The sequence below is a fragment of the Oryza sativa genome, chromosome 1, assembly GCF_034140825.1.
Source record: "Oryza sativa Japonica Group chromosome 1, ASM3414082v1".
NCBI classification, from domain to species: Eukaryota; Viridiplantae; Streptophyta; class Magnoliopsida; order Poales; family Poaceae; genus Oryza; species Oryza sativa.
In genome coordinates, this window is record NC_089035.1 from 18,096,379 (window position 1) to 18,212,554 (window position 116,176).

A 116,176-nucleotide genomic window follows, 5' to 3' on the forward strand; every position below is an offset into this window, starting at 1 on the left:
ACGAAATTTGGTGGGGTTGGAGGTGGATTTCGTGGTGAATATGGTGGTGATAGTGGCAGCGGGATGAAGATAAATGAAGTGATGGTGGAAGTGTTTGCGGTGATGAATTCGTGAGCAGAACTCGAAACTCTAAAGGACTAAACTACTAGAACCAGCAACTCAACCAATCGATGCAATCGAAAACTCAGCAAGCAAAGACTAAGTAGAACAGCAAAGGCTCAACATGTTTTGGTGATTTCGGGTCTGACCTATTTTAGTGGTTTTTCTTTTGGGCTGTAGGTAAAAACAAAGAAGTGATAAAATCTCTCACCGAGCAACTTGAGCTCTGATACCACTTGATGCAGCAACGGGGGTTCCCGATCTTTCGATGAGAGGAGGATAAACTTCGATTTGGGGAAGGATACGACGTTGGCGGTCCGACTACAACTACCACAGGGGTGCTGCGCCTTAGCAACCGGTACACCGACTCCACGTTGTTGCTGTTCTTGCCGTGCCAAGAACAACCTTGAACCTGCAAGCAATCGAAGAACAAGCAAGAACAAGTTGACAAGGAAACAGCTCACGGCACTTGTCAAATGATGAAACTTAAACAAACCAAAATGGGGTTCGGAATACAAGTATCCGGGTGGTCTAGCCGACACACGCGAGTACAAGGAAGTAGCTGCAGCTAAACTTACATCAAAACAAAACCCAAAGTGCAAAATGGTGGCTGCTAGGAGTTTATATAGGTGGAGGAATGACCAGGAGAGGAGGTGGGAGCAAACCCTAGGTTTTGTGGACCCCTAATGGGCTGTAATGATGGCTGTAATGATACAAGGCCCAAGCCCAAGTTTCTGATGTAAAGAACTATTTTCGTCATTCTGAGCAGCCTGGGTCAAAGTTGATGGTGAGGCCACACATAGCTGAAAGTAGACGACGAGATCTTTCCAACAAGTACTCATTTGCCCCGTTTGCCCTCCGGAGTGAAGAGCATTGACTTCATCAAATCAGCGCTGCTAGTGCTGCTTGCGATTTGGTTCCTCTCCCATATTCCTGATAATTAAGTTCACGAGCTCGAGCTCTAGTCATTGGTCCTTGCTGTGCAATAGGCGTGGTTGTATCGTTGGAAGGGATGTCCTCATCAGGTTTGGATAAGGAGTCTGCATTCTATCTGGACATAACCGCTAGAGGATCGTTCCTGCACAAAACGCCGTCAGAAGGAAGAACAATTTTGGATCGCATTCTAGAAAATACTTCCTTCATGACGCACTCCAATGAACCCCAGCCGGAGGTATCCGTGTCCAAGATAGAGGAACCTCTAACGATCGAGCTACTTGCTGAACCATCCACTTCTGTTAGCTCGGTTGATGAGAAGGTTCCTGAGCAGCTGTCCGTCGAGAATGATGAAATTCAGACTCTGGATCGTGCCGCAATCCTGTTCAGGGACGGCTTTGATGAAGACTACGGCAATAACTTGAACTATTTTAGCAAGAGGAAACCACCCGTTTCTTTGTCACCTCCAGGTCCTATGGAACTCGGGTTCCTACGAGAAACTGTCCGGGAGTTAACATTCATAATGAGTGATGAATGGTTAAGGGAGGCAGAGCTTTCATCCGAAGTAATTCGAATAAATACCGCTCCCCGAATCATTCCTTGCCATCTGGAAGGGAATGACGTCGGTATTCTCTACAGTCTAACTGTCGGGGCCAATCTCGTTTCAGAGTCTTTTGCATTCGCTTATTTAAGCGATAAGACAGTGACCCCGACAAACAAATTCTTCAAACATCCAAGCGGAAATATCATCGAAGGATTTGGGATTGTGCAAGATGTGCTTGTCTGCTTTGAAGATAGGGAGGCGATCTTGGATTTCCATGCCTTTGAAATCCAAGATTTTGACATCCTAATCGGGCTGCCAATTGAGCAACTTCTCATCAACACACCCCGATTAGATAGCCTCAAAATAACACTGGGAGAGACTGAATTTTCAATTCCATTCTCACGGGCAAGGATCGCCTTGACCGACCCTCTCCCAGAAATTGAGTCAGCGGAAGAGGTTATTGCAGTTCCCCCTCACGAGTCTCCCGAGGCCCTTCTGGAAGATGAGGTCCCCTATTTCATCAAAGAGTAAGTGGATCCTGGTGAGACTCTCGACCTGCCAATCATGGAACCGCCACCTCGACCTCCGCTTGAGCTTAAACCTCTACCTCCAGGCCTATGATATGCTTTCCTACACAATGACAGAGTGGCCCCTGTCATAATCAGTGACAAGCTCTCTGAAGACGAGACTCAACATCTTCTCACCGTGTTGGAAAAGCATCGTTCTGTTCTTGGCTACTCGCTTCAAGACCACAGGGGGATTAATCCCGCGCTTTGCACCCATCGTATTCCTATTGACCCCGAGAGTACTCCCTCTAGGGAACCTTAACGATGGCTCATTAATGCAATGCGAGAAGTTGTAAAGAAGGAAGTCTTGAAACTCCTGCATGCCAGGATTATTTATCTCGTACCATACAGCGAGTGGGTTAGCCCAGTTCAGGTCGTGCCAAAGAAGGGAGGAATGACGGCCGTTGCAAATGCTCAAAATGAACTAATCCCGCAACGAACCGTAACCGGATGGAGAATGTGCATCGATTACAGGAAACTTAACAAGGCTACAAAAAAGAATCATTTCCCGCTACCCTTCGTTGATGAAATGTTGGAACGGTTGGCAAATCATTCCTTTTTCTGTTTCCTTGATGGGTATTCCGGGTATCATCAAATTCCTATCCATCCGGAGAACTAAAGTAAGACTACGTTCACATGTCCATATGGCACCTATGCATACTGTAGGATGTCTTTTGGACTGTGTAATGCTCCTGCATCTTTCCAAAGATGTATGATGTCTATTTTCTCGGACATGATCGAAGACATCATGGAAGTCTTCATGAATGACTTCTCGGTCTATCGAAAGACTTTCGGTCATTGTCTACAGAATTTAGACAAAGTCTTAGAACGATACCAAGAAAAGGACCTGGTGCTTAATTGGGAAAAGTGCCATTTCATGGTCTGTGAAGGGATAGTTCTTGGGCATCGAGTGTTCGAACGAGGAATCGAAGTTGATCGGGCTAAAATTGATGTTATAGATCAGCTTCCTCCTCCTGTGAACATCAAAGGAATCCACAGCTTCTTGGGACATGCCGGCTTTTATAGAAGGTTCATCAAGGACTTTTCTACAATCGCCAGGCCTTTGACCAATTTGCTAGCTAAGGATGCGCCCTTTGAGTTCAATGACGCGTGCCTAAAATCTTTTGAAATTCTCAAAAAGGCACTCGTCTCCACTCTAATCATTCAACCTCCTGATTGGACTCTGTCCTTCGAGATCATGTGTGATGCAAGCGATTTCGCTGTTGGTGCAGTCTTGGGCCAAACCAAGGATAAAAAGCATCATGCAATCTGTTACGCTAGCAAAACTCTAACCGGAGCTCAGTTGAATTATGCAACTACCGAAAAATAGCTGCTCGCGGTCGTTTTTGCTATCGATAAGTTTAGGTCTTACTTAGCGGGAGCCAAGGTGATAATTTATACTGATCATGCTGCTTTAAAATACCTGCTCACTAAGAAAGATGCTAAACCGCGTCTCTTAAGATGGATTTTGCTGCTCCAAGAATTTGACTTAGAAATAAAGGATAAAAAGGGAGTAGAAAATTCTGTAGCAGATCATTTGTCCAGGCTGCAGATCACTGACATGCAGGAACAACCAATTAATGATTTCTTGAGAGACGATATGTTGATAACGGTTCGTGACTCCAACCCGTGATATGCCAACATAGTAAACTACATGGTATCCAAGTACATACCACCAGGGGAAAATCAACGAAAACTGAAGTATGAAAGTCACCGTCATATATGGGATGAGCCATACCTATATCGGGTCTGCTCTGACGGCTTACTACGAAGATGTGTGCCAATTGATGAAGTACTTAAGATCATAGAACGATGCCACGCCTCACCCTATGGTGGCCATTACGGTGCATTCCGCACCCAGGCCAAGAATTGGCAAAGTGGTTTCTTCTGGCCAACAATGTACGAAGACTCAAAAGAATTCGTCAGAAGATGCACAAGCTGCCAAAGGCAAGGAGGAATCACTTGCTTGAGATGCAATGCCCCTCACATATAATTTGCAAGTCGAGATATTCGATGTTTGGGGTATAGACTTTATGGGACCTTTCCCTAAGTCACGCAACTGCGAGTACATTCTGGTGGCAGTCAACTATGTCTCCAAATGGGTTGAGGCTATGCCGTGCAGCGCCGCGGATGCGAGGCATGCCAAGAAGATGTTCACAGAAATCATCTTCCCAAGGTTTGGTACCCAAAATGGTCATAAGTGACGGAGGTTCTCACTTCATTGAAAAAACCTTCCGAGACCTCCTACGAGAGATGGGAGCCAAACACAATGTGGCCACTCCTTACCGTCGACAGACCAGTGGTCAAGCAGAAACATCAAACAAACAAATCAAGAATATTCTGCAAAAGACGGTCAACAAAATGGGAACAGGATGGAAGGATAGATTGCCGGACGCACTGTGGGCATACCGGACAGCCTACAAGACACCCATTGGAATGTCCCCATATCAGATAGTCTACGGGAAGTCATGTCGACTACCCGTGGAACTTGAGCACAGAGCATACTGGGCCATCAGAAACTGGAACATGGACTTTGAGGGAGCAGGAGAATGGAGAAAAATGCAAATCGCTGAACTTGAAGAATGGAGAGAGAAGGCTTATCACAACGCAAAGATATACAAAGAAAGGACGAAGCGCTGGCATGACAAAAGGATAAAAATCAAGAAATTTAAGCCAGGAGACAAAGTGCTAATGTTCAACTCCAGGGTTAAGCTTTTTGGCCACAGAAAACTACGTAGTAAATGGGAAGGACCGTTCGACGTCATCGACACCTCTTTGCACGGGGCAATCACACTCCGCGACGACTCAGGCAACATATTTAAGGTAAACGGTCAACGCTTAAAGACTTTCCTTGAACCAAATGAAACTTTAGATGAAGAAGTGGATGTTATTGAATTAATCGATTATGAACCATGATGATCTCATCTAGTGCATGCTTAAAACCTTGTATAGTTGTCATTTCTGCGCTTAGCTTAGGAATTAGTGGGCCTAGGAAGAAAAGTGGAGGCCTGCCGGACCCACCAGGGTTCGGCCGAACCAGAGCGGCGCTCGTTCGGCCCCATTTTCGAATAGCAATCTCTCCCGCTCGTCTATAGTCCATTGTGATGCGCTCTCGGAGGTGGATCAGTCGCATCCAACCAAAGCACCTATTCTTCCTCCTCCTTCCCACTTTGCAAACCTCCTCTCTATCTCAACCCAATTACCTTGCTCCATCACCTCCAATTCACCAATGGCAAGCAAATCACTGATCCCATTTATTGGCTCTTCTTCCAATTCCACTTACAATCTCACCGGAGAGCCGACGCTGGCAAATCAATTGATTCCGGTGGAAGAATACACGATGGAAGGGGTAAATGCTATATGGGCTCAACCCCTCGCAGCTGTGCCGGGCTCCACTGCAAATCTAGAGCCCGTCGGCGAGCTCCCTGGTTCGGCCGAACCCCTCTCGGCCCTGTTCGGCCCTCCGTTCGGTAGTGCGATCCGTCTCCCCTCGCCATGTCACAAGAACGAAAATTCGGGGGGATTCGCCTGCGCGACGGCCGACAACGGGAGAACTCGGCTTGTTGAAGGCGCGACGCCTTTTCCAAGATGACGGGAAGGCCGCGCCGCCTCCCGCCGAGCACTATGTGGGCACCCTGTTCACCAAGGCAGGGGATGAGGTGCTACATAAGTAAGTTACACCCACCGCTACTCCATCCACTCCAAAGGAGGAGCGATTCCGCATCCAGGGAGTGCAAACTCCCGGCGGTGGGTATGGCAAGGGTTTACTCCGGCCGTTGATAGCATCGGAGAAGGAGGGGGCAGCGGAATCCCGTAGCCCTCCACCTATGAAGGTGAAGCGTCATTTGACACCCCCTCCAATAGTAAGGACTCCAGGCCAATATCAAGAAGATGAGGTGAAGTCGCCGGAGCCCTCAATCCATAAGCTCGCTGCGCAAGTGAAGAAACTCCGCAAGGAGAACATAGAGTTTAGGGATCACAACGCGGAGCTAGGGGTAGAGCTTGCTGAATTAGAAATAATTTCGATACCCTTAGTCGCGGTTTGTGCCAGGCTAAGATCAAGCGTGCATTCGTAGAAATGGGAAAGGAAAATAAGTATTATGCTAATTAGATGCTTCCTTTCCCATGAATAAAATAGTAGTAGGTGCTTGGTTTTATTTTTCCAATCATGTAAGCACTTGCTATGAATAATGTGGCTCATTAGTGTTAACCCCAATGTTTGCCAAAGTTTGTTTTGTTTCATGTTTAATAAAATTCAGGTTTTGAATAAGTGTGGGGGAGATATCCCAGCCTCTGACGTGCATATGCTCTGAAAATTGCTGAATATCTGAACACGTGGAAGGCACTGAACTTTGCAAAAAAATTGCAGAGGAATTGGGCATCAGAGTGGTTCGGCCGAACCAAAGCTGGCCCCAATCCCTCCCAATTTTCATAGGTAAGCAGGTGAGCACGTCTTGTATCTGTATATCTCCACCACGGTATAGTACTAGAGCTGAAAATTCAGAAAACAATTGGTTCAAGCATAAGTGAAAGATAAAATTTCCAACTAATGAAATTCTTCATGTGATTGATCTTGTATATTCATTATTCTCAGCTGAACTTGTGCTTGTGAACAACCATCCATGTTTAGGGAACCTTGTGCATCTAAGTAATTGCTTTATGTGAGATGATTCAAGATGAAGGGAATCCTTGCAACTCTTGTTATGACTCTTGGGAATTTGTTTTCAAAATAAAATTGTTTTAAAAGCTCAATCCTCCAATTGACTTCATCTTATACCTACCAAGGCCATATGCAAGTATATCATTGATGAACCTTGTTATACATATGACTGCTTGACATTATATTGAGCTTTGTCGAATTTATGTGACTCGTGTTAGATATCTTTCATACTCTCATGATCAAGGGGTCATTGTCATTTCCACTTCCCATTTCCACATATATAATTGGGCTAAGCTTGTACACTGGAAGATGACTTTCCACAAAAATTCCATTCAAATAAACTCCTACTTCAGACTATGCTTTCTTCTCCTAGAAAAGTTCTTGGTTAAAAAAAAGAAAATGAGAAAAGGGAAGGCAAGGCATGGCTATGTATGAAAAAAGGGAGAAAGAAAGAAGGAAATAAAGCTTGCTCCCAAAACATTGAGCAAAGTTGAAAAAAAAATAATATAGCCATGCCTCTTCCATATGCATGCCAAGAAAACAAAAAGGAGGATAGAGTATAGAAAAAAAGGAGATTCATTTCTTTATTCCATCATTCCACAAAATATTTTACGTTTTCATTTTCCATCCACAAATAAAGACCCTTGATCTAGGAGTATGACTGATGATCTTCTTGAGTCCATATTTTTGGCTTTGCAATATATATGATGCAGGTATGTCCCGATTTATCCCTACCAAGCTCCACATATCAGCTTTAGAATAGGGATGAATTATGGCACATTTTGCCTTGGTGAGGATCCAAAAAGAAAGTATACATCTTTGAGAGACGAGAGAAAGTCAATATGAGGAAAAGAGCTGGTTTGCGAAAATTCATAAAAATCCCATGAATCTGAGAGAGAAGCAAGAAGGACTGGAATCGAGATCATTCCATTTGTCAATTACTTAAGATGGTAAGATAGCCACTGATAAAGTTCACAGGTGCAGATATGGTTGTGAATGATTTATAAGCTTGATTCATATCTTGAAGAAATTCATTCTGCACTAACCTTTACTCAGGGACGAGCAAAGGACTAAGTGTGGCGGGGTTTTGTTGGCGGCTGTTAAATGCCGATTCTATACCGCCAACACCTGCATCAAGTTCAGATAATAAAACATCCAACATAGTGATAGGTGCTTAATCTCACATATTCCACAGTGTTGGTGTATATTTGTATGCAGGTGATAAACCCCGATGTTGGGAGGAAATCTAGACTAAAGTGAGGAGAAATATGTATCCATACAAGGATGGGTTGTGAACTTCGTAGAAACATCAGAGAATCAGCCCAAACACCGAAGAATGGATAGAGGAGGATCAGATGAGGAGCCAGACCAAAGTCCAGGCTAGGGGGGCCCAGCCCAAGTTCGGCTGAACCCCCAGGTTCAGCCAAACCCTGGTGATCACCGTTGATCCCAGGTTTTTGGCATGGACGTCCCAGATCACTCCTGATGGCGGTTGCGGGGCACTTCGGACATTTCCCCTTCGCCAACTGTCATACCTACCCCTATATAAGGACATCATCTCACTCACTTTAACACACACTTCCAAGCTTAAGCTGAATTATAAGAGGCTCTATTGTACTATATTGTGTACTAGAATAGGAAGAGAGTAGAGTAGATGGAGTTGGAAGAATTCCGGAGTTGTCGGTAATCTTCTCCTATTTCTTTTATTCTGTTTATTACTCTGAATTCAATACAATATTCTTCTTGAGTAATTTAGATTTATTTTGTGAGAATTACCTCTTGGTTAGTTCCTAAATAGCATACAGAATTATTGTTCACTATAATCAACTTAAATATAGTGATTGTTTTGGTGAGTTATAAACACTAAAGTAGATAGTAATTGCTTAGACGTGGTGTTTAGGTAATTGTTATCCAGTAATTGCTGCGTATCCCACAGTACGTTTGAGGTGGGTGTAGAGGTGGTGACAGCCCTCAAGATCACTTAAGTCCTCCCTATCCGGGTAATTAGTAGAGCGACATCTGGGAACAACGGGTTGCCAGTGCCTGAAGTATTGCATTAGGATTAAAATTAAGCTTTCCCTAGACACTGTTTCTCACTAGTAATCCTCTCTATCCTGGCCTATCATTTGCTTGGTATCCTTGGATGAACCGGAGGAAGATCTGACCACACACGTTCCTTTGGATTCGATACCCTTGGAATACTCCGCAGGGGAAGTGCTACATCGGTATATCCGTGCACTCCACAAGCTCCCGGAGAAGAAGAAAGATCCGGGGTGTCCTACGATCACCAGCTCGATCGGGGCACACTAGTTCGACCAGGCCTTGTGCGACCTTGGAGCCAGTGTCAGCATCATGCTAAAAGACGTCTTCGACAAGCTCAACTTCACGGTGTTGGCACCAACACCAATGCGCCTTCAACTGGCTGATTCGTCAGTCTGTTACACAGCAGGGATAGAGGAGGATGTGCCAGTCAAGATACGAGACTTCTTCATCCTGGTTGACTTCGTGGTGCTGGACATGGACACGGGAAAAGAGACGCCGCTCATCCTGGGGCGTCCGTTCCTTAGCACCGCAGGAGCCAACTTTGACGTGGGAACGGGGAGTATCCGTTTCCACATCGACGGGAAGGAAGTGAAGTTTGAGTTTCAACCGAGGACGGAACAATGTTCCATGGTTAGGATAAAGTACGGGTTGAATCCGTAGAATATTCAAGTGGTCGAAGTGGAGCCACCCAAGACGGACAGCCTGTTGAAGTTCATGCAGAATTTCCTAGAGAAGGAAACAACGATGCTCAAGAACCATTATTGGAGGACGCCGGTAAAACCACCCATACCGGCCAAGAAGCTAGAGCAGCCAACTCAGAGGAAGCTGCCCTCCGCACCAAAGCCAACGAAGGTGTGGAGGGAGAAGCCAAAGATGCCCGCTCCATCACCTCCAGAGACGGGTAGAAAATCCGCAAACTAAACTGAAAGGAGGTACGGTCTTGCACGTCGGAATTTAAATGACTCGACCTTCACCACACAGGTAAATTGGTATGTACTTGCATTTTTGCTTTCAATAATTTGAATTTTTTGTATCATCGCATGTTTGAATTTCAAAGTTGCATTTAGGATTTTTGAATTTTGAGGAAATTCTTCAATTGAATTTTTCAAAGCAAACCAAAATAAAATTTTTAACGAAAATTCGCTGTGCCACGACCACACTGACTGTTGGAATCCAACGGTCGAAAGTGGGGCCGGTTGGGCCCACCAGGTGTTCGGCCGAATACCCTGGTTTGGCCGAACCAGCTAGGCAACGGTCGGCTGCCTCCCTCTTTGAGGCAACGGCTAGTGGGCCCCACAGGTCGGTTTTGACTGTTGTGGGTGCACTACTTAAGCCAACCGGCCGGGAGAGGGAACTCCACCCCATTTCAACACATTTTCATTCCCTCTCCAAAGTTTGCTCTTAAGTTCATTCAAGCTTTGATAGTTTCCCTCAAATTCAAATATTTAGTTGCATATATACAAGTTGCTTTGGTGAAACTAACCGGCGGGTGAAATTCTTGTCATTCCTAACCCGCGCCGAGTTAGTCCATTCTTGCTCCATTGTGCAGAATGAGGAGGCGATTGTCTCGTCTGTTCAAGGGGTCCGGCTCTTCATCAAGTCATCATGACGAGTCTAGTACTCGTTCATCAGCTGTTGTCTCGATGGAAGACGCCAAAGCTCCGCGACGACTCCTGAACGGCACCGACATCGACCATGTCAATGATCGGGAGAGACAAGCCTACTACATGCTGAGCGACTGGGAGTATGCTCACACGCGAGAATACTCTCCAGAGCTGCTGAAAAAGATAGGTATGGATGTTGAATTTCGTTCTATTTGGAAAGCGGTTGGTTGGCAGAGATTTGCTATGGTAGATGAGCCTCGTTCTCATTTGCTTACTTTGCAATTTCTATGCACTTTGAAAGAAATAGAATATGGAATTTCCTTTCGCTTTTTCCATAAGGAGTACTCACTTACATGGAAAGGCTTAAGTACACTTCTTGGTTTTCACGATTCTTGTAAAATCGATCTTCAGAAAGGAATTTCTGGGTTCGAGAAAAATAGGTTTTTGGAAGACATTTATGGTGCTCCAATTTGCAAGAAACCTAGTACGAATGATATCCATAATCCTACCTTAGGCTCATGTACAAATGGATTGCTATGATTTTGTTTTCTAGAGGTGATCTTAGACCCATTAGGGGGGATGAATTGATTATCATGTTTGCCATGGTTAGAAAGATCAAAATTGCTCCTGTGAAATGTATGATAAGGCAATGGTTAGAAAGTATAAAGTTCTCTGCTCCTATTGAGTGCACTTCTCTGATTACTCGGATAGCAAAAGGGCTAGGGGTCGTTAGCAACCAAATTATTTTTATCTCAGCCACTCGTCCGTGTATTGATGAGACTTATCTAGTGCAAGGGCATATTCTCAAGCATGGAGTAGATGGATCTTTGATTTACTTTTTCCCCGGTTGTACAAATGAAATCCCGCTGCCAAATGTAGGGTATCATTTGTACAACTATCGTGAACTAACCATTCCCCTGCAGACCATAGAAGAATCTCGTGCAGGTGGAGCATACAGGGAGACGCGCAACATGGCAAGGAACGAACGAAAAAGTTCATCATCCTCAACACCCGTGCAGATGTATGAGGCTGGTTGGGAGCCAACTGCGGATGCACCCGGATGGACCCAAGCTCCGCGCCACAGCATCGGGGTCTCAAGCCAGGCAAGTGCTAGTGAGGACCGATGGCGTGCGCCTCATGACATACAATGGGGGGACAACTAACCTCCCAGATCAAGTGGTGTGCCTCCATCTCCAAGTGAATGGCGCTCGAGTTCCTCTCGTTGGGAGTTGGGTGAAATCACCAGGAGAATGAACACCCTTGATATGCAGACGGGGGAGATCCAGTACAACCTCACGGAACACATAGCCCAGATGCAAGAATGGCAACAGGCTACTGATGCTCAGTTCGCCAACATCAACAACATGATGCATCAACAGGGCGACGATCTTTAAGCGTACTTCCGCTTTCAGGGGTTCAATCCTTACCAAGGACCCTGAGCGAAAGCCAAGCTTGGGGGAGGGGGGGGACATCTCTCCCCCTACTCAGGTAACTTGTATCACATTGCATATTTCCCTTTCCAATTACATATTTGCTTTCCAATTGCATCCTATAAACTTGAAAACAACATAAAAATTTGCAAAATAGAAAATACCAAAAAGATAGGATAGGTTTGAGTCATGCTAGGTAAGATAGGCTAGTTCTCTTTGTTGAATTGATGAATAGTTGCTCTGTTTTATATCTCTTATATATGGGTTCGTAGGTAAGTACTCTCTCAAAGGTTAAATATAAGTATCTAACAATTATTTGGGAAGCTGAGGTAAATGAGCTGCACTTGCTGATCTAAGTCTTGGTTGTTGCAAGATATGAGATAGTAAATAAGAGTTGCTATGATCCTGATCCTAGTTTGACTTAAATTCCGGATGTTTTATTTTTCAAAATGATAAATTTGAAGTTCCTCATTTGATATAAATTCCTACCAGAGCCAAAAATGTGCTATCATGATTGAACCATATAGACATTTTGGTTACTTGTCATTCCATTGAACTTTGTCAAACTCTTGTGACTTGTGTAGATACTTCTCATGCTCTATGATCAAGATCATATACTCACATATATGCACATGCTAAACTCCTACACTGGGAGCTAAGCAATATTCCATTCCATTTCCATACTACCACCAAAATAAATTATTCATGCTTTCATATGCTTTCTTCTCCTAAAAAGAAAATCCTTTCAAAAAAAAGAAGATAGAAGGAGGGAAAGGCATGGTTATGAAATATATATATATATATATATACACACACACACACTAGTTGGATGCCCGTGCTTTGCAACGGGTATATATCCGTTTGAAAAATCATCACTTAAACAATCATAAATATAAATCAAATCATGTCACCTACTACCTCGTGGACAAGATTGTTTTCATGAGGCCTCTGCCTAACCTCTAATCTAGTAATCTCTACCAAGCATTGTGAGCCAAGGAGGCGTCGTGGTTGCACATTATTCTATGAGAAAATCCATGAAATGCAATCAACAAGCACCCTAATTCCAGAAATGCCATCGACAAAGACAACTTCCCATAAATGCCATTGCACAAGCCTCTTTCTCCCAAAAATACCATCATACCGTAACTGCTGTTAACTCCTCTCCGTTAAGTTGTATGAAAAGACAATCTTACCCCTAGGCATCCATTTGCTCACACAACATCATTCTATAATGTTTGCTCACACAATATTATTTTGCATTCATGCATATTTCTACCCACATCTAAATTCATAGACATCTAAATTCACCCCTGAGCTCGATTGTGAATCATGGGTACCTAAAATTTCTAAGTAAAACACACAGAAACAGCAAGGACAGCAAGAAACAGCAAGCACATAGAAAAGCACACAGAAATTACCCTCCTCGCCGGCGCATGTGGGACTCTACTCGCCGGCGCCTACAGCCCCCGCGCTGCAGCCTGCGACCGCTGTGAACCACATCGACGCGTCCTGTTGCGCTGCTGCCGCGGGCCTCCTCGCCGCGCCGCCGCCCTGGGCCTCCTCTCTGCGACGCCGCCCTGGGCCTCCCCTGCCACACCACCCCCGTGGGCCGCCGGCATAGCGGCGCCACCGCCATGGACCACTGCCGAGCCGAGCAGCGTGATGGGTGTACAGCACTGCAAAAAGGCACGATGGTCGACTCGAGCAACATGATGGCGACTGGTGGGGATGTAGTTTTTATCCTCACGCAGGGATGTGTTGGGGATCCGGGATGCATTTAGTGGAGCTGGAAGCAATACGCGCGCGGTATATTCCTAAGGCCTTGTTCAGTTTAGAGGGGATTGAAGAGGATTTTATTCCCTCTCAATCCAAAATCCTCTTCAATCCTCTCCAAACCGAACAAAGCCTTAAGGGGATTAATCAAACAAGACCTCAGTGAGTCTGGACCCCCCCCACCCGCACCCCACCATGTACTCAGCATATCCCCATCCTCTCCCCTTGGAGTCCCATTTGGTCTTCCGCCAACCCCAAACTCGTTAGCTGCATCCGCAACGGAGTGGAGCCTGGTGTTTTTATTGGACGGGGCGACCTGCCCGCCCCGCGTTGTGCTATGGATCAACTATCGGCAGCGGGGACATACAACGAGCTTTTGCCCCCAAGAAGGCCGTCGCCGGTGAAGGGATGCCACTGCACCGCAGAGTTTTCGTTCACGGTTCACGGAGCATCTTCTGCGATGCAGCTATGGTCCATCCATCGGCGGGAGGTCAACTCAACTGTTCTGCTCAATATCTCCATCGCAATCCAAGAAGATTACAGAAATAAGATCCAAGAGCAGAGCGTTTCGAAAATGCAAGTCGCAGAGAGCTGATGTTGTATTGACTTTCCTGTTTAGACGTACTATCGAAACAGGGATTCGTAAGTATTAATTTCAGCTACTGATTTCGCTTTGTCTTGTACCATTATTAACTCATTAATTCTCTCAACAGCACATTGCAGAGAAAGCTATCAGCGGTGAAATGTGAGTCTGCGATTGTGATGCTTGTATTGTAATTCGTAATCCTATTACTGGATGCTTCATTCTTTCTTGTGGTGAATGATACTGCTACTTGGCCGCACTATTTCGTCAAATGTACATGTTCTGAAGTAGTATGATCAATATCAAGCAATCCAGAACCGAAAATCAACAACTAAAAATTGCTTTGATCAAAGATAGCTTCCGCTATTTTTAGAAGAATTGAGGATTTGGAGCAAAGCACGGTTTTCCTCAAGCCCATTTCACCCATTCACTTTACGAATCGAGCAGATCTATATCATTCCAGCTACGCCTTGCCTCACAAACTTTTTTTTTCATTTTTAATTTCGCGTAAGATTTAATTATCCATGGTCACTGAAAGAGATGATTCTGACGAAGGAATCCTCCCCGTCGGCACCACCCCCGCTGCCGCCGACGCTCGCCGTGGACGTGTCCGTCGTAGTGGGCCTGCTCACGGCCATCCTCCTCGCGCTAGCTCTTCCTCTTCCTCATCTACACCAAGCACTGCAAGCACCGCTGCCTGGGCGTGGCGCGCGGTGTCGCCGTGCTGGGCCTCGGGTTCCAGCCGTCGTCGTCTTCGTGCAAGCGGTGCCGCTCCAGCCTGAGCAACTGTGCCGTGGGAGCGCTCCGGTGTTCCGGTTCGGCGACATGGGCGACGCTGCGCGACGTGGTGAGGGACCAGACGACCGAATGCGCCGTGTGCCGCGGCGCGTTCGACACCGCCGAGCTGCTCCGCGTCCTGTCCCAGTGCCAGCATGCGTTCCACCCAGGCTGCATCGACGTGTGGCTGATGACGCACTCCGCGTGCCTGGTGTGCCGCCGCAGCGCCGCTGATGGTGCACTCCGTGTGCCCGGTGATAGGGAATCAACGTTTCCTAGCCATGTATCGGCGTCAAAGGGGGAGGAGCGCTGCGACATGCGCGGATGGAAGCGTGCATCGCGGACACGAGCGGTTGCGCGAGCGTGGATGGAGGCGCAGCCGCGTGGGGGTGGGTGGATGCGCGATGCGAGCGCGGATGGATGGGGAGTGGGCTGGTGCGTTGATCTTGCGAGAGGATCCTGGGAGAGCTCTCAGCCATTAGATTGTTTAGGACTCACCACCACCACTATGAATTTTTTAAGTAGTAAAGATATATATAAATATATATAAATATATATATATATATAAGCACAAAAGAGAAGCATTTTTCTTTTATTTTCATATACCATTTCCACCATATATCACACACTTTGCACACACACTTTGCACGATCTTGATCTTGAGTATGTTTAGTTATCTATTTTAGTCTAAGTCTTTGACTTAGTAATAAATGTAAATGCAAGTATGCCATGTTCGATCCCTATCGAGCTCCACATATCAAATTTTAGAGTAGGAATCAAAAAGGCAAAAATGGTGAGGAATTCAAATTGATACACTTAGAGAGACTGAGTGAATCATTTGAGGAACTTGGCTTTCTTTTTGCAAAATCATTTGAAAACTTCCGGAATAAGACTCGAATAAAGATTGGGTGATTGGCACTCTAATTGTTGTTCTGTCTTTCAACCGCTCAAGGCAAGGAGAAGCAGTGTCTCGTGGGAATCATGGGTAAGGATAAGCCACCGTGCCAAAGATTATTTAATCTGAGAGAGAGTAAATATACCTTGCACCTGTACCTTTGAGATATACAGCATAGTAGCAACTCCTGATCAATAACCAAGTTTTTGTTTCCTTTCGTCCTTTACTTGGGACGAGCAAAGGTTCAAGCTTGAGGGGTTTTGTCGATGGTCGTTATCGATCAGTTTCGACCGTCAATATATTACCAAAATAGAGGAGAACTACTGATTCTTGCAATGCATATATATGTTAGAATAATAATATTCCACTAGTATTAGGTTTAAAGTGAAGGAGAATCAACATCAACTCAGACGATAAATCAATCAAACGATGTCGAGGAACAGACTTATGTATGAATGGGCCAAGAACTTAGAAATGACACAACCAATTGGGCCAAAATTCAAAAGACTGCGGAGAAGAGAAGTCCGGGAGGCCACCAGCCAAATTGTGGGCTGGTTGGGCCGGCCCCTGGTTTGGCTGAACCTCCCTCTCCACCTTTGGATGTGGGGTTTGGTAGGGACGCTCTAGATCTTCTCCTGATGGCGGTTGCGGGGTGCTTCAGACATTTCGCAATAGTTACAACCGTCATACCTGCCTATAAAAGGAGCTCACTCACTTCACTTCACACACACACCTCAAGCAAGAGCTCTCTCATATTCTTTCAAGTTAGTTTAGTGTTCTTAAGCTAGTGGATTAGGAATAGAGTAGAAATCAGGAGTCCGGAAGCCTTCGGAAGAGTTCGGGTATGGCTCTAGTAGCTTTCCATTCCTCTTTTGTATGCTTTGTACTATTATTAGAATATTATTCTTTATACATTTATGGTATTGAAATACTTTCCGAGTATATGAATGCCTACTTTATATTATGGTCATGTTATACTGAAAATACTGCTAGGTTATCTAGGAGATGCTTTAGTGCGGGTATAATATTTGTATATGCAATTACTCTATGTCATGACGATGATATTAGAGTAGTATCTGGTAGTTTAGACGTGGTGTCTAAATTACGGGATATTATTATTTGAGGTTATATGCTGCGGATGAGAGGTGGGCCGCTGATGGTCACAGCTCAGTACAGGTATTCCTCCGCGCATGTATATAGTCCTAATTTAATTCCCTAGGGAGAGTACTCCTCTGTATTTAGCCCCGGTTGTATGGTCATGACGGGCTGTCGTAAGGAACTCGGTAGTCAGGGGTGGCTTCTCGAAATACCATGAGGGCATCGGATAGAGGGTATTAGCTAGTATATCGGATAACTGGAATGTATGTATACTATGTATATTAGAAGTATAGGAATAGATTTTCTCTCTTTTCTTTCCACTTAGCTTAGATATTTTATTATGTGAATGAGTAGCTCTTGCTTGTGTGTCACTCTACCGTTGGATTATCTTAACCCCTGCTTAGAATATGATTATCACAAGTAATATATAAATTATTAGTCAAGTTCTCTCTACATGATCTTCCCTCGGGATAAAATAAATACGATACCCTTGGAATACTCTTGGGTGAGATGCTACAATGGTATATCCGTGCGCTTGCGGATGAACTCTGTAACCATAATATAACAGAAGTATTTCTGCGCCTTTGCAAGAAATTATATTTCTAGTAATGTCGTTAAGAAATACCAACTAGCATTTCTAGCGTTGTTACCGGGGAAGATTCATAATAGAGATTACCTGAACTAATACTTAATATTTACCTCTGTATAATCACTGCTCTTTGCAGGCTAACCTTGGTTGTTTTCACTTTTGTTGTGAAAACAGGGTAGTGCATTATTGGTTTCAACTTGCCGGAAAACTTCAAAGAAAATCCAGAAGCTTTCTTCCGGAGCGTCAGGCCGCGAGTCATTCCTCCGCAGAAAACTCTACCGATAGAGAAACCAGCCGTACCAGTGCCACCGACTTTCAAGACTATGGCTGACAAGACCCTTCGCGAGTTTGCCGCTCCATCTGCTGAAAATGTGGCCATTGGGCCGCAGATCAACATGGGAGACGTGGATTTCGACTTGAAGTCCAGCCTCATCACTATGGCACAGGCTAGCCCGTTCTGCGGCAAGCCTAACGAGGATGCCAACGCTCATCTGCAGCAGTTTCCGGAGATCTGTTGCACGTACACTATAAAGGGCGTCAGTCCAGACGCCATTCGACCAAGGATGTTTCTATTTTCTCTCCTCGGGAGAGAAACAGTGGTTTTACGCCAACCGTACTGCTGTCAACACCTGGGACAAGTGTTCTACGACATTCCTCTCGAAGTTCTTCTCAATGGGCAAAACCAATGCCCTTCGTGGAAGGATTTGCATTTTCCAGCAGACGAGGGACGAGTCCATTCCTGAAGCATGGGAATAACTTCAGGAGTATGTGGCCACCTGTCCTCATCATGGGATGGACGACTGGCTGATCTTGCAGAACTTTTATAATGGACTCACTCCCATGTCCCGCGATCACCTGGACGCGGCAGCTGGAGGAGCTTTCTTCTCCAAGACGGTTCAAGGAGCCGTTGATTTAATAGAGAAGTTGGTCTCCAATATGGGTTGGAGTGAGGAACGACTCCAGACTCGTCAGCGAGGTATGCATACCGTCAAGGAGATGGAATTATTCGCTGCCAAGCTAGACCTCCTCATGAAGTGCTTGGACGACCATGACAAACGGCCTCAAGGCACCGTCTTGGCCTTGGACTCACACGTTACGTGTGAGGTCTACGGCAAGGCACCGTCTAGTCCTTGGACTCACATGTTACGTGTGAGGTCTACGGCAACACGGGTCATTCTTGGAATGACTGCCCGGAAACCCGTGAGGAGGCGATGTATATGGGCAACAACAATAACGGGTACCGTCCACAAGGAGGTTAGGGGTGGAACCAGCCACGCCCGTACTATCAAGGAGGTAATAATAATGGTAACTTTTCTAACCAACCCTACTTGAAGGATCTCGTTTTTGTGCAAGCTAAAACTACTGATGCATTAAGCAAAAAGCTAACTACCAATGACAAGATCCTACAGAACATAAATGTTAAGTTAGATGGCTTTGCTTCTGCTTTCCAAAACTAGCTGAGCTTCAACAAAATGATAGAAACCCGGCTAGCTCAATTGGCTTCATTAGTCCTTGCAAATGAATCGGGGAGGATTCCAGGGCAACCCGACTCCTCCGTTAAAAATGTTAAGGTGATCACGACGAGGGGAGGTAAGTCCACTCGTGATCCGCCATATCCTAACCCTGCAGGGACCAATGGGATAGCCAAGGAAGCGCCATTACTAGAAATATAATTCCTAGCAATAGCGCAGAAATACTTCTAGTATATTATGGTTACAGAGTTAATCCGCAAGCGCACGGATGTACCATTGTAGCATTTCACCCGAGAGTATTCCAAGAGTATCGTATTTATTTTATCCCGTGGGAAGATCATGTAGAGAGAACTTGACTAATAGTTTATATATTACTTGTGATAATTATATTTTAAGCAGGGGTTAAGATAATCCAAGGGTAGAGTGACACACAAGCATGAGCTACTCATTCTCATAATATATTATCTAAGCTAAATGGAAAGAAAAGAGAAAGATAATCTATTCCTATACTTCTAATATACATAGTATACATACATTCTAGTTAACTGATATACTAGCTAATACCCTCTATCCGATGCCCTCCTGGTACTTCGAGAAGACACCCCAGACTGCCGAGCTCCTTACGACAGTCCGTCATGACCATACAACCGGGCTAAATACGGAGGAATACCCTCCCTAGGGAATTAACTTAGGATTATATACAGGCGCGGAGGAATACCCGTACTAAGCTGTCACCATCAGCGGCCCACCTCTCATCCGCAGCATATAACCCCAAATAATGATATCCCGTAATCTAGACACCACACCTAAACTACCAGATACTACTCTAATATCATCGTCATGACATAGAGTAATTGCATAAGCAAACATTATACTCGCACCAAAGCATCTACTAGATAAGCTAGCAACATATTCAGTATAACATGAACATAATGTAAAGCAGGTACTCATATACTCGGAAAGTATTTCAATACCATAAATGTATATAGAAGAGTATTCTAATAAAAGTACAAAGCTTACAAAAGAGAAGAGAAAAACTACTAGAGCCATACCCGAACTCTTCCGAAGGATTCCGGACTCCTGATTTCTACTCTATTCCTATTCCACCAGCTAGATACTACTAAACTAAACTTGAGAGAAATGAGAGAGCTCTTGCTTGAGGTGTGTGTGTGAAGTGAGAAGAGGAGCTCCTTTTATAGCTAAACTATGACGGTTGTGACGGTTGGATTGGTCGGTAATACCCTCCAACCGTCGTTAGGGCTTCATCTCAACCATCCAGCCAAAACCTGGATCCAACGGAGGCGAGGGAGGTTCGGCCGAACCTCCTGGTTCGGCTGAACCAGGGGCTGGCCCAACCAGCCCACCTTTCGGCTGGCAGTCTCCTCTATTGCTCCTTTATGTAGACTTGTGAATTTTGGCCCGGTTTGTCATGTCAATTCTGTGTTCTTGGCCCATTCATACATAAGTCTGATTCTCGACATCGTCCGATTGATTTATCGTCCGTGTTGATGTCGATTCTCCTCCACTTTATGGTCATTCTCTGCAAAAGGTTAGTAAACCTAATACTAGTGGAATATTATTATTCTAACAGATATATGCATTGCAAGCATCACTAGTTCTCCTCTATTTTGGTAATATTGACGGTCGAAACTGATCGATAACGACCGTGAACATACACCAGGTGTTGTATTGTTTCCCTCTCGACGACGATAACCGTACTCATAGAATAAGGAGTGGCAGTTATATATATGAAAAGCTCTTCATCATGTTGTGGGGCAATGAGTATAGGGATTTGACAAGTAGCATTTGAGCGCGACGAACATGTTCTCGACCTCCTGAGTCTACTCGAATTTGTCTTGCTTTTTGAGTAAATCAAAGAAAGGTTGTCCTTATTCTCCCATCCTGGCTACGAAGCGGCTTAGTGCTGCCATGCATCCGGTTAGTCTCTGGATTTCCTTGAGTCTTGTGGATGACTTCATATTCTCGGTGGCCTTGATCTTCTCGGGGTTCGCTTCGATGCCTTGTCCGGAGACGAGAAAACCAAGTAGCTTCCCCGATGGTACTCCAAACACGCACTTCTCGGGATTCAGCTTGAGCCGATGTCGTCGGAGATTGTTGAATGTTTCCCTGAGGTCATTAATCAGTGTGTCGCCCGTCTTTGTCTTGACGACAACATCGTCGATGTATGTCTCGACGTTCCATCCGATTTGGTCACCGAGAGCTCCTTGGATCTCGCGCTGATACGTGTTGCCTACGCTAATCAACCCGAAAGGCATTCTAGTGTAGAAGAAAACACCGAAGGGCGTGATGAATGTTGTCTTCTCCTCGTCCTCTTTGGCCATGCTGTTTTGATGGTAGCCGGAGTAAGCATCGAGAAAGCTTAACAACTCGCAACCAGCCATTGAATCCACCAATTGGTCTATTCGAGCAAGAGGGAAGTGATCCTTGGGGCACACCTTGTTGAGATCGGTGAAATCTACACACATTCTCCCCTTCCTGTTGGCCTTGCGAACCTTGACTGGGTTAGCCAGCTATTGACGGCTGTTAAGTGCCAAATTAACGCCGTTAATACCTGCGTAAGACCATAAATATAAAACATCCAACATAGTGGTAGAGTTTATTTCTAACAATTTTCACGAGTGTTGGAGTATATTCGTATGTAGGTGACAAACTACCTAAGCTGAGAAGAAATATACATGAAGGAGGAGGAGAATCAAACCGTACCCTAACTTATAAAGTTTTGGACCCAAAAACCAAATTAAACACTTCCAAATGAGCCAAACATCCATACCAATAGAATAAAGGGCCCAAAATTAGTGTCTAGACCGAAAACCGGGGCCAACGGAGCTGGTCAGTGTTTGGCAGAACCCTAAGTTCGACCGAACCTTGACAGAGGCCGTTGGCCTAGGCCCAAGTTGAGTTCGATAGCAACTTCTTTCCTGATGACGGTTGTGGCTGTTTCCGGCGCTCCAACCATCATTCAAATGGACACATGGCAAGGAGAGGATGAATACGCCCTTAGGAGTCCATGGAGGATCTCCACACTCCCAAGGCACCTCGACCTATAAATACCCCCTCACCTCCTTCATTTCAACACACACCAAGATGTAGAGCTGAATTACAAGAGGCTCTAAGTATACTTTAGGTTCTTTATATGTTCTATAGTATACTTATAATTAGGGAGAGAGTAAACTAGAAGAAGTCGGAGGAATTCCGGAGTTGTCGGTAATCCTCTCCTTATTCTTATACTTTGTTAATTACTCTGCTTCAATAGAAATATTATTCTAAGTAATTAAGATTTGCTTAGTGAGAATTATTCTTGGTTAGTTCATAATTAGCATGCTGAATCATTGTTCACTATCGTCCATTAATTTATAGTGATTACTTTAGTGTTTGGCCGGCAATAGAGTAGTTATTAATTGTGTAGACGCGGTGTCTAGGTAGTTAATTTTCCGATGATTGCTTTGTAACCCACAGTAGGTTTCAGGTGGGTGTAGAGGCGGTGACAGTCCTCAATCACACTGAAGTCCTCTCTATCCGGGTATGCAGTAGAGCCATATCTGGGAGCAGCAGGCTGCCAGTGCCCGAAGTATCGCGTTAGGATTAAACTGAGCTTTCTGTAGACACCTTTTCTCACTAGGAAATCTTCTCTGCCCTTTGCCTATCTTTGCTTTGTGTCCTTCGATGAACATGGAGAAGAACTGAGCAAACACGTTCACTGTGGAAATCGATACCTTGGAATACTCCCGGGTGAAGTGCTACATCGGTATCTTCCATGCCACTTGCGCATTCTATCTATGACGTTAAGTAATACCAACACCAGCCACTCTAGATGGAGAACCTCTCTGATGAAGCCAGCTTTGAGGAGCTTGTGGAGCTCTTCTCGTATGGCTTGTTTTCGATTAGGTTTAAATCTCCGCAGTTTTTGTTTAACTGGCTTGGCATCAGGTCGCACCATGAGTTTGTACTCAATCACCTCCCTGGGAACTTTCGGCATGTCTGACGACTGCCAAGAAAACACGTCTGCATTGTCGCGGAGGAAGGTGATGAGCTCGAGTTCCTATTTGCTGCCCAACGTCGCCCCGATCTTGACGAATTTATCGGGGTTAGTGCTGGTCAGTGGGACGATCTTTAATGCATTTGGGAGAAACGTTGCGACCCAACTACAACTGTACGAGACGTTGTTGTGTTGCGCCTTAGAGATCGATACACCTCTCTGTGGGTTGTTGATCTTGCTGGTGTAGATCAATCTTATTCCTACAAACAAATCGAAGAAACAAGCAAGAACAACATAAAAGCAATCTAAATTGCAAATAGGAATTACATACAAATGATAAGTTGGGGTTCCATAATGAGGAAACTGGCGATATAACCTATCACAGGATTACACGGCAAAGTAGTGAAGCTAAACTTTAATCTAAACAAAATCCGAGAAACCCTGAAGGAGTACATAGCTATTTAAGGAGGTGGGAGGACGACCAAATGGTCCCTAGGGTCGTGCTCCACCTGGTTGGGGCGCACCACACATGGGCCCCACTTGGGCCGGGGTCCCAAACGAAGTTACCCCATAGACCCACTATAGGTGATGCAACACCTTGTTTCATCAATTGCAGATGACTTAGATGGAATTTAGTGATGAGGCTGGATCCGTTTGAAAGAGTACTCCGAGATCTTTCCATCAAGTACTCATGGGCTGAAAACGGAGCTCGTATGCAAATCTGGCGGCCATTTGAAGTTAGCAATGTAGCATGTGGCCGAATCGAATTCTAGCACTTAGAGGACTTAAGGGCTGTTTGGATGGTTGCCTCAACCAGCTAATCCTCATATTAGGCATGCCACACTTGCTTAGCCTACCGTTTGTTTGGTGTCCAGATTTTTGGCTGCCACAAAAAAATTGCCACAACGTAGTTGATTTGCCATTGGTTTTCTGGTCAAAGACGCGGCGAGCAAATCATTCGCCACACTAGCGGCAAACGCCTAACCTTAGGCGTGGCAACCTTAGTCACTAACCAAACAACCCCTTAATCTTGATTTCTTCTTGTTGATCTATGATGTGAGTAATGGTTATATCCATAGTAGTTATGGTCACATCACAACATAGGTAGGAGGACACTTGCTCCTGTGTAGCTGCCACCGTCGCGTCACCCATCACCGGCCATCGGACCTCCTCCTCTCCCGCATCGCTCCGCCTTCCTCCTGTGCACCGACCAAAAAAGTGAGAGAGAAGAGGAAGGGAGAGAATAGGGGAAAGAGATAGGCTAATAATGTCGTCATCCTAACATATGGGGCCTATATGGGTCCCACACTGATTCAGCTGCTACGTCGGACAAACCGGGGTCAAAACTGACTAAGGACTCAGAGTGACCCAGTTTTATAGGTTGAGTGATGATGTATATCTGATTTTGCAGTTGAGAGATGATTTTGTGATCCGATGATAAGACGAGGGACCTTCGATATACTTTTTCCGGGAAACAAACCAGCACAACCACGGGACAAACCAAAGTAGGTAAAAGCCCACTATTACTTCAAAGACGCCATTAGCAATCCCAACTAGCCCGGTCCTTGCTCCCTGCAAACTCCATCATCTCTTAAGCTCCGCCTGACGAAAGAGGGAAAAAGAAGAAAACGACCTAGCGATTCAACTAGACCATTCATCATTTTCTGTTACTCATACTCCCTCCGTTTCGAAATGTTACACCGTTGACTTTTTAGTACGTGTTTAATCATTCGTCTTATTCAAAAAATTTAAGTAATTATTTATTCTTTTCATATCATTTGATTCATTGTTAAATATACTTTCATGTACACATATAGTTTTACATATTTCACAATTTTTTTAAAATAAGACGAATGGTCAAACATGTGCTAAAAAGTCAACGGTGTCAAACATTTTTAAACGGAGGGAGTACTATTTTTTTTCCTTTTCCTTAATTGAAAATACATGCACTGGGCCATCATTCATCATCGCTGGCTTGATGCTAACATGACTGACGAGACGTGCAAGCGCGCGCGCGGGAAGAGGTCTATCTAGCCAGCGTCGCCCTTGTTCAGACAAAGATGTTCTCTGCATTTGACTCGTCCTCTCCTGGCTGGTCGTTAGGATAGGGAGATAGGATCAGGATCCTTACGTGACCTTGTCACCGAGGATCTAACAAAAACTTTAGTTCCATATGTCAATAATAAAACACGATGTTTGAAGATAGAGGATCTCCATTCGGATGGGGGAGCCACTAAACATCAAAAATCACGGAGCAACAATTCTCTAGTACTCTATATAGGTAACCGGTGCGGGATTTACTAGTTGATGCCGATTGATAACGAGTTTAGGAGATACGATGCATATACTTGGATAGCAAAACTAATCGAATAACAAAGACCTGGGTAACGTGGCTTACTAATTACCACATCACTGACTCTTTGCAGTCTTACAGACTTTGGCCTATGCCATGTAATTTTCTAGGTAATTCTAGCAGTATTTATTGTGTACTCCCTCCGCTCCTAAAGTACCTATATCAGATATATTGCTAGGAGTTAGTTTATCATTAAAAGTAAATTAGGCTACGTATTCTTTTCACTTTGAAGTTTGAATTAGATATTATTGTAAAATATTACACTTTGGAACCGGTGACATACACATATAACTAAACTTATAATTATACTGTAAGTCACGTGTAGCTAACATGTGATTCTAGTTTAAACGTGATGTAACCACACTATAGCCCTAACATTATGATTTATCACTACTCTGCGCATTGATCAAAGAAAAGAATACTCGAAGAAAGACAGAGCAGCAGCTATGTCACACCCTTAGCAGGTCTCAGCCACACGATTTGATCAGAGATCGATCGAACATGCAGCATTGGAAACGGTCTCGCGGGCGTGCGACAGCACCAAATCTCAGCACCGTTTGAACGGTGACCGATCTGACTGTAATTAGCCAAAAATTATGATGACATAAATCTAGCAATTCCATACTACTTCCATTATCCCAGGGCTCTATTGTAATTTGGGTCTACACCTCATCTATCACAAGAAAGCAAACAAGTATAGCAATAAGATAAATGACAAAGAAAATAATGTTTAGAATAATCATATGATCGGCGCACCTGGTTCCATCCTCAAAATATATAAGAGAAAATCCAAGAAATGCGACGAATGTAAGTTTCATAAAATGCCATTACTGTTAGGGTTTCGTTAGCAACCCTCCGTTAAGTTCTATAGGATGAACAGTGTTTTTAACGTGCGTGGAATGGATGGAACCCTAACGGTGATGGTATTTCTGGGACAAAATCGCTTGTACGAATGGTATTTCATGGAACTTGCATTCGTCGATGCATTTTTTGGATTTCAGTGTTTGTCAATGATATTTTTTGGATTTTCTCAATACTAGTTGGGTGCCCATGCGTTGCAACGGCAAAAAATGTATGCATTAAAGCATCTCGCCTGTTATGACTGGCAAATGAGGAGGATAGAATGTGGCTAATGTTCCTCTCTAAACAAAGGAATATGGTTAATGTATCAGACTATCAAGTATACTTGAAAAGAATTTTCTCTAACCATTAGGCATTGGCATAGAAGAATACGGTTTCATTTTCTAAGATCACAAGTTCTGAATATTACCCTCTTAGGTGATACATAGTTAGTTGATGTTTTCCTCAAAACAAAATTGGTTGGTGCTTCGGGAAGCAGTCACGGACATCACACACATGAGTAAATTTATCAAGGGTCATGCACTTGATAAATCAAAATTGGAGTGTGACCTTTTTGGGGTCTACTGATAATAATCTTCTGGTACATGCTAAATTTTAAGTTATATGCCTTGAACAGACGATATATATATATATATATATATATATATATATATATATATATATATATATATATATATATATATATATATATATATATATATATATATATATATATACAAAACTGAAAATCATCTTAAAGGATTACAACTGAATTTACATGGAATCCAATCCATTAAAGATATAAATGAATCTGAGTAATTCTCTGGACAGTACACTATGCGTTCACGGTAATCTTTAAAAACTTATAGAATCCTCAGTACATCCAGTTACGATTTTGCATAGATAAATACAATTCTCTAAGAAATAGGAATGAATAATAAGAAATGTCAGTGGTAGCATACGAGGCAACTGTGGAGGCACAAATGGACGCGCCAAGAAAATGTAAAAATGTGCTATCAATTGCAACTTAGTGAACAAATCTTGGAGAAGAACAATAGTTTATTAGTTCAGACAAAAATGAGAGTTTTAACTTCTATACTGAGAAATGGAATTTTATACAAAAACCATATACCTTTGAAGCATGAAAAAAAAGGGTCACTCCTATGATCACCAGGGAAAAGGCAACATCAAATGAGATTGTAATTTTATAGTGATTAATAGGATTTTAGTACTTACCTGATTATTTGACAGAGTCTCTGTTCACTTGGTAAAAGAGTTCACAATTCAAATTAATCTGCTTTAGTCACTACTCATATTGGAACACTATTCCATGTATATACCTTGAGACAAATTCCAGGCCTGATGATCGATTATGAATTGACCAGCACATTTGGACTGCAGTGAAAACAGAAGAAAAATGATATCTTAGTCAATAAAAAAGCCAACGTGTGAGAATAGCCGGTCAATTAGAACTAAACTGCACATAGATATTATACTGCTCTTCCTTCCTAATATCTGACCATGTACTAATTTGGCTACTCCCAAGAATCAGATGGGAATGATTAGAACAAACCACTATGTACAACTATGATATGAAGTATATGAACCGTTCATTTCTAAAACTCTGCATTGCAACAAGACTACCTGACCAAACCGATCCATGGAAGCAAATCTGAAAAATGCATCAAGCTTAACCAATGTAAACAAAGAAAAAAAATCGAATGGGATGCTCATCAGCTGGGATAACACCAGATAAAATATGACATGCTCACAGCCATCAAGAAAGAATGTTGATGGCAGCGGCATGAATGCCAGGAGATACTTAACGATTTTCTCCAACAAGAAACAGCACAACCCATGTCATAATTAACACGCAGCATGGATCTGGCTAGGCCATTGAATGAAGAGTACCCTGAGCTAAATCTTAGCAAGAGGGAAATATATTAGGTACGAATAAAGGTTTTATCCTAATGAAATTATGTTGCTAGGCTATCGAGAAAAATAAATTGTATTTACCATTAGCTTCCGGGTGTTGATAATCCATCAATATATGCATATTTCCATCCAAATAGTTCCTTTTTGAATATCTTCTGTTGTTTTTTGATATCTTCCACTAAATTGATGCAAGAGGAAATACTAATAGTGAATCTCATAGGTAAATTAAAAACATCTTATTACATTGCACTAACTTTACTTGACAACTCATATTATGTTTTTAATATGCAGAGCTAGCTGACGATGATGCCGACGACACCGCCGGTGACTCGCAGCAGCGGGCGCGCGCCTCTCCACACTCCAGCGAGCGTGCTGGTGGACGCGCCTGCAACCACCGCCATCATCTCGTCCTACCCCTCAACCATACTGAGGTCCACATTCCTATCCACCATTCCGATGGGTCCGATGCAGCGGCGGCAACAGAGAGTGATGATCGAAGAGCTCGGTCCGACGATAACGATGGCTACGCAGATGATCGGGATTTGAGGGAGGTTATGGTTTATGGAGGGGGCGGTGGCGCGATGGAGAGGGAGGGGGCGGAGCGAGGGACGGCACAATACGGAGGGAGGACAACCGGAGAAGAAGGCGCGGGTTGGGCGGGATGGGAAGGCGGCGCGTCGGTGGGGTGAGGAGGCGGCGCGCTGAGGAGGAAGGATGGGGGGCTGGGGAGTGCGATGCGAAATTACGGATCGGAGAGAGAGGGAGCGTGATGCGGATCAGGGAGATGAGAAGTGGTGCGATGGGTGGATCGTGGGAGAAAATCTCATCCGCTGATGCCTGTGAGAGGATCCTCCGATGAATGTTAACCATTTGATCGTTTAGGACTCACCACCACCACTACAAATTTTTTAAGTAGTAAAGATATAAACATTTCTAATGATCAGTATGAAAAATTAAAAATAGGTGGCATCTCAAATGGCACATTTTTCAGTGACACTGGGTGTTTAAATCTAGGGGTGTAAAGTTTTGGCGTGTCACATTAGATATTATATAGGGTATCGCACGAGGTGTTCGGGCACTAATAAAAAACTAATTACAGTATCCGTCAGTAAACCGCGAGACAAATTTATTAAGCCTCATTAGCACATGTTTACTGTAAAACCACATTGTCAAATCATGGAGCAATTAGGCTTAAAAGATTCGTCTTGCAAAGTAGTCGCAATATGTGCAATTACTTATTTTTAGCCTATATTTAATACTTAATGCATGTGTTCAAATATTCGATGTGACAAGGTGTAAAATTTTAGGGTGGGATCTAAACAGTCCCATAACATGAAATTTTTGCCAGAAAAACAGCGAAAATTCTTTAAATCGGGCGCCTGATGCGGGCACACATGCATCAGACGCCCCGTCCTCCCGCGCTCCTGCGCCTCCGCGCCGTCCTCACCCGTCACCACACACCCCAATTCATGCACAGTTACGGAAACGCTTTATTAAGGGAATCCGTTTCGTTTTTTTTTCCACCAACAATGTTTCAGCAAGTGTACTCGTAATGTTTCATTATATACGGATCATATGTTGCAGCGAATTGAAACATTCTTTCGCTATTTGCTAAAACAATGTTTTTATATAGGGTGAAACATCGTCTGATTTTTTTGAAAACTGTTTGTTTCATACGCTATAGCAAAATGTTCCATAAGCTGATTTGGTTGACATTTACAATGTACCCGGTGAAACAATTTCGATCAACTGCCTGCTAAAATCGGACGCTTCATGCGCCTCCGAAAAACAGATACGATGTGTCGGCAGTTTGACAACTCTGGTCAAACAAGTCTGCAAGTGCCCGAGTGACGTGTACTATGATCGAGTAGGATAGGAGTATTTCTTTGGAGTTGTCTCGTCCAGATACACCGCGTCTTCCAACTTCCTAGCAGCAGGTTCATCTGCCTGCCTCCAGCTTCAACTGCGGCGTCGCCGCGTCGCCGTCGCAGTCGCCGTCGCGGCGACTCTCCGGCTCTCCCCCGACCGCCCCCGCTATAAGCCTGAGCTGCTCAGGCGACGGCACGCAACCCCAGCCAGGCAGCCAGCCTAGGGAGAGGGAATGGCGACCGACACCGCCGCTCCAGCTGCCATGAAGGTCGACGGCAGCGCCCTCGCCGGGCGCGCGCTGGCCGCGGCCGGGGCGCGGCACATGTTCGGGGTGGTGGGCATCCCGGTCACCTCCCTCGCGTCCCGCGCCGCGGCCGCCGGTGTCCGCTTCCTCGCCTTCCGCAACGAGCAGTCCGCGGGCTACGCCGCCGCCGCCTACGGCTTCCTCACCGGCTCCCCCGGCCTGCTCCTCACCGTCTCCGGCCCCGGCTGCGTCCACGGCCTCGCGGGCCTCTCCCACGCCACCGCCAACGCCTGGCCGCTCCTCATGGTCTCCGGCTCCTGCTCCCAGCCAGACGCCGGCAGGGGCGACTTCCAGGAGCTCGACCAGATCGCCGCCACCAAGCCTTTCATCAAGATCGCCGTCAAGGCAACCACCATCGCCGACATCCCTCGCCTCGTCTTCCAGGCCCTCGCCGCCACCGTCTCCGGCCGCCCCGGCGGCTGCTACCTCGACATCCCATCCGACGTCCTCCACCAAACCCTCACGGAATCGGAGGCCGCCGCCCTCATCGACGCTGCCGCCGCCGATTCGGCCAAATCCGATTCTTCTCCACCCAAGCACAAGTCCCTGGACGAGGGAATCGAGAAGGCGGCGGAGCTGCTCCGCCGCGCGGAGCGGCCTCTGGTTGTGTTTGGGAAGGGCGCGGCGTATTCTCGCGCTGAGGACGCCATCTGGAAGCTGGTGGATACCACGGGCATCCCCTTCCTCCCGACGCCGATGGGAAAGGGTGTTGTGCCCGACACGCACCCACTGTCGGCCACCGCGGCGCGCTCTCTCGCCATTGGGCAATGTGATGTGGCATTAGTCGTTGGTGCTCGGCTTAATTGGTTGCTTCACTTCGGTGAGCCACCCAAATGGTCCAAAGATGTGAAATTCATACTTGTGGATGTCTGCGAGGAGGAGATTGAGCTCCGGAAGCCGCATGTTGGAATTGTTGGGGATGCCAAGAGAGTTGTGGAGCTTATCAATAGGGAGATCAAGGACCAGCCATTCTGCTTGGCACCATCACACCCATGGGTTGAAGCAATCACCAAGAAGGCCAGGGACAATGTTCTTAAGATGGAGGCTCAGCTTGCCAAGGATGTTGTGCCATTCAATTTCCTGACACCTTTGCGGATTATCCGGGATGCTATACTTGCTGAGGGAAACCCTGCTCCTGTAGTGGTCTCAGAAGGGGCAAACACCATGGATGTCGGCAGGGCAGTGCTTGTGCAGAACGAGCCGAGGACTAGACTGGATGCAGGTACATGGGGGACAATGGGAGTTGGATTGGGATTCTGTGTTGCAGCTGCAGTTGCTGAGCCTGATCGACTTGTGGTTGCTGTGGAGGGTGATTCTGGATTTGGATTCAGTGCAATGGAGGTTGAGGTATGAATAATGGCATTCCTGTTCCACTTTGACAAATAAAACATCTACCACAATTCACAATTTATTTGATTTAATTTGCACAATGCTATTATTAGCACCTTTGTTGGCTCATATTCTTTACTTTTGCTCCTGCCATGCTGTTGTGCGGTGCAAGTGATATTCATTTTTGCTCATGCAAAAAGTAGTTGATTAAGCATGTCATGATATCAAAACTATTCAGACAATTCTATATAGTAATAACTACCTGTCATAATATTAGTATAACTATGAGACTGCCAACTACAATGAGCTAACAAATCCCCTTAAGTTATGAAATTGGGATATCATGCAAATAAAATCCTCTAACAAATAGATAAAGATGACATGGCATTTAAATAGCGTTCCCAAGAATCATGTATCATTTATAGCTGTGCTGGTTGTATTATTTCTTTTAGATAATGAAAATGTTTTTACATCACCGGCTTCTGCCATAAGGCACACAGCCAACGCACTGGTTGTTTGTATATATTTAAATAAAAAGGTAGAAGATCCTTTATCAACTCAAATTGATCACTATTGTACCATTGGTCCCTAATTTGTCATATGTCAACTCAAATTGATCACTATTGTAGACCGTTTCTTTGACATATGACAAATTAGATGTACATGGATAAAAGAGTTGAGGATGGTCCAAGGTGAAACAATGGCAAGGTTACCTGGTCCAAAGTGAAAACATTGGTTAAAGGGTGATCCAAAGTGAAACATCGGTAAAAAATGTGGCCCAAAGTGAAATTTACTCGTATTTTTTATATGTTGATCGTAGTTGTACCTTCGTAATATCGAAGTAAAAAGAATCAGAAATTCAGGATACCCTTAGTCCTAAATTATACATTTTACAGGGAACCTAAAATTACAGCATTTTACGAGAGGCCTATCTGGAAATATTGCCAATTGGCAACCATGCAATTCTGTATTTATGTTAACCTTGTTGTTTCTTACATTAATGCACATAATTTTCTTGAAACTAATAATGCTCATTTTTTGTCATTATAACAAAATGATATGCTTCAATTTATTAATTAAAATCCAGCTGTAAGGTAAGGCCATTCCAAGCTTTATGTTCTTCTCAATGCTATATCTGATGTGGGAGTTGTATAGCTTGTTTAATAATAAATTTATAAGATGACATGATTTAGTATATAGTTGTGTTTAACCCATTCAATGAATTATTAGTGGAGCACTCCTAAATTGTAGGGTGTAGGACTCATGCTCAATAATTCGCTTCGAGTATTAATAACTGTTTGAGAATTTGTGGTTTGCTACTACTACTTGATAGTTGGATATCAATTGGCCGATGTGTGGGTCAAGCAACAATGGAACTGTGCAAATTAAATTATGTGATATAGTGTGATTAATATTTATGTGCCAAATATTGTCAATTGTTCCTCTTGTTATGATTAGATCAGCCATTTTAATTTTTTTGCCTCTTAAGTGGTAGGGAGGTATACTCCTCCGAAAGATGGGAGAAAACCTCACTGCTTCTGTGCCTGCTAACTAGTTGCACTTTTAATAAAAAGAGAGTAGTACATAGCTATTCCCTCTGGTTTTAAATATATGGCACCATTGACATTTTCCTTAAACTTCGACCAACAATAGTACACTAGTTATTCAGTTACTTAGTTAAGTGAAAAGAGTACCACTAGACCTGTCATCAATAGTTACACTAGTTATTCAGTTACTTAGTTAAGTGAAAAGAGTACCACTAGACCTGTCATCAATAGTACTTTAAACGTGCCGTGTATGTTTGTCTATTTGCATATTTCTTGAAAAGACAGTCAAACGAATTAAAGAAAACAATGGTGTCATATATTATCGGCGGTACTATGTTCTATTTTCACAATATTGTACTAAAGGTACCTTAACGTTTATACTTTGTTGTTCACTTTGCAGACATTGGTAAGGTACCAGCTGCCTGTTGTTGTAATTGTCTTCAACAATAATGGAGTTTATGGCGGTGATCGGAGAAGCCCTGATGAGATAACCGGACCGTACAAAGATGATCCTGCCCCAACCTCTTTCGTTCCAGCTGCTGGTTACCATAAAATGATGGAAGCTTTTGGAGGAAAAGGTTATCTTGTTGAGACACCAGATGAGCTAAAATCCGCCCTTTCAGAGTCGTTTCGTGCCAGGAAGCCAGCGGTGATAAATGTTATCATTGATCCTTATGCTGGTGCAGAGAGCGGTAGAATGCAGCATAAGAACTGAAGGTGTTTGTATCATACCAGAACGCAGGTCCCAGTTAATAAGCAATGTCCTATTGAAATTAAAACGGACACCCATGGAAGAACATCTTATATCACTGTCCCTGAAATAAGAAAGATCCTGGGTAGTACTCCGTACTTAATGGCATGTGAGATATCGAATTCAAGCTGTCTGTTTTGTAATGTACCGTACCCGTGTTACCGTGTACAGTATACTAAAGAAAAAATGTTTGTGGTTAGTAATTCACTCATGATGTCGATGCATTTATAAGTTTGTACCTGTATGACTATAAAGTTTATATACAGTAAATTGCGATGTGTCTCCATTTTGTTGAGCTGCTCAAATCTCTAAATTCAATCTAGGTAGAAATATATAGAACACATGATTGCAACTTGGAAAAACAGAACCGTGAAGCTTAGTTCCGCAGCATTGTGATATTTGGGGCTTGGTGGCCCTTTTTCTTCAAGATTTCCAATGAACCTATCACTATGTTAGGCCATGTTACATATCCCAATTTACCAAATGGTACGATTTCTAAAGAACTTTCTTTATCAGCATCTCTTTGCTTTTTTTAAATAACTTTTGAGCTTTGTAATAGTTAAATCATTTGTGGTTGTCATAAACAAAATTTCAGCCATCCACATTATAAATTTGAAACGTGTAATTTGGTTTGGTAACTTGCTTACCTTCTTTATGAATTTGAAACGTTTGAGCAGCCAGCGCCTTTTATTTAGTTCAATCCCTCTATACAATACAGATGATGTAAACTATTTCAGGAGTAAATTTTAAACAAGAAATACAAATTCATTTTTAGGGCCCGGCCAAGCCAAGTGAGGACGGTATAAGAGCTTGCTGCTTGCATACAGTCAGGCCAACGCGCCTACCACCCAGTTCCCATCCTGCCACACAATCATGCCATGTCAGCTCCAATGGATATCGATGTAGATAGATATATGGATGTCTTCGGTCGTATTTAGACATACTCAAAGGAAGGAAAAAATCTGCTGCATTCATGCACATTCCTTTTTTTTTTTTTTGACCGGAGATGCGCATTCTTCATGAATGCAGTCGAATGTGATGCCTGAGAAGCATAAAGATACGGCCGAACATGAGGTTGATGACCTCTTGCAGACACATGGGCACCTTACTAGTAGTATCATGTAGGTTGTAAATGAGACATCCGTTTTCTGACAAACTAAAGAGTCAAAAGAGCTAAGATGCCGTCTTACGTTATGTGCTTGATTACTCAACCACGCATTGGTGTTCTCCGTAACATTTCCAACCTTTGAGTCACCTCCTGTGCCAAGGTAATTCTGCCTCCTTCAACAAGCGCTTCTTTCAGATTACTAAAAAGTTGACCTGGTGGCCTAATTCCTTTGTCTAACATCTCCTGGAAATATACACAAGCTTCTTCCAGCCGGTTCTCAAAGCATAACCCATTGATCAACGCTGAAAACATATGCATACAGGGTAGGACACCCTTCTCTTTCATTTGCTTCCATACCTTCAAGGCCATATCAACTCTTTCATTGCTACAGAACATACCGACCATCATTGTATATGTATTGAGCTCAGGCTCACAGCCATCTCTCTCCATTCTCTGGAATAGATTATAAGCCTCTTCTATCTTCTCAGATTTTATAAGATGGTTAAGAATAATATCATAGGTACGGGTATTTGGGCCAATGCCACTCTTTCTCATCTCATCAACCATTTTGAAAGCATGATGAAACTCCAAGGCTCTGCAGTAAGCCCCAATAACTGCATTGCACGTAGGCACCTCCATGGGGAACCCACTTTCTTTAGAAAGCTGAAAGTATTTCAAAGCTTCATCGAGTCTCTCCATTGAACCGAGGCCGTTGATAAGCATACAATATACATGAGGGCTTGGCATGCAACCACTCTCTTCCATCTCATGAAACACCTTGATAGCCTCATCACATTTGCCAGACTTGCAAAATGCACTGATTAGCATCCCGTACGCGACGACATCAGGCTTGATGCCTGCATCGAGCATTTCTTGGTACACTGCCTTGAGCATCAGCAAGTCCTTCTCATGGCCCCAGCCTTCCATGAGGACAGTGTATGTCTTGAGATCAGGTATGAACCTACCTTTTCTCTTCATCTCCTTGAAGATGGCGTGCGCCTTCTTCACTTGCTTGGACTTGCTCAATATATCAATCAGCCAGTTGTAATCTGACAAGTCTGTTTTCAGCCCAAAACTGGACATCTTCTCAAATGTCTCGACAGCTTCCTTGACCTTTCTGGCCCGGGCATACCTCCTGACAATGATCTTGAACGTGTCCTTGGACAGACAGCTCCGGCACCGCATGGCCTCCACTAAGCTCCACACCAGCCTGAACTGCTTGATCTTGCCGAGAGCCTCAATCAAATTATGGAATCCCTCGGCCGAGTATCTGAAGCCTTGCTGCCTCTCTGCCCATCGGAAGAAAGCAAGCGCAAGAATGCCAGCGTTGCTTAGGTTCTTGAGAACCTCGGCCACCAACTGCGGCGAGACGGTTACCCCAAGAGCATCGAGCACCGGCGCAATTCTATGCTCCGGCTGGGCAGACACGACGCGGCAGACCCTTTCTGCCGCCTCGGACACGCCCGGTGCAAGGCCCTCCTGGGCGGCGCCCGGCACCACCGTGAATCGCGGCTCCACATCTGATTCTGAGCCCACGGTGGTGCAGAACCCCGGCCCGCGCATTGCGCCGAGCAGGTGGTGCGCGCGGACCAGAGTCGTCGTGCGGCGTGATGGAGCGAGAGGCGGAAGGGGCATTTCGTCGAGCACCCTGGGGGCGTTCCCGGCGTGGGCGCTCCGAGCGGAGCAGAGCAGGTGGGTTGCCGGGCGGCGGAGGCAGCGCATCCTCGAATCCGAGGCGTGGGCCACTGCAGGCAGGGGGCGAAGCCAGCAATTGAGTATAGGGAGACCACGCTGTGCCAGGGCAAGCTGGAAGGAGACGTACGTACTTACCTCAGTTCTCACGGGCCACGGTGATGCGCGATGATTGTCGGCGCGCCACGGCACAGCGTCGTGTTGGCGCCTCGGCGGTGCGTGCAGCTGCAGCGTGCGCGAGTATCAGAGTATGTCGCTTCGTGCGTCGCACCGTCAACCGGCGAAGCGGAGCGGAGACGAGGAGAAAGCGAGCGTAGCAGGCAGCGCCGCAGCGTCGACGTTGGGGGCCCAGGTTTTGTGCGGTGCGGCTGTATTGAGCCGGACTTGTTGTGGAAGGCCAGGCCCCCTCACCCCTGTAGGCTTGTGGGAAGCAAACCGCGGTGGCCCAACGAGAATGTAACTATTTGTCACTAACCAAACTGTCACCTTTTCAAGGGGCACTATTATTTATTTTAAATGGCACTATTAGTTTCGTCTTATGTTTTTTCTCTGGAGATCAGACTTCCTAATCTTTTACGCTTTCGCCTATATCGTAACATGCTAGTGTGGCACTCTATTATGGAGCCCACTTACTCAAGTGGCATCTTCTCTTCCTCTCCCTATTGCTCACCGGTCCCACAATGCTCTGCCGCCTCACACTCATGTTCTCTTGCTCCTCAGAAAACGACAACTCCCTCTACACATGCTCCTCACCATAGCAACAAGCACTATGTGTTCCTCCTCGCATCGTTTGCCACCATCACTACCCACCACCATGTCCACGCAACTGATGGCGGCGTCTCTATTAGTCAGGTAGACTACAAGGCCTGTAGGTCATCAAGTATAGCCTCTTCAACTCATACGGCTTCCTTCGCTACTGAGATGACACCAAACCCTTCACCCGCTCCAGAAAATGGCTTGGCATCAAGTACATCAAGGATACCCTCTCCCTACGTCGTTGGCAGACGGGCAACGCGACTCTTTCTTCTCTTGTTTGGCTTAATCTAGGCTGGTGGTGTGATGGTGGGTGGGTGAGGCAAGGGTTCGATGTGATAGAGGTGAGTTTAGTGGTGCGGTGGGTGGGAAGTTGGTGCACTTTGACAGATCGATGACATTCACAGGGGATGTCATGTTGTTAGGATTGAAATTTCAGACCCCTCGGCAATGTAACTATCTCGACCGAAATTGTTAGATTTTTTCAATTTTTGGGAAATGTAGTCAAAATAGTGTTCAAAATTTGTTAAAATTTTCAATAATTTGGTGAAAAAGGTCCAAAAATCATGATTTTTTGGTCACCACCGAAATCACCCAATTTTCAGAGGTTTTCCAAAAGTGTAAACAATGTTGTGAGCTACTGGGGAGATAACGGGGAGACGAAGAAGGGAAATGACCTAATGTATGGGATTCATGTGAGGTACACGCTAACATATCGTATCATGTAGGCAAAATTGAGGAAAAAGTGTTTTTGAACCTTCTAACGAGATAACACAACTTACAACATTGTATGTTCATAAGGATATTTTCATTGTAAAAACAATTGATAAGCTACTGCAAAGTCGATACTAAATTAATGAATCAACAGATACTTAAATGGTTTTTGATAACAAAGTAGCTACCCCACAATTAATTAATTAGGAGCATCTCGATAGGCAACTATCCCTTCATGAAACAAAATGATGCCTCGCGCGTTGCAATAACATTTTGTCTAAAAAAATTAAGAGTCATTTGTGAAGATTATTAGCTATTTTAAACGGATACATGCATGGTGACATAGAACATGAAGAAGTGATATACAAAGGTTGCATTACACATGGTTTGATGCATGGTTATTATTTGGAGTTTGATATTGATCTAGTGACTGAAATAAATAAGATGATATGGCTACCTATAATCAGAGCTAATGGGGATAATTATATAGGAACAGTATATATATTCATCCAACATTCTGTATGAAACTAATTAGGAGTAGCTACTGTACTTTGCTGCCGTGTAAATGTGTAATGTACGTGCTGTGGATCGTCATATTGTCATGTAATGATCGATGAGCACTGCTACTGTGTTGCAGCCACTGAGCCACAATACTGACTGTTGTTTCTCCCTAAGAGCAGGTACAATAGCAGACTATTAGCCAGCTATAAATATATTTTAATAAGATAAAAGATGAGAGAGAAGAGCAGCGGGCTACAGATCTGTAGCCAGCTGCAGCACGGACTCCAAGCACTGGTGGAGAAAGCGTTTGTAGTCCCGATTCGTAACCCCCCTTTAGTCTCGGTTTCCAAACCGGGACTACCAATCCGGGACTAAAGATTGCTATCTTTAGTCCCGGATAAAATAACCGGGACTAAAGATGGCTCAGCCACGTGGCCGGCTAAGCCATCTTTAGTCCCGGTTGGTGTAGCTGACCTTTTTTTTGCATGGCCCTGTTGCTGCATGGTTTATATATATATATATATATATATATATATATATATATATATATATATATATATATATATATATATATATATATATATATATATATATATATATATATATATATATATATATATATATATATATATATATATATGACCAAAATATATATTTACATTATAGAAAATGTGTACACATGCATATAGAAACATAGTCATGTATTAATTACAATTCATTATATGTCCTAGCTAGCTACGATTTCAACGTAGTAGTAGTCGCTATCTCAGAAGCTAAGGACCTATGAATTGTATTTCTGTCGTAGTAGAATTCACCCTTGGGATCAAGGATTTGTCCGTTGATGAATCCCATGAGTTGTTCTTGAACCGCCGTGATAAATTCCTTGTGTGTGATCAGGTTATCCCTCATGCGAATAAATTATATGAATGTATGAAATTGATTAGTAATTAAACAACAAATCGATACGTAATGAAATTTTGAATTTATTTGTACGTACATCGAGCTCTCTTGTGGTGATGATTTGGTCTGCAAGGCAGTGGCAATACTCGCACACGTAGTAGCCGCACAAGTTAGTTCCCTGCTTTTGCTTTGCGCACTATAAATAAATGACAAACGACGAGAGATCTAATTAATGTACACTTGTATGTATTTGAATCGGAGAAATATAAATGTAGAGCATGTGTACTCACAGGAAATTTGAACTTCCGCCTAAGTCTTTCTCTCCATTTGCCGCGGACCAAATGACGGAACCGATACCAAGCCCTACATGGAGTTTAAAGCTATGATTTGTAGTAGCAATTAACTATAACAAGATTCTTAATTAACATAGGAACTTATGACAGTACCTGTCTATAAGTTCGAAAACCTTGTCAAACGTAGACTCTTTTTTATCCATTGAGTCATATACGTTGACGGTGTAGGCCTCCAGGTCGAAGAGTAAAAGCACCCAGTGGAATCTGCAATGTACGTGGGATGCATTACATATGAAACACTTAGCATGTTCGTATGGGAATAAAATTTGGTATAGGAAGACAGTAAAATTAAACTAACTCTGTGTTGTACGGCAACAATATGAACGTCTTGTAATGCTGCGCCTTCAGGAGATGGACGAGATTGTCCTTTGTGGCTTGCGGATATTGGTCGAGCATTGCAACGTTTACTTTCCGAGGGTCGATGAATCCAGTATCAAAAACCCCCCGCCGTCGGGCCCTTTGAATCTCCATTCTACAACGATAAAAGGGAGTATATATTATATATAGTCTACTTATATACAAGGACCTAATTAATTAAAGGAGACGTAGTAAGAAATCTAACTGAACAATATACTTACAAAATCCAGCAACTCATAATAGAGACGTCGAGGGCGTCCAGCTGGTATAGTTCGTAGATTCCCTTGAAATTGATCCAGAGAATGTCATCTCCTTGCAAGAAGTCTGTGTCCCTGATCCTCGCTCCGATCATCTCTCTACCGGTGGCGCTCATCTCCATGTACAGCTGATGGAACTTGTACATTTGTGTGGGTAGGGACTGCAGCAGCTCAGGCTTGACAAGCAGTTTACCGAGTTCGTACATGTATTTCACTTCTGCCTTTTCGATTGGTGCGTCTCGTAGCAATTGATCCGTAGTTAGCCCGGTGTCATTAATAAAGTCTTGTATTCCAAAATCTTCACCGGTCACCAACGGCTCGATCTCCTGGTTTGGTTGCTCTCCAAGCTGAGGGACTGGTTTGGACTTTCCAGAAGATGCTTTTTTGAGTGTTCGCTCATAGTCCGATAGCTTTATGGCCTCCTTGGCAGGTGCAGACATACCCCTGAAGAAGTTCCTGACACTCGGGTCTATAGGAATCTTCTTTTCTAGACTTCGAGGCTTGAATTGTCTCCTGACTTCTGATGCCACGTAAGCATCAAGCTCCTCTTGCGTGCAATCATACCCCGGGTCCTTGTTCTTGGCGGCGTCAACTTTCGCCTTCTTCGTTGCCCTTGTGGGGGCAGGCGGTGGAGCTTGGGGGGCCCTTGACTTGGAAGGTGCCGGAAGAGGAGCTTGCGGAGTCGGTGTAGGAGCCTGAGGAGGAGTTGGTGCAGGAGCCTGAGGTGGAGACGGTGCTGGAGCATGAGGAGGAGACGGTGCAGGAGCCTGAGGAGGAGATGGCGGAGCCGGAGGAGATGGTGCACGAGACGCCGCTTGTCGCCTAGGGAGGATGATGTACCGCTTGCGCCATAGAATAATAGCATGGCTTGTGTCTCGTAGATGCGTCTCACCGTCTCCTCCAGGGTAATCCAGCTCGAGGTCCTCGTACGCGCCTTCGACCTTGGAGTATCCTGCTGGAATCGGCCTGCAGTGGTAAGTACCTGAAGGGTCCGTTGGGATGGCCATGCTCGACGCCACCTTCATGTGGTGAGAGGTTATTTATTAGTAATCAACATATATAAGCAGCAACTAGCGGAATGGCCAAATCTAAAATCTATAAACTACGAGCTTACCTTTATTGATAAGTTCTTGAAGGGAATATGCAGCTCACATGGTGTCCGCTGAGTGATGTCATCAACGGGGCAGGTGGTTTCGTCCTGGGTTTGCATGGCGTCCATGCTGTGTGATCCTACCTACCCCGTTGAGGCGCAGCTGCTACGATTTCCTGACGGGCTCACCATAGCAGGAGGCATGGTCGGCTGGGGATCATGGGACCGATGTGCGGCCATGCATTCATCAACCTTCCTTGCCACCTCCTCTTGCATGCTGAGCTCGTAGCTCGATACCCTGAACTCAAGATCTACAATCTTCGCCTCGGTATCTCTCTTGCTCCTCATCCGACTCCTGTATGTGTGGATGTCCTCCTTGAACCCAATCTTCCAAGGAATCACCCTTTTCCCTCGTGTTCATCCTGGATGCTCTGGAGTCTGCAGGGCGAGTGACAGGTCGTCCTTCTCTCTGTCCGGTCGGAACGTGCCCTGAGAAGAGGCTTCCACTGCGTCTGTTAGTTGACGCGCAGCCTCGCGTATCTGATCGCCGAAGACTAGGGAGCCATCAGCTGGGTTGAGCGTTCCACCGTGAGCATAGTACCAGAACTTCGATCGTTCCGGCCAATTAGCGGTGGCCGGTTCGATACCCCTCTCAAGCAAGCTAGCCTCCATCTCCTCCTACTTCGGCATCGCGACGCTATAGCCGCCTGACCCCAAGTGGTGATGGTACTTCTTCTTGGCGGTATTTTCTTTGTTTCTTCCCATCATCGCTTGCCCTTGTTCACCTGTCTTATATGCAACGAACTTGTCCCAGTGATCTCTTAGCTTTGGGAATGTATCGAAGTTCGGTGTCTGCCCCTTCAGGATATATTTCTGGTACAGATCTCCCTTAAAGCTTTGAAACTGTTCTGCCATTTCCTTCAGAGTCCACCTTTTACTTTGTCTTATATACCCGCGGGAAGGGTGAATGTCTCGAGCATTGTGGCCCACAGCATCTCTTTCTCCGAATCTGTGTCAAAGCTCTCATGATCTCCGCGTGCCCTTGTTCTGCGCCAGTACACCGTACTGACAGGCACATTATCCCGCACAACCCAACCGCTGTGATGTACATAGTTCTTGGCGGCTTCTGCCGGGGCACTAGGTCGGCCGTCTTCGTCCACTTCCGTTATGATGTGCCGACCCTCAAGCTTCTTCGCGGCACCTCGTTGCCCGCGTGCCCTCTTCTGTCCAGCGGAGGGTTGACTTCCACTAGCCTCCTCTTCCTGGTTCCCCTCCACATCCCTTTCCACGTGCCCCTCCTGGTTCCCCTACGCATCCCTCTCCACGTTCCCTTCCTCGTTCAAATACTGGTTTGGATCCTCGTTACCCTCTTCTTCGTTCCAGTACTGGCTGCTTCCCTCTACGATTATATCGTACAATATCTGTTCCTCATCGCGATTAGCCATCTGTTCATATAGGAAACAACTGCTAAGTCATGAGACATTTATGTTTTAACAATCTTATAGGCTAACAATCATATATGCTAAGTCATATATACTACGTCTAACTGTCGTGTATGCGAAGTCATATATGCTTAGTCTAACTGTCGTATATGCTAAGTCTAACTATCGTATATGCTAAGTCTAATTACAAATCTAATAATCGTATATTAAAACTTAAATAATCTTATACTAAAACTCAAATAGTCATATATGCTAAGTGTAACTGTCGTATATTAGAACCCTACACAATCTTATATGCTAAGTCTAATTACAAATCTAATAATCTTATACTAAAACTCAAATAGTGATATATGCTAAGTCTAGGTGACGTATATTATAGGACCCTAGCTAGTCAATAATTATATACTAAGTTTAATTACAAGTATAATAATCTTATATTAAAACTCAAATAATCTTATACTAAAACTCAAATAGTCATATATGCTAAGTGTAACTATCGTATATTAGAACCCTACACAATCTTATATGCTAAGTCTAATTACAAATCTAATAATCTTATACTAAAACTCAAATAGTGATATATGCTAAGTCTAGGTGACGTATATTATAGGACCCTAGCTAGTCAATAATTATATACTAAGTCTAATTACAAATCTAATAATCTTATATTAAAACTCAAATAATCTTATACTAAAACTCAAATAGTCATATATGCGTAGTCTAACTGTCGTATATTAGAACCCTACACAATCTTATATGCTAAGTCTAGTTACAAATCTAATAATCTTATATTAAAACTATAATAATCTTATATTAAAACTAAGTCTAAGTGTCGTATATTAAATCTAATAGTCTTAATTGCATTACAAATATAACAATCATATATATAATTACGTCACTTGCCTGCGCGAATTCCTTCGAGGGCTAGCTACCACTCCGGCTTGAGGGACGACTCCGACAACGTCTTTTCTGCAACATACAAAAAGATGTATTAGGATAAACGCGAAGTAACATATATTGCATTTGACGTTCACGTTTCGTTCACGATCGTTCACGTTAGCGTTCTCGTTAAGGTCACGTTTCATTCACCTACATTCGTTCGTTCACGTTCATTCACCTGCATATATTGCATTTCACGTTCACGTTCGTTCACGTTCACGTTCGTTAGTTCACGTTCGTTCACGTTCACGTTTGTTGACGTTCGTTCACACTCGTTCATTCACGTTCGTTCGTTCTTTCACATTCAATTCTCGTTCACGTTCGTCCGCTCGTTCACGTTCTTGTTCACGTTCGTTCGCTCGTTCTCGTTCATGTTCGTTCGCTCGTTCACATTCGTTCGCTCGTTCACGTTCGTTCACGTTCACGTTAATTCGTTCGATGTCGTGGCGGCAGCGGAGCGGCGGTGTGGCGGCAACGGAGCGGCGGCGGGGCGGCGCGGCGGCGACGTGGCGGCGGCGTGGAGGCATTACGCGGTGGCGTTGCGCGGCGGCGGCGTGGCGGCGCGGCGGTGCCATGCCGCCGCGGCGTCGTGTCGTGACGACGTCGGCGTCGGCAACGAGGCGGCCAGCGGCAATCGAGAGGGAGAGAGAGAGATCGAGATCGGAGAGAGAGAGCTGAGAGGGAGGCGGCGGTGGCTCTCACCCTAGAGATGCGGCGGCGGCGGAGGAGGCGGAGGCGGCGACGACGACGAGCGCGAGACGACGGCGAGATACGACGGCGGCGCCGGCGCGGGGATGCCCTAGGCAGTGGCGGCGAAGGAGAAGCCGAGAGAGATCGATCGGGCAAAAACTTCTAAGTGTTGGTGGAGAAGACGAGGGCGCGCATCGGGAATATATATACCCCTAGATCTTTAGTCCCGGTTGTTCTCATCAACCGGGAGTAAAGATATCTTTACTCCCTGTTGTTCTCATCAACCGGGACTAAAGATATTTTCCCGCTATTTCCAAATTCTTTTTAAACCCGGTTAGGGTTAAGAACCGGGACTACTGATAAGCGCACTGAATATTAATTTCCATTACATATGTGTTTCTAAAATAGAAAATAATGCATTAAAATTATTTAAAGTACAAAAATTAATGACAATTACTTCGAAAATTTATTGTTGTCTGTAATAAATTAAGTGGATAAAACGTAATAAGCAAACATATGATTTAAAATTAATAAAAATTCTAATAATCATATATACTTAGCATATGAATGATATTAAATTGTTAAAAACTCTAATTAACATATGTATATACATACGGCATGATGTAAAATTAATAAAAATTGTAATAATCATATATAATTAGCATATGAATGATAGTAAATTAATTATTAAAAACACTAATTAACATATGTAAATGCCACATGCATGATTTAAAACTTTTAAAAATTCGAATAGTCATATATAATTAGCATATGAATGATAGTAAATTAATTGTTAAAAACTCTAATTAACATATGTAAATGCCACCTGCGTGATTTAAAACTTTTAAAAATTGTAATTATCGCATATAACTAGCATATACATGATTTAAAATTGTTAAAACCTCTAATAATCGTGCGTAATTAACATATGCCATACAACAATTGATTTATATGGATAATCAATACATCCAAAATAGTTTACATCGTGTACACAATAATTACGGCAATACATTGGCGGTGACGGTTGACCGCACGTACTTTCTCCTCACTATTGTTCCCTCCTTGTGATCGCTACGTGAGTAAGGGGTGTCTTCATTTGATAGGAGGATGCTAGGGTCAATCGTCACCGTGAAAGGGGGTTGCCCATCCAACTGATCGTAATCCTCGTCAGTCTTGTCCTCAACTCCGACGATTTTTCTTTTGCCTGGGAGAACCACGTGACGCTTAGGCTCGTCAGGCCCTCTGCCCTTCTTTCCTTTGCTAGATATGTCCTTCACGTAAAAGACTTGCGTTACATCATTGGCAAGGACAAAAGGTTCATCCGAGTATCCAACCTTGTTAAGGTCAACCGTTGTCATCCCACTGTCATCAATCATTACGCCTCCACCAGTCAACCTAACCCATTGGCACCGGAACAGAGGGACCTTGAGAGGACCATAGTCAAGTTCCCATATGTCCTCGATGGCACCGTAATACGTGCCAGTTGTTCCATCGTGTCCCATGGCATCGACACGAACAACGCTGTTTTGGTTCGTGCTCTTCATGTCTTGGGCTCTCGGGTAGAATGTGTACCCATTGATCTCATATCCTTGGAATGTCACGATCGACCCAGACGGTCCCCTCGCCAGGAAGGCAAGTTGTTGGTTGATCGACTCGTTACCCATGAGATGTTGTCGTAGCCACGCGGGGAAAGTATCAATGTGATGCCATGTAATCCATGCATCGGACTTACCGATGTTCCTGGCGCGAACTAGAGCCAAGTGTTCCTTGATGTAAGGAGCTACTAATGAAGATTGTTGCAGAACCGTGAAATGGGCTTTACGGAATAAATTGTTGTCTACCGTCATTATTCCTTTCCTTCCGAGAGTTCCCTTTCCCCATAGTCTCCCTTTATGGCGTGATTCAGGTACCTCGATTGGGCGAAGTTCTTCAATAAATTCTACGCAAAATTCGATGACCTCCTCTGTTCCATAACCCTTGGCGATGCTTGCCTCTAGACGAGCACGGTTACGAACATACTTCTTCAGAACGCCCATGTACCTCTCGAAAGAAAACATGTTGGTGTAGGTACACAGGCCCGAGAATACTGATCTCTTTGACAAGATGACAAAGCAGATGCGTCATTATATTGAAAAATGAAGGTGGAAATATCAACTCAAAACTGACGAGACATTGCACCACATCATTCTGAAGGGCTTCTAATCTATCCGGATCGATGACCTTCTGCGAAATTGCGTTCATGAATGCACATAGCTTTGTTATTGTTGCCCGGACATTGTCTGGAAAGATACCCCTTATTACAACTGGTAGCAGTTGTGTCATCAACATGTGACAGTCATGAGACTTTAGGTTTGTGAACTTCTTCTCCTTCGTGCTTATTATTCGCTTGATATTCGTGGAGTATCCAGACGGTACCTTTATGCTCTCCAAGCATTCAAACATACTTTCCTTCTCTGCCTTGCTAAGAGTGTAGCTGGCTGGACTCAAGTAATGGATTCCTTTCTCCTTTGGTTCTGGGTGAAGGTCGCCGCGTTGTTCCATATGCTTCAGATCATTACGTGCTTCCAGTGTATCTTTCGACTTTCCGTATACACCTAGGAAGCCAAGAAGGTTTATGCAAAGGTTCTTAGTGAGGTGCATCACGTCGATTGCGTGGGGGACGTCCAAGAATTTCCAATAGGGTAACTCCCAAAATATAGAGTTCTTTTTCCACATCGCCGCGTGACCATCTTCGCTCTCTATAGACTGGCTTCCAGGCCCCTTTCCGAACACTACTTTAAGATCTTTAACCATAGCAAACACTGTTTTCCCGCTGCGATGTTTAGGCTTCGTACGGTGGTCAGCCTTATGTTCGAAGTGCTTGCTTTTCTTCCATACCGGGTGGTTTGCTGCAAGGAATCGACGATGACCCATGTATACAACCTTCCTACAGTGTTTAAGATACGTACTTTCTGTTTCATCCATACAGTGAGTGCAAGCCTTGTACCCCTTGTTGGACTGTCCGGATAGGTTGCTAAGTGCAGGCCAATCGTTGATGGTTACGAACAGCAGCGCTCGTAGGTTAAACTCCTCCTGTTTGTCCTCGTCCCAAACGGGAACACCTTCCTTCTTACACAACAATTTAAGATCTTCGACCAGTGGTCTTAGGTACACATCGATGTCGTTACCGGGTTGCTTGGGGCCTTGAATAATAATCGGCATCATTATGTACTTCCTCTTCATGCATAGCCAGGGGGGAGGTTGTAGATACACATCGTAACGGGCCAAGTGCTATGGCCGCTGCTCATCTCTCCAAAAGGATTCATGCCATCCGTACTCAAACCAAACCGTATGTTTCGTGCGTCCTTTCCAAAGTCTTTAAATTTTCTGTCGATGTTTCGCCACTGCGAACCATTGGCGAGGTGTCTCAGCATCCCGTCCTGTTGACGTTCTTCAGCGTGCCATCGCATCATTCTAGCATTCCCCTTGTTCTTGAACAAACGCCTTAGCCGTAGTATTATAGGGAAATACCACATCACCTTAGCAGGAATTCTCTTCTTTGTTAGCTGCCCGTCAACTTCTCCTGGATCGTCTCGTCTAATCTTGTATCGTAGTGCTTTGCAAACAGGGCATGCTTCTAGGTTCTCTTACTCCTCACCGCGATATAGGATACAATCATTCGGACATGCGTGAATCTTCTGAACTTCCAGTCCTAGAGGGCAGACTATCTTCTTAGCCTCGTACGTTGTCTCGGGCAATTTGTTTCCCTCTGGAAGAATGTTCTTGACGAGTTTCAATAAATCGCCAAATGCCTTGTCACTAACCCCATTTTTTGCCTTCCATTGCAAGAACTCCAGAGTGGTATCCAACTTTTTGTGCCCCTGCTCGCAACCTGGGTACAACGACGTTCTATGGTCCTTTAACATCTTGTCCAATTTATGGGCCCCCTTTTCACTTTCGCAGTCCTCCTTGGCGTCCTGCAACATCTGACCAAGATCATCCGCAACGTCGTTACCATCAGCATCCCTTTCCTCCTCACCTGTTTGATTTCCTTCAAATCCAATGTACTGAGCAAAGTCCGGAATATTGTCGTCTTCCACTTCATCTTCTTTCATTTCAACACCTTGCTCTCCGTTGGATGTCCAACAATTATAGCTTGGCATGAACCCCGACTCAAACAAGTGGAAATGAATAGTCCTGGATGCAGAATACTCCTTCTAATTCTTACACTTATTGCATGGACAACAAATAAAACCCTTTTGCCTGTTAGCTTCGGCCACTCTCAAAAAATAATGCACGCCGTCAATAAACTCTTTGGACCGCCGGTCAGCGTACATCCATTGCCGATCCATCTACATGAGTCGAAAAAAAATCGTACACAAATAATTATTCTTACAATAATGACAATCATACAATAATTATAAGATAATTACAAACTCTTTCAACAGTCATACAATAATGACATATCTTTATTCATACAAAAATTATAAAATATTACACCAAATAATTATTATTTACTATTTCTAAAGTTTTAAACTAATTTTAATGTGTTTTACTTCTTTTAATTTTCATTTTAGTTTGTTTTCTATTATTTAAGATTAACTTTCACTATATTTTCCTTCTCAACTATTTTATAAAACCTTCTTTAGCAAATCAACTAAATTTCTATATATTCTTTCTTCCCCCACACAAATTTTCTCTCTCATCAACTTACAACTAAATTTTGGAGACAAAAAAAGTGTGCAAAACATAGCTCCAAATGTAATATGGCAAAAAAAAACATTAGAGGATGAAGTTGCAAACCTTTTAGGCACCTTCGATTTGTATGTAATCACCAAAATAAATTCACTAGAAATTTTGGCATGACCTCTCCTCTTTTTTGAAGAAATTTTGAAGCTTGCTTGGGCAGCTAGAGGAGGAAGAAGACATATATATAGGGGTGGGACTTTAGTCCCGGGTGGTAACACCAACCGGGACTAAAGATCGTACCTTTAGTTACGATCTTTAGTCCCGGTTGGTGTTACCAACCGGGACTAAATATCCCGGGGGGCCTGACAGGCCCTGACAGCATTTGAACCGGGACTAAAGATGATCTTTAGTTCCGGTTGGTGTTGATCAAATATGCCCGTTACCCTTTTTAACCGGGACTAAAGATCATCTTTAGCCCCGGTTTTTATTGCATCCGGGACTATTGTGGAATTCAGCCGACCGACAAAAGATGGTTTCTCCATCAGTGAAGACACAATGTGTGTATGATAGGTGGGACCATATATTAATAGTATAGTAAGCAACTATTACTCTCTCCGGTTCCATATTAATTGACGTTTTAGACAAGGTTGATGTCAAATTTTTATAACTTAGACTATCAATAACTTTAAAAATATTTAGTTTAAAGGAACTAGAACAACATATATATATATATAGATTTGTCTTTTAAAGTACTATAACAAAAGTAAACATGCATTTATTTATTATATATTATAATAGAAAAATAAGGTCAAATATGTATCTTGTAGACCGTGTCATTGTCCAAAACGTCAATTAAAATGAAACCGGAGGGAGTATGTGAATTGGCTATAAATGAATTGGAGCTAGTAGTGGACTATACTATTAACCTGGCTCAAATGCCAAAATTGGCCTGTTCAGTTTCCTCGTAGCTAAACTCTTGGGGTCAAAAAAAAAAAAGTCCTGTTCCTGATGAGAGAGTGAGACGTACAAGCAAAATCAAGGGAGAAATTATATTAGCTTGCATGCCGTCCCTTTGTGGCTGATCCGACATTCGAGGGGGGCGCCTCTTCCAGGATCCGCCTTCTCCGGCTACGCGCCTCTCCCAACGAACGCCAACCCAGACAGGCTGCCTGTTCGTCCCCCACCACCCATTCCGATTCCACCGCGCGCGCACGCCATGAGCGAGCCGGCCACCACCACCCCCACCCCCACCCCCGCCGGAGACCACGACGCAGCCGCCACCGCATGCAAGCCTGCGGAGACGACCACGGCCCTGATCACCTGCAGGAGCAGCAGCTGCAGCGCCCAGCAGCAGCAGCAGCAGCAGCAGCAGCAGGAGGAGCCGCTCGGCGACGACCAGCTGGGTGAGCTGCGGGAGATCTTCCGCTCCTTCGACCGCAACGGCGACGGCAGCCTGACGCAGCTGGAGCTCGGGTCCCTCCTCCGCTCCCTCGGCCTCAAGCCCAGCACCGACGAGCTGGACTCCCTCATCCAGCGCGCCGACACCAACTCCAACGGCCTCATCGAGTTCTCCGAGTTCGTCGCCCTCGTCGCGCCCGAGCTCCTCTACGACCGCGCCCCCTACTCCGAGGACCAGATCCGCCGCCTCTTCAACATCTTCGACCGCGACGGCAACGGCTTCATCACCGCCGCCGAGCTCGCCCACTCCATGGCCAAGCTCGGCCACGCGCTCACCGTCAAGGAGCTCACCGGCATGATCAAGGAAGCCGACACCGACGGCGACGGCCGCATCAGCTTCCAGGAATTCTCCCGCGCCATCACCGCCGCCGCATTTGACAACATCTTCTCCTGAGAATATAGCATCAGTGGCATTCACATGCATCGATCGCGGCTGTTCATCAGCCGATCGCTTCGTCAGATGTTTGGGGGAGATCAGATCAGATCAGAATTCAGAATCAGATCAGTGGGGTAAATTTAGGTCAGGTGTTCTTCTTCATATGTGATCGAGCTCTTGTGAATAACGAATAAATCTTTGTAAAACAAACAGAAGTAAAACATACGAATTTCAGTTTAGAAATGAACTATTCGTGCATTATCTTTCTTCTCATGTTGGTCTGTTCTGCAATGGTCGTCCTCAAGCAAGGTCATTAGTGATTGTAGTGTAGGAAGGATATCACCAAGAAAAACAAACTCAAGCTTGTATAATAATAGTATAATACTCCCCCCTCTCTTTTATATTATAAGACGCTTTGACTTTAAACTGTTTTAAATCTGACTAAGTTTATAGACAAATATAGTAATATTTATAATACTAAATTAGTTTCATTAAATCAATAATTGAATATATTTTCATAATAAATTTGTCTTGGGTTAAAAATGTTAGTATTACTTTTTTTCTATAAACTTGGTTAAATTTAAAACAGTTTAACTTTGATCAAAGTTAAAGCGTATTATAACCTGAAAGAGAGGTAGTAATGTTCATCCTCCCTGTGTTGTTGGAGTTGGACGTTGGTCTCAATCATCTGATGGTGAGGTGCTGGATCCATTGCTGGATCGATCGTTGATTCAGTGCATTGCTGATCCGTCAATCTTCGTACTCCCAAATATAAAATTCAGCGCATTGCTGGCAAATTATTGAGTTTTCCCTCTGTCTTCAACTTTAAGTTTATTGGTATTCTAGAATTAATAAGTGCTGGACAACTGATATAGGCAATCATGCATACTCGCCTTTCATGAACTCGGTCTTAATAGCCGGAAATATTGGATGAGAATTTGTCTTGTCAGATCTGTCCAGCTAAAATTCCAGAACATTTTTTTTTCATTTTTGGATGAGGCCAATAGTTCCTCACTACGAATAGTTTGGAACATTTCAGATCTGTCCAGCTAATAGTTGCTCACTAAGAATCTATTATCTATTATATATATATATGGTAAATAAAAGTTCATTAAAAATCCTATAGACGCTCTTAAGCCTGATGTTGCATTCTATAAACTCCTAAACCGCCACGTGACAGCGGCGGCGGCGCCCCCTTCTCCTTGTAGCGGCAGCGGCCCCTTCTCCCGAAAGCAGCGGCGGCTACAAGGAGGCAGCGGCGGAGGCCCCCTTCTCCTTGCAGCGGCAACGGCCCCTTCTCCCGGCAGTGGCGGCAGCCCCCTTCGCCGGTAGCGGCGGTGGTCCCCTCATACAGATCCGGGGAGGAAGCGAGAGGAGGCGGTGCTATGCGCGGGTAATTTTTCCTCCTGTGGTTGAATCGGTGATGAATGTCGTGTGAGATTGATATGATCGGGAGGGGAGGAGAAGCGAAGCGAGCGCTCAGGAGGAGGGGCGTTGCGGCGCTAGCTTTTTTCCGCATCTGATTATTTTCGTTCTTTTTTTTTTCGCATCCGCTTTTTTCCGCCGTAACAGATGGACATAGAGATAGTGATAGAGAAGAGAAGTAGCAACTCTGTGTAGTTGCTTTGCACGGCCCAATAACTGCTGCTCGGCAGCTATAGGCCTCTAGCGCTTGCTCAAGCGCGCCAGCTCGGGCTCGGGCCGGAGAGAACGGAATGCTTCATCTCAACAAGGCCCGCGGGCGCATGACCTAGATCGAACGTCCCACACTTCTCCACACCTTACGCGACCCCGAACCTAAACCCTCTGCGAAACGCTCCTCCTCCGGACCTCCGCCCACCCTCCCCCAAAACCTGACCTCGCCGACAACACCCGGCGGCGGCGGCGGAGGCGGAGATGATCAAGCGGCGGTACTTCCGACAGGACCACGGCGACAAGAGCGGTTCCTCATCGTCCTCTTCCTCCTCCTCCTCGGGTTCGGACTCGGACAGGGAACCTGCGGAGGAAGCGGCCCCCACTGAGGAAGTAGAGGAACAGCAGGAAGAACAAGAAGATGAGCAGCATGTGGGGGAGGAGGATTCGGGAGAAGAGCAGGAAGAGGAGCTAGAGCCAGTGGTCGAACAAGAGAGTGGGTTCCTATAATTTGTGAGTTTACATTTTCTCGTATTTGCGCAACTGGGATTTCCGAAGTGACCACGTGAGTTTTGCTTTGTTTCCTCATGCCAACCAGGTTCAGGGTACCAAAGTGAGTACAGCTCCGGTAACGATGTTGATGAACCTTCTGCAGGTATTCTGCGTTCCTGCTGATAAATCTCAGCTTTTTGTGTGGACTTCTCTCATTCGATTTGGCGTATGAGAGATCTGGATGCCATCGTTATTGTTATTTCTTTTGAGATTTGCAGGAGTTTTGTAAGAACGTGAATTGTGGTTTAGATTAAGTTGCATTTTCTTGCTCTTCTAAGGACCTCTATTATGTTAGATTTCGTATGTTTGGCTGTTTATAGCATATGGAGGCTACTTGCCTCTTGCATTTATATTCTGCATACAAAATATTGGGCATTGCGTAATTTAACATCGCTATCTCTGTTCTTTTATTCCTTTTCATTATAATTTTGTAGAAGTATGATCATGCAGTGTTATGTGTAACTAGCATTTCTTTTACATAGTCTCTCTATATATCGGTGAACCACCACTGTTAGTTTGTGTTTCCTTCAGTGTTTGTGGTGATTTATGACACAAAAATTAAGTGCCTAGCTAATGTGGATGTAGTTGTCTTAAGCTCAGGGATCTCATTTTGGTACTCCATGGTTTAGCTTTTTCAAAAGTGTACTGTGGCTAGTATTAATTACCTGCCCCCAGCGTCCTTGTGCTTCATTTAGTTCAATCTGGGATCTGATCACTTTTTATCTTTCTGATGGTCATGTGGTACACTTCTTATCATTTTGGTATCAATAGTTCCTGCCTGGCTGCCTATCATACCAATTTCAGTATTTGCATGGAATAATGAGTTAATGACTGTTAGCAAAGATTCATATCTCATTTCTCAATGAAAGCTCATTAATCACTTGGCCTGAAGCATTCTATACCAAATCATCCTATGGAATGTGTTTGTAAGAATAATCCCGTGTTATGAATTTATTCTGAAATGTTGCCGCAAGATAAGTCTCTAAAATGAATTGTTTACTGATGGCTTTGCTTTCAGATAGTGATGAGCATATCATCCTAAGACATGAAGAAGATCCTGAGATAAATTCGTCTGTTAAGAGAGCCTCAAGTGGTAAAGCTGATTCAACCAAAGATGCATCTGACACGGATGATGCTCTTGAGGTTGATTTCAATAACTACATTCTGAAGTGCAAATCTGTGTACAAGTGCAAGCTTTGTCCTAGAATCATCTGCTTAAATGAGGAGATGGTCAGGGTACATCTTAAATCAAAGGTGTGTAATTCAGGTGGAAGCTAATATAAATGATGGGACTTATCTGGTGAGAAATACCTTTGTCTCATGTCTTAATTTTGGTTTGGTTCTTGTAGAGACATGCTCGATCAAAGAAATTGTTAGGAGAAGGTAGGCTTAAGTTGATGCTTAATAGTGATGGTGAGTTGGAGGAAGAGCAAGAGACACATGCTGAACGACATGCTCGAACTGTAGCTCTTGCTCAGGTGTTTGCCCAAATCATTTTATAAGTTTTGATTTCTTATGTGCAAAATGTTTTCGTAAATTAAATTTGTACTTGTTATGGCATCTAATTCTGATCATGCTGCTAAATGTTTCAGCAAGTACAAAAATCAAAGAAGGATTCTGGCAGGCAGCGCCAAAACCGAAGGAGGAAGAAGGTAAAGTCACACCCTTTTGCCTATGCTTTTGTTGCAAAGCACATATCGAAGGCTTTTTAGGCTTCATATAGAAAAGCCTATTGAGCTCAAAGCTTGTGCAATATCATACTTATCGTTTCTCTAGATCATAATGATCTCCAGCAGTACCAACACCGTGGAGATCATACTAGGATGATGAACATGCTTCAACAACAATTCAGTTTCTATTTTGTGGTATTTGCATCAGTACCCTCAATGTGGATGCTTTCCTCACAGTTATCTGCTTTTTTTTTTCAGAGATCTCAGAATCATGTTGAGAAGAAACAGAAGCCACTAACATCTGACAAGAAAAAACGCAAAATTGAAAAGTAAAGTGGATGGTCAGAAATGTTACAAGTTTTTCCCCCTTTCTCAATTCGCATATGCTAACTTTTAGAGGTAAAATCATGTGATGTTTCTCGAGCCTTTGCTGGCTGTTTTTTGGTGGTCGCATATGCCATCTTTTAGAGGTGAAATCATGTGATGTTTCTCGAGCCATTTCTGGCTGTGTCTGTGTAAGATTTGTTAGCGACAATTTGCTGATACTATGAGATCACGTTGAATGGGAAATTAATTGTCTCGCTTTTTTCACTTTCATGTTACAAGAATCCTATTTATGGTGAAAAAAGGTTCTATAACGTTTGTCAGAAACACACTCAAAAAGCAATGAATAAAATACCACGAATGCATAATAAATTTCCAAGTTTAATTTTTATTCTCTTGTTACGTTTTCTGGAGGAAGAAAAGTAGGTTTGAAAGAGATGATACTGGCGGTCATAACCAGGGCCGTTTGCGGGCGAAGAGGAGGTCGAAGAGTGCGCTTGAAAACACAAAAATGAAAATGGTGAGCATTGCAATGGGTCGATACCACCGTAAATTGGCTGAGTGTAACCTATCGCATGATTTTTTTTTTTAACCAACAGCTTTTTATCGGGAGTTTTCATTTTTATGTGACCAGGTAGGAACACAGTTATTTTAGAGTGCGAGCAGGAACTCTTTTTATAGTAGTAGAAAAAAAATAATGTAATCGATCAACATTACGGGAGATCAACGAGCGATTGATCTCTACGCGCCTTCGAGATACTATTTTCATTCTAAAATATAATAATTTTTAGCTATATATATGGCCATACCTTCTTCGGAGAGAAGGTAGACACATCAATTATTTCGCGTGTTCTTATGAGTTACGAGAACTAACCCAAATGTGAAGTTAAAAAAAATATAAGTAAGGAAAAAAAATAAATTTCCAGGTTATTTTTAATAATGTTTATTAAGCTGTAACAGCTATTGAATTTTTGAACTTGGTTATATAATTGATTCGAAGTTTATTTCCTCATTCTTCGTTGGTTGCCTTCTCTTCCATATCCATACTGCTAAAAGCCAAAAGTAGAAGTGTAAACGTCTCAATCTAAAACTAATTTTTATTGCAATGATCACGTTTCTTCAGCTTGTAAACCTTCGGCCTTGTTTGTTTTTGCTTTTTTATTCTTACAATTCTGCTTCTTTACAGTGATTTTCAGAGGTTGAATTATTAAAAGCTAATTCTGATTTGCCTCTTGATAAGAAAGAAACGTAGAATTTATATGATACTCCTAGGGACAGTTTTAGAACATTACTCAAAATCCACAAAAGCAGCTCCATATCAGCTTTTCGATGTTAGTAAAACAACATACTGCCAACTACTGACTCTAAAACTTCTATAGCCAATCTAATAGCCCATTTATACAATAGTTAACTATAAAAATATACTACACCATTAATACCCGGTCCCACCTCTCATACACACATAATATCTTGGAGTCCGTGTTGCAGCCGGCTATAAATCTGTAGCCCGCTTTATTATTTCTCTTCTATTTTCTTTTCTCGATATATGGTTATAGCCGGCTTATTACTTATTGTACCTGCTCTAAGAATCAAGCTGTTTGTTTTTGTCCTTTAAGCAAAAGAAACATGGCCTAGCCAGACCCGGATAAATACCTTCCAAGTTCCAAGCAAGACCAAGAAAACAATGCTAAGTCTGGCTTAATGCCTCGATTGTAGTGTTGCTGTGGTCATTTTTCAAACAACAGCCAAATACCCATGTGTTACAATGGATTTTCAAAAAATGCATTCATAAGTTTTAAACTTGAAAAGTTTTGTATCTGAATCCTAGAAGAGAACACTTAGCTCGCGAATAAACATGAATCCACAAATAACATTATTAAAATCCAAACGCACAAATTCCTATCAGGGTGTCTGTTAATTAGAGGTATGGAGGTGTCCATCACTTATCAGTTTTATTTATAAAGTACAGGTTATTTTAGGAATGGTTTGTGATAGTAAAGTATTTTGTAAGATAACTGTTGAGTGGTAGTACCACGTGGCTTCCTTTAAATTTCAAAAACATACACAAGGCTGAAAACTATTTTTTTTTAAATGTTGCTTCAAATAATTCTAGAAAATCTTGAAAGTATTGAGAAACTATAAAAATCGCCTATAGTAATAAAACTTATTTGTCACATAAAAAACAATTTTAGTTCTAGAAACTATTTTATGTGACAATTATATTTGATTTTGTCGGTGCATAATTTGTACTAGTTAAACTACTCTCTGCATTTTTAAAACACTACCTTTAGTTTTAATATGACACATTAGGAAGCTATGATATATGGGCCCTATGAAAATTTTAAGTCAAATTTTGCTACAGGACACTGCTATAGTGTGGTTTTAGCCGTGGGACACTACCCAAACTCACTTTTGAGGGAAAACACTTCATAAACGTGATAATTTGTCAATGGACATCACGCCGATTAAAATAACGATTTCCGGTTGAGGAGGAGAGAGAAATCACGTGAAATGTCAAAAATGCCCTTGGGGCCACATGTTAGCTCTCCATCTCTCTTCCTCCCTTTCTTTTCCTTCTCCCTTCTTCTTCTTCCTCCCACCGCAGCCTTCTTCTTCTTCCTCCCACCGCAGGTGAGCAGCGGCGTAACGCACAGTCGGCGCGACAGCTCGAGCCGGGGCGGCTCGGCGCGCGGCCAGGGAAGCGGCGGCGCAACGCAGGGGACCCACCACCAACGATGACGAGGCGCAGTGGCCACCCGGCGCACGACGCGACGGCAAGCGGTGGCACCGAGCACACGAGCACGGCGGCGGCACAATGTCGTTAAAATTGGGCACAACCGGCTACTTCTACACGATCTAGGGTTCATAGGGATGTCAATTTCACGATAATATAACCTATGTTGCATTGGGATTACGTTTACCCACAGGGAGCACAACGGTGGCACAATGGCGACCGGGCCGACATGGCTACGGAGGCGCCTGCCCGAAATCAAGGGGGCCACCGGCTTCTAGGTCACTAGGTGAGGCTCGCGACGTGCGACGTGGTGCGGGGCGGTGCAGAGGCGAAACGGCGTCGGCGCCCGATTCTTGGCATCTGGGATGCGACATTGGGAGCAAGATTCCAGCGGTGGCGATGGCGAGGGCGGTGCGGCGGAGCAAGGCCGGGTCGAGCTCGAGGCCGACGAGGAAAAGGAAGAACGTTGGCGTCGTCGAGGACTCCGACGGCGTCGTCGAGGACTCCGACAGCGGCGTCAGCGAAGTACGCCGTCAGGTGTGGAGGATGAGGTCCTCTCGCGGCCACCGGTGCCGACTAGGCCGCGCGCACTCCAGGCATCGCCGCCGTCACCGAGCAAGCCGCGACCAGGATAAGAGAGAAAGAAAAGAAAGAGAGGAAGAGAGATGGAGAGCTAACATGTGGGCCCAAGGGCATTTTTAATATTTCACGTGATTTTTCTCTCCTCAACCGGAAATCATTATTTTAATCAGCGCGGTGTCCATTGGTAAATTACCACGTTTATGAAGTGTTTTTCCCCAAAAGTGAGTTTGGGCCGTGTCCGACGGCTAAAACCACACAATAGCAGTGTCCTGTAGCAAAATTTGCCAAATTTGAATTGGGAAAGGATGTCAAACACGTGGTTTTAGAGTTGAGAGACTTCTACTTTTAGCCATTACTAATGCAAATTCGAGGTTCACAAAACTAGTACGGGGTTGTGTCCTTGTGGGCCTTTTTTTCCAGTAGAGTGTAACTACTTGCAACTTTCAAGTTGTGCCCGTGTGGGTCTTTTCTTCCGATGGAGTGTAACTATTTACAACTTTAAGAGTCCCTTTGAATCACAGGAACGAGAAAAAAAATAGAGAAATAGGAGAAAACACATGATTCTGATAGGACTCTGATATGTTATGGGGGGTCGAATGGACTTTATTCCTTCTATTTTAGCCATTACTAGTGCAAATTCTCATGTTCGAGGTTCAAAAAAACTAGTATGGGGTTGTGCCCTCGTGAACCTTTTCTTCTGGTGGAGTGTAACTATTTGCAACTTTGAGCGTCCCTTTGAATCGTTGGAATGAAAACAAACAGATAAATAGTAAAAACACAATATTCTGATAGGAATGCAAATGCAAAATAAAGGATTACAAAACAAAGGAATAACCATTTGATTCAACCGAAATAAAACCGTAAGAATTGGATGAGAGACATAGACTCAAAGCAAAATTTCCAAGAGGTAGAAGCTCTTGCTAAGTTTTCTCCAAAATCTCTATAGGATTGTTCATTCCATAAGAATTTCAAATGATTGGATAGAATTCAATCTTTTGTTTCAAAGGTCTTTTATAGGATTTTTTAATAGGATTGAAATCCTCTAAAATTCGTATAGTATTCCTTCAAATCAAAGAGGCCCTTAAAAATAGATAATCTCTAAATGCCATTTTTAAAGTTGATTCTATGTGTTTTGCCATGGAAGTGTGGTAACTAGTTTTTTTCTACTTCCGCCAACCTGGCATGGCACATTGAGGTGCTAACATGGACCACTAATGCATAAAGTCCAGCTTGCCCCTTCTGGAGCCCACCAATAAGAGAAGGACACAGACACATCACTTAGAACCTGATACACTCACAGCTGTAGGGTGACCTGTACTTTCGATGAGTTGAAGATAACAAAAGTTGTCGACCTGACTACAACCTATCATATGTTGTTATGTTGCGCCTTAGCGATCAATACATCTTTCTATGGGTTATTGATCTGGCCGGTGCATATCAACCTTATTCTTGCAAGTAAATAAAAGAAACAAGCAAGAACAAGGAAAAACAATATAAATTGCAAACAGTAAATAAAGCTCATGACAAGGGAGGTTTCAAAGATGAGTAACTAGACGGCCCTGCCAACACGCGCAATTACGAGGTAAAGTAACACTGGTTAAACTTTAAAATAACAAAACTCTGAAACCCTGAAGAGGTATCTAGATATTTAAGAGGTGGGAGGACGACTAAGGCATCCCTAGGGTCGTGGTCCACTAGGTTGGGGAGAACTCTACATGGGGCCGCACTTGGGTTAGGCCCTAGATGAAGTTACAAGTACATAGAGGCCATTATAGATGACGCAACACCTTATTCCTAGAGTGCCGCTAACTGAGATTGAAATTTGAGGCGATGCTGAATCCGTAGGAAATAAGGATCTGAGGGCTTTCCATCAAGTACTTATGGACCTAAAATGAAGCTCGTATGCACATTTGGCGGTCATTCGAAGTCAGTGATGTTATAGGTGGCCAAATTGGATTTCAAAACTTGTGTAGCTGATCTCAATGTCTTTCAGTGAACCTATTATGTGAGCAATAGGTTGTATCCATAGTAGTTAAGGTCTTGTAACATCATTAATTATTTTAGCAAATACAACTATTCTAGGATGTGAGGGCACACAACAAAGCATAAGGATACCACGTTGCTCGCCTTGCTTAGAGCATCCCTAGGAGATACGCTACCCGATCCTCCATCTGTAATATGGTGTATAAGAGCGGAAAACCCACCTCTAGCAGATGCACCATCCAGTCATCCAAAAGTGGCGGATGTTCCAAACACGGAGAGAGAAAAGCCAAAAATAGCGTGTCTCTCTCCTCATGCCAAATCACAACCAACGCGTATGGATCAACCTCCCACCCCCATCTAGACTTCCGCGACCTCCTCTCCATCGCCGTCATCACCGGCTAGCAAAGGTGAGTATTCTGTGCCAGTTTTTGTTTTATTTTCAGCGGAGGGAGGAGAGGGAGGGTGTAGCCATGGAGTGAGAGTGGAGAGGGAGAGGCGTACCAGATCTAGAAGGAGGGTGTTCCTTCTCTGCGCCCTCGTCCAGTTGTCCACCACCGACCCTCGGCCGCACGCCCGCCGCCGTCCCTCGCCAGCTTGCCTGCCGCCCCTCACCTGCCCGACCACCGCCGACACTCGGTCGCCCGCCCGCTGCCGTCCCTCGCCAGCTCGCCCACTGCCCCTTGCCCACCTGGCCACCGTCGACCCTCGGCTCCACGCCCGCCGTCGCCCCTCGACAGCTCACCTGCCGTCATGCCTGCTAGCTGCATACGTGACCGACTGCTCCATCCCTCTGCAGAGAAGGGTAGTAGTAGAAAAGAATCGGTTCATTTGAGGAGAGAAAAGATAGTAGTACGTTACTTGCATTGCTTTTATGTTTATTGAGCAGAGAAAAGCAATAGAAGTAGAGTACAAACTAGATTTATGTTGCTATATTTTTGCTGTGCTTTTATGTTCATTTTATTTATGTTGCTACTTTTTTCTTCCTAGGTGAATTCATGGACAGCTATGTTAATTTGTTGGGTTCAAACATTAATGTAGAAACTTGGGATCCTAGTCAAAATTCTCCCCCAACTGGACAGTAGCCACAACACAGTCCTATGGTTAGTGAACAACCAAGTGCTGAAGTTGGTGGGATCCTCTAGACCCAACAATAAGAGATCAAAAAAATTTAGCATTGCGGAAGATCAAATGTTGGTGTTAGCTTGGCTGAATACAACTTTAGATGAAATCACAGGTGATGAGCAACATCGTGACTCTTATTAGGCAAGGATTCATCAATACTTCCATGAAAACAAAAAATTCCCCTCAGATCGTAACCAAAATTCACTTAACAACCATTGGGGTACCATTCAAGAACAAATTAACAAGTTTTGTGGGTATTATGAGCAGATTCTTAATAGACCTCAAAGTGGAATGACTGTTCAAAATTATGTAAGCATCTAATTGAGCTAGCATCTTTCTTTCTTAAAGAATGTTGTTTTTTCTTCTTATTGACCTTGCCAATTAATGCAGATAACTCAGGCTTCTACTTTGTACAAATCATAACAGAAGAAGACATTTTTTAAATGCATTGTCGGGAGATTTTGCATCATCATCCAAAGTGGAATGATAGGTTGTCCCAGAAAAAGCCGAAGGCTCACATCGATCCTTTGGTGAGACCATATGCAAGCACAAACTTTAGTGAATTTCTTTGCAGCCCCGACATTAATATCTCTCATCCTTTGGTGAGACCATCCGGGAAGGTGGAAAAGGCATAATGCACACGAGGTAATACTTCTTCATGCTCAAGTGAGAGTAGTCTTGTAGTTATTGCATTAAATAACATGTGGTCAGAGAAAAAGGATATGAGTGCACAATCTAGGGAGGAAAGAAATGACTGGTTGGCTGAAGTTATTTCACTTGAGAAAGAGAGGTTGAAAGTAGAGAAACGAAAGTTAGATTTATAAACCTATGAAAGAGAAAAAAGAATTATGAATATGGATCTTAGTGCTATGTATGGGCCAAGAAAAGCATATTACTTGCGTTTGCAGCAGGAGATAATATCGCGTCATATGGATTTAGTTCATGATGTATGGATATGTACTATTTATTACCATTTCTTAATGGGTTGCGAACTTTTATGTTGTACGCCGTGTAGGCTTTGATGAATTATGTACTATTGCTTGTAAGAGCTTTATGGGTTGTGAATTTTTATGTTGTATGTCGTGTAGGCTTTGATGTATTACGTAATGGTTATTGTTAGAATTTAATGGTTTGTGACCTTTATGTTGTATGAAAAAAATGCTATGATTAATTGTGAGCACAAACAAGTTGCATACATAATTAGAATTGCATACATAATTGAGGATTGCATACATAATTGAGGTTGCATACACAATTGTGTTGCATACATAATTGATGGATTGCTTACATAAATGAGGTTGTATACACAATTGAAGTTGCTCACTACATAACTGGGAGGTTGTATACTACACTAGTTACTACCATGAAATTGCCATAGATGCTCAACTAGATCTTCTTGAAGCTGAGAGCGAGTCTGTCTATTTCTAATGTTATGATGATTCTGAATAAAGTCATGCAGTTCAGCTATAGGGGTATGCAAAGGTGTGACTCGCTCTCCCTCATCATTATAGTTGTAGCAAAGATCTTCTTCATCCCTCTCATCTTCTACTATTATATCGTGTAAAATAATACATGCTGTCATGATTTCACTTAATATGTCTGAATAACAAAATCTAGATGGCCCACGCACAATTGCAAAACGAGCTTGTAGAACTCCAATCGCACGCTCAAAATCTTTGCGATCTGCTTCCTGTTGTTGGGCAAAGTGTTTTTTCTTATTTCCTTGCGGTTCTGATATTGTCTTCACAAAAGTGGCCCATGAGGGATAAATACGATTTGCAAGGTAATAACCAATTGTGTAGTTGTGGCTATTGATTTCATAATTCACTTGTGGTGCCTATCCTTTTGCTAGCCTTGCAAAGAGAGGGAAGGATGAAGAACATTAATATCATTGTGAAATCCCAGCAAATCGAAGAATGCATGCCAAATCCAAAGATCTCTTGAAGCAACATCTTCCAAAACAATAGTAGGCATACTTGATTTTCCTTTATACTCCCTCCATCCCTAAATAAAAGGGATTTTGGTAGGATGTGACACATCTTAGTATAATAAATCTGGACATAAGCATGTCTTGACATAATGAATCTGGACGAAGAGAGTACATGCCTTGCCATGCTGAAGGGCAATTTTTCCACTCCCAATGCATGCAATCTATGGATCCTAGCATTCCAGAAAAACCTCTCTGCTCTCGAAGTGCAAGTAATCTAAAAGTGTCAGCACTAGTTGGATAACGCAAGTACTCGTCTTCAAAAATCTCAACAATAGCTCTCACAAACCTTTTCAAACTCTCTATAGTGGTATTTTCTGCAATTTGCAGATATTCATCTTGAGTAGCGGCTGCGACTCCATTGGTTATCATTCTAAGTGCTGCGGTAATCTTTTGCAATGGTGATAGACCCAAAGCACTGGCAATATTTCGTTTTTTCACAAAATAATTATAATGGGCTACCACATCATTAACTATGCGCAAGAAAAGAGGACGACTAATTCTAAACCTGCGCAACAAAATGTGAATTAATAGAAGTAGTGAACAAAATGGGATCAACCAAAATATGTAAATTAATTGCAAACCTTTGCCGGAATAAGACTAGGCCATATGTAGGATGCTCCGAGAAGTAGTCGTGGTGCAACCTATCATGGCCGGCTCGATGATTACGACAAACAACCTAATGACCAGGAACATAACCACCTTGTCGTGGAGCATTCGACTGCTCATATTCATCTTGCGCGACTATTGCTGCAGTAACGATGATTTCATCGCCGGATGACGATAATTCATCCAACAGAACATGTCTCAAAATGAATCTCATTGAGTGATGGAAGAACTATGCACAATAATGTGGATGGAGCAAAAAGATAGCAAGTAATGTAGCGGTATGTATAGAGCTGAACTTTACATGTTGCATGTGCTAGCCGTTGGATAATTTGAATGAGCTAGCTAGCCGTTGGAAATGTAGCCGTTCGAAATGTTGCCGTTGCACACATAAAAAAATGCTTCACTCAATTCAAATATATCAATTAAAAAATTACCCATTAAAAATATATCCGTTAAAATTTACTCATTTTGAAATATTATCGCGATAAATAACACCGTCAAAATTTAGTCGTTCAAAATATATCCCTTAAAAGTACAAATGTAAGGTTAGTTGGAGAATATTACCCCAATATAGGATGGTGTGATATGAATGATCTGTTGGAGTGAAAGGGATATGAATGAGGAATCTTTTATCTTTTTTGGATGATAATCCATATGGGCATTTGGAGGATCAAATATGGATGAGCTCCTGGGTATGCTCTTAGAAGCTAAGTTCTCGCATGGTGCAGTTGTATTGGTGCATGGTAACAATATTAAGCGATTTGGTTGCTTTCTTCTTCCGAACCAACGTGACTATTTAAATCAAAACAACACAAACTCAAGATAACATTATTAGTTGATATGTCCCAGACTACTCAAGTAATATCAGGTTGGTGATTTGCATATTTTTATAAAGTCTGGAGAAGGCCAAAGAATATTTCAACCTCCATGCAGTGTACCAGTGCCAACAGATGGAAATAAAATCGATGATATCAATCATCATGGTGAGGGTTAATTAGACCTAGATAATTAGCCAAGGCCATTAGGCATCATGGCCGCATTATTTTAATATATGTTGGGCCTGGTTTGTAAAGGCCTATTTAGTCACTATATTAATTTGTTTATTGAGTTGGAGTCGGTGTTGGTCTAGGCCTGCGAGCCTGTGTTGGGTCCAGTACTAGTGCTTGCATGCAAATATACATATATGTTAGGTATTAGCAACAGGAGGCAGATTGGTTTTCCTAAGGGGCAATTGCAAATTTACCACTATTTTGAATCGTTATTGCAAAACTGCTACTAGAAAATTGCAAAAATATCACTAGAACTGTCATTCGAGTGGCATCCTTGTAATATTGAAAAAACCGATGGAAAATTTGCAAATGCCCCTTTTCCTAAAGTTCATGTTTAGGGTTTGGTCCCTGCCGAACTACCTGGTGGCGATCCCATCAGCTTCTATCTGAATATTTTGCCGCCTGATTGGTTGGAGAAGAAACAAGGTCAAGGAAGTCTTACCTGGTTTTGTTGTTTGGTACATGTGTATGCCTCCTCTTTTGTTCGTGTGTGAAAGCACGGGTGGATTAGATTCTAAGTGCTTTGGTATATCGTCATCATATTTTCTGAATTAATTTGATAACTGTTTTATTTGGTACCGTAAAAGAGAGGGATAAATTAGGGTACTCGCTGTTGGGTACTCATCATTAGTCATGATACTACTCCCCCGTCTCAAAATATAAGAACCTAGGACCGGATGAGACATATCCTAGGTTCTTATATTTTTTGATGGAGGGAGTACTTTCTAGCTTGCTATTTTTATCCACAACTATAGGAGGTCCTAAATCTAAACACATGTAAACTTTGTGCACCAAATATATTCCTCTATCATTATATTTGCCAAATATATGACATATAGTATTAGTTGATCTAGCAAACAATTTCTCCTTCAAATTACCAAACTCTCAAAAGTCATCAAACTGAGCATGGCTTAGAGTATTTAAAGACAACAGTTGAAATTCTTCATTCTCGCTAGAAATGATCACATAAAAGAATAACTATAGGAATATCTTGTCCATTCACAAGTTGTGGCTTAAATATATGTGAAGTATTATCACACAACTCAACAAGGAAATCTTGATGTGGCTATAACTACCATAGATACAACCATTATTCGAATCATAAATCAACCATAAGATATCGAGATAAAGCCGCAGAAGTTCTGTAATCCAACTCGGCCACCTACAACAGTGTTGACTTCAAACAGCCGCCAAATATGTATACGAGCTCCATTTTGAGTCCATGAGTACTTGATGGAAAGCTCTCGGAGTGCGCTTTCCAATCGGATATATACAGCCTCATCTCCAAATTGCATCTTAGTTGGCTACAATCATAGAAAAAAGATGTTGTGTCACCTATATTGGGTCTATGGGCTTGTAGAATGGCATAATAAATTCGATTTGAGCAAGATTATAATAAGGTAGCTCATACGCTTCATACAGAGAAACCGTCATATCTTTTTGGTGATGAAGGTGTTGATGTCGAGCATGCTATCTCATATCCCGTTGTGTGTGCAAGAAAAAACATACACAAAAATATACACGCTCCTATCAACTACTAGGTAGTGTAGGCTCAACAACACCGGATTTGGTGGTGATCAGGGCAGAAAGAAGTGGGAAAGTGGCAGCGGCCTCCTTCTCAAATGTACAGGGCGCCGTCACCACCCAAATGTACAGGGCGCCGTCACCACCCAGAAACATTAGGCGAATTAGTCCGAGAATAATTTATCTACTCTAATCTAATCCGATGTCGTTTGCTTAAAATGGGATGGAAGTGTTACGTATCAAGAAAAATCAGTGGCCTGTGCTGTGCTTTTGGTCAAAAGCGGAAAAATCGTATGCTACTACCTCTGCCCCAAAATGTGTATCCGTGGGTATCCATATCAAACGTTTGACCGTTCGTCTTATTTGAAAATTTTATGAAAAAATTAAAAAGAATTAGTCACACACAAAGTACTTGCTCATGTTTTATCATCTAATAACAACAAAAATACTAATCATAAAAAGAATTTTAAACAAGATGAACCGTCAAACGTTGGATATGAGGGGTATTTTTTTTGGACTGTCTATGTGACATGCGGCTTAAAATTTTTGTTTTGTCAACCGTTTTTTTTTCCGCTGGCCGTGCGATCGGCGCACGGACGATCCATGCGCGCAGAAAGAAAGTAGCATGATTTTTTTTTCTTTTTTTTAGGCCACAGCCCATTTCTGTTTTTTTAGGCCACTGCCCACATCCTCTTTTCTTTAAAGAAACAAAAAGCCCGTCACAATTTGTGCAGAAAAAAAAGGAAAAAGTACACCGCAGGTCCCTCAACTTGTCATCGAGTTACAGAATCATCCCCTAACCACAAAACCAGATATATAGCATCCCTCAACTTATAAAACCATTCATTTTAGGTCCCTCGGTGGTTTTAAACCTGGTTTTGTCCTATGTGGCGGCTGAGTCAGCGTGGGACCCACGTGAGTCCCACATGTTAGCGTCGCTACGTCATCACCCTCTCTCTTCCCCTCCTTTCTCTCTCTCTCACTCTTTTCTTTTCTTCTCGGCTGAGGCGGAGGCCGCCGGGGGAGAGGAGGAGGCGGCAGGCGACGAGGCGGCAGCAACGCCGGAGAAGGCGAGGGCGGAGGCCGGTCGCGAATGGCGTCGACGACGCTACGTCGCCGCCGGCGGCGAAGCGGCCCCGCGCGGGCGGGCGCCGCGGCGTTGGGTGCGGAGGCGGAGGTGGGGCCGGGCACCACGACGGTGGGCACGGAGGTGGAGGCGGGGCTACCGGGCGCCCGCAGCGGTGGACTTGGCGGACTCGGAGCCCCGTGGAGGTGGAGGCCCCCGCCTCCCTTCTCAAGCGGCGGCGACGGCAACGACATGGGAGGCGGCGGTGACAACGATGTAGAGATACCGCTCTGCTCCCCTGATCACCACGACACAGTCGCCCGTGCGCACGTAGCACGACGAGCCGGCGCTGTGGAGGCTCGACTCGAGTACTCGACGCGCAGAAGGCTGGCCAATGTCGCCGCCGGCGAGGCCGTGGCACGCATCCTCCACGCCTTCCTCGGCACCAAGGGAGATGGTCCAGTGCCCTGATGGCGAAGCCACCATTAGTAACCACCTGCTAACCTCCTCTCCTGTCTTCCCTGTTTGGCTTACTTCCTGTTGTTGGGTGGGTTGCTTCCAGGGGATCTGGAGTTCTGGACATTTCAACGGTATGCTTTGAAGCTTAGTGCCTTTCCTTAGATCAACATGCTTGTTTGATTCTTGATTTCACTGGAATGTTCTGTACGAGGTGCAAGTGTAGCCCGTCGTTTCTGCAGTTGGGTTAATTGCTGCACTAGTGAGGGAATGTGCACCCTAAAGATTAAAGATCTGTTTGATGGATCAGTTCTTGTCATACATGTGTCGATTTGGGGGTCTGGGTTTATGGTTTTAGCAGTTGATCGTGGGGTTATGCATGTATGTTACTTATCTGAATCAGTCCCCTGACCACCACGCCACGGTCGCCCGTGCGCACGTAGCATGACGAGCCGGCGCTCCGGCAGCGGAGGCGACGGTGGGGGTGGAGTCGGCGACGAGCACGGCTGTGAGGGATGGCTTGGCGGAGAGCTGGAGCCGCTGATTCATCTATCTCTCCTGCCCTCCTCTCACCCACCTCCGGCGGGAGCACGAGCGCGCCGCCTTCCTCGTAGTCGGCGTTCGCGTCGGCCTCGGCCTCGGCCTCGGCAATGCTCTCGGGATTCGAGTGTGACGAGGCAGACAAGTACAGTGGCGTTGGCACCAGGATGGTGGTCTCCATCACAGCCGGCACGCCGAGATGACGAGCACAGGGGGCTCCGGGCGCGGCGACACGGACGCGGACTACCGAAAGAGAGAGAGAGAGGAGGAAGGGAGAGAAGAGGTGAAAGAGGAGATGATGACGTGGTCACCTTGACGTGTGGGGCCCACGTGGGTCCCGTGCTGACTCATCTACCACGTCAGATAAAACTGGAGTCAAAACCGCCGAGGATGCTTGCACTGGTTTTGTAAGTTGGGGATGCGTTGTATCCGGTTTTGCGGTTAGGGATGATTTTGTAACTCGAGAAGAAGTTGAGGGACCTTCGGTGTACTTTTTTCCCAGAAAAAATACAAACAAAAAAAAGCCCACTAGTTCACATGGCCCACATCCCACAGCCCATGATGGGATTAAAAAGCATCATGACGATTTATCTTTGTTAATAAAAGCCCACACTTGCAAGGAGGAGAGAAAGCAAGAAAGAAAAGACCATATACACGTGTTTTGTCCCCATAAAAAAAGCACAGGAAAAAGAAAGATACACATATCACGCCTCTCATATGCCAGCGTCACCCACAATCATCACCCGTCCACCACCTTGCGATCCAAGAAAGAAAAAAAAAAGAAAACAAGGGGTCAGCTCAATCGGGAAGGAGTGAATATTGTGTGCAACGAAAAAATCTCCATGGATGCATCGTTGAAGATGAAGAGAGATGAGAAGAGAGGCGATTCAATGCTGAATATTGGGGAAGCCCTAGGTATGTGCAGAAATAGATGAAAAACTCTAGGTTCAAGTACTTACCTCCCTGATTCTGAGTTTGAAACCCATGAACTTGTTTTTCTATTTGACTATCAGATCTGGAATTTTTCAAATCACTCTGTGTTGCTTTCATTTGTGGTGGTTCACCTTGTCTTGATGCATGAACCATGTTTGATAAAACACACTTGGTTCAGAATAAAAACTGAAAAATATTCAGAAAACTGCCAGTAGATAAAGTTGCATCATGCAACTTTTGATTACAAAAAGTTGCATTACCCATAGTACAGAGATCAAGACACAAACTAGTTCTTAGAGCCCCTGATATGTTCAATTCTCAATGAAAACAACTGAAAATTGCAAACTATATAATTCCATTAGTTGTCTGGAGAGCAGAGTGTCACATGAGTTGGATTGTTCTTTCTATAGGTCATGTTAGTTTTAGATTTTCAGTAGCTTAATAGGGACAAAGACAAAGACAAAACATATGGTTCTTGAGGTTTTTTTTTTTTTGCTACCGTATCAGATCACAAAACAAAGCTATGGTAGGTATAAGTTAGGTTTAATCTGAACTAGAAAGCAGTTCTCAAAAAAAAAAACTAGAAAGCAAAAAAAAAAAACAAAACTGTATACAACTAGTAGAACTGTACTAACTAAAAATGTGCTGCCATTTTTTCTGGAGATATATGAATGGTAGCGTTTTCTACAATCTTGAGTCAATTCGTTGAACGCTAATTACAGCAGAACCGAAAGTGTGTAGAACTCTAGATTCTACTAGAAATGGTCAGGCATATCGGAAACTGAAAGATCCAGTCTGAACAGAAACAGAACAGAAACAGTTTGAACAGCAGTCTTGCCTCTGTAGTTTGCACAATGTGAAGTAGCACATAGGAATTGCTCACTTTGGCACATTTGGAATTGCTTGGGTCTCCAGATAGGCATCGTCAGCCATGGCCCCTAGGCTCCTCTTGCTCTGAACTCCTACAGAGAAAAATAATAGAAATATGTAGCTAAATCTTATAAAAGTTGATAAAGACAAAGACAAAACCAACCTAGTGCCAAGACCAACCTATTGCCAAGACGCATGTTGCAAATATAAAAATCTAACAAAGACAAATACAAATACAAAGACAAAGAAAAAAAAGACAAAGACGCATGACGCATGAAAATATAAAAATCTAACAAAGACAAATACAAATACAAAGACAAAGAAAAAAAATAAAAAAACAAACTCAGAGAGTGTGCACAAAGCTGACACGATATAACTTCACAAATTACAAAAAATCACAAATATTACATGTTGTGTTTTTCAGGTTGGGTGAAAGACTCACATAAAGAAGATTATGTAATGGCGGATATGTATGATCAACAGTCCTTAACGAGACATCAGCAGGTAAAAATGGTTCTTCATTGCATTCTCCCTATTGTACCTGACAAATATTAATGAAAAATATCATCTCTTGTCAGGTTCAAAATAAATTGTGATTAGAGTTTACATCAATTTGCACTGGCAGAACATGAAAAGTTTACATCAATTCAGCTATCTCAGTACATGTATCTACAAAACTGCAGCTAAACTGTCTATTGATAAATATCCATGTATCCAGTGAGAAATAAATATGCATCTTGGGGGCGAACTTGCTTGCCTCGTGTTCTGCTGTTGGAAACACGTCCTTGCCAACCAAAACAGAAGAAACCATCGAACCCTTGGCAACTGATACGCCAAGCTCAAGGGCCCCATCCGTAGCAGGAATTGCCTACAAGTTTTTCATGAGTGACATATAGGGGAAGTCCCAAAAATGTATACTACAAAAATCCAAAAGATACACCACAAAAGCATGACAAAGTTATAATTTCAGGATGATCATGCCACAAAACACTCACATATAACAACAAATTATGGTCACGCGTGCTGTTCAATGCAAATAGTGTCAGCATCCCATAGTCTAGTTGAGAAACATGAGATAATTAAATTGAGCGATCAAATCATCGAAAGCCTTCGTTTACCTAACAATGTTGATAATACAATGGGACCAAAAAATGGAACATACCAAATTTCATGCAGCCACCAAATTGCAAACTGAACATCAACAAGCCTTCATTCGGTTGCAGCGCGCGTCAAGTACTCAAGTCGATCTGATATTCAGTTTTAGCGTCTCTCTTGCACTGTCATTTTTTAGAGATTTTGCATGATAAATAGCGCGCACTTACACTGTAGGGGCGACAGGAGTGCACAGCCATGCAGTTGTTCCAACAAAACAGATATGGATTGGACATAGCGGATAATAGAAGAAGAAATACGCTACCACCAGACACCAGTGCGAGGGTGACATACTGATGAATAGCATACAGGCCACCATGTACTGAAGTATACTGAAAGTAACTTCCACACGTGCAAGGGTAGAAAAAAAACTTTGCATATGGTATAAACAAAAACTGAAATGCTTACCACTCCAGGATGTCATAGTAGATGTTTAGTTTTTTTTCTCAGACAACACTAAGCACAAATCAAATACAATTTTGCACGGGGAATCAAATATGAGTTTGCACGGGGCGATCGAGATTAGATGGCCACATTAACAGATCTGACTCACAGATGAACGTTTCCAAAAACAAATAACAAAAAACTAACACAAATTACAAAACAAACGAAACCTGTGTAGCCTTGAAAAAAAGAGAAAAAGGGTATACTCGCTCACCTTGGAGGTCGATTTGCCCCCATGGCTGACTGAGAGTTCATGGCAGGGGCGGATCCAATGGGTAGGCTTCATCAGGCTCGAGCCTACCCTCCGATTTTTGTAAAAAAATTTTAATTATATAGCATCTATCCCATGGGAGGAGTTGGAGAAGGCAGGGAGAAGAGAAGAGGCGAACAACTGTCTCTGGCGGCACGAGGAAGAAAAATAGGAGCGATGGAGGTAGCTGAACCGGTACGCAGTATGTTGCTTCTTTTACTTAACATTTATTTATTTCTACCATTTATGTATTACTAATTTTCTTCATTTATATATTCAGGTGGCTGCTCACTTTAATCTTTGCTAAGGCCAAAAAAATTAGCATCTTAAGTCAAGGACTCAAGGTATTCTTTTATAAGTATGTTTTTCTATTTAATCATGTAAGTGTTACATTTGAATTGATAATGGCATATGCTTCATTTTAACATTATTAACTTAGATTTAGACTTATAGTCCAACCTATCCTCAATTTTGTCCTGGATTCGCCACTGGTTCATGGATCAGAGATCCAACTGCGAGATCCACCAAATGGTTGGTCCCCTCACCCGCCTGAGAGAGATGGTTGGTCGCCTGGCCCACCGGAGAGAGAACCACCATGGCCAAATCAGTGCCACGCGCGAAGTATTCCGTCGGGGGCTCGCTGACAGACGTGGCTACCTCGCGGCGGAGCAGCGGCGACGCGGCGGAGTTGCGGCGATAGCGCCGAGAACTCCGCCTCTGCCTGTCCTCTCGAACGAGCGGATGAGAACGAAGGAGAAAAAGAAGCGAATTGTTTTTTGAAACAGTGCACGGGCGCGTGTGTAGCTGCCGCAATGACATGCGTCATGGGTTGGGCTGGGTATACTGTGCTGCATGGGCCACGGGAACAGCCCACAGAGAAAGAGACAGATGGGTCGGGCCAAAATGTGCTGCGTGGGACACGTGAATAGAGAATTTTTTTTATTTATACTTTTTTTTATTAAAATATTTACAAAAATAATTTGTTGTTTTGAAAATTTACAAATCTAATCGCCTGCCGCCCTTTGGGAGGGCGATTTTTAAAAATCGCCCTTCCACAGGGCGGCAAGGGACCTAAATGTAAATTTTCCAGCATAACTTGTTAGCTCTATGATTTTACAATTTAAAATTATATTATATAAAGTCAGATGAAATAAAACTTTATATCAAAAGTGTAGAGCTCAAGGAGATCTACAATTTTGTAGTTAATAACTTTTTCATTTAAGATGTCCAAATATTCGTTATAAAATATAAAACACATTTTAAAAAATCTCAGATCTACATTTCAAACGATATTGGATGGAGATAAACTTTATATAAAAGTTGTAGATCTTGATGAGATCTATAACTTTGTAGTTTATCACTTTTCCATTTAAAATCATTTGGAGTATCGAATAAGCATTATTAGTTTTTAAGCAATTAAAACCGGTGGGAAGGGTTTGAACACAAATAAAAATTTTGTATTTAGGTCCCTTGCCGCCCTTGGAGAGGGCGATTTTTAAAAATCGCCCTTCTAGAGGGCGGCAGGCAATTAGATTTGTAAATTTTCGAAACAAAAAATTATTTTTGTAAATATTTTTATAAAAAAATGTATAAATAAAAAAAATTCCGTGAATAGATGGGTTCGTTGCACGCATCTTGAGCAGAAATCCAACGGGCAAGAATTCGGCTGAGAATGAAAAAAATTTCAGCAGGCAGCCGTCTAGTAATTCCCATTTTTTTTTAGCGGGTTGTTTTGTGTGCCGTAGATGGAATTTTGTCTTCCCTAATCGGACGGCTACTCGCGTCGGGTAGGGTTGTGAGTTTGTGACGTCGTCCCCTGCAAAACCACAATTCTCCACACGCAGCCGCCGGCGCCCGTCGAAATGCTGGCCAGGCCTGGGCGGCTCGCCGCTTCCACCCTTCCCAACGATTCCGCCGCCGCCGCCGCATCCACCGTCCTCTCCATACTCCGCGGCGAGGACCCCGCCAGCCTCCCCGCGGCCGGCATCGACCCGTGCCCCGCCGTGTTCCAGCAACTCCGCCCGTCGCTGCCCACCGTCCCGGACTCCGCGCTCCCGGCGCTGGCCCGATGGGCGGGCGAAGCCACCGCCGTCTCCCTCCTGACGTCCCGCGGCCTCTTTGCTGCCGCCTGGCGCCTCCTCCTGGCCCCTTCCCCCACGCCTCCTCCCCTCGCCGCCTTCGCCCCGCTCGTCCGACGCTACGCCCGCCTCGGCCGCGCCCCCGCCGCCCTCCGCGCCTTCCAGTTCCTCCGCCGCCACCCCGACCGCTACATGGCCGGCGGCGACATCCCTGCCGCGGCGTCCCTGCTAAACATGGCGGTCGACGCGCTCTGCAAGGAGGGCCACCCGCGCGCGGCCGTGGAGCTCTTCGAGCGGTGGCGCCGCGAGGAGCCCGACTCGCCACCAGATGAGCGGGCTTACAATATCCTTCTCCACGGCTGGAGCCGCGCCGGCAGGCTCGACAAGGTGGGGAAACTCTGGGCCGAGATGCGCCTCGCCGGGGTGCGCCCGACGGTGGTCACGTATGGGACTCTCATCGAGGGGCTCTGCGTGAAGCGCAGGCCAGACCAGGCGATTGCGCTTCTTGACGAGATGCGGGAAGAAGGGATCGAGGCCAATCTGCTTACTTGCAACCCCATTGTGTACGCTCTTGCGCAGGCCGGCCGATTCCAGGACGCCCACAAGGTGCTCGAGAAATTTCCTCTGTACGGTGTCGCGCCCAACATTTCCACCTTCAACTCGCTCGTGATGGGCTATTGCAAGCATGGGGACCTTGCTGGGGCTAGCAGTGTGCTCAAGGTGATGACAGAACGGGGCATTTCGCCGACCACAAGGACATACAATTATTTCTTCATGACCTTTGCCAAGAACAGCGATGTTGAGTCAGGGATGAATTTTTATAGCAAAATGATCGGTAATGGCTATTCACCAGATCAGCTTACTTATGTCCTCTTGGTCAAGATGTTGTCCAGGGCGAACCGGCTTGAACTTGTGGTGCAAATGATACAGGAGATGAGAACTCATGGTTTTGAGCCAGATTTGGCGACGAGTACCATGCTGATACATTTGCTTTGCCGGCGTCATCAATTTGAGGAGGCATGTGCTGAGTTTGAGGATATGTTTAAGAGAGGAATTGTGCCCCAGTACATCACTTACCAGAAGCTTATGAGAGAGCTCAAGCGACTTGGTTTGGTTCATCTGATCCAAAAGTTGACAAATTTAATGCGCTCAGTGCCACATTCTACAAAGTTACCAGGCAGCTATAGGGATAAGGAAGGGGATGACTCCATGGAAAAGAGGAAATTGATATTGCAGAAAGCACAGGCTGTTTCAGATGTTTTGAAGGAGTGTAAAGATCCAAAGGAGTTGGGCAAGCTCAAAGAAGATGAAGAGACTGATGTTGAGGTCGCAGATAGGTTAGTAGCCAACATTAGAAGAAGTGTATATGGGGGTGCCTCAACGAGCTCTGTAATGGCACCTCTTTCTTGAATATGGAGTTGCAAAAATGAAAATCATAAAGATAAGGGACATGATTGCATGTGAGGGGATTTACTGATAGATTGCATTGTTCATCTCAGAAGTTGACCACCTAAATGATTCGTGCACATGTTTACTGTTGTTGTTTGGGCCCTTCAAGATAAAAGATAACAGAGAAGAGGTAGTGACATACTACTGTGGTTGTGGTTTACTGGATATTGTCCCATGAAGGAATTAGCTGGTTGATGTGTTTCTTGTTTTAGGGAAACATTGATATGGCAGTTATTTACTGATGGTAAATTTCTAACATGAGATGTCTTTTCTTGATGTCTAAAAATTTCATACCTGAACATTTTTGTGATAAATGTATCTTATTGATTGCAGTGCTCATCTGCAGATGTCTTGGATTGCTATGAGACCTGTGTATGCCTCATGCAGTGATATTGCATTGAATCAGGCAACTCAGGAAAAGATGATGCCTCATTCGAAGTCTAACCAGTGAACATAGAATTGGTAGGACATTATTTAGCATGTGGCAGCCCTTGGGTTTGGCCGCTTGTGCAACTCATATACACAAAATTTTCCATTGTGTAAAGAATTTTCCGTTGCTTTGTTGGTCGGATACTTCTTCAGATGCTGTTGTTAAATTGAGATCATTTAGAAATCCCATTTCCTGTTAAACAAATACAATTAAACTTTGACTCTCCATTTCCTTTATGTTCAGATAATCTTGAAATAAATTGCTCTTAGAACTACTCAATATTGCTAGCATGGCTAGAAATGGACTCTTGGGATCTTTTCAAGAATTGAGTTCGCTCACCCTTCTCCTTTGCCAAGAATTGTCTCATTTGCGTCAGTTTGTTGTTAAGGAAAATCTTGGTGCTCATTTCTAACTACCTTTATCGCCCATTCTGACAACTTGCTGATGATCAATAGGATAGATGGAGTTATACATGGGGGACTGATGTTTTTTTTTTTAATTTGCATATGATGGGATCGATGCAGGTTCCTAAGCCCTTTTTGTGGACACTGAAATCCAATTGTCTTAGTAAGTGGAAGGTATTCTTTAATTTTTCTGGCTGCTGCTTAAAGATAGGAAATACTAAAGATTTATTAAGGCTGAAGAACATATAGCGATTGAGAGAACATGCTTTATACTTTGTCATAACCAAATCAAAGAAACTGAGACATTTGTTTTTCACTTCTTACAGTTAGAGATGTTGGACAGATGGTCTGCCGGTCTGGTTTGAAGTGCTGTTTGTTGCTAGCTGACATGATTCACGATGGAACAAATGCTCAAAGGAAATAATAACCATAGCATATTTGTCTACGAGACAATTTAGAACCATCGCAATAAATTAAGGACTTTTTTGGCAGTAAAAGCCTCCATGCAAGCCTGCGTTTTGGTCTAGTTTTTCTTATAGTTAATCTAAGGGTGGTTGTTTTTATAAATCATGGCTGAATATTTTGCTTTTTTTTTTCTTTACATCCTTCTCCTTCAACTCTTCTTGTAAATAAATCTCTTTTAAAGAATTTCAGTAGGGATCTTCCCTCCTGTTTACGTGAAAAAAAGGCCGAAGAAATTAACGGCAGATGGCTAATTAAATGTGGAGTTCCAAGTTTGTTTAACAAGCCTAATGTCCAAGAGGATGAGCTTAATTCTTTTTAGATTGTTTATACCGGATCATTGAAACGAACTATTTTCTCCATGCTTCAAAAAAGCAATTTCTTATAAAAAATTCTTTTATTATATTGTTTAGACCACTTATTTTAAGTTATTTATTAAATTTGTTTATCAAAACATTTAATTTATCCTAGATATTCGCCGTAACAATCCGCTCAATACATTGTTTCAGATTTCAAGCCTAATATAAGCACACCTAACTTGTTACTCGACACTTTTCTATCATCATACTTCCTCATATCATGGATCTTCGCTAACTTCAAAGTTGGAGAGGGAAGGGGCTAGCAACTTAGGGTATGTTTAGATCCATTTGAAATGGCAAATGGCAAAAGTTTTGGTGGTAAAAGTTTTGGCATTGTAAAAGTACTGGTTGGTGTTTAGATGCATCCTAAACTTTTAGAATGCCATTCTAGCACTTTTTGGTGGGGAGAGAGAGAGTGGTCCCACAGCACTTTTTGACACAATTTGCTACTATGGACTAGCAAATGACAAATTGACAACTTTTTCTACTAGCGTTTAGATCCAAAATGACAAAAAGTGCTCCAAAATGGCAAAACTTTTGTCATTTTGAAGGATCTAAACAGGGGCCTTAGTGCAAATAGAGAGCATAGGGAATAATTAACTTTTTACCACTCCGGTTGTAGACCCAAGAATATGATCTCACATATCCATGTGGCACAATCTAGTGCATATCCACATATGTTGCCTTTTACAAGTGAGTTCATGCTCTAAGCTTGATCTAGTTTTTATCGGATAGTATAATTATTGCAACGATAATGCTAATAGATAGCATAGTGCACTTGGCTAAACATGTGGTCTGCATGTTCACTCATCCAACCCATGCTGCTCGACCATCTAGTATGGAACAAATATTAATGCATAAAATATTTATTTCTTTTTTATTTAGTATGGAACAAATATTAATATGCCCATGTAGGCAATATTATCGTATATTCTACTCAATTTTGTGCTCGGGTCAAGGTCTTCTCAACTCTCACTTTCTCATTTTTGTTCTGTTCATCTCGATCTCCACATTTTGATCATTATTGTAGCTAATATGCTTCTCTTCTCCTAGTTGCCTACTTATTCCATCTTTTTTTTTTTCTAATCGCTCCCTATTACAAGATGTACTGAATGCTAGTGTTTTCTCTTTGGAGGTTGATGTCTTCATGTTCACGAGCGCCACTAAAACCTCCCTTGGCTATGGGGAAGGAAGTAATTTCATCCTTTTGAGTACGTTGATGGAGCCCAAATCCAGTAAACAAAGAATACATGTGGTCTCTTACAAATTTTTTTTTAAGAATTCTTAGATGTATTCTCTTCTTTTATTTATTTAGTCCTTATGCTTCACTCTCTTTGCTTTAATGTTACACAAGTTGCTTAGAGATACTGCACTAATGTTTGGATGTTATATAACACTTTTTTTGCCAACTTTGCTCATTATTAGGAGTTGAGGAGGCTTTTTATATAAATGAAATAGCTGAGGATAATATATATGTACTTATTCATTGTTACAAATATTGCATCAAACATCCAATAGAAGAGAACTTAGCAACATCTTAATGTTTCTCTCTTTTCTGTTGTAAATGTTGCATCAAATCTTGGATGAAACATTTGACTGCCTAATGAAGTTCAATGCGACATTTGTAACTTAGAGGGTGAAGCAGTGAAATAGTATTATACTTGCATGTTTAATTGGATGTTGATGCAACATTTGTGACTAAGGTACAAAACATCACTTAAAACAATGTGCAAAGTTGGATAAGGAGTTGTGCAACATCCAAAATTAGTACACCATCTCTAAAATAATTTATGCGGCGTCTAAAAAAAAGAAGAAAACATTCGAATGCAAGTGCAAATAAAAAAGAATGCAAGTAGACCCTAGTAGTCTATATATTTACCCCCGTCCTCTCCTTCATTTTGTGAAGAGCTCCATCAATGTATCAAGTAGAGATTATGGATGAGAGGGGTGAGCAGTGAAAGTATGAGTTCCTTATCTCATAAGATTTGAAGCCTAGCCTAAACATGATCGCCAATTCTTGATCTCATGCAAAATTTGGTGTTGTAGACCAGATTACTTGAAGCCAAGGTACCACATGTTGTGGTCGTTGTCCTCTCTATGTTGGTGTAGTGGTTGTAAGAGCCCCTTACGTCAAATCATTGGCTTTATGAAGTTTTCGTTGGACCATTGTGTTCCGAATGTTGTCTTCCTTCCTTCAGGGTACCGTGCACAACCTAGAAAATGGCCCTTCAGAATGGCCCTTCGGGTTCCTTCTAGTGGTTTGTGATAATCTAAGATGAAACTTTTGAGTTTTGGGAGGTGGCTAATCGTGTGAGAGATCATCATCTTTGCAAGGAGCCCCTTTCTCTCTTTTTGTATTTGCATTGATGGGACTTGAGGGGCAATCCAATATAATAGAAAGAAAAGTGCCTCTGATTATGACGCAAGATCGCTAATAATATATGCGTGAGGGGACAGAGTGGACTGCGTCCAAGGGTGAAGTATAATACATAGCTGTTAAACTAGATGAAACAGGGTGAAGCACGTACGAGGGATGACTCAATACATTGTTGTTACCACAAATCACATTGTTGTTGTCGTCACCGGTCAAATCATCATTATCAATGAAGGAGGTTGTGCGTCAACTCATCACCAATCAAATAACGACATGATTAAGGTGTAAATTCGAGCTACAACTATATATTTAATTTCATGAATCATATCAATAAGTGATATGCAAATATGACAAATATTTTCATATATGTACTGGTCAGGTCAGGTAATCGTGTTGGCTTTGACAAAAGCTAATGCTCAAGGGAATACACCAGAATGTGTATCTATCGTATTAAACTGTAATACCTTGTCATATTATCTAATCCCTTCATCCCAAAATATAGTTGTCTTTAGACTATGAATCTGGACCAGATTCATAGCTGAAGGTAGCTATATTTTGGGATGGAGCTAGTAGTTATTTGCGTGAAGGTGGAGAAAGGAAGGAGTGGTGCGGTTTTATAAGCACGTGTAGTACAAAAGTTGAAAGTGGTAAGAGTGATAACGCACGTTGGGCAAAGCATCCGTGGTCTCCAAAAGACTATACTTTTCTACATGAATCTAAAAAAGTGCCTATTTAGATTTGTGCGTACCTAAGAGTGAACTTTTTTTAGATGGGTCTTCAGACTCATAGCTATATACGTGGTTAATAAAAAGATAACACATGTGACCTACATGAATAAATATATATGCTATGGTCTTAATGGATTCTACAATGATACGAGACATCTAGGCTGGAGTAACGTTCAAATCTCTACTATTAGAAAAATTAATTGATTCAGGACTAATCTCATTTTTGTTGGTCAAACTGCATTGGATATAGAGTATTTGTGTTGGTCGTCCATATGAAAATCGCGGACAGCACTACGGCATGGCACGTCCGCTAGGGAATCAGTCTAGTGCTGGTTGCTTCTGCTTGCAAGGCGTGCAGTGTCATTTAGAGAAGCAAAGTTTTTCAGGTTGGTTATATTTTTGTCATTTTTATCTATTGTGATGTATAAATATACTAGTATTAATTATGTTGGGTCTATGAAAAATTATTCTTGTCATGGAAAGGTCTCGTGTACGTAATCAGTGATCACACAGATAGTGTTTTCTGAATTCAAACGTTTGTTGGAAGACCACTTCAGCACAGCCAAAATTTGTGTTCGCTTTGTTGCAGCACCAAATTGCTGCTGTTTTCCGAGCGTAATGTAAGGGTCAACTGATGTGGTAAAAATCGAAACTGAATAACGTAGAGACATGCAGGTAGGAACATGCCAAAAACGGTGCTAGAAGTCAAATTTACTACATAATCAAAGATGCTCACCAAGGCAATTCAAGAATCTGATTTTCTGCAACAAGCTTTACAAATGCCCCATTCATCGAATGGCCGAACTTACAGTCCATCTTCTCATAACACTAAGCAACAGTCATCGAGCAGCCGACAATCCTATATGATTACACAGGGTACAAGTACTGTCAAATTTACATCGAACTAACACAGTACATCCCCGTTAATGGATAGCACACTAAGCAAAGGGAAAAATCAAACCATCCTTGAACAGCTGAACCCCAACGAAAGCATCCCTGTGTGGATCAAATCACATGACCAGCTGACAAAACTGGCCACAATGTAGAACCACAAAGTAGAAAATTGCACAAAATTGTGATATGATCATTTCCTTACAGCTCTTCCCATCCTCAGTCCCTCCACTCCCTTGATGTAATCTCTCAACACAAAAAATGTTTTCTTGCCCAGAGTCATGGTTTATTGTGTGCATGGATTGAAGCTCGTACAACATGATGAGGTGGTGGAGCTTTTTCATTAACAAGAATCTGTTCTGGAAAGTCCACACGGATTGATTTGAACTGATAGCGCTGTTTGACATCAAAGAAATCAACATGTAAGGTAGGGCTACATTTGTAAAGGGTAATTAAGCTTTTGCAATATATTCATATAATCTGATGAAATTATAATTCTATGAAAGTACTTTCTAAAACAAAACTATACATATGATTCAACATGTCTAAAATGACATGTTTTCAAGACCAAACGGAGTAACTACTAACAAATCGCTACTTGTAGCAACTCATTTAAATAATAAGATGCTAATACATGAACCAAGAGGATTTGGTTATACAAGAATACAAGGGTACTAGTACCAACTACCAACACACTTCTTTTACTTCCTTTTTTCCTTCTTTGTAATTATTTCTAAACTCTTTTTATTAATGAAAATTAACCACAGGGGATTCCTCTGCTGTGTTTGCATTAAAAAAAGCAACGCGGTTGTTTTTTTTAAATAAAAAGAAATGAACTATTAGCCTAACTCTCTACTAATTAAAAAAAAGCATGCGGTAGTGTGGTTTTTGTAGAAGACCACACTCGAGGCATCAGGCCTGACTTCATGAGCACCAGGTTTTTATAAAATGTACTCTATTGTCCATGCTTTCTGGTGACAGGCACATTTTTACTAACTAGATATGGATCAAATATCAAATCTTTTAAAATAAAAAAATTGAAATCCCATACCTGTTCTTTCCAAGATATATCCAGAATTCTGTAGTAAGGATCCAACAATGCCACTCGATCACCTTCTTTAATCTAAGGCATATAAAGTTTACATTAGCATAGTACAGGATATTAGAAGAAACTACAGAAAGACAAATTTGCAGTCAACAAAACTATTTTGCATATTGGAATATAAGACAGCAACTATGTCAACAACAGAGAACTCACAATATTTTCAGCAAATATCTTAAACCTAAAACATGGTTGGATAACTTGATGGGATAAGTCCATTTTACACCCTCGAACTCTTTGCTTTGTCTAAAGTGCACCCTCAAACTCTAAAACCGGTTATATGACACCCCCTAACTTTCAATACCGTTTAAATTACCCCTTCCATTCAAACCAGGATGGTTTTTCTTAAATTATGCTGACGTGGCAATCCAATCAACCAAAAAAAATTTAAAACAAATAATTGGTCCCACGTCAGCTGCCACCTATCTCCTACCCAAAATCTCTTTCTTTTCACTTTCTTCTTTCCTTCCCGAGCGAGAACGACACCGGCGATAAGATCGAGTTCGCCCTTCCCCGTCGTCCCCCACCCCTCGAGCGCCGGCGAGCTCGAGCTCCCCCTTCCCCGTTGCCCTCTCTAGGTCTCCCTTCCCCCCCTCTCTACCCACGTGAGACAATGGAGGCGAGCTCAATGAGCAAGGCAGCAGCGATGGTCGCGAACACCGGTTGCGTCGACCCCATGCTCCGATAGCAGATCTGGAGGTGGCACAAGGAGCCGAGGAAGTTGGGCGGTCTTGGTGGTTGGAGATGGCACGGACGCCGACGAGCTTGAGGGGGATAGGAAACGCAGGTGGTGGCGAGCTCCACCCTCCACGACCTCAGTGCCGCCCACCTCGTCTGCCTCCGCCGTTGCCTCTGCACTGCATCGCCGCTGCGGCAACCTTCTTCGACCTTAGGCAAGGGGACGGGCTCTGTGTCGAGCTCAGCCAAGCGGGCGGGCAACCCCGTCTTCTCCGACCTCAGGCCGGCGGATGATGGATGGATGCGGAATCAGGCGTGGCATGAACGCATGGAGGCGAAAGGATGCGAAGATTGGGCTCGACGCGCGACCCGCGTCCACTGCCACCTCTCGCTCACTCGATCCATCGCCAAGACCAGGGGCGGCAAGCTCGGGGAGGAGGAGCTTCAGTGGAGCCGTTGCTTGAGATGCGGGGGGAGGGAGGTTGGAGTTAGAGCTCGAGCTCACCGGGAGGAGGCGGCGCTTGGGGAGGCAGTGTTCGAGCTCCCCAGCGCTGATCTCATGGCTAGGGGTGGTCACCAGCGCCGATCCATGGATGAGAGAAGAGAGAGATGTGCCTGACTGTGAGGGTGAGAGAAGAGGAAGAGGGGCTCAATGACGTGAGGTCATACGCCACGTAACCGAAAAACCACTCTGGTTTGGTTTTGGGGGTAAATTGAACGGTTTTAATAGTTGGAGGGTGTTAGATACCCGGTTTTGTAGTTGTAGGGTGTATTTTAGACAGACATAAAAGTTCGAGGGTGTAAAATGGACTTATCCTGATTAGTTGATTCCATATGCCAAAAGAAAAAGTTAACTCTACTCCCCCTAAACTAATGCGTCGGCGCACTTAACTACTAGAATTGGGTCACTTCACACCCGAATGAAATTTATCTTTTTTCCTTTCAATAATTTATGTTTCTATTTGGATAGGTCAGTAGAACACAAGGCCAGTTAACCCCCGAGTCCAGAAATATGAAAAACTTGCAAATGGTCATGAAAACATTCAGAAAATGTCTTTAAATACAGGCTCATTATCATACCTAAAAAAATATTTCAATAGACTTCTATAAGGGTAAACAAAATAGACAAATATGGAGTGAAGTGACATGGTTTTCAGTGAACTAGTTTAGGGGAATAAAGTGGACCTCTTCCTATGCAAACTAATTATTTCTTTATATGTTTTAGATACTGATGATTTCAAACACTTGTATCTACTTTTTATATAACAAGCGAAATATCATATTATGAAACTATGTCATGTAAAAGTATAATGATTTTACATGATTAACTTAAGGGGCAATTAATTACCCTTTGGGATATTACTGATCAAGTATATAAAGTTTGACTGTAGGTTTCCGAACATCTTGCACTGCATCGCATTTCTGAACAGCAAGGCTCAATGAGTCATGATAGATTCTAGGACATGCATCCAATTGAACTATACAGTTAAGTCAAATCAAGCTTTGCAACATTTTACAAATGACCATGAAGAAAATGAATACTATGCAATAATATAGCAACAACGCAAAACAATCAGCTTACTGCCATCACTACGATAAAAAGAATTACAAAGTGCAAATTTCCATTTATGATAGCACAAACATTCACTGGTATTAAGAGATCTTACTGCTTCATTCCGTAGACCATAGACTGAGAGTATGAAATAAGACTGATCCAAGTCGCATGTTAAATAATACCTGAAATTATCACATTTCAGTATAAATACAAAGGTACGCAATAATAGAACCCAATACACCAAGATTGGTGTTTTAGTATGCCATCTTTGATTGAATAGAGATGCATATTGAATCTGATTCATCTAAATGATCATACCATGTTTGAGCAGCATACAATAACCCCAGGTAACCAAAACTAGTAGCAAAAGTTCTAGTTCAATGAGGCTAATAGTTAACACCCATTCTATTCATGTGAAAAAAACAAACCCATTCTATTCACGAGTATTATATTTGCATGTTTAACTGACCGCATTGTAAAACCTATTACAATGATTACAATCAAGGTTAAATATGCCAGTCATAACCGCTCAGACCCAAAATACTGTGCTTAAATAATGAAAGAAAATAGAGGCCAATACTTTATTGAATTCAACTAAAATATTTAACAGAATTTAGTTGAGCAGATCATGACTAGTGCAATCTTACTGCTTATCTTTGGCAAAAGGTCCTGAAGTTAAATAAAGCTCAAGGTTATTATTTCAGCCAGTAAAACAAATCCAAGATCCTTGCAAAAATGTTGATGTATAGTAAAGCAATTTTTAAATTCAAGCTTATCATTGCAGTTTAGCATCCACAATTCCCAGTTATAAAACAGTTCTTATAAGGAAATAAAGGAAAACTGTTTTGGACAATGGGTGGACAATTTGCTGAAATATTTTCCCTTTTGTGGATAGAGTTAGAAGATGAAGACATGCCAGTTACACTGCTTTCTTAACTACAACTAGGTGCTTCAAAGTTAGCACACTTTCTACCAGGTATAGTATCTGTGTGCAAATTTCAACTTTCAGTTAATGTAACTAATAATTCTTCTAACAAAAAGTTGCTAAATTGCTCTATGCTATTTACAACAAAAATCATGATGTTCCAAAGAAGAGCACTCAGGAGCATAAAAAAAATGTAAATTTGTAATGGGTCTCGCATAATTAATATTGATTTCAAGGATTAAGAGAACCTACATTGGAGCAATGTTGTCGTGTCTTATCAAAAGAATGACTTTCCCCAACACAGCAACTGTCTTGTTCAAACCCTCTGATAGGATGCCTATGGTTGCTTTCTTGTGAGATGATTTTACTAGAGAGAATAAAGGAGAAAACGTATAAAAACCAACAGGAGTACAAAAGAAATCTTATACAGGCTTGAATATATGCCAAGTGACAGTGAAAGTATTACTGTTGACTTCACTCAAAGAAGACACTGATGATGCTAATCTCTTGGATCGTAATTGTCCCTGTGGAAGAAATTATTCATAAGTACAAATAAATAAGAAAATAAGTTATTCCAAAACAAATCATTGTCAATTCATGACAAATGAAACTTGAAGCCTTTTATGCAGGCAAAAACAACTTGAACTTCAGAATGGTTTTATGATTATGTGTGGCACCATGCAGGAATTACTGTTCACGCTTGTGAACAGTAAGCGCGGAACTCTAGCATCTAGTTGCGTTAGGAGACAATTTGCTTGAGTTAGCAGTTTGATTGGAGATGAGATTTTTGGGTTGTTTAAGTTATGTGTTAGCATATTCGAGTTAAATCTATCCCTTTCTTATTAAAGATATGTTATTAGACCATAAACGGCTAAATCACTACAAAGAACAAGACACATCTACCATTCACATCAACCAAAGTTTCTACCTGAAGTTCATCATTCCAATCTATAATGTTCTCTCTTCTGTTCAACCAACGCCGCTTGCTTGTCTTCTCAGCAATATTTTATTTACCCAATGAACTAAAGGTTTATTAGTCGCAGTCTAGCATATTTCGTAAAAGTAACTCCATAGATCGCTATAGTTATGAAAAAAGATGTATTCTATTTTGTGTTATTTTGCTTTGTTTTGCCAAGTTGCATGAATATGGACAACATAAAGTTCTTATATTCATGGTTGGTAAGTAGGAAGCCTCTTTGATTTAGAATAAGATAAAATGCGAGTTCAAAAGGTTAAGATGGAAGAATTTTCATCTGTTTATGTTAAACTCTGGTCTACATGCCATAGTTACATACTCCCTCCGTCCCATAATAAGCGCAGTTCTATCCGTCTTATTTGAAATATTTTTATGATTAGTATTTTTATTGTTATTAGATGATAAAATATGAATAGTACTTTATGCGTGACTTAACTTTTCAATTTTTTTCATAAATTTTTCAAATAAGATGGACAGTCAAACGTTGGGCACGGAAACTTATGGCTGCACTTATAATGGGACGGAGGGAGTAGAAGATACCTTCATTGCACTATCTAGCTTATCAAGGAGACTGATGATCTTCTGAACTTCTGTATCAGCACCAAGACCAGGATCTTTTAAAGCTGCAGCTTCAAATCCACGAAGTGCTCTTTCATAGTTCTCTAGGTATTTGTCAGCCTGGAAGGAACCAAAACAAATAACATATTACACAAAAGGATGTCCTATACTTGGCGGAAAATTCAGTTGATTTAGCTACCCAGTTTAAGTTATGATCCGGGTTACTCACTGTGGCACAATTATAGTAGAGGTCTGGATTACATTTCGTAGTCTCATCCTTTTCCTGAGCATAAAATGAATTCAATTATATTCATATAATAAAACAAACAAGGCCACCCAACACACGCCCACCCAAAATCAGGAGGTGGGGGTGGGGATGGGGGTGGGGGTGAGGGGGGTCAACTCTAGCACCCATTACCTAACCGTTCGCTTTGCAGACTCTAATTAGTAACTACTCCCTCCATCCGAAAATAATAATAGGGAAAATTGATTATAGAGCACCAAAAGTTTCTGTTTTTGGTTTTATAGCACCAAAAGGTTCCGGTTCATTTTAGTAGCATTGCAAGTTACCTCCGTTACTGATTTTGGCACTATCCAAATTGACGTTATCTCCCCCACCTTGCCCCGTCTATCTTCTTCATCCTCCCCAAAAGGTGAGTTCCATTCCATGGCACAGCTGTAGAGACGAGCAGGAGGGGCGCAGCACTTCGTCAAGCTCGAGTGCAGTGCAAGCAGACGAGATCTGGGGTGCCAGTGGACATCATCACAAGCTGCAGGACGCACGTTCAGCTGTCCAGGTGAGCTCATGTATGGTCGTGCATCCAGTCTAGCTTGTGGACTTGTGGTTCAGCAACATTGTTCTGCCTGTATGATACCCACCCTGCTATACTTCAGTTTGTGCACATTTTTTATCCATGAAATTGGGATTGGCTAACAAGGCAAGAGGATTGATGTTGGAACAGCGTTCATCAGCAAGTTCCAGTCTTCCAGAGATGAAGTACTAGCTTGTGTATGGCGTGGTGATGGTGCAGGGACGACCGGAAGACAGGCTCGAGGGTGTTGGCTTTTGGGCCAGCTTTAGTGGCTGATGTCCAAGGCGAGCTTGAGGCCTCAAGGGAGATCAGGAATGGAACAGGTGGGACGGCCAGCGCCTGTGCGAGGCCTGAGATGGGGAGAAGGATTGAAGAGGAAGATGGTATATTGGTATATTGCAAAAATAATAGAAAGAAAAAGAAAACTAACAGAAGTTTGGATGGAGTGCTAAAATCAGTAACGGAGGTAAACTTTCAATGCTATTAAAGTGAACCGGAACCTTTCGATGCTATAAAACCAAAAACAAAAACTTTCGGTGCTCTATAACCAATTTTGCCATAATAAAACCTAGGACTAGATGGGGCATTTGCTAGTACTAGATACATTGTACTAGGAAACGTCACATCCGGTCCTAGATTCTTATATTTTGGGACTGAGGTAAGTATCAAACTGGTACATAATGATCATCTAGGGTCAAATCTTAAACATGCCACCTAGACGTTGGTAACGTTAAGTATTAGGAACCCTTGGAATTGCAATGGGACAACGTGCATACAAGTCACCATACAAATACGCAGAAGAGCCCATTAGAATAGGGTAAATACACAACTAGCTATAAGATACATCTAGCAGTTTGCACTTTGCCCAGCCAAATCACTCTCTTCCCAGGGTACCCCTTCCTTTCTTTCTCTTGCATGACTAGTGGACCACATCAGGTTTATTTGGCAAACTGATCTTAGCAAACTCAGGTACCATATCTAAATGGACGCCGGGTAAACGAAATACGAAAGAATAAATGCATCTTCAGCTTGCCAAAGCGATTTTTGGCATGGAATTGATTGTCACTGGTTTTAACTGTTGGAAGGTGCAAATTCAACAGTTTGAGTTGAGAAGTGTTTTCTGGACTCACACGAAAGTAGAAGGGGAGTAGAATGGACTCCTGAATAAAAAATTGGAAGCTTTACACAAAAAAGTGGAAATCTTTCAGAGAATATATCTTACTTTCATGAATGAAATTATCAAACCAACAGAAGTATGAAATGCACAAACTTACAGCATTTTGATAGGCTTTGACTGAATGATGAAGCTTCATGTGATCCCAGGATCCACTCACGAAAAAGCTTGTCAGATATGCATTACCCAGATTATCTATACAGAAATGAGGAAATAAAGAATTTTTGTAAAAACAGAAATAAATCGGGAAAAAAAAAGAGTATCTCAGAAAAACCCATTCAATGCTGATGCAGCAAGATTGATGGACCTGGAACCCATATATGTCTATTTCATAACTTATGCTGAGTGCTTCTTCATTTAGAAATATAACATTGCTAATTCAAATTTACTACTCAATGCGGTATTTCCAAATAAAGTGGCACTGAACATAAATGTTGATGGTTGGTAACACATCACTAGTTTTTGTAGTAGTAAAACTAAACAGTGTATCTTTCGGATGGCATTAAGTGTACTTTAAAACTTAGGTGGAATTAAAGTAATTGTGGTCATTTTCAGTGGTATGTAACCATTTTTTCTGTACTTAGCATCTCCATAAATTAGGATATATGATCATTCATCGATGAAGAAACACCTCGATTAATGGTCATTTCCTTGTACCTCAGTATATGTATGTTTAAAAGTTTAGAAGTCCAGAAAGTGTTAATTCATTCATTTTTATCATTCCAAAATCCAAACAGATCCTAATGCTAGTTTTCGATGAGATATAGGAGATAACTAGCTAGTTGAGGAAGGTAACCATCCAAATAGTATGGAGATATATAATTTTGTACTTGCATATTCACTGCAAATGCATAATGGGCTAACAACATAATGTGATAAACACTGTGAAAAGGAGATCGACAACAGCTACTGCATTTAGAGGAGAGAGTGCATCTATGGGGAGATAAAAACTACTTCCTCCGTTTCATAATGTAAGTCTTTCTAGCATTGCCCACATTCATATAGATGTTAATGAATCTAAATATATATGTGTGTCTAGATTCATTAACATCTATATGAATATGGGCAATGCTAGAAAGTCTTACATTATGAAACGGAGGGAGTAGACTACAGAAGCTCATTGGACTTGAGAATGTTCATCTTTGCTTAATTCATCTGGATTTGCTGCTTTCCATTTCATACAGAAAGAGGTCCTTAATACTTCAACTAAGATAAAGTGTAATATATAATCTTATTACTAATGATAAAACTGAATAAACAAATAATAGCCTTGTCTGCTAATAACTTAGGTAACTAGCTGCCTTTCTGCTACAGCACCACTCAGATAATCATATGTGAGTAGTACCATGTGAATGTGCACACTACCTCCCTGCAGATAACATATGCAGGATAAATAACCAAATCCATTTTCTCTTGTACAGATGACTAACTCTACCAATACAGGAATAAGACCTGAGTTGATTCAAGGATAGTACCAAAGCTTTTATTTTAACCAACAAGCACACTCCAGGATCACTCATGAAGAAAGTGATAATGTGTTTTGAGGTAGTACTAGTGATCACATAGTATTAAGAGTACAAGTTTACAACTGAAGTAATTGTTCGGGCAAATCTCAATTTCTGGCATATATCCAATGGACTAAAGTAAATATATATGTGCAGTACATAAAACGACAGCCTTCTAAAGGAAAGAAGGCAAAGTTCAGAATAAAATATTGCACAATTTCAGTTTTATCTTGAAGCAATAAAACACTAGCATTGGTCTGCTCCAAACAGAAAAGACGATGCTTAATTTTAGGAGCTAGTTGTTTTTGTTCGTTCCATTTCACCCGAGGGTTGTGCGCATTGAAAACAAGAATGCATATCGCAAAAATAACTAGAGTGGGTTAGCCAAGCTTTGATCAAAAGCGTGCATGTGCCACCAGGCAATTTAAAATTCTCCTCCACAAGCACAATAACCAATCTGTACACGAAACGCTGTCAGCAAATATAGTTCCTGAATATTCCGGCTCCTCTGATGTTCATGCAACAGCTTACAAAAAAGGCAAGACAAGCTTTGGGGTATATAATGATATGAGAACGCATTTCTTGTTTGAAACTAGATAAATGTCTATGTCATGGGCAGTGGGCTGAGGAGTCGAGTCCCCAGGGAGCGGTACAGTATTACAGTAGCTCAGTTAGTTAAGAGTCTGTTGGATAGGATTAGACTAGGTCCTTTCCTCCACCTATATAAGGATGGATTGCATCATCATTCTAATTGAGAAATGAATCAGAATTAGTCTCCCCCAACCTATATCCCTTCTCATCCCTAGAAGCCGTCGCCGCCCGGCAATCCCCCAGGCGGTGTTTACCAACCCTAACCCATAACAGGTCTATCACAACTGGCTGTTTTGGAATCTTACTAAACAAAATCAAATTCAGGGTTAAAACATTTATTGATTACACCATGCCACAAAATATGAATCTAAACTCTGGTTGAATCAAGCAACAAGGGAACGCCGGCATGTCACCGTGGTATGTGACACCAAGGAAACAGAACATATGCAACTATTATTTTGAATGAAAAGATTCTTACACCAAGAATTTCCATCTCTGATGTCAAGCATTACAGCTTCTTTTGCATGCTTAATGCTCTCTTCCACTAGCTGTGCTTGGCCTTCACTACCTGAAAAGAGAACTCTGCATAAATGGGGTGCAACAAGATGAGGAAAATGCTGTACAGATATAGTCAAGTGGCGTAGTACATTTTTTATAGTAGGGACTAGGGACTCGGACATTCAATATTAGCATTTAGTACACAATGTTTGCTATAATTTGTTGACAGTTTTGTGTTGAAACTAGTCAAATTTTTGGACATTGGATCTGCATCGAGATAAGTGTGTGATGGTATTGGGTCTGCCATCTCTATCTCTTTTTTTTTACATAGTACTTCTGCTGACATATGTCGTCCCCTCTCTTTCCATGTGCCTGCCCAAATCACTTTTAATGCCCTGGGAAAGAAAAGATTGGCTCCACTTCTATGTTATTTAATTATCGGGAAAATCTGTTCATAAGGATAAATATTTATTTGCATAAGAATAGATTGCTAATAATACTTTGCCTGTCTTGTGTTTCACATTTAGAGATGTTATTCAAGATCAAAGAAGAGAAGACACAACAGAGTGAAGTGTATATATATATACAAACAAGGCATGCATGTACAGGAACAGCCAAGTACCAGCTGCCTGTGCGCTATGGTTCAATGCAATCAGGCCAAGCCGTATATGCATGCACAGGAGCAGGTCAAACACACGAGTTCAGGTGAAATCTGCAGGCACAACTCCTTTTTTTTTTCTACGAGACCAAGGATCAAGTCTCAAGCCCAGTCCATGTCACATCATCTAGCTGATTTATCCTGGGCCCACATATCATGTAATTGAGTTGAATGGCTCGGTGTGCATGTACTGGCTGCCGCCACCGACCTTCTGGCCCTTTATTTTACCAAGGCAATGATCCCCTCTTTCTTTAGGTTTTGTTTCGATTAGTTTAGCCCCGTGTGCAAACTCACGTTGTCTTTAGTGTTGGTAAAATAATATTTCATCTAAGGAATCTGATTATTGATGTTCATGAGCTGCTTATGAAATCTCAAAATTTGGTCTAGCTAAATAATATTTCATCTAAGGAGTAAGAGATTCTGATTTCAACAGAAGAATCAATTCGAGCCAAGGTCAAGCTAGGCTAACGAGCAAAGCTCGTGTCTGTTTATAAAGAGATGCCCTAACACTCCACCGAGAAGTGAGAAGCACATATTTTAAGCATGCCGGGGATCTAGTTTGCAATGGACCAATATTTCAATATTGATAATAGTACTTGAAGATTTGTGCCTTACAATTTTGGACAGAACATACCAGAGTTCAAGTATATTATTCATCAGAAACAGATGAGTTGTGGAATGGCCATAAGGGTCGATCTCACCCACAGAAGATTGCTCAACCTCCCTATCTGACCCCCCCCCCCCAACCTCTCCTGTCTTGTGTGGTGTTTCTTGTTGATCTATTAAATAGTTCAAACATAATTTTGACATGAGCAGCAATTAGTTCATTAAACCTAAAGCTCAGACTAAAACACTTGAGCTGGTTGAAACACATACTCAGAATTTTGTTCTTGTGTACAAAAAAGTATGATTAGTTCATCAGTGACATAACACTGTATCATAATTTATATGCTGTGGGGGGAATTAATTCCATAAAATACTATGAGCTGAGAAGTGAGAAGTTACTATATGAGGAGAATCTCACCTTGAGCCATACTTCTTTCAAGCATTGAGAGCTGGCATAGTATTTTCTTGTCTGCCCCCTGAAAAATGATATTATGCTAGAGAATTTGGACACATGAAAAAAAAAACATAGTAGCTACTTACAGGTAAAAATGTACCTTGCTTAATGCTAATGAAAAGCAGTTCATTGCTGAATCCAGGTCCCCTTTCTTCCATATGCAGTTACCCAAACACAGCCATGCATCTACAAGAGATGGATTCAACTTTACCTAATATATCCAGTAGAACAATGTTTGTTTAAGTTTCTAACCGATAGACATCATATACAAGGTAATGTGTAGTCTTCTGCTACATACTGCTTTGGATAAATGATCTTCAGCCTCCTTATGATAATCAGGGAAAACATCCAATATTTTTCCCCTCAAGAATTCATAAACAGCACGTTGTTGCGGTGTTTTCCTTTGCTCTGGAAGTTAAAGAAAAAAATATACTGAAAAGAGCATGAAATGAACATACAGAATGATCGATCACCTAGATAACAAGTAGCCAACAGAAAAAAGGAATTGAATGTCCCAAAAGGTTACAATCGAACTTAGCAACTCATCAAAGCACAAACTATCTGATGATACCTGTTGCATGTCCCAACTTACAGAAAAGAAAAGCGCGGAAATACACCCTCTGTTTCAGGTTATAAGATGTTTTGGCTTTGGTCAAAGTCAAACTGCTTCAAGTTTGACTAAGTTTATAGACAAATATATAATAATATTTACATTACTAAATTATTTTTATTAAATTAATAATTAAATATATTTTTATAATAAATTTATCTTGTGTCGAAAATATTACTATTTTTTCTATAAACTTATTAGTCAAACTTGAAGCAGTTTGACTTTGACCAAAATCAAAATATCTTATAACCTGAAACGGAGGGAGTATCATGTTGGGACCCCAAGTGAATAGAATATGTATAATCAGATGTGATCCAACCATCTAAATAGGTTTGGTCATTGCTGTTGTTTAGATATTGAGAGGCTGCTGTCAGCAATTCCCCAAAAATTTCTCTTACCACAGAAGATCGGGGCCAAGAATTTGGATATCATAATTCAAGGCATTTGTGTATTAGAATTCAGAAATTGTCAAGAACATCATAGTGCATAATACTTGACTTGTTAATGCTTTACATAGTTTGTTGTGCCACAGCAATGGTAGTTCCCCTTGTTCTCATGATAACATACGTAAGGCAGCATAGGTGGAACCATGCAGGCATTTGGACATAAAATGAGTACTGTACCAACTCACAAACATGAAAGTTTACAGCTATACATGCACAACAATAAGATTATATATGCCTGCGTTTCGCAGCAGAATTTCCTATTGATGAATGCTGGAACAGACATTATGCGGGCACCAAAATTCTGGAGTACAGATGTTTAGAAAGACAGACTAGCCAGCATCAAATCCAACACAGACACTGTTGACATCCATCCTAGAGCATGGTACTGAATTCGGGATACAATACCTAATTATAGTAATACACAACATATTAGGCAGCACACCAATAACTTAGCATCAACAGTAGAGAGATGGTGCAATGCATAAAAAATTGCATTAGTATCTAATAAATCATCTCCGCACCAATGGAGCATGCGCAATCAATAAAAACATCAGAGCTTACAAGTTGCAACACGCTCAGTACATGTAACGGCTTCTACATTTCATTTCTGATATTCAAGCTACATGCTAGCGGAATCCAATTGGAGCGAAACCATCACAAACCGAATCCATTTCAATAGCACTCAGCACTACTGCGCAGTGCTACTAATCGAAGAAATAGTCTGGCCATGGAGACCGCGACTTGAAGGTACCTGGCGGGAGGGAGTCGAGGACGGCGAGGGCGTCGTCGGCGAGGGCGCGGAGGGCCGCGGCCTTCTCGACGGGGTCTCGGGGGAAGAAGGTGTCGCGGAGGCGATACAACTCCTCCGCCGCGTCCGCGGTCCTCTCCAGGGGCGTCCTCCGCGGCGGCGGGGGCGCGGAGGCAGAGCTCGCCGCAGCGCCGCCGGCCTCGCTGCTCATCGGTTTCTAGGATGGCGATGCGAGTGGGATCTGAGTCCGAGGCAACCGACTGAGCGGGGCCGGCCGGCAAGGGGAGAGGCGCAAGGGCCGCAAAGGCTTGAAACGGGGTAGGAGGAAGGAGCAAAATATTCAGACGCCGGGCGCCACCTCTGCTCGCAGGATGGGGATTCGGCACAAAGCGGCGGGCGAGGAGACGAAATTCGAGGCCGAGGCCGAGGCCGGATGGGATGGATTAGGATGCTCACCGGTGAGCGATGATGCGGCGGGAGCAGGAGAACGCCGGCGCCACCTCCGCTAGTAGGATGGAGATCGGCGCCGGCGGAAAGCGAGGAGACGGGAGTCGAGGGCGCCGGGCGAGGAGACGGGATGGATTGGGGACCCGGAGGGCCGGAGGTCGATTGTGGGGCGGGGCCCGGGGGCTGTGCGGCGCTCTGCTGCCGCCTGCCTGTGGGTCATATGCACAGGCCCATGAGACTGGAAATTTTTCATCTCGGAAAAAGTTCACGTAAGATCCCTTATCTTGTAGTCGAGTCTTAAAACTGTCCCGAACCGGAATACCAAATATAATGTATTCCTAAGCTGGTAAAACCGGGTCACATTTGATCCTAAGATAGTATTGCTGTTTTTTTGACGTGGCGGCTGAGTCAATGTGGAGCCCACGTAGACTCCACATGTCAGCCGGCAATTTTCTTCCACCTCACTCCCCTCTCTTCCCATCTCAACCCAAACCTCTACGGCAGCCGTCAATGGGTGGGGAGAATGGTGTTGGCCGGTAGGAAAATCCACCGCCTACCACCCTTCCTTCTCCTCTCCTCTTCTCTTCTTCCTTCTCCTCTCCTCTTCTCCTCTCTTCTCCTCTCTTCTTCCATCCACCGCCCTTCGCCCCAAATCTGTTGCTGGCCATGGAGAAGAAGGCGTCACCGATCGCTGTCATGCCATCGCCATCTCTGCCTCATCTTCATTCCATACTCCCCTCTCGATGCCATTTCCATTCCCTTTGAGTTTATTCCATTTCGTGCAGTGGTTCGATTGGAACACGGCAGCACCCACTGGAGTCTGGGAGCGAGCTCCGACGGCGGAGGAAGCGGCGGCGCCCTCCCATCCACTAGATTCAGCAGGAGGGGAGGCGGAGGCGGTAGAGGCGGGCGGTGGCAGGAGGGAAGGCGGTGGTGGCAGAGGCCGGCGATGGCGGGAGGGGAGGAGATGGCAGCGGCCTCGGATGGAGGAGGCGGCGGCAGCATGTGTTCTTGTTCTGAATTGGCAACGGCGGCGGCAAGTAATGTTTCTAACGTGTTCTTGTTCTTTTTAGCAAAAGATTGAGTTGAAGGAATTGAGTTTGTGTTCTTGTTTTGAATCAAGTTGAAGGGATAGTTCTTGTTCATGTGAATCTGGTGTGTTCTTGATAAGTCGGGGTGAAAGGGAGTTTCTCAGCTCGAGCATTGAGCTGTTTTTTTTATTCGTGAAACCTTAAATGTGTTGGTTCTAAACCGATACCAAAACCGGTTCTAACCTGAAAACCAGCATCTATTACACATATAGGTTCTAAAACCGGTACTGATGATCGAAGTCATCTGTGCCGTCTCCGTGGTGCCGATTGGGAAAGCCGGCATATAAGGAGGGTTCCCAACCAGCACCGAAGTGCTTTTGTGTAGTAGTGCAAGGCTTCAGGTAGCAAGAGCACTCGCTGTCTAAAAAAACCAACATGTGTTTGACCAGTGGGAAACCTCCTTTCTAAGTTCATGGCGATGACAGCAATAGCACTTTCATTGCAATTATCGTAAAACGTGGCTTTCTCGGGGTGTGGAGGTTGCCAATTTAGCAAACACAAACCAAAACCATATCCCCTTAATTTCCCCAATGGTTGACAGTACAGTTCACCGGGTATCCCTATGCTTCCTAGCATTCGTGGAAAACCAAATTGACCACATTCCACACACTATCAGGTTGCATAATAACGATCTTATTGCATGTCAAATCTTTAAAAGCATGGGAAAAGGCTTACACCCATGAACACTACCCCTAAATTATGGCTTCATGGCTGGGAAGAAGCCTCCACCAAGGCAAAAATATTCTCCATATGTAGCTCTTAGTAGCATCCACACTTTGCTAGCCATAATGCGGCAAGTGTGCCAACTACTTAAGAAAGTGTGGCAATGGAAAGAACCAAACACTCTCAGTTTGTCGAACTAAGTTTCCACAAGCTTAGCTGGCAAAGTAAGGCGATCAACCAAACAAACCATCAGTTCATATTTTGTTTTCTATTATACCATTAGGCGTAATGATATAGTTATATTACTGTCTTCTCATATAGGCTAGGAGAACAGACCTATATGAAAATAAATAATATGATAATATCATTTTGTCTAATGGTATAATAATAAAAATCATAAGCGGGATGGCTAGGGCGGTCCCGTGAGCAAAAAGTGAAGATAATTGCTTGGAACCACCGGGAAGCGACTACAAATCGGGCACCCGATTTATTTCTAAAAAATTAGGCGTTGTTTCACCACCTTATTATTGTTGAGAAATCTGCGCTCTGCCAATGTTGTCGGAACTGTGTTGGCGCGAACTAAGTCGACGAATACAATGGCCTAGGAGATCTGCTTAGCTCAAGTGCAGGTCCAAATGGTTGATGAGATGCGGGTGTGCTAGTTAGTTTGATTCTACAATTGACAAGATATATAAATAGCATATCAAATAGCCGATTGGCTGATAAGCCGATGGAGTAGTTCCAGCCGATGTCGATGGGGTTTTGATCAAACGGCTATATGTCTAATGTAGATAACGATATAAAGACAATCAACTGATGGTAATGTGATAAAACAATAATACAATCCAGTAGAAATCAATCGGCTAATAATGATATGAGAGCATAAACACTTATCCGAAGGTTAAAGCATACATCGACTGAAAGTCCGATGTCATTAAATCCAAATGATTAGATAAACAGTGAAACTTTTGTTGCGATCGGTTATACAATCCTTGGAAGCCAATGCAATATTGTGACATCCCGGCTCATGGCTTAATAGGATTAATCAGAAGCCGATCTCCAAAGAACTCTGAGGTTAAGCGTGCTTGGCCTGGAGCAATTTCAGGATGGGTGACCGATCGAGAAATTCTTCCCGAGTGCGCAAGTGTGTAGAAAAGACTTGTGTTAGTCTATGAGGTCAATCTATGTCCAAGAAAAGCTGCCAGATGTAAGTGGGCCTGGCCTAGGAGAGGTGAGGGCAATCTATGTCCAAGAAAAGCTGCCAGATGTAAGTGGGCCTGGCCTAGGAGAGGTGAGGGCAATCTATGTCCAAGAAAAGCTGCCAAATGTAAGTGGGCCTGGCCTAGGAGAGGCGGGAGGTCTGTGAGGGCAGTCTATCTCCAAGAAAAGCTGCCATATGTAAGTGGGTCTGACCTAGGATAGGCGGGACGTTACAGAATGGTATGTGAGGGCAGTCTATCTCCAAGAAAAGCTGCCATATGTAAGTGGGTCTGACCTAGGATAGGCGGGACGTTACAGAATGGTATCAGAGCTGACTCTCGCGGTTTCATGGGCGCTTGTCAGTCTCTCTTAAAGGAGTGAGGATGTGACATCCCGGCCCCGGGTTTAATAGGATTAATAGAATACTCATATCAACAAATTGCAACTTATTTTTTGGAAGCCAATCTCCAAAGAACTCTGAGGTTAAGCATGCTTGGCCTGTAGCAATTTCGGGATGGGTGACCAATCGGGAAATTTTTCCCAAGTGCGCACGAGTGAGGACAAAAGTGCCGATCTCCAAAGAACTCTGAGGTTAAGCATGCTTGGCCTAGAGCAATTTCGGGATGGGTGACAGATCGGGAAATTCTTCCTGAGTGCGTACGAGTGAGGATAAAGTGTGTTGGTCTGTGAGGGCAGTTCTATGTCCAAGAAAATGGATGGGTGACCAATCGGAAAATTGTTCCCGAGTGCGCACGAGTGAGGATAAAGTGTGTTGGTCTGTGAAGGCAGTCTATGTCCAAGAAAAGCTGCTAGATGTAAGTGGGCCTGGCCTAGGAAAGGCGAGACGTTACAGATGTCCAGATAACTCATCAGCACTTAGTAGATCAAACTTAACTGATGCAGCACTAAGTATAAAAGGAAACATAATATTTGACAATCAAGCCCCCTTGACTGATTTTTAGGGTGGTAGATACCTTAGTTAATCTAAACTAGCAAAGCAATTTAGCCGATACCGACATAAACCCTAAAGTGAGAATCGGTCGATATGGCTAAATTGAGATACTAAGACTAGATTAACTAAGATATATGATAAATAGGTTGGCAAATATATCAACCGAACCAGAGCGATCGAAGAGGTCGAAGCGATGCAGCCTTCAACAACACCAATGTAGCCAATACAATTGCTAGGGCTGGCGGAACATAGGACTTACCCATTCGCCGGAAATCGAAAGCCAATGTAGCCCCACGTCAGGTGCCAAGTTCTGCTGGATGATAAATAAAAACCTCGATAAAGAGTGTGGCAATGCGCTGAGAGTAGTTGTATTGATCTGTGAGATAATTTACAATGACCCCGAGTGTAGATATTTATACCCATGGGTACTTCCATTATTGAGATTGGCCTTAGAGCAAGTTTAATATTATAGCTAACTAATTGGATATTAGTGCATATTAAACTATTAAAACTAACATGTACAATAGGTTAATTATATGGTTGACTATTTTTTTTCTTTTCTCTCGTTCGCTCGTTATGATTTTAATGTAAATATATTGAAACATGTATATAGCTAACTCTTGCATGAAACAACAATCTTCACTTTTCTTTATCTATTGAGTTTGTGCATATACATTGCCATTGATCTTGTATATCGTCCTGGGATGACAACAGCCTTGGGGTGGTCGTCATCTGAGAACTCGATCTTCTGTTTGGACCACTTCATCTTGGGTGCAGCCCCCTGCCATGTCGAACAAACTTCACGCTCCACTTTCTTGTATTCTCGCTTTGAGGAGTACGCCGTGGAACCTTCGAAGATGTGCGAGACATGGAGATCGGAATCTGGGTATGCCGAGTCCGAGTCCTAAGTGGTTGCCTCAGCGGCCTTCTCGACTACACGTACTTGCTTGCCCTTCTCCAATGCCAGTTGCTTTTCCAACGACTTTTTGAAGACAAGGCAATCCTCTAGAGAATGTCTGTCCGACTTGTGTATAGGGCACCATATTCTCTTCGTGTCGTATTCTGACGCGAGGACTTCCGCTTGAGCTTTCCTTTTCCCACTCTTGCTACTTTTCTTCTTGCTTGATTAAGGTGCATCCTTGGCTGGTTTCTTCTCTCCCCCCGTCTTCAGCTTGTCGTTCTTACATCTCAGTGCGTCGTCCGCGTGAGCGCATCAATCGATGATCTCGAACAATCTTTGATTAGTTGTGATCCGCCTTGTTCCCAACTCCTAGGTAGTATAGCAATCTCTAACACCGGTTTTGAAAACGCGAATCACAGATGCGTCGATGATTTCGGGGATTGTATTTCTGCACTCATTAAAGCGCCGAACATAGTCCCTCAAAGATTTGCTCGGATTTTGTGTCAACACGTGTAGATCGTCTTCGATCGCGTGGCGCTTGTAAGTTCCTTGGAAATTAGCGACGAACTGCTGCCACAGATCTGCCCACGAAGAAATCGAGTAGGGCGGGAGGTGCATCAGCCATGAACGCGCATAACGCTTCAATGCCATCGGCAAATAATTTGCCAACGCGTTGTCGTCTGCTCCGGCAGCGTAGAGTACCGTGGAGTAGACCTGAAGGAATTCTTCTGGGTCGGTACTCCCATCGTACTTCTCTATTGCTCCCGGTCGGAATCTCTCAGGCCATCGGACATCACGTAGCGAACGGTTGAAAGCTCTACACCCGGCGCTGGGGGCGGTGGGTTGTCAGCGATCATATGTCCTTCGTGGATATCTATCTGACGATGAGGATGAAGAGGATGATGACGACGACGATGGGTCACTTGGCTCTAGTGTGCGATTCCAAGGATGACGTCCGGGTTCTCGGGAATCCTGTCGTCGTCCACCGTTGTCATCCCGGCGCCGATCTCCGTCATCGTCATCGTTATGGCGGCGTCCTCGACCTGTATCGCCCGGCATCCGTTGTTCGCGATCATCGTGCTCGTGGCAGTTGTGGCAGTTATCACGGTCTCGGTTCTCGCTCGGTTGTCCTCCTCGCTCTTCGTTCCCTCGACGTCGTGAAGAGAGACGATGTCGGGAACAATTCTCGTTGTCTTGCGCGCGTCGTGCTTCTCGGCGGCCATTCAAATGGTCACGGAGATCGCTGGTGCCGCGGGGTGGAGGAGTGGCCTGCCGAGGTGAGGCCCGCTGCTCTGGTGGTGCACCATTTGCACCGCCAGCTGGCGGTTGTTCTGGGTGTGCCACGGCAGCGGCCTCCTCGAACGCGTTGTTGAGGTTGGTCACTGATTCCGGTAGTCGTTCTGTCCACTGTGCGAGATCATCGTTCAGAACGGGATCATAAGGGGTTTCCCTCAGTATTGCGTTGATGGCCCCGATATGCTGGGCCGGTGTAACCACTTGATTCTCTGCTTCCGTGTCGGCGCGTGCAGACACGCTGGACCCGCCGATAGCAAACACCTCGCGTGGTGTGTTTGTTGATGATGAACCCTAGTCCTCGAGCGAGTGTAGGACTGGTGGCTCGTGGGGATCAATGTCGATCACCCCAACGAATCGGTCTGAGATGACCGTCGCTCCTCGTTCCTTGTTCGCATCTCTAGGAGAGATTTGTGACTGCTGGACCTTAGGAGGCGACGTCTTCATGGCTTTGAGAAGAATCTTGCAGCTTGAGAGGTTGTGATTCTTTGTCTTGTGGATAGGACAATAGACATCACGAGTTGGAGAAGTACGCTGAATCCCACGCTCTTTGCAGGCACGGATCTCAGCTTGTGCATTGAGAAAAACCCAGCAAGCCTGCAAGGTGTGTTTCCTGGTTTTGTGAATAGGATACCAGGACCTTGTTGCCTCAAAAGTTGTCCTTGTCGGCTTGTGATTCTCGTCGGAAGGACAAGATTTGGCCGCACTAGGATCCTTCTCGGGCTTGGATGTCGTCGACGTTCTGTTCTCCACTTATATGGGAGGATCCTTCGACATGGAATTGTCCGGGGTTGTAGCCACGGCGTTCTCGCTTCCGGTCATTGATAGACCAGTCCAAACCGGCACCATGGTGTAAACCAGGAAGACGATTTCGCCGACTTGAGTCCACCCAGCATTGTTGAAGTAGAAACTCCTTGGTTGAAGCCGGGGTTGACGCCATTGTCGACGAAGCTTGATGACATAGTAGTAGAACCTTGAGCACCAAAGCCCCCTACCTGGCGTGCCACTGTCGACGGTGGATACCCGTAGACCGGATATAAAGGGTATTGGGGTACGCTGGTACGAGGATCTACGTAATACGACATCAAGCAAACAAGAAACAGGGATTATACTGGTTCAGGCCCCTTGGTAGGTAATAGCCCTAATCCAGTTGATATGGAATTATATGATGAAAATCACAGATTACAAAGGGAATAGTGGAACTCGAGAATACCGACGAGATCGTAGTTGAATTGGTTCGACTAGATCACCCGGCGACTTGGCTCCCGTAGGCGCTCCGGCTTCGTAGGCTGTGGTGGTTGTCTGGCTATGAGATTCGATGCCTTAGGTCCTCTCGAGGGGTCCCTTTTATACCGTAGGTCAGGTGGTTTCTAAGTAGGACTTGGAGACATCCACTGGTGGAGAAACCATCTTTCGTCGGTCGGCCGATTTCCACAATAGTCCCGGATGCAATAAAAACCGGGGCTAAAGATGATCTTTAGTCCCGGTTCAAAAGGGTAACGGGCATATTTGATCTTTAGTCCCGGTTTGTGTTACCAACCGGGACTAAAGATCATCTTTAGTCCCGGTTCGAATGCTGTCAGGGCCTGTCAGGCCCCCCCGGGATCTTTAGTCCCGGTTGGTGCTACCAACCGGGACTAAAGATCGTAACTTTAGTCCCGGTTGGTATTACCAACCGGGACTAAAGATCCCGGTGATCTTTAGCCCACCAACCGGGACTAAAGATCGTAACTTTAGTCCCGGTTGGTATTACCAACCGGGACTAAAGATCCCGGTGATCTTTAGCCCCGGTTGGTGCTACCAACCGGGACTAAAGTCCCACCTCTATATTGTCACGCCCAGAAATTCACGAACCAGAATTTCTAAGCTGAATGTGTATTAAACCCCTGTCCAGGACCAGCCAGGGTACACAAACGACAATTGTTGACATACAGATCCACGTCTTACAAAAACATAAAGGATTACAAATGCAGCGGAAAAGGTAAAAGCGAGCTAAGCCTGAAGACTTGACTCCTGCAGCGGGCGATTCCATTCCACAGGCAACCCTTGACGGCAGCGACGAAACCAACCTCTCTGAGACGGCTCCAACTGAGAAGAACTTCAACTCTGGTGTGGGGGAAAAGAGAGCAAGACTGAGTACTACCCACTGTACTCAGCAAGTCATACCGGAAGAGGAGGTATGATGCAGGATATAACCAAAGGAAGCTAGGGGTTCTTTTGCATAAAGCAGGCATTTCAAAGCAGTAGTTGAAAGCAGTAAAACAGCTGTAGAAATTAAGCAATATTAACCAATCACTGTCCAACGCTACACCACGTTGCAACAGGCCCAACCAACCACCTGAACTACACCAGTTCATTAAGCTAAACTAGGGGTGAGACTAATCACGGTGAATCTGGTTGATCGCCCATAACCGCGGGCACGGCTATTCGAATAGTTTTACTCTGGCCAGAGGTGTACAACTGTACCCACAAGACACGATTCCACACATGTCGCCATGCCCCGAAGTATCACCATGATACTGCAAAGGGGGAAATCGTGACAAGACCCTCCACATAACCCTCCCCTAACCATCCACACCACGCTAAGGTTTCACCCCCCACCCCTCAAAAGGCAGTGGGCGGTCCCCTCTTGCGCCGCGGTGAATCCGGCAGCTGGACAACCGAACACCTCGGCCGACCCAACTCCATCACGCCCACCCTCGCCACCGGTGCCTAGGAAAGGGTCGAGCTATACTTCAGATCAAGCAGTTACCCACTCCCGCTTGTGGTAAGCACGGTAAGTCTCCCAGGGTTTCCCGTGAACCGGTCCTTAACTGCCATGGGTGCGACCAGCAAAACCATGCACTCACAGCCCGCCATTCAGAATATTTTAATTAACTGACACCCTTGCGGTGGCACCAATCTAAAGCTATGCCAATAGACAAAGTCTATGTAATAAAGTGATCCCCATTTGTGTACTAGTTGAACTAAGCATGGCTAAGCATTTCCTAAGCCAACATCTAGTCATTTTGATACCCAAGTTATCAATGGCATAGGGTAACCAATATGTGGCTGAGGAATAGGACCCATCCCACATTACATTGTAAAAGAATGCAACATTTAATAGAAATGCGGGATATTTGTAAATTGGGTACAATATGATCAAACGTATTGCATGACTTGCCTTGCTCTCGAACTGATGAGACCTCAGCAACGTCTTCGAGAAACTGCGGATCGACGAAACGGCCGAAACCTACGCGACAAACAAAGCACACAAGCAAAACATGCTATAAGACTACAGAAACAGGAAACAAAACCATTTTTAATGGATTCTTTGCATTTTTCTTGATTTACTGAGACTTGAATGGACTTAAACGGAGCTCGGATGAATTACTTATGAATTTTAGAAGATAAACTGTGTTTTTACTAATAAAGAAAAAGTCCTTAATTAATTATTGCGCAATAATACCCAGGGCTGACGTCAGCGAAGGGGGGGGGGGGGGCGGCGCCGACAGGCGGGGCCCACGGGTCAGCGGCTCAAAGGGGAGAGGAAGGGGGCGCCAGCAAGCGGGGCCCGCATGTCAGCGGCTCAAGGCGGCCGGTCCACGGGACCAAGGGTCCGGATCGGCCCAAGCCGATCGGACGGTGCAGGGAGCAGCCACCGGGCTCGGCCTCGGCTTCAAGCCGGCCGGCAAGCATGGCGAACGGCGGCGGCATGCGGTCGCCGGCGACGGCAACCGGCGGCGTGGGAGGCGGCGGCGGGCGGCGCGAAAAGCGGCGGCAGCGGCCAAAGGCGACGGCGCACGCGCGAAGGACGGCGGCGCACACGGGAGAGAGGGAAAAATGGGAGCAGAGGGGAGCCTCACCGGCGAGCACGGCGACCAGAGCGGAGGATGAAAGGCGGCGGTGACCCGGCGACGAGGAGGGGCGGACGGGCGGAGGCGACACCTATAGGAAAGGAGGAGAGGGATTAGGGGTGGAGAGGACGACCGCAACGACCAAAGTGGCCGGCTGGAGATGGATGAAAAAGGAGAGCTCACCGGCGAGCGAGGGAAACGGGGCTTCGGGGGTGATTGGCGGCAACCAAGCGGCGGCCGAGGAGCGGACGGCACCCGCGAGCGCGACGACGGCAGCTTCACGGCGCGGCAGCGGCTCTAGCGGCGGTGGCGCGTGGCCGAAGACGGCGGTAGGCGGCGGCGCAAGGGGCGAGCGGCGCGGCGACGATAGGAAGCACGGGAGGGCGCGGCGAGTACGAACAACGAGAGAGGGGGACGTGGGGAGTGATTTATAGGTGCGGGAGGGGGCGGACGTGGCCGGGGAGGTGGCCGATTTGGCCGGCGACGTGGGGGTGGAGAGAGAGAGAATGGGGGGATTCAAATTCGAATCCCGCCCCTTGCGAGCGCGCGCGAGGGCCGAGAGATGCGGGGGAGAGGACGGCGACGTGGGGAGGACGCGGGAGCGGCGCGGCGTGGGCGCAGGAGGAGCGAAGAAGGCGGCGGCGCGGACGGTTTAGGCGGCGGTTGCCGTCGTGGGGCGGGCGGCTGGAGGAAGGGGAAGACCTGACAGATGGGCCCCACCTGTCAGCGTCCCGGAGAGAGGGGAGGGAGGGAGGACTTCGGGGAGGGGAAAGGGGAATGGGCCGGCCCAGAGGAAGGAGGCCGAGCGCGGGAAGAGAGATGGGCCGACGACCCATCTAGAGAAAAAGGAAGGAAAAGAAAAAGAAAAAGAAGAAAGGATTTTTCCTGGGATTTAAAATTGCACTTTGGTGATTTTTAATTGGTTAAAATTATTTCCAAGGCTCTGAAAATTCCACTAAAAATCTTGTTAATGCATTGGAGCATGGGGAACTCAAGAAAAATTCCACCACGCTATTTCCGATTATTAATTGCATTTATTAACTAGGGATTTAGCTCTAGGTTAATTAAGATAATTTCTTCGGGCAATTTATTTAACCAATTTTTAAAGCAAGAAAAAGGGGAAACTTCTGGGCGTGACAAACCTACCCCCCTTAAACGGAATCTCGACCTCGAGATTCGGAAGAGCTGGCGAAGAGGTGCGGGTGGGTGGCCTTCAACTCATCTTCTCTTTCCCAAGTGGCCTCTTCTTCTGAGTGATGACTCCACTGAACTTTGCAGAATCTGATTACTTTGTTTCTGGTCTTTCTCTCGCTGGTTTCGAGGATACGAGTCGGCTTCTCCACATACGTCAGATCTTCCTGAATTTCGATGTGATCCGGACTTGCCTGTTCCTCAGGAACTCTCAAACATTTCTTCAACTGAGAGACGTGGAACACGTTGTGGATGCCAAGCATGTTGGAGGGAAGCTCAAGCTGGTAAGCAACTTCACCTCTACGTTCCAAGATCCTGTATGGTCCCACAAAGCGTGGTGCCAACTTTCCTTTGGTTTGGAAGCGATGTACTCCCCTGAGCGGAGTGACACGGAGATACACATAATCCCTTGTTTCGAAAGCGAGCTCCCTTCGGCGGTTGTCTGCATAGCTTTTCTGCCGAGATTGCGCAATTCTCAATCTTTCCCTGACAGCTCTGACTTTCTCTTCTGCCTCATTTAAAACTTCTGTACCAAACAATTGGCGTTCCCCTGTCTGATCCCAGAAGAGCGGAGTACGACACCTTCGTCCATACAGTGCTTCAAACGGTGCCATCTGCAGACTAGCTTGGTAACTGTTGTTGTACGAGAACTCAGCATACGGCAAGCTTTTGTCCCATGCTCCACCAAAGTCAAGCGCACAGGCTCTCAACATATCCTCTAGTATTTGATTGACTCGCTCGGTCTGGCCATCTGTTTGTGGATGGTAAGCAGTGCTGAAATTCAACCGGGTTCCCAATTCTTCTTGTAATTTCTGCCAGAACTTTGAAGTGAATTGGCTTCCTCGATCAGACACGATCTTCTTAGGTACACCATGTAAACACATAATTCTTGCCAGATAGAGTTCTGCTAATTTCTTCCCTGAGTAGGTAGTGTGCACCGGAATGAAGTGAGCCACTTTGGTGAGTCGGTCAACGACTACCCAAATAGAATCATGCCCCAATGACGTCCTGGGCAAACCGGTGATGAAATCCATTCCGATTTCTTCCCACTTCCATTCTAGAATCTGAAGTGGCTGTAGCAAACCTGCTGGCCTTTGGTGTTCTGCCTTTACTCGTTGACAGACGTCACAGAGTGCTACGAATTCAGCTATTTCCCTTCTCATGCTGATCCACCAAAACTTCTCTTTGAGGTCTTGGTACATCTTAGTACTACCGGGATGAATGGAATATTGAGTTTGATGAGCCTCGGTTAGTATCAGGTCTTTTAATTCCTTGTTTTCGGGTACACACAATCTTTCTCCCATCCAGATTGTTCCTTGTTCATCCTCAACAAAACCTCGGGCTTTTCCAACTCTCATGTTCTTTTTGAGCTCTGCTATTTCAGGATCACTTGCTTGAGCTATGCGAACCTGCTCCACCAGTGTGGGCTGTGCCTCTAGGGCAACCACGAATCCGTGCTCAACTATACCAAGGTTCAGATGTTCCAAATTGCGTTGAACCTCACAACATAGTTGCTCTACCCATGCAACATTGCAGTAGCTCTTCCTGCTCGAGGCATCTGCAACCACATTAGCCTTGCCAGGATGATAATGTATTCCCATATCATAATCCTTGATCAGCTCCAACCATCTTCGCTGTCTGAGATTCAAATCAGGTTGAGTGAAGATGTACTTTAGACTTTTGTGATCTGTATATACCTCACAATGGTTACCGATGAGATAGTGCCGCCAAATCTTTAAAGCATGAACAACTGCGGCCAATTCCAGATCATGCGTTGGGTAGTTGCCTTCATGAGGACGCAACTGCCGTGAAGCATAAGAAACCACTTTGCCATCCTGCATCAACACACATCCTAGCCCCTGGCGAGATGCATCACAATAGACCTGGAAATCTTTCGTCTGATCAGGCAGGATTAAGACTGGTGCAGACACCAACCGTCGTTTGAGTTCTTCAAAACTCCTATTGCATTCAGCAGACCAGATAAACTTTTCTTCCTTCTTCAATAGCTGTGTCATTGGCTTAGCAATTTTAGAGAAGTTCTCAATGAACCGGCGGTAATAGCCCGCAAGTCCTAAGAAACTCCGAACCTGAGTGACTGTCCTTGGTGGGGTCCATTTGGTAACTGACTCCACATTTGCTGGATCCACAGCTACTCCTTGAGCATTCACGATGTGCCCGAGAAACTGAACTTCCTTAAGCCAGAAGTCGCACTTGCTGAACTTGGCATATAGCTGGTGCTCTTTTAACTTTTCAAGTACCAGCCGGAGATGCTGCTCATGTTCTTCCTCGGACTTAGAGTAGATAAGTATGTCATCGATGAAAACCACGACAAACTTATCTAGAAATTCCATAAACACCTTGTTCATCAAATTCATGAAGAAGGCAGGTGCATTAGTGAGTCCGAAAGACATAACTGTGCATTCGAACAACCCGTACCGAGTGATGAATGCTGTCTTTGGAATATCCTCTTCGCGGATCCTCAACTGGTGATAGCCTGATCGCAGGTCTATCTTAGAGAACACAGTAGCTCCTTTCAACTGATCAAACAGATCATCAATCCTTGGCAAAGGATACTTGTTTTTGATGGTGACCTCATTGAGTGCGCGGTAGTCAACGCACATTCTCTTGGTTTTGTCTTTCTTCTCCACAAAGATAACTGGAGCACCCCAAGGCGACGTGCTCGGGCGGATGTATCCCTTCTGTAACTGTTCATCGACTTGCTTCTTGACTTCCGCCAACTCGTTGGCTCCCATTCTGTAAGGCCTCTTGTGGATCGGTGCAGTTCCAGGTACCAAGTCAATCCGGAACTCGATATCCCTTTTTGGTGGCATTGTTGTCAGATCGTCCGGAAAAACCTCTGGATACTCTCTGACTATGGGAATATCCTCCAGCTTCTTAGTGGTTTTCTCCACTGCTACCTCTTGTTCTTCACCAGCAGCCTGGTTTAAACTGATCCCTGGCTTCTGCGGCACTGGAGACTGGAAGGTTACCACCTCTCCTTTTGCATTGGTCAACTTGATGGTGCGGCTGGCGCAATCAATCACTCCTCTGTGCCTTGTCAACCAATCCATTCCAAGTATGACATCTAGATCCTTGGATTCGAGAAGAATGAGGTGGGCTGGAAAAATCAACCCTTGAATTTCAACTGTCACAGATGGGCAGTAGTGAGTTGTGGTCATGCCACCTCCAGGAGTATGAACTCGCATTGGTATCTTAAGCTTCACTAAAGATAACCCATGTGCACCAGCAAAACACTTGGAAATGAAGGAATGGGTTGCACCAGAATCAAACAATATTACTGCCGGTGTCGAGTTGACGGGGAATGTGCCCAATATAACCTCTGGTGCTGACTGCGCCTCCTCTGCAGATGCATGATTAACACGGGCCTGAACGAACTTGGGTCCAGCACGTCTTGGCTTCGGGCACTTTCCAACCGTGTGTCCGGGTTTGTTACAATTGAAGCAGAGTTCGGGTTTTTCTCCCAACCTCTTGGGCTGTTCTGGCAGAGCTGGCTGAACTGATTGGGCTGGAATCTTTAGTGAACTCGGAGTAGGGTTGAGGCTGTGCTGCTCACTGTTGTTGTGACTGCCACTATGGTGGTTCTTGTTGAAGCTACCCGGGTGGTAGGGACGGTGCTGTCGGATAATCATGGTGGAAGGTCCACCGTGATGTCCCATCGTGAAACGAGGCTTCTGACTCTTCCCCTGGGGAGTCCTGAACTGAGCTGCCTTCCTCTTACGGTTTATTTTGTTACAGTGCTCCTCCTGACGGATAGCCTTATTCACCAGCTTCTCAAAGTCCTCATAATCTCTAGAGATCAACTGGTTAGTCAATTCATCATCAAGACCGGACAGAAACTTCTCCTGCCTCCTGTCATCGGTACGCACGTCCTCAGGGGCGTAGCGTGCGAGGCGGTTGAACTCATGCAAATACTCTATAACTGTTCTGGTTCCTTGTTGCAGGGAACGGAACTCTCTCTTCTTTTGTGCCACAATTCCCTCGGGAACCTGTGCTTTATTGAAACTATGACAAAACTCTGTCCAAGTAACTTCTGCCCCAGTTGGACGGGTCACCATGTAGTTGTCCCACCAAACAGAAGCGGGACCTTGCAGCTAGTGTGTAGCAAAAGCAACCTTCTCTTGCTCGTTGCATTGCAAAAGATTCAGCTTCTTCTCAATGGCATGAAGCCAGTCGTGGGCCTCGATTGGGTTGGTGGTGCTTGAGAAAGTGGGTGGCTTGACACGAAGAAATTCTAACAGTTTGGACTGAGGAGGTGGAGGACCAAACTGCAGGTTCTGTTGCTGCTGCTGTGCTTGCTGCTGCACCTGTTGCAACACCTGATTGTACTGTTGCTGCATCTGTTGCATCATCATTGTCATCATCTGAGTCTGATTGTCCAACACCTGAGCAATTGTTGGGTTCTCGGGCGGTGGGGACGGACTGTTGTCAGATGCACCGTTGGCACGTGCTCCATTGATCGGCTCTTCGCTGCCACTGGCGTTGTTGGAGTTGCGTGAACCATTCCTTGTCCCCATCTGAAGGGGATAGGTAGAAATATGAGGAAAGGAAGAAAAACAGGGGGCTCAGAAACTAATCTTGCTTATGAATTTAAGTGCAATTATCTTAATCTTGATTAAAACACTGAAAAAGAGGCACGCAACTCCTAATTGAGGCAGTCATACCACTGACACATGATATCGACCGCTGACTAACCCACAAGCAACAAACCTAAACACGAAAACTAGCAAGCAAACAGACTAATAAGGCGATAAAGCTAAGGGCGGCGACTCTGAAGCTCGGAGCGGCGCTTGCGATCGAGGAATAGGACTGACATCTAAAGTAGATAAGGGATAGGAACCAATTCATGCTCAAATCCAAATTAAACAAAGCAACAAATGACTCAAATAAATACCCGAGCATGATGATTTTTATGCATAGAACATTTTTTATGAACTCAAATGAGGATACTGATGCAACTGGCTAATCAATAAATTAATGCATAAAATAAATGCATAGCTATAATGATACGCATGAAATTGCCCCCATCAACCTAGACACGACTTAGTGCATATCACCTGACAAATTCCCGACTGACTGTCGAATAAACCCCAAATAGATTTTTTATTCTAAAACCCTACACTGAGCTAATTTTAAAAAAAACCGATCCGAATGAACGACCAAGATTTTTCCCACAAGCCAAAGAGGCAAAACCCCAAATTTTCCTGAAACAAATCCAAGCGCAAAAGGGCATATGCATATGAAAAAAAAAGGTTCAGAGGGCTCTTAGGTTTCCAGTTGGCTTGTCCTACGGTCAAGGTCGGCTCTGATACCAACTTGTCACGCCCAGAAATTCACGAACCAGAATTTCTAAGCTGAATGTGTATTAAACCCCTGTCCAGGACCAGCCAGGGTACACAAACGACAATTGTTGACATACAGATCCACGTCTTACAAAAACATAAAGGATTACAAATGCAGCGGAAAAGGTAAAAGCGAGCTAAGCCTGAAGACTTGACTCCTGCAGCGGGCGATTCCATTCCACAGGCAACCCTTGACGGCAGCGACGAAACCAACCTCTCTGAGACGGCTCCAACTGAGAAGAACTTCAACTCTGGTGTGGGGGAAAAGAGAGCAAGACTGAGTACTACCCACTGTACTCAGCAAGTCATACCGGAAGAGGAGGTATGATGCAGGATATAACCAAAGGAAGCTAGGGGTTCTTTTGCATAAAGCAGGCATTTCAAAGCAGTAGTTGAAAGCAGTAAAACAGCTGTAGAAATTAAGCAATATTAACCAATCACTGTCCAACGCTACACCACGTTGCAACAGGCCCAACCAACCACCTGAACTACACCAGTTCATTAAGCTAAACTAGGGGTGAGACTAATCACGGTGAATCTGGTTGATCGCCCATAACCGCGGGCACGGCTATTCGAATAGTTTTACTCTGGCCAGAGGTGTACAACTGTACCCACAAGACACGATTCCACACATGTCGCCATGCCCCGAAGTATCACCATGATACTGCAAAGGGGGAAATCGTGACAAGACCCTCCACATAACCCTCCCCTAACCATCCACACCACGCTAAGGTTTCACCCCCCACCCCTCAAAAGGCAGTGGGCGGTCCCCTCTTGCGCCGCGGTGAATCCGGCAGCTGGACAACCGAACACCTCGGCCGACCCAACTCCATCACGCCCACCCTCGCCACCGGTGCCTAGGAAAGGGTCGAGCTATACTTCAGATCAAGCAGTTACCCACTCCCGCTTGTGGTAAGCACGGTAAGTCTCCCAGGGTTTCCCGTGAACCGGTCCTTAACTGCCATGGGTGCGACCAGCAAAACCATGCACTCACAGCCCGCCATTCAGAATATTTTAATTAACTGACACCCTTGCGGTGGCACCAATCTAAAGCTATGCCAATAGACAAAGTCTATGTAATAAAGTGATCCCCATTTGTGTACTAGTTGAACTAAGCATGGCTAAGCATTTCCTAAGCCAACATCTAGTCATTTTGATACCCAAGTTATCAATGGCATAGGGTAACCAATATGTGGCTGAGGAATAGGACCCATCCCACATTACATTGTAAAAGAATGCAACATTTAATAGAAATGCGGGATATTTGTAAATTGGGTACAATATGATCAAACGTATTGCATGACTTGCCTTGCTCTCGAACTGATGAGACCTCAGCAACGTCTTCGAGAAACTGCGGATCGACGAAACGGCCGAAACCTACGCGACAAACAAAGCACACAAGCAAAACATGCTATAAGACTACAGAAACAGGAAACAAAACCATTTTTAATGGATTCTTTGCATTTTTCTTGATTTACTGAGACTTGAATGGACTTAAACGGAGCTCGGATGAATTACTTATGAATTTTAGAAGATAAACTGTGTTTTTACTAATAAAGAAAAAGTCCTTAATTAATTATTGCGCAATAATACCCAGGGCTGACGTCAGCGAAGGGGGGGGGCGGCGCCGACAGGCGGGGCCCACGGGTCAGCGGCTCAAAGGGGAGAGGAAGGGGGCGCCAGCAAGCGGGGCCCGCATGTCAGCGGCTCAAGGCGGCCGGTCCACGGGACCAAGGGTCCGGATCGGCCCAAGCCGATCGGACGGTGCAGGGAGCAGCCACCGGGCTCGGCCTCGGCTTCAAGCCGGCCGGCAAGCATGGCGAACGGCGGCGGCATGCGGTCGCCGGCGACGGCAACCGGCGGCGTGGGAGGCGGCGGCGGGCGGCGCGAAAAGCGGCGGCAACGGCCGAAGGCGACGGCGCACGCGCGAAGGACGGCGGCGCACACGGGAGAGAGGGAAAAATGGGAGCAGAGGGGAGCCTCACCGGCGTGCACGGCGACCAGAGCGGAGGATGAAAGGCGGCGGTGACCCGGCGACGAGGAGGGGCGGACGGGCGGAGGCGACACCTATAGGAAAGGAGGAGAGGGATTAGGGGTGGAGAGGACGACCGCAACGACCAAAGTGGCCGGCTGGAGATGGATGAAAAAGGAGAGCTCACCGGCGAGCGAGGGAAACGGGGCTTCGGGGGTGATTGGCGGCAACCAAGCGGCGGCCGAGGAGCGGACGGCACCCGCGAGCGCGACGACGGCAGCTTCACGGCGCGGCAGCGGCTCTAGCGGCGGTGGCGCGTGGCCGAAGACGGCGGTAGGCGGAGGCGCAAGGGGCGAGCGGCGCGGCGACGATAGGAAGCACGGGAGGGCGCGGCGAGTGCGAACAACGAGAGAGGGGGACGTGGGGAGTGATTTATAGGTGCGGGAGGGGGCGGACGTGGCCGGGGAGGTGGCCGATTTGGCCGGCGACGTGGGGGTGGAGAGAGAGAGAATGGGGGGGATTCAAATTCGAATCCCGCCCCTTGCGAGCGCGCGCGAGGGCCGAGAGATGCGGGGGAGAGGACGGCGACGTGGGGAGGACGCGGGAGCGGCGCGGCGTGGGCGCAGGAGGAGCGAAGAAGGCGGCGGCGCGGACGGTTTCGGCGGCGGTTGCCGTCGTGGGGCGGGCGGCTGGAGGAAGGGGAAGACCTGACAGGTGGGCCCCACCTGTCAGCGTCCCGGAGAGAGGGGAGGGAGGGAGGACTTCGGGGAGGGGAAAGGGGAACGGGCCGGCCCAGAGGAAGGAGGCCGAGCGCGGGAAGAGAGATGGGCCGACGGCCCATCTAGAGAAAAAGGAAGGAAAAGAAAAAGAAAAAGAAGAAAGGATTTTTCCTGGGATTTAAAATTGCACTTTGGTGATTTTTAATTGGTTAAAATTATTTCCAAGGCTCTGAAAATTCCATTAAAAATCTTGTTAATGCATTGGAGCATGGGGAACTCAAGAAAAATTCCACCACGCTATTTCTGATTATTAATTGCATTTATTAACTAGGGATTTAGCTCTAGGTTAATTAAGATAATTTCTTCGGGCAATTTATTTAACCAATTTTTAAAGCAAGAAAAAGGGGAAACTTCTGGGCGTGACATATATATATGTCTTCTTCCTCCTCCAGCTGCCCGAGCAAGCTTCAAAATTTCTTCAAAAAAGAGGGGAGGTCATGCCAAAATTTCTATTGAATTTATTTTGGTGATTACATACAAATCGGAGGTGCCTAAAAGGTTTGCAACTTCATCCTCCAATGTTTTTTTTGTCATACTACATTTGCACCTATGTTTTGCACACTTTTTTTGTCTCCAAAATTTAGTTGTAAGTTGATGAGAGAGAAAATGTGTGTGGGGAAGAAAGAATATATAGAAATTTAGTTCATTTGCT

General features: G+C 44.0%; 6 protein-coding genes, 3 long non-coding RNA genes and 1 other non-coding gene across 18 annotated transcripts; 6 read left to right on the plus strand and 4 right to left on the minus strand.

Annotated features, from left to right (window-relative positions):
- Positions 1–18,281: 18,281 nt before the first annotated feature.
- On the minus strand, positions 18,282–18,388 carry LOC112937679 (small nucleolar RNA R71). The gene has a single exon (XR_003240342.1). It is a non-coding gene; the product is annotated as a small nucleolar RNA R71 (small nucleolar RNA).
- An 11,717-nt stretch (positions 18,389–30,105) lies between these two features.
- On the plus strand, positions 30,106–34,286 carry LOC4324491 (2-hydroxyacyl-CoA lyase-like). Its single transcript, NM_001428115.1, has 2 exons — positions 30,106–31,711; positions 33,641–34,286. The coding sequence occupies exons 1-2, from the start codon at positions 30,293–30,295 to the stop codon at positions 33,953–33,955; spliced, it is 1,734 nt and encodes a 577-aa protein (NP_001415044.1). The 5' UTR covers positions 30,106–30,292; the 3' UTR covers positions 33,956–34,286.
- Positions 34,287–34,659: 373 nt separating this feature from the next.
- LOC4324492 (pentatricopeptide repeat-containing protein At1g71060, mitochondrial) lies at positions 34,660–37,133 on the minus strand. Of its 3 annotated transcripts, none has more exons than XR_003242700.2 (3): positions 36,930–37,133; positions 34,936–36,844; positions 34,660–34,851 (listed from the first exon to the last, which is right to left on the minus strand). XR_003242700.2 is itself a non-coding variant. In XM_026025941.2 (3 exons), the coding sequence occupies exon 2, from the start codon at positions 36,819–36,821 to the stop codon at positions 35,199–35,201; it is 1,623 nt and encodes a 540-aa protein (XP_025881726.1). In that variant the 5' UTR covers positions 36,822–36,844; positions 36,930–37,133; the 3' UTR covers positions 34,660–34,851; positions 35,182–35,198. The 3 variants fall into 3 exon arrangements, 2 of the variants coding, with proteins under 2 accessions (XP_025881726.1, XP_015616851.1); XM_026025941.2 differs by having other exon boundaries at positions 35,182–36,844; XM_015761365.3 differs by having other exon boundaries at positions 34,660–36,844.
- A 13,402-nt stretch (positions 37,134–50,535) lies between these two features.
- Positions 50,536–51,527, plus strand: LOC4324037 (probable calcium-binding protein CML11). The gene has a single exon (NM_001428053.1). It carries the CDS (start codon positions 50,672–50,674, stop codon positions 51,305–51,307), a length of 636 nt encoding a protein of 211 aa, NP_001414982.1. The 5' UTR covers positions 50,536–50,671; the 3' UTR covers positions 51,308–51,527.
- Positions 51,528–53,072: 1,545 nt separating this feature from the next.
- LOC4324038 (protein gar2) lies at positions 53,073–55,734 on the plus strand. Its single transcript, XM_015769655.3, has 6 exons — positions 53,073–53,417; positions 53,520–53,576; positions 54,492–54,727; positions 54,823–54,951; positions 55,066–55,125; positions 55,402–55,734. The coding sequence occupies exons 1-6, from the start codon at positions 53,186–53,188 to the stop codon at positions 55,474–55,476; spliced, it is 789 nt and encodes a 262-aa protein (XP_015625141.1). The 5' UTR covers positions 53,073–53,185; the 3' UTR covers positions 55,477–55,734.
- A 5,287-nt stretch (positions 55,735–61,021) lies between these two features.
- LOC136356016 (uncharacterized) lies at positions 61,022–63,027 on the plus strand. Of its 2 annotated transcripts, XR_010740663.1 has the most exons (3): positions 61,022–61,173; positions 61,754–62,197; positions 62,279–63,027. It is a non-coding gene; the product is annotated as an uncharacterized lncRNA (long non-coding RNA). The 2 variants fall into 2 exon arrangements; XR_010740662.1 differs by lacking the exon at positions 61,022–61,173 and having other exon boundaries at positions 61,180–62,197.
- Positions 63,028–63,852: 825 nt separating this feature from the next.
- On the minus strand, positions 63,853–64,735 carry LOC136356017 (uncharacterized). Its single transcript, XR_010740664.1, has 2 exons — positions 64,460–64,735; positions 63,853–64,383 (listed from the first exon to the last, which is right to left on the minus strand). It is a non-coding gene; the product is annotated as an uncharacterized lncRNA (long non-coding RNA).
- A 5,055-nt stretch (positions 64,736–69,790) lies between these two features.
- On the plus strand, positions 69,791–71,670 carry LOC107281700 (uncharacterized). Its single transcript, XR_001547463.3, has 3 exons — positions 69,791–70,034; positions 71,347–71,426; positions 71,501–71,670. It is a non-coding gene; the product is annotated as an uncharacterized lncRNA (long non-coding RNA).
- A 2,924-nt stretch (positions 71,671–74,594) lies between these two features.
- Positions 74,595–77,876, plus strand: LOC4324039 (pentatricopeptide repeat-containing protein At5g11310, mitochondrial). Of its 6 annotated transcripts, none has more exons than XM_015765639.3 (4): positions 74,595–76,539; positions 76,629–76,757; positions 77,250–77,303; positions 77,456–77,876. In XM_015765639.3, exon 1 carries the CDS (start codon positions 74,631–74,633, stop codon positions 76,254–76,256), a length of 1,626 nt encoding a protein of 541 aa, XP_015621125.1. In that variant the 5' UTR covers positions 74,595–74,630; the 3' UTR covers positions 76,257–76,539; positions 76,629–76,757; positions 77,250–77,303; positions 77,456–77,876. The 6 variants fall into 6 exon arrangements, with proteins under 6 accessions (XP_015621125.1, XP_015621126.1, XP_015621128.1 ...); XM_015765640.3 differs by having other exon boundaries at positions 77,250–77,292; XM_015765642.3 differs by having other exon boundaries at positions 76,642–76,757.
- A 3,871-nt stretch (positions 77,877–81,747) lies between these two features.
- Positions 81,748–96,423, minus strand: LOC4324040 (uncharacterized). Its single transcript, XM_015765643.3, has 13 exons — positions 95,843–96,423; positions 94,334–94,443; positions 94,136–94,246; positions 94,000–94,057; positions 92,298–92,387; positions 89,824–89,918; positions 87,967–88,020; positions 87,720–87,857; positions 86,670–86,727; positions 86,456–86,570; positions 85,391–85,460; positions 82,995–83,066; positions 81,748–82,339 (listed from the first exon to the last, which is right to left on the minus strand). The coding sequence occupies exons 1-13, from the start codon at positions 96,048–96,050 to the stop codon at positions 82,223–82,225; spliced, it is 1,296 nt and encodes a 431-aa protein (XP_015621129.1). The 5' UTR covers positions 96,051–96,423; the 3' UTR covers positions 81,748–82,222.
- Between the last annotated feature and the right edge of the window lie 19,753 nt (positions 96,424–116,176).

Excerpts from the sequence above, each read along its gene's own strand:
- LOC4324491 (NM_001428115.1), top strand. The coding sequence starts at position 30,293 with ATGGCGACCGACACCGCCGCTCCAGCTGCCATGAAGGTCGACGGCAGC. Across the intron at positions 31,712-33,640 it reads TCAGTGCAATGGAGGTTGAG|ACATTGGTAAGGTACCAGCT; the intron begins GTATGAATAATG and ends TTCACTTTGCAG.
- LOC4324492 (XM_026025941.2), bottom strand. The coding sequence starts at position 36,821 with ATGCGCTGCCTCCGCCGCCCGGCAACCCACCTGCTCTGCTCCGCTCGG.
- LOC4324037 (NM_001428053.1), top strand. The coding sequence starts at position 50,672 with ATGAGCGAGCCGGCCACCACCACCCCCACCCCCACCCCCGCCGGAGAC.
- LOC4324038 (XM_015769655.3), top strand. The coding sequence starts at position 53,186 with ATGATCAAGCGGCGGTACTTCCGACAGGACCACGGCGACAAGAGCGGT. Across the intron at positions 54,728-54,822 it reads GGGTACATCTTAAATCAAAG|AGACATGCTCGATCAAAGAA; the intron begins GTGTGTAATTCA and ends TGGTTCTTGTAG. Across the intron at positions 54,952-55,065 it reads GAACTGTAGCTCTTGCTCAG|CAAGTACAAAAATCAAAGAA; the intron begins GTGTTTGCCCAA and ends TAAATGTTTCAG.
- LOC4324039 (XM_015765639.3), top strand. The coding sequence starts at position 74,631 with ATGCTGGCCAGGCCTGGGCGGCTCGCCGCTTCCACCCTTCCCAACGAT.
- LOC4324040 (XM_015765643.3), bottom strand. The coding sequence starts at position 96,050 with ATGAGCAGCGAGGCCGGCGGCGCTGCGGCGAGCTCTGCCTCCGCGCCC. Across the intron at positions 85,461-86,455 it reads CACGACAACATTGCTCCAAT|GTATTATTTAACATGCGACT; the intron begins GTAGGTTCTCTT and ends TGATAATTTCAG. Across the intron at positions 83,067-85,390 it reads ATGGTCTACGGAATGAAGCA|ATTAAAGAAGGTGATCGAGT; the intron begins GTAAGATCTCTT and ends TATATGCCTTAG.